At 40.0% G+C, this 130,724-nt stretch overlaps 4 protein-coding genes across 6 annotated transcripts; 1 reads left to right on the forward strand and 3 right to left on the reverse strand.

The window, feature by feature from the left end:
• Positions 1–23,568: 23,568 nt before the first annotated feature.
• Positions 23,569–32,508, reverse strand: LOC124264275. The gene is made up of 3 exons (XM_046699015.1): positions 32,460–32,508; positions 31,302–31,706; positions 23,569–24,032 (listed from the first exon to the last, which is right to left on the reverse strand). Exons 1-3 carry the CDS (start codon positions 32,506–32,508, stop codon positions 23,767–23,769), a joined length of 720 nt encoding a protein of 239 aa, XP_046554971.1. The 3' UTR covers positions 23,569–23,766.
• A 219-nt stretch (positions 32,509–32,727) lies between these two features.
• On the forward strand, positions 32,728–40,177 carry LOC124264267. 2 transcript variants are annotated; one of them, XM_046699005.1, is made up of 4 exons: positions 32,728–34,647; positions 35,167–35,304; positions 35,625–35,865; positions 37,392–40,177. In XM_046699005.1, the coding sequence occupies exons 2-4, from the start codon at positions 35,256–35,258 to the stop codon at positions 38,854–38,856; spliced, it is 1,755 nt and encodes a 584-aa protein (XP_046554961.1). In that variant the 5' UTR covers positions 32,728–34,647; positions 35,167–35,255; the 3' UTR covers positions 38,857–40,177. The 2 variants fall into 2 exon arrangements, with proteins under 2 accessions (XP_046554961.1, XP_046554962.1); XM_046699006.1 differs by having other exon boundaries at positions 35,167–35,299; positions 35,620–35,865.
• Positions 40,178–64,168: 23,991 nt separating this feature from the next.
• LOC124264269 lies at positions 64,169–109,106 on the reverse strand. 2 transcript variants are annotated; one of them, XM_046699008.1, is made up of 4 exons: positions 108,972–109,106; positions 72,938–73,003; positions 71,754–72,158; positions 64,169–64,912 (listed from the first exon to the last, which is right to left on the reverse strand). In XM_046699008.1, exons 2-4 carry the CDS (start codon positions 72,984–72,986, stop codon positions 64,647–64,649), a joined length of 720 nt encoding a protein of 239 aa, XP_046554964.1. In that variant the 5' UTR covers positions 72,987–73,003; positions 108,972–109,106; the 3' UTR covers positions 64,169–64,646. The 2 variants fall into 2 exon arrangements, with proteins under 2 accessions (XP_046554964.1, XP_046554963.1); XM_046699007.1 differs by lacking the exon at positions 108,972–109,106 and adding an exon at positions 75,846–75,964.
• On the reverse strand, positions 96,054–105,804 carry LOC124264270. Its single transcript, XM_046699009.1, has 3 exons — positions 105,729–105,804; positions 104,658–105,062; positions 96,054–96,420 (listed from the first exon to the last, which is right to left on the reverse strand). Exons 1-3 carry the CDS (start codon positions 105,775–105,777, stop codon positions 96,155–96,157), a joined length of 720 nt encoding a protein of 239 aa, XP_046554965.1. The 5' UTR covers positions 105,778–105,804; the 3' UTR covers positions 96,054–96,154.
• Positions 109,107–130,724: the final 21,618 nt, after the last annotated feature.

Here is a 130,724-nt window from a genome sequence, read left to right on the forward strand (position 1 = left end):
GAGCGCTTGTCATTACCATACAAAGAACACACTGAGTGAATGACATGAGCCGTCTATTTCTGTTCATGTGATTGGTTTGTTTGTTCATTGTTTAACGCCACAAGCAGCAATATTCAAGCTACATGGTGACGGTCTTAATCGAGTCAGGATCAGACAATCCAGTGCTCAACAGTATGAACATCGATCTACGTCACTGGGATACGATGACATTTGTCAACCAAGTAAGTGACAACCCGATTCTGTTTATGGACGGCACCTGGGCCCCGTTTCACAAAGCTATCGTAGCGCTACGACTGTCGTAGGTCTATATTACAGTATAGGAGGTGCGAAAAGGTAACAAGATCTTTGGCTTACGAGAGCTTTTTGAAACGGGACACTGGTCAAGACTACCAGTTGTTGGGCTGAACAAGCCGCCCATCTTGGAATCATTGTACGTGATTGTGCCGCAATTGCAAAAGGTTCGGTTCTGATCGATGTTCCAGGGTGAACTAATGGACAGGCTGTCCCACGACAAAAACAGAAAAGAAAAGCCTGAAGACGCGTGAATTATTCATTATCGATGCAATTCAGCCGATACATTGCAGTTTTCCCATCCATGACAGAGAAATAAATTACCCTTTATTCCAGCGTTGACATTCTTGAGGGTCTCCCATTACATTTAATAGAAAAATAGGCTGAACATTATTTATATTTCACAGCCAGGGTAATGAGACTTAAATTCAGATTCACTGCAATTTCGCTCTTAATGTATCTATATTATAGTGCCATTTCAGCATTTCTTTCACGTTTAGAACTGACGAAACGATAGGAAATGTTTTCAAAATTGATATGTGAGTGGGATATGGTAACTGGAGTATTCAATAGTATCATAGGCTCACGTGTATAGACGAAATTATTTTCAAAATTTAAGAGCATTGTAACTGTGTCTCGTGTTTGATTGGTTGATACAGTACTAATCAGCATGTTGGTGGTCGCTAAATGATGCAGACATTAACTGAAACAATGTACATCGATTACTTCGAGTTTAATGATAATTTAAACCGTCAATCGACCCACGTGGCTCAATCCACGACATCGTCTACACTACAAAAATATGTGTTATTTGTTGTTATCATGCCTGTCACTTTGCTTCTAATTAACTCGCTGGATGACACATGGGCATTTATGTCTTTCCTCATGAACTCTCTGGCAAACACAAGGTCATTTCCTCACGTGTTTGTTAACATATACTCACTCACATATTTCATACTTATTGTGAGGTGCAGGTCTGGTTTATAAACGCACCTGCCCCAGGTTCCTTTACAATTCTTAATCGTGATGAGAAGAAATTCGACATTAACGAGGAATACATTTATACTTTAAAAAACTGTTGTAAAACTTCGTTGTGCACCTTCTTCCGCTGCTCCCGAAATTCTGTCCAAAAGGGTGTATATTATACAGCAACGGGTACGGAAAGTTTGATTTTAGCAGACAATAGCAGACCTTGATCTAACCCTGATCAAATTGAGTGATTATTATAAGTTTAATGGGTGTTCGGGGAACTTGGCCCATTTACACCTTACCCATCGTAAGGGTTTTCTAAGTTTCTAAACATTTATAAAGTAGTAAAGCTTCCACAGGCTTTAATATAATCAGGAGTGACATTCTGAACTTCACGGCGAACGATATTCATTGAGCATAATGGTCCAGCCATTGAGATGTCAATATTGAGAGCTGTAAGAGATTCCACCAGCGTCTTACGTTGTTTACATAATTTTTGCAATGCAATGAATAATGAGCCACATTACACACTGTGCAATCTGCAGAAATATCTTTATTAATAATATTAAGATATGCACCAAGACCATCACTGTGGAAATCTTCTCTTGAACTGCCGATCGCCGCCACATAGCTGGAATACTGCTGAGTGCGGCGTAACACTAAAGTCGCTCACTCACTCATTGTTCACCACTAGACCTATCCATGTGCCAAGCTTTGGGAAGGTATATTTTGAAGATCTGTTCCGGAAACGAGCACTATCGTCTTGTTACCATAGAAACTCGATAAATGTATTTTAGCAAATGCAAAAGCACCAGATCAGCACCAGACCTATCTGTGCATATTGTCAATAATGATTGATTAGTATTGATTTTTGCTGTTTAATATTTGTTTGCCTTAATGTTTCCTACTTTTAGTGTTAACTATAGTCCAACGTGAACTAGGCAACGTTACATACGTACCCAAGGTGAAGTTTTCCAGTGTAAAGGGATCAGTGTGTCTACATGTACCCCAAACCACTTCATGATCGTGACCTGTTTATCATGTGGTGTTGATCTTTTTGGTTTGTTTGTTGTTGTTTTTTGTTTGGTGTTGGTGTTGCTGTTGTTGTTTTTGTTTACTGGGTGGGTGGAATGGGGAGTTTATTGTTATTGCCAGTGTTTCCATGAAAATCCGGGTTAGAATTGATCTTCAGCAACTCATACTTGGTCTAATTTTCGGACTCGAATAACGAGATCCGGTTTGTTGTTGATGCATGTTATCGTATCCCGATTTTGTAGATTCATGCATATGGTGCCAATCAGTTGTTTGTGTGGTCCAGGGTGAATCATGTACAGACCACGGCCATAGGGCTCAGTGCAGCGTTAATCAACAAGCCCAACAACATCACGATGGGGGATACCAGAAATAGTACCTACACAGGTGCGATGGTGATGGATATCAGTACTTACACAGGTGTGATAGTGCTGTACCTCAGTACTTACACAGGTGTGATAGTGCTGGATCTCAGTACTTACACAGGTGTGATAGTGCTTGGCCTGAGTACTTGCAGAAGTGTTATAGTGCTGGGCCTCAGTACTAATTGTGTCACGGTGTATATATCTACGGCGTTATATGGCGTAGACAGATATTATTGTGCTAGACCTCAGTGCTTTCACATATGCCTTTCTTATTTACAGCGGTTAACTTCGTCTTCGCGATGTAGAAATGTGTTCTTGTGCCAGGACTTTTACAGGTGCGATAGTGCTTGAGCTCCGTAATGTCACAGATGTGATAATGTTGGACCTCAGCACGTACACAGGTGGCAGTGTGCTCGACCTCTACGTAAAATGGCGCATGCTAATTTTGAAGTCAAATGACACTCAATTTGTTAAACTCAAACTTTCGGGAAACCGTCATCAAATGGCATTTACTATTATATCTTGGTGTTATGATATTTTCCAAAATAGCTAGTGAAATGGCACTCAGACACCATTCTTGGAATAAATAAATGCAAAGAGTGTTTCAAGGTCGTAAAAGGAATACGAAGCCTTTTATTCATAATTTGTAGGAACGCTTGTCATTCCTACGCAAAGGACACATTGAGTGAATGCGATTAGCCGTCTATTTCTGTTCATGTGATAGGATTGTTTGCTTATTGCTCATGCCGCACAATATTCCAGCTATATGGCGGCGGTTTGTAAATAATCGAGTTTGGACCAGACAATCCAGTGCTCAACAGCATTAGCATCTATCTCGCAATCGGGATGCGATCGCATTTGTCAACTACGTCAGCGAGCCTGACCACCCGATCCTGTTAGTGGATTCTTACGACAGTTATTGGTTTGCTGAAGACCAATTCTAACCCGGACCTTCGCAGGTATCGTGCACGAATTATGAGACGGGGTATTAAGCTCTGTTATGTGGCCCTACTCTGTATGCTTCTTACAGATGTCGCATCGTCTGTGCTCCGGTTAACGCTTTTTTTTGTTTAACGCCGCTTTCAGACGGACAGACAGACATTTATTTCAGTAATGTAGGCCCTTGGCCCATAATACAACATAGTGCAATTATAAAGAATACATACATGCTGGATATAGGATGACAATTGGAGTACAGGGTCAATTGATAGTAGTAGTGGATTTATGTCTTAGTTTTAATACGGTGGAGAGGAATGTAGTTAATGAATTTAGATAATTTATGTCGTTGCGAGTAATTAAACGCACAAAAGTTTCAATTGTTGGAGGGTGGGTCTGGTGGGTTGTGAAACCTTTATTTCTTATTTCAGAATATTTACCACAGATGAGTAGAACATGGAGCTCATCTTCAACATAGTTTAAACCAACAGAGTGGCAGTAAAGGCAGAGACGTTGATCATAGGGTGTATTTGTTTGGCGGCCGGTTTCCACTGCTAATCTAAAGTTGTTACAGCGGAACATAGCCATAACTTATCTTAGATATGGGAGGAGGTCACATGACAAGAAGTGTTCGACATTAAGTAAAGATTTAAATTGTGAATAATATTTACATTTAGATGAAGAGTCAAGTGAGGAACGCCAATTTGAAGGAAGCAGTCATAAAATCGCTGCTTGAAGATGAATATAAATGTTTTAATGCAGCGAATTTCTTGTGAGATCCATACAAACCCAAAACCATACTGAAAAAGGATTTGTCTTATATGTGAAGCCCAAGTAGATTTATCATTATCATCGAGAGATTTGAGCATTTGGTAGGCCTGATAAGGATGTCTATGGTGTTGTAGCTGCAACAGGCTGCACCAGTACATTATTGATCTAGAGGTATAGTGGTATTGCAGTGAGAGTCTGCCACACTCTCCAAGCACCATGCTATTGTTGGTATACTTGCTGACTTGGAGAAAAGTCTTACATAACTAAAAATGTACAGTTTCAATATGTCTGCAATTAGTGGTTCCCCAAATCTCTGATCCATAACACAGAATAGGTGTAATCATGGAGTCAAATATCTTAAAAATGTCCTTGTGATTAATACATCCAAAATATTTATGGTAATTATAGAAGGAGAATATAGCTTTGCTTGCTTGAGCTGCTAAACAGGATTTGGCTTTAGTCCATGACAATTTAGGGGTGAACACAATTCCAAGATAGCTGTACATATTCACAACGTCTATTTGTTCACCATTTAAAAACCATTTCTCATAAGAACGAAGGGGACCACCATTTCTAAAAACAATAATTTTTGTTTTGTTCAGATTAACTTTCATTCCTGCATCTGCACAGAATTTTTCAACAATATTAATTTTCTTTTGGAGCTGTAAAGCAGTGTCGGATACAGTTTATACATCATCGGCAAATAATAGCGAAAATACGTCAGGAATATGAGTTGATGAGAATACACCTCTTCCACCATCTTCCTCCAGCATTTGAGCAAGTTTGTTTATGAATATAATAAAAATCTGCGGACTCAGAGTGCATCCTTGGTGGGTACCAATATTACATTTGAAATAGGGTGATAACCCCGAATCAGTTCTTGCACAAGCGCACAATGTAGAATACATGTTGATAATAAATTTAAGGAATTTTCCCTTTAACTCCTTTTCTATCAAACTCATAAAAAGTAATCTATGTTAATAGAGTCAAATGCCTTGGAAAAGTCAATAAAAAGGCAATAGAACCTTCCATTTCGCTTTGACAGATATATAGTGACCATAGTTTGAAGGGTGAAGATATGGTCTGTTGTTGAATAATCATGTCTGAATCCAGCTTGTGCCTCTGAAATTGTATCATTATTGTCACACCATTGTTTCAGTCTATTATCAGCAATTGAGGCTAGAACCTTGCATAAGCAGTTGATCAATGAAATTCCCGCATTCAGGCTCACTGAACTGGCTGTTGCTTGTCATCGTATACCATTTGCGAGGATCGATGCTCATGACGTCAATCATTGGGTTGACTCGATTATTTACAGACTGCTGTAAGATAGCTGTAAGATAGCTGTAAGATTGGCTGTGTGCAGTTTTAGACGACAAAACAAACACAAGTTCTATGCCAGATTTTGACGGATCAGGTGAACAACTGCCATGCCTTTGCTTGTGTTTATGTCATGTTGCACCGGCGGATCAGGATGCAATATGTTTATATTACAAAGTATTATACAGAGATACCTCAACATCAAAGGTGGTAAACTCTATACACCTTTCGTCGATTTCGAGTATGGAATACAGTTACACCCTGACCTAGTACATATTTTCTTCTGGTTTTTGCAGACGATATTGTGCTATTCTCAAGCACTGTTGCAGGTTTACAAAGACTTATACAAGAACTTGAGAATTATTGTGACCAGAACAAATTAACTGTACATAAAAATAAAACTAAGTAGTAGTTTTTAAAAAAGGGGGACGTTTATCAAAAAACGAGAAGTGGTTGTATAAAGGTAAAGAATTAGAAGGCACCAGTTCGTACAAATATTTGGGAATGTTATTTAGTAATTGTTTATCTTGGACAGCACATGTTAGTTACGCTTGTTTGCAAAAAGGTCATGATAGGTATCTTTAAACAATTAAATGTACTCGGTGACATAAATATAAGTTCATACTTTAAGTATTTGATGCCAAAATTAAGCCAATTTTATCGTATTGAGCCGAACTATGGGGTTTGAATTATTACAGTGATATCGAAAGAGTTCAATTTAAAGCATGTAAAAGATTTCTTGGTGTTAAATCCAATACGATGAATACAATGGTGAGTGGAGAATGTGGTAAATACCCGATGCACTTATTTACAAATATCAGAGTTATAAAATACTGGTTAAAATTACTGAAGATGCCTTCCTATAGGCTACCAAAGAAATGTTACAATATGATGATGCTATTGGATAAAAATGGACACACAAATTGGGTTTCTGCTGTTAGATATTTTCTATTCTCGAAAGGGTTTGGTTTTGTATGGAACGATCAGTATGTTGATTCTGAGGGTAAGTTTATTTTAGAACTAACACAAGGATTAAAAGATATCTATTTGCAAGAATGGTTTGAAAAGATATCACTTTCCGGTAAATGTCTGTATTATAAGTTGTTTAAATGTACTTTTGACTCTTATCTTTCATGTCTAAACGTAAAAAAGTATATGATAGCGTTAAGCAGATTGAGATGTTCTTCACATGATTTATCTATCGAAAAAGGAAGATTTAAAAATGTCAAAAAAGAAAATAGAAGTTGCAAACTATGTGATCTTATCGAAATAGAAGATGAATATCATTTTCTTTTAATTTGCCCTGCGTATAATTCCATCAGAAACTTGTATATTAAGAAATATTATTGTGCCCATCCAAACCTTTATAAATTCTCAGCATTGTCGAATAACAAAACCCATACTATACTTCAAAACTTGTCCATGTTTGATTACTATGCCATGTTGTTTAGGACAGAATATATCTCAGAACACAATGTAACCTAAAGTTAATTATTTTCCCTTCATGTATATTATCCGTGCGTGTAAATATTGATTTATAAATGCATTGTACTACAGGCCTGTGGCCTTTCAGTACCGGAAATAAATATAACGAGATACGCTCATCTTTTTGCAAACACCAGGTATCATCACTATCTGATGATGACGTATGAACACAAACTTATTATATTGTTGGAATCGTACAATGACCTCTGCTTTTAGTGGTGATGTGTCGTAACTTCTTTGGCCGTTTTTTTAGAAAATTGTGAAGTACAAGAATGGCAAGTACAAGAGTTTATTGATAACAACGTCATGTTGTTACTTGAGTGAGACGTTTCGACAGAAATTCTTGAACAGTTGTGAAACATGTTATGAGGACGTGTTTTTCTTAATTATTATGTCACATTAATGAACTTTTACTTGTGATGGATCACAATAGTTTAAAACCCTGATTGTGATTTGAACTCGCATCTGGAACTGTAAGCTATGTAATTTCGCCTGTTAAGAGTAAGCATAGGCGTTGCCTCCCTTTGTTTTGCTAATTTGTAATTTCTAGATGTGGTACATACTTGATAATCTCCAGGGTATACGTTACGATAACTCTCCACTATACCCTGGACGCATATACGTCTTGACCCGATGATTATATTACCTCCCTCGGCTTGCTCCGCATTCTCACAGTCGCCAATCAGCTAAGCCGCCGTTACAACCGAACTTGTCAGTGTCAACAAAGATAGAGGTCGCAGCCGCGAAGGTTTGTTCGCAGTGCGACTCAGATTTTTGGGGAAATCATACAGACAAATTTACAGATATGAAATTTAAAAAAAATATATGCAAGAACTCCTTCAACCTCTTTCAGAGTACCTCTGCATCAATTGTGTTGCCAAGTTTAATCGGTTAGATAACTTAAGAAGCAAAAGTTAGTTGTGATTAGTCCGCTCAACCTCCCAGCGTAGACACCTGAATGGATAAGAAGCCAGCTAAGGGAGGTAATAAAATTATCCGGCGAAACTGTAGATGCGTCCAGGGTATTGTGGAGAGTTATCGTAACGTATAGCCTGGAGACTATCGAGGATGGATGTGGTAGTGTGGCATGGCTTTTGTTGGAGTGAGTGAGTGAGTTGAGTTTTACGCTGCACTCAGTAATATTCCAGCTATATAGCGGCGGTCTGTAAATAATCAGACAATCCAGTGATCAACAACATGAGCATCGATCTGCTCAATTTGGAACCGATGACATGTGTCAACCAAGTCAGCGAGCCTGACCACCCGATCCCGATAGTCGCCTCTTACGGCAAGCATGGGTTACTGAAGATCAATATTCTAACCCGGACCTTCACGGGTACATAACAGGAAGCCAATTAGATCCTAACAGTGTTATCTTTAACACACCCCATCCCCACTCTTGGCTTTTGGGGTAATGATGATGAATTCATTGATTATGTAAAAATATCAACTGAAGTTAATGAAATAAAAATAACAATGCAAGCTTAACTTTATTTGATGTTTTTTCTAAAGCTCGTTTTCCAATATTAATTACATGAAAAATGTAATAACTGTTACCACTATTAAAAGAGAATAAAAAAGTAAAGTCTATATCATTTTCACATCTATATTTTTGCGCAAAGATTAGAAAGCCCCATGTTTTATCAGTAATTGAAAAAAAATAAATGACCGATTAAAACTATTTTTAATTTAAATTCTTTAGAATTTGCTTTGGCGGAAAAAAACTGGAAAGCTGCCAGCAAAGTTACCTATTATGTTGTATAATATATTTTCCATGCTTCATCATCTTAGAGCGTCACAAGTCATATTTAGGTAAATAAATGAAAGTAATTTAAAAACATATTCCACATGCGTTTTTAACATATGGTCAAGGATATCGACGGTAACAGTAAGGACGACAATGGTAACAGTATGGACGACAATGGTAACAGTACGGACATTAAAGAAATCTTTTCATATTACATAAGGCAAATGGATCAGAAGGACAAAACAACATTTCGTGTTGCTCAATTGAAATAGATAAATGAATTCATATAGATACAATGCACAACCCCAGCCCGCTCCATACACACATACTTACACACACTATGAAGTTATGGTGCTATCTGATGGCATTAACTTTTTTCTATAGAAATATCATTGATTGCTTTGTATACACTAAACGCCAAAAGAAACCTTACCCTCCTTCCTTAATGACGGAGGTACCTATCTTCAGCGTGCATTGTGATGCGTGGACGTCCACTTCTTGGTCTGTCTACGGTGACCCCAGTCTGTCTGAAGCCCTGAATAAGTCTATAACCGTGATACGATGGCATCCGAGGGCGTTGGCAACGGCATTTTATGTCGACCCCATCAACACCATTACAATGGCTCTTTCTCTCTCTTCAGCTGTTAATCGTGGCATATTTCTCGTACTGGTGTATCATATCATGCATACTAGGCTCTCTTTATACCCTACAGAAGATTTTACATGTGAAATGGATGTAAATACTGCTTGAATATTACTTCGTTTTGGCGATTGATATTGCTATGTGTAAACAGAAAATGTTACTTTGCAAGCAAAAATGTTAACAAAGATAATTTTATATGTTCCTAAACATATTTTCACAATATCAAAGACACGTTTTACTTGTATCTCTAATGCCAATCTGCAAAAGATGTTTTAAAAGACTGAAATCATAGCAATGATTATTTTACAATTTTACACACTCTACAACAGTTGTTTCTTGTTTTAATAGTTGAAAAATGGTGACTTTAAATGGTTTATCTTTGTCCCAAACCAGAATTGTATTTCAACCTTTCTTTTGGACATCTAAATCACTGTTTTTGGTTTATTTCAGCATGGACGAAAATAGGACAATTTAACTCTTCTGAAAAAGATGCCTTTCACGTAAATATGAATGCATTTGAGAATGTTGTTTTGTGATTGGATAAAGCTGTGTTGTTAAGCTTTCTTGTAAACTAAAACCGTCTAACATATCTTTTTTAAGTAATTCATAAAGGTAGGAGGGTAACGTTTCTTTTGGCGTATAGTGTACTTGTATTTTAGCACAATTGTACTTATTAAAGTCACACATTGACTACATGTATTTTACCTTTAAATAAGCGAAAAAATATGGTAAATAAAACCCCCAAAAAGCAAAAGACATTTAGAAATATTTCACAGAAGAATTGAACAAAATATATGTTTGTTGGGTATACTTTTCCAACGTTACAGTAATGACAGTAAGTGATACTCGTATTGACGTCTATGACATTTAATACGATATGTATAGTTTGGCATGAAATGCATGTGGACCCGGATTTTTGTAAATATCTCTTCATCCAATGACCAAATCGAACTCAAACTGTGCAAGTGGATGTTTTGTCAGACAACCTAATCACATTGTAAATCACCGATTTTATGCATTTGCATTAAAGAATCTGTCTATGTAACTGTCAACAAAATAAACAGCAGAACGCAGAATGCTTGCAGAGGGAGGGAGCCAATGACCGAAAGTTTCAACGAAAATTTGGATTAAAGTTGAAATTTTTAAGCAATGACTAAAGTTTCCAATATTTTTACAATGCAAAAAAATAACAACAAGAAACACACACAAAAACAAAACACGAATAAAGAATGACAAATATTATCAGTATTTCAAATATAAATATTTATTGATTTTGAATAATTTTGTCCATACTGTTACTTTTTTGTATCCACACCAAACACTTAAGTTTCAATGAAAGTTTGGATTAAAGTTGATATTTTCCAGTTTCCAATATTTTAACCATAAATATATGAATGAAGAATAAAAAATATTATCAGTGTTCCAATTATTGTCAGTTTCAATTTTGTTTGCAGAAATTTGTCACTTCTGTTACCGAATTTGTCTGTACTGTTACCTGGCGTGAAATAAAAGACAATAAACCTTAATAAATCCATATTGTTGCTGAAGTTGTCCCTAAGTGTTACTTTTGTGAGGTAACAGTAAGGATAATTCTTGAGAAACAGTAAATGAATGCTCCCTTCAGCTCCCATAAAACACATCTTAATAAGGATTAATAAACAAAACAACTTAAATGCAAATTGATTTTTTTAAATTGAACTTATTCTATATTCGTAAAACATGGCAATAGTATGGACATACATATTTAGTAAATCAACATTTCACTAACCTGAGATCAAAATATGACTACATGTTCAGGAGACCCAAAAAATGCTGCATGTCAATTCAAAGACAGAAAGGGGAATGTTGAACAGAGGAAGTGGCTTTACTGTCTGACTAGGGAGGTATCATTTTACTATTGTTTCCTTCTGGTAAAAGGACATTCTTTCGTAGGACAAGCATAAAAGGGGAATAATCTTAAGAATATATATACATCAATGGTTGGGATTTCAGTACACTCTTCAAGTTTAGTTTTTGCAATTCCAATATGTACTTTCAATTAGTAGATAATCATCATGTGTTGGCCAATTTCCGGGTGTTATTGAGTATTTGAAGCAAGGGAATTCATTTGGAACCGACGGCGTCAGTTCCCGTAACAATATAATGGTGTGAGCTATGTTTGTATGTATTAATACGCAGCAAATTCCCGGGAATCGAATACCATTTGATCATGTTTATCAACCAATCAGATTAAAGAACACAGTGGCTTTTGGTTTACAATGGTGTTTTATTATCAAAACTGAAAACAGATGGAAAAATAACAATATATATATATATACTTTTTTTATGATGGACAGAAAATCATACGAGAAAAAGGGGCGATGGGGTAGCCTTGTGGTTAAAGCGTTCGCTCGTCACCCCAAAGACCCGGGTTCGATTCCCCACATGGTTACAAAGTGTGAAGCCCATATCTGGTGTCTACCGCCATGATATTGCTGCAATATTGCACAAAGCGGCGACAAGACTATATCCACTCGATTCTGATGAAATATTAAAATTTGAAACTTCATCCAAAGTAGGCAACCTCTAAATTAAAATTACAGTAGATTTATCTCCGTCTTGCCAGATAAAGAATAATATAAGTATAATTTAGCAAACCGTAATAATCCATTATACTTAACTATGAACAATACTTGGGTGAGATAAAAATTAAAAACGTGTACTCTGACGTCGTCAATGTAATTAACAGGCCAATACGTCAAACAAAAAGAGTAAAAAGGCCTTGATTACATTTGAAGATAACACACGTTCTCATTTATAATGAACAGACCATCTTAAGAGAAAGTATACGAGCCCATTCAGAGGAAAGCGGGAACTGCTGAGGGCTATCTATTTGCAATTATTTTGTTTTTATGGAATAAGATAATCACTATTTCTTGGAAATTGTGACATAGAGGTATATTTTACACTAAATATTTGTGAACTTTCAAAGCTACTCATAACGTTAAAAAATCAAAGTCGTGAGAAAAACCCCACAGTTCTGTGCATGCAAAAGTTGTGTCTATACTTGTCTAGCTACTTGTGAAGACCTAGGTTAGAATTGGTCGTGAGTAACCCATGCTTGTCGTAAGAGGCGAATAACGTCCACATCTGGATGCGTGATCAGGCTGACACGATGATACTGTCATAGTTATAAAAAGTTCATGGCAATATTTATTTTTGTATTTTGAATTCTTTTCTCAGATGCTGTTGAAAAGGCAGGGGAAGTTCGATTTTGGGGTGATATCAGTTGTATGATTGTATATGGATTTAGAAAGTGATTATTCTTTCTTTATTCCAGTACAGGGGTGGTCACATGCCTATAGTACAATGTCTGATAACAATAGTGGCACACAGTCACAATGTTTGCAAACGTTGTTTTTAATGTGCATATGTGGATATATACTGAACCACAAACGAAATGTCGCACCCATAGTGGTGTCTTGAAGGACACACTTTAATTCAATCTAATTAACAATCAAAATCGAGGATTGAGTTCAAATTATGGTTAACACATTTTCGAGAATCACATTTAGAGTTCACACAAACAAAATCACGAAAAATGGTACCACTGGGATACCCCAAAGTCAGTATTGTGTGTGGCCTCCATGGGCATCGATGAAAGCGTTGAATCACCTGTACATGGAATGTGTTCGCCGGTTGATGAAGGCCATATTATTATGCACTTGGGTCCATACTCTGTGAAATGCCTGATAGAGTCCAGCCGCAGTTGTCGGCCTTGGTTAGAGGTCATTCAGTCTTCTTTGAATCTCGTCGCAAAGGTGTTCTGTTGGACTCAAATCCTGACTGAGTGAACGCTATTGTAGGGTTTGGATGCCATGTTGTCACAGGAAGTCCAGTGTTGCCCCGAATGGCCTGGCAGTGGTTGGGCACAAGCGTTGTCTTGCTGGAAGATGTGATTTCTGTAACGTCCAAAATGTGGTACAACGTGGGGTCTTATGACTTGGTCAATATAGCGAGCAGCTCTCACGTCATTTCCTCATCCTGGACCGAGATTCTCGAACACTACGGTGTCAACTGTCTGGATCAGACCGATTGCACCCCACACAATGATGTTTGGACGTCCCCACGAGTCTCATTCAACAATACACTCATTGGAAAACAGTTCCCCGCGCTTTCATAAATTCTCTCACTCTGCCATCGACTGTCGAAGCACAACATCGGCTTTCTTGAGAACAAAAGCACTGCCCATTGCAGTCGGTTTTGGCGGTGATGAGCGGCGAGGACAGGGCAACGAGATGGTCTGTGACAGGAGAGGTTTTTTCCGCACAAACTGTATCGGCACTGATGGGTCTGTTGTGAGTCCCAATGGTCTGGCGTGCAGTTTCCGTCGCTCTGGGAAACGATCCTGCAGATAGTTGCGCACAATCTGTCGGTCTTGACGTTATGATGTTACTGAAGGTCACCCACTATGTGGACGGTCTTGGATGCTGTTAGTGACCTGATAACACTCCTGCAGTTGGTAGATTGTCCTAACATGAACATTAGAATGATTGGCTACCCTCCGTGCAGTCTGGCCAACATGCAGTCGTCTAAAGACTTGGTTTCTCTGAACTCTCGTAAGTTGTGCCATGGCGACTGTGTCAAAACAAAAATGGTTTCAGGCGAGTTTGGAACTCGCTTTCATTGGTAGGGTTGTCACGATATGCACATGCATTTTCATTTTCACGAATGTCATACTGAACCTTTTACCACTTTTGCCTTTTAGGTGCGTTTGGTCGATGAACTTTTTCATCAGAAAACGTCAGAATGTACATATCTTTTAATCTTTGCGATAAAGCATTATAAAATTCCATTGATAAGATGCTTTGTTATGTAAGCGTTTACATGATATGCACGTGAAGATGTTTGGGGTAAAAAATTCGAACTTTACAGTTAAACGTTTTCAGTGTGTTGCTGTAAGTTTCAGTGATAACAAGGCAAGTATGTGAGCAAGGTTCACTGACCCAGCTTCAACTGGACCACAATTAATAATGAATAGACTGTGCCATTTGCAGAGTGCTCACATGTAACATATGCTATATTTCACTTTCTCAGTGAAGTACAGACTCTAGTACTTTTGTTAGTCTGAAGATGTCCAGGATTCGAAACCACACGATTCGAGTTTGGCACCTAATAGAAATCACTGAACGTCAGCGACCGAACCCACTCGGCCATCAGCCGCAGTTTATTATCGTATCGCGATACCTCTGAAGTATTGGTTGAAAGGATCCAATTGGTTTATTCAATGGTTACAACAAAAGAAACAAAACATTTACCTTTGAATATCGCGGATAGCAAAAGCTGAAGTTACCTCAATGCAAGATGAAGTAATTTTTTGTTTTACACTGCAATATTCCCACTGCATGACGGCCGTCTATAAACCAGACAATTCAGTGATTGACATCATGAGCATCGATCTACGCAGTTGGGATTCGAACACATTCCTCAGCAAAATTTCCTGCTGTATGACGACGATCTGTAAATAATCGAGTCTGGACCAGACAATCCAGTGATCAACATCATGAGCATTGACCTACGCAATTGGGATACGATGGCAGGTGTCAGTGAGCCTGACCGCCCGATCCCGTTAGTCTTAATCACCTCTGCCGGCAAAAATGGCTTGGTTGCTGAAGACCACCTCTACTCCGGACCTTCATGGGTTTCATTGATACGTAGAGAGCTCAAACGAGAATTGAAACACATCAGTCAGGCATTTAAGTATTGCACGAGTTAGGGTACAAAATTAATTCCGTTGACTGCTGTACACAAACCTTATCAAAAGGTTTTGAAAAAATGTAGCAAACGTGGGACTATTTTTACCGGATGAAAATAATTTCTTCCCACAGGAAAATGAGATATAATAGTGACGCTTGTAGACATATTTCAGCAAAGTCACTGCGGGGAGCACCAGAAATTGGCTTCATACATTGTACCCATGTGGACAATCGACCTGGGTCTTCGGCGTGACCAGCGGTGTTTAATCACAAGGCTACTCTGCCGTCCCCTATCCCAAATGAAGAGGGGATTCGAACCCACACTCTCAGAGTCAGACACCTAATCGACAGCACACAAAGTCAGCAGCCTAACCCGCTCAGACACCGCACCTTCAGAAATGGAAATCGGACAACTGGTAGTCTTTACTGCGTACTTTGTGTACCCCTCTGATAAGCTTTCATTGACACGGCTCCCACGGAACTGAAAACTATCGATTTGGTGCATGACTCTGAGGGTGTTGGTTCGAAATCCCGGATGGGACTTAACCCAACAAAAGTAAAATAATCTGTACTTTATTGTAAAAGTGTAATCCCAAATTACACTTTTGGTTACATTTGACCACTTTCTAAGTGACATTGAGTAATCAAGAGGAATGTAAGCATAATATAAAGGTGATTAGCTGTTCATAAAATTATATTGTTTTGAAAGTCTATTTCTATTTCCTAGCTATTTCAGTTACTTCAAAATATGATCGTACTTATCAACGTGGATATAAAATTACCTAAATTTGGAAAGCCAAACATAACGCTAAAGAACACACTCAATGGAAGCATAGGAACCGTTTTCCCAGCTGACACATGACATTGTCATTGTTTTATAAGATTTCAAAATAGTTTTATTTAAAATATCTTCGTCGGAACGTTTTCATACCTATTTAAAAATGTATCACGTCTGTTCAAAATGTTATTGAAATGTTGTTAAAACGTTAAAGAAGACCTTGCTTCACCCTGGGTGAAACTTTCATAACACCTTATTGCAATGTTTGTAAAACGCTGCAGACATGTTATTCAAGAACAAAGTTAATGTAAAACTCTTTTTTAAAACACATTGTGAGGTGGGGTGAAATTGGGTTTAACATCGTACTTGAGAATATTTCGCTAATATGATGACGTGCATGCGTGTGTATGTGTATGTAAGGCTGCTTGTACTAGCCAAGACTGAAGCTGGTTTTATAGTGCTAGCTCACTGAGATACCATGCCGCAGTGAAGCCTGAATACCCCACTCAGACACATTATACTGACTCCGAGCCGACCAGTCCTTGTTGTACCCATTAATGCCGAGCGCCAGGCAGGGACCAACAAGTACCATATTTTAACGTCTTTTGGTATGACGCAATCGGGGATCGAACCCGCGACCTTCCGCTCTCCGTGCGGACGCTCTCACCACTTTGGTGCGACTCCATACAGTTTTTGTTGTAGCTTTGGTGCGACTCCATACAGTTTTTGTTGTAGCTTTGGTGCGACTCCATACAGTTTTTGTTGTAGCTTTGGTACGACTCCATACATTTTTTGTTGTAGCTGTGGCGCGAGTCCATACAGTTTTGTTCACATTAGGCGACACCACACAACGTTTTTGTTGTAGCTTTGGCGCGACTCCATACACTTTTCCTCACTGTCGTCGACACCATGCAACGTTTTTGTTGTAGCTTTGGTGCCACTCCATACAGTTTTCCTCACATTAGACGACACTACTGTCACAAGCAGCATTGCTATAGCATTGCAAAGTGAATGGCGGTAGAAGCGCTCATAAAATGCCTATGAGAAATCGCGAGATACACGTGGTATTTATGAAACTGTTACCACATCAATCGGTCAAACATTAATTTTCCACGAACTTGTGTGTTCATGTCCATCAAACACTTGCCTATACATAAGAAGACCCCAACAACTGATTAGTGTCTCCTAATTTGAGTAAATGTATGTACTATACATTTCAAGTACCTGCTTCAAATTTACTGGGGTTTTCTTTATTTCAGTAGAAATATGATATTTATCAAGACAAAACCAAAGAAGAATCTGAAATAATCTCGAAGAGAGTACACATTTTTGAAGCATTTGTTTTGAACATTTGCTGACCATTTTGCCTCCCCTCCCCACACACAAAACCCCCAAAAAACAACACAACACAACAACCCATCTTTAAGACATGACAGCCAAAAGGTTACAAAATTGTGTCTAAAATCATCATCATCATCAAGTAAGAACTTATATAGCGCAAGAATCTAGTCAGTATAACTGCTCTAAAGCGCTTTTAGAGGATGCATGTCACATGTATCAACAATGTCCTATCGGTCTAGGCGTAAGTCTTTGAGAAAAGGTGGGTTTTGAAATAGGTTTTAAAAGTGGCCAAGTTATTTACAAGTCTCAGTTTTAATGGCAGATCATTCCTGAGCCGTGGAGCTGCTCTGGGGAAGGGTCGATCTCCATAGATGGTGGTCCTTGCGTGTGGAACACACAGCATGCCTTGTCCCATGGATCTAAGAGACCTCTCGGGCTTGTACTCCTGGAGGAGTTCCTAGAGATACACAGGGTCTAGGCCTGTCCTTGCTTTGAAGGTTAACAGGGGAACTTTATAAGTGATATTAACCACTTACTACATTGCCTGGTTTATCATAAAGGATGGATTGTACCTGACATATGATGAAGTACCGTTACCTGATACGCGCCAAAGACGGCAGGTAGACGGTTCTGAGTAGTGCGTTAGCTAGCATTCACATATGTGTAATGTCTCCGTTGCATCCGGGTTAGAAATGATCGTCAGTAACCCAGCAACGACTAACGGGATTGGGTGGTCAGACTCATGTTATCGTATCCCTATTGCGTAGATCGATGCTCATATTGTTGATCACTGGAATGTCTGATCCAAACTTGATTATTTACAGACAGCCGCCATATAGCTGGAATATTGCTGAGTGCGGCGTTAAACTAAACTCACTCACTCACCATGTTGCAATCGGAGTGCAATAACCGAGATGAATCACTGATGTATAGCTACCTCAGCGACCTCCCGACGGAATTCACAAAGGGTGAGTGAGTGAGTGAGTTTAGTTTGACGCCGCTTTTAGCAATATTCCAGCAATATCACGGCGGGGGACACCAGAAATGGACTTAACACATTATGCCCATTTGGGGAATCGAACCCGGGTTTTCGGCGTGACGAGCGAACGCCTAAACCACTAGGCTACCCCACCGCCCCCACCATGGGTAAATTATTTAGTAAGAAACCGTGTGAAAATACAAAACGTGATCTGATTTTGTAAAAAACAATACTATTAAAAAATTACACGTGAAGAGTGAAAAACAGGTATATTTATTTCATAACTGCAAATGCCACAATATGGACATATATGACTGTAGTATTTTTCTTGAATATGCATTCATAATCAGAAATTTACATTTCAATTTGTGTGATTTTCGTAAAGTATCAGGATGACCAATGTCCACGAATCAAATCAAGTTTAATGTTTTGCAGAGAAAAGGGATATACATGTATTTCTATTTTTAAGTAAAGGAATCCAACTTGGCAAACCAATTTCTTACCGACGAATGAAGCAGTGAACAATGAAACAACTGGAAATGCACCAAAATATGTTCACATATAGTTAACTCTTTTAAGGCATACTTTTCATTTTTATGACATTTTGATAAATGTCTTCGCTAGATGCCTGTAAAGCGGCCTTCAGAATGCAAACTAAAGTTTGACAACACATGTTGTTGAAATTTTCACAAGTTGTCAAACTCGCGTTTTCACACCTCAAACACATGTTGTCAAACTTTCGTGCCACTTGAGCGCCACGTCACATCACGTGACAATTTCTTTGACTGCGATTGGTTGTTTCTGAACAACAAGAGTTTGACAACACTTCACACGTCAGACTCGAGTTTGACAACACCGAATGTTTGATGGAAAAGTCGGTGAGAATAGAGACTGATCTTATTTCTCGACAACAGTTTGACAACTCTGAAATTGGTGTTGGTGGCGAGTTGTTGGAATGTTCACACTCTCAAACTCGTCTTTGACAACATGTGTTTAGTTTGCCGCGTGAATGCCGCCTAAGAATCACATAAATCTCAGATGGACCGATGAACTGAAGTTGATGAAATGTTGTGGTAAGCATCAGAAGCTACCGAATATAAACCTCCTGTCGGCTACAAACAGTGAAACAAGCAGCAGGGTCAGTTGGACCGTTCTTAGTTGCATGCTGTCAGTGACGAGTGTTAAAGAGAATGATTGATTCAGGACGAAAATCGATTTCTGAGACAGACATTTAAGGAGATTTTCCCGGTCTACTAAAGCTGTGAATTGTATTTCTTCTTACGACTCGCCATTTTAATTCTCAAATACTGACTTAAGTTGCCTGACTGGCAGACTCAACAATTCTTGAGATTTCAAATGTTTCTTTCTAAAAAGATGATTTTGTTCGGAAATTTAAGTAAGACCTCTGACTTGATCAAAACTCAGATATCAGTTTGTTTCGGGAAAATAGGGCCAGCTCCTCTAATGAAATAACGAACCATTTAATCGAATTGTGTCAAGTCTGTAAAATGTTTACTGATTTACATGGGAGTCACTACTGGATTGAGTCCATTGAGTACAGATCGATATCTTGCACCTGGAATATTGCTAAGTGTTATAGATAAATAAATAAATAAACAAACAAACAAACAAACAAACAAACAAACAAACAAACAAACAAACAAACAAACAAACAAACAAACAAACAAACAAACAAACAAACAAACAAACAAAAAAAAATAAAAAAAATTAAAAAATAAATAAATAAATAAATAAATAAATAAATAGCTTTTCAGTTTTCTCAGACCGTCGGACATCTGAAATGGCGACCTAATGTACATGTACATTTCCCCAGGCAGATTGTGCTGGGACGTCAGGGGACCGCCTTCCACGACTCAACCCCTCCAGGCGAACAAGCGGGTAAACATGGTTCACAAATCCAGGTCGTTGCCTAGTGCACTTCTACAACATTACGGCAGTCACGATGCAGGGACTGCCCTCATTCGCTCACCGGATTTAATGAGCCTTAATAATGTATGAGGGATAAAAACACATCACACAGGACTAGCTTTCCGTGAAGATACGGTTAACACTGGTCTTCAGCAACTCATGCTTGTCGACTAACGGGATCGGGTGGTCAGGCTCACTGACTTGGTTGACATAAGACATAGTATCCAAGTTGCGTACATCGGTGCGACGTTAAACAACAACAAAAACAACAACGAACCCCCAACCCCAACAACAACAGCAACAACAACAGCAACACCAAATAAACAACAACAAACAAACAAATAATAAAGATCAACACCACATGAGAAGCAGGTCACGATCATGAAGTGGTTTGGGGTACAAGTCGACACACTAATTCATCTACACTGCAGACTTCACCTTCGGTATGTATGTAACGTTACCTAGTTAACGTGGGAATACACTTTACGCTAAAGTAGGAAACGTTAAGGCAAGCAAATATTAAACAGCAAAAATCAATACTAATCAATCAGTATTATACACAGACAATATACACAAATAGGTCTGGTGAATTTCCATATGCCAAAATACATCTATCGAGTTTCTATGGTTTCTATGACAGACAAAGACGGTAGTGCTCGTTTCCGGAACTGATCTTCATAACCGTATATATACCTTCACAAAGCTTGGCACATGGATAGGTCTAGTGGTGAACAAGCCTTTTGCTAGTGTGGAATTGTTCTTTTTAATAATAGAGTTTCCATGGCAACATCAGTGACTAAGATTGAAAAAGGCAGTTAATCTTGTTTCCGGAGCAGATTCCTATTGTACAGATCGATGCTCATGATGTCACTGATTAGAATGTCAGTCAACGTGTCCATTACTCTTGTCAGTATGGTTTTACGCATCTTTCAGCTGCTGAACCATAATACCGTCACAGTGAGTGAGTGATTGAGTTGGCTTTTACGTCGCTTTTAGCAATATTCCAACAATATCACGGCGGGGATACCAGAAATGGGCTTCACACATTGTACCTATGTAGGAAATCGAACCCAGGTCTTTGGCATGACGAGCGGACGCTTTAACCACTAGGCTACCGCGCCGCATTTATTGACAGAACGCCGTAATACAGCTGGAATGTCATCCTGACTGGGGTGGTGGGGAAGCCTAGTGGTTAAAGTGTTTGCTCGTCACGCCGAAGACCTGAGTTCGATTCTTTACATAGGTACAATGTATGAAGCCCATTTCTGGCGTCACCTCACCGTGATAATTCTGGAATATTGCTAAAAGTGGCACAAAATCCTACTCACTCACTCATCCTGATTGCTACGTTAAACTGTATACAGATATACAGATTGGATAAAATCACACTGTGCACTATTTCCTCACCAAACTTCCTCATACATATGTCTCGCTTCAACCAGTGTATTTTGACTGTTTGTAATATATAAAAAAAACATTCTTCTAGTTACCATAGCAACACTTTGACTGACTGAAAATGAAGGTGCGGTGTTCAGATCTTCCAAACCATTCAATATTCCTTCACACGATTTTGCAAATATATTTGACCAATGGTGCCTTTTCATAGTTGTGGATTCCAGTAATAGCACGGCGTTGGCCACAATAAATGGGTTCACACTTTACACCCGGGTTTTATGGGTGACGACGGAACGCCCCTTCCGCCCCTCAAAAGATACAGATGTTACTTGTTGTTACCCAGGCTTGTGTACGGCATTAAGAGGTAAAGTCAAGGGCTGTACAAATCGGAGTCAGTACACGGAATCTGAGAGAGGTTTCCAGATGACGATGATGATGTTGATTTGGAGATTTTACGCGCGCTTTCATATCCACACACATCTCTGCGTTATGCCATGTCCGAAGGCTTTCCTTAATAAATCAACAAGCAACCGCCACATTACGATTCCGCACATCGGAATTGCTATTGCTATTGATCTGTTCCAGGTTTGACGCGTATGTACAAGTAGAGAAGCATATGGTGCAGTATAGTCATCCTTCATTTTAGAAACTATCCTGAAACGTGAAATGTGCTTAGTTATCCTTTGTTTGGAATGATTGTCCGGCTGCAAATGCAGTAATCGATGTCCAACGGAGCAAATGCGATGCATAAATATGGTGAGGTGAGGTGAGGTGAGGTGAGGTGAAGTGAGGTGGGATTTGGTTTAACGTCGTGCTTGAGAATATTTCGCTCATATGACGACGTGCATGCGTGTGTATGTGTGTGTGCGCCTGCTTGTACTAGCCCAGACTGAAACTGGTTTTATAGTGCTAGCCCACTGAGATACCATGCCACAGTGAAGCATGAATACCCCATTCAGACACATTATACTGACTCCGAGCCGACCAGTCCTTGTTGTACCCATTAATGCCGAGCGCCAGGCAGGGACCAACAAGTACCATATTTTAACGTCTTTTTGGTATGACGCGGTCGGGGATCGAACCCGCGACCTTCCGCTCTCCGGGCGGACGCTCTAACCACTACACCACGGAGGCGGTGCATAAATATGGACTGTAATGTCCCTCACGGTCAGTTTGTTTGTTTGTTGGTTAACTCAGCAATGTTCCAGCTAAATGCGGCGGTCTGTAAATAATGGAGTCTCAACAGTGATCAACAGCATGAGCATCGATCTGCGCAAGTGGGAACCGATGACATGTGTCAACCAAGCCAGCGAGCCTGACCACCCGATCCCGTTAGTCCCGTCTTACGACAAGCATGGTTTGTTGAAGACCAATTCTAATCCGGATCTTCGCGTGTCGGCAGCAAACTGACAAAGCTATGATGTCATCTGTTGGTTAGCCCGACAGATACTGTTACGGAGGCAGATGACCTAGAGATTCTAGGCGACGTCTGTTGCGTCAGATGTTCCTTCCATCTTTTCCAGATTGTCAGCCTTACTTAGTTGTAACAAACGATTTTTCTGCGAATTTTCTCAGCATTTTTTCAATCCAGTTGATATGACTTCGAAACGCACCACGTCATCCCTTGGCACCATCCCTTGGCACCATCCCTTGTAGCAATGACGTCAGTAAAGTCCCATGCATCTTGGAGTAGTTTAGAAAATTACTTGTGATGTCTTTTATTCACAGTGGGTGGACTTGTGGATGATATTTAGTGTTAATAGTAATCTACTTCTATAGTGCCGAGTTCCAGCTTGGATGCTCACAGGCGCTTGTGGAGTCCCAGTCTAGTTCATTTCAAATAGATGTGTCTTTAGATGTTTTTTAAAAGTTTGTTGACTTGGAGCGGAGGTCAGCGACATTGGGAGGTTGTTCCATAGAATGGGAGTTGCCATGTTCGATGGGAGGACATTCTTTTAAATTCGTGCAACATCTAGTTTGCAACATTATTCTAAATGAATTTTCCGAACATTAAGCACTCCACAAATCTTGAAAAACTAAATGTGTTAATTCAGGTATATAACTTAATATCAGGGAACACGTATGACTCCCAGCCTGGTGCTGATGATAAGTCTGTTGCGTTGAAGGGGGTTGTAAATAGTTCACATTCACTGTCGACTCTGTTGAAGCTGAGGCTGAAACACCTGTTGCTGAGGACGCACTCCGTGATGCAGAAGGCCCCGGAGACGTTGGAGTAGGTCCGCAGTACAAACCCCCCAGTATATCTCACCCCTTCAAGTCTCTCGATGTCAGGAGGGCTCGTACAGTTGTCATACTCTGAATGTAGAACGGCACAGAAATGATTAGAAATATTGAAACGTAAGATTGGTTTGAAGGTGGCCACAGAGTGGCTAGCGAATGAATGAATGAACGAACGAACGAATGAACGAATGAGAGAGTCAGTGAGTTAAGTTTTACCCCGCCTTTAGCAATATTCCAGCAATATCACGGCGGGAGACACGAAAAATGGGCTTCACACATTGTACCCCGTAGGGATTTGAACCCGGGCCTTCGACGTGACGAGCGGACGTTTTAACCACTAGGCTACCCCAACGCCCAACGAACGAATGAATGAATAAATGAATGAATGAATGGTATAAGTGACAATTCATTAATGTGTAATAAATCTGAATAAGTAAAAGGTTGATTCATGATGTTTTTGGTTTGTTGTTTAACACCACACTCATCGATATTCCATCTATGGCGGTCTGTAAATAAGTCAGGATATACAATCCAGTGATCAACATCATGAGCACCGACACACGCAACTGGGATACAATGACTTGCGTAAACCAAGTTCACGAGCCTGACCGCGCCTGTTCTTGTCGCCTGTTCAGACAAACCTGGGTTGCTGGAGACAATTCTATGCCGGATCTTCACGGATTTAATACACATACATTTGCACTATGGTTATCTCCCATTTGACAGACACCCATTTGATAGACACCAAATTGGCAGACACTGAACTAGAAGGTTAATTAGGGTAACATCTATGGGTATAATGGAACAATCCGCTGTCTTGTGAGTAGAGCATGGTGAGCCTGAAACAGGTTCGTTACTGACAAGTTTGATTGTGGGTAAATAGAACTTTGTTGTGATTAAATGATAAATGATATCTCTTCTCAAAATTTATTTTACTATCAATTACTATCGAATATAAAAACAGGTTTGTCACTGAGAGGTTATATTGTGTTTATTGATAGAAAAGCCCCCCCTCCCAATAATAGCGTATGTATACAGCTGAAGTTAATTGAGAAAATGTTTTGTTGGAGAGATATAGATATGTACATATTTGAAAACATTCAGATTTGTAGTAAATGAGACACCTGCATTGCCATGTAAGATACGATTAATACCAATCAGTGTTCTAATTTTAGCAATACTTTCTTAAGATTGTAACAGGAAGTAATGAAAAACATTCTCACATTCATGGCCACATTGACATGATGCGTCATTTTTTAAAAAGACTATTCTAAATAAATCGTAATTAAGTGCACTCGTCATATATCTTAATATTGTGTGCAAAACATATAACTTCTTTATTCCATATGAATAATATTTAGGTTCACATTTGTCTTTATTTGATTTATATGATACAACAGTGTCGCAATTTCTAATAGAGAAGCTAATGTTTTCAATATGATGATGCCGACTCCCGTTAGACTAGAAATGTTTATGAAAATAGATTGTTCAAATTACTTTTCATCCATCTTTCAAAATAAATAATATAGCTTCAGTTTGTTCCTGTGTTTTTATTTGGACTATTCCAATATAATGTGCAGGTAACAGGTAGTAGATAATCTGTTCACTGAACCGTAAATGTTGTTGTTTTAAGGTGTCTGCGAACTGGCTGTCTGCGTAATGGGAGGACACCTGCACTATTTATCCAATGTCAACCTCGGTCGTGCTGTTGTTTAGGTGTAAGGATTAATTGATCTACAGGTTCATTACATCAAGCCGTGATACATCTGTAGTCTTTTCAAGACAAAGAATATTTTTACTGAACTAAAAAGCCAGGATATCAAACCCGCATCTCACGTCACATTATTGGCTTTGGCATAAACACCATCAGTGAATTGGATTTTTACAGGGAACCGATTGATATAAGCCGATATCCACCTTACAGTGCCACTGGTGAATTAACGATTTCTTCCTGTAGACGCAGTTGTCTGTTTTTATATCACTTCACATGCAGAATCAAGGTAACATCCTGAGCTCTTGGGCGCCTTATCAAGATATGGTTCGTGGTTGCATTTTTGTCAAGTTCACTTTAACTGTTATCGCTTTTTCAGTAAATATGAGTATTGATACAACAGTGAGTATTGGACGATGCTTCATGTTCATGATACGCTGCTTGTATCCTGCTGAATACAATGTATGAAGAAGATCATCTATTTATCTATTTATTTCACATTATAAAGACATTCGGTACAGCTCCTTATAACGTTGTCAAGGAAGACATGATACGCCAACCCAGCAACTGACTCAATTTCCTTTTGTTTGATAGGCATTTCGTGCTTGAATATCTTGTAAGGGTCTATATTTGAAAGTAGTCGTGAGATAGTAGTAAAGTACATGTCATCCATACGTGTATCTTCTCTGTCATGTCCATTAAATACCTCTTTATGCTGATCGCGTGCTGGATGTTAAGATGGGCACATAAATTGCGTTCGTAAGGATAAGAGAAAGTGAGTACGAAAACAATGAAAAGTGAAAGTTGCATGAAAGTTGAACAACATACAAGCTGATGATCACACGATTGTCTGGTCCAGACTCGATTATTTACAGACCGCCGCCACATAGCTGGAATATTGCTGAGTGTAGGCTGAGTGAATGAGTAAGTTTAGTTATACGATGATTTTAGCAATATTCCAGGAATGTCACTGCGGGGGACACAAGAAATGGGCTTCACACATTGTACCAATGTGGGGCAAACAAACATATATAGCGGATTTACAATTTATACACCCTCATAAATTACAGAAACCGTAAATTTCCATTTTCATAAAAAATTCGAAAGCGTCAATAGTACGACTCAGACTGTATGTTCATGAATCCTGATGTAAATTCGCTAAAAGTTAAGGGAGCGGTGGTTAAAAGCGTTCGCTCGTCACGCTGAAGACCCGGGTTCGATTCCCCACTTGAACACAATGTGTGAAGCTCATTTCTGGTGTCCCGCGCCATGATATTGCTGGAATATTGCTAAAAGCGGCGTAAAACCATACTCACTCACTCACTCTAAAGTTGAGTGTGTCTTACCGATGACACACGTAACAAACACACGCAAAGGCAAGTCAATTGTCTCCAAAATACAGCATATGTTTGATCTTTTGGAATGGAATTCAAGCTATCCCCTGGAACTGACATGGGTTGTTTCAGTAGGCCAATAAACCAGCATTTAGTTTTCATATTAGTATTAACCATATTATGGTGAATGTTTATGGCAGTTTTAACTGTCCAGATGAAATGAGAGACGGTTTGATAGCTCAGTGGTTAACTCGTTCGATCGTCACGCCGGGCTCGATTCCCCACTGGGGTACACATTTGTGGCGTAGCCTGGACACTGCTGGAGTGAGAGAGTGAGTGAGTGAGTGAGTGAGTGAGTAGCCGAAAACCATATTCACACCACATCGGAAATGGACATACAAATAAAGGGTTTAGAAACATAAATCATTTCAATGATTTATAAAAATTATTTACACCGACATGTAGGATATTTTGCTCATCAGTAAATGAAAAATATATAACATGCTCAGCTTTGGTTGGCTTGTGAATGATAAACGTGCAGTGTACTTTCGCCACTAATGATGATCAACTGAATACCTATATTAACTTTACCAGGGGTCTATGAAGCCCGTAGAATGTGACAAGCAGGGGATTCTAAGGTTTGCTTGGTGATACGCAGGGATGCCGGGGACATAGTAAGCCAACAGAGAGTAACAAGTAACAAGCAGGGGAGGCTGGGGATCTAGGCAGCCCACTGAGAGTGATACGCAGGGATGCCAGGGTCCTAGTGAGCCCACAGAGTGTGATACGCCTGGATGCCAGGGACCTAGTAAGCCCACAGAGTGCGATACGCAGGGATGCCAGGGAACTAGTAAGCCCACAGAGCGTAACAAGTAAAAAGTAGGGGAGGCTGGGGATCTAGGCAGCCCACAGAGAGTGATACGCAAGGATGCCAGGGTCCTAGTGAGCCCACAGAGTGTGATACGCCTGAATGCCAGTTATCTAATAAGCCCACAGAGTGCAAAAAGCAGGGATGCCAGGGACCTAGTAAGCCCACAGAGTGGGATACGCAGGGATGCAAGGGTCCTAGTAAGCCAGCAGAGGGTGATACGAAAGGGTGCCAGGGACCTAGTAAGTCCACAGAAGCGTGATACGCAGGGATGCCAGGACCCTAGTAAGCCCACAGAGCGTGATACGAAGGGATGCCAGGTTCCTAGTAAGCCCACAGAGCGTGACAGTCAGGGGAGGCTGGGGATCTGTAAGCCCACAGAGCGTGATACGCTGGGAAGCCAGGTTCCTAGTAAGTCCACAGTGTGTAATACGCAGGAATGCCAGTGATCTAATAATCCCACAGAGAGTGGAAAGCAGGGTAGGGTGGGGACCTAGTAAGCCAACAGAGTGTGATACGCAGGGATGCTAGGGACCTAGTAAACCAAAAAGGGTGATACGCAGGGATGCCAGGGTCCTAGTAAGCCCAAAGAGTTTGATACGCTGGGGATGCTGGGGATATAATAAGCCCACATAGCGTGATACGAAAGGATGCAAGGGTCCTAGTAAGCCAAACAGAGGGTGATACGAAAGGATGTCAGGGTCTTAATAAGCCCACAGAGTGTGATACGAAGGGATGCCAGGGCCCTAGTAAGCCCACAGAGTGTGATATGCAGAGATGCCAGGGACGTAGTGAGCCCACAGTAGTTGATACTATGGGATGCTAGGGTCCTAGTAAGCCCACAGAGTGCGATACGCAGGGATGCCAGGGTCCTAGTAAGCCCACAGAGCGTGATACAGAGGGAAGCCAGGCTCCTAGTAAGCCTACAGAGCGTGATACGCAGGGATGCCAGGGTCTTAGTCAGCCCACAGAGTGTGATACGAAAGGATGCCAGGGTCTTAGTCAGCCCACAGAGTGTGATATGCAGAGATGCCAGGGACGTAGTGAGCCCACAGAAGTTGATACTATGGGATGCTAGGGTCCTAGTAAGCCCACAGAGAGCGATACGCAGGGATGCCAGGATCCTAATAAGCCCACAGAGCGTGATACGAAGGGAAGCCAGGCTCCTAGTAAGCCTACAGAGCGTGATACGCAGGGATGCCAGGGTCCTAATATGCCCAAAGAGCGTGATACGAAGGGATGCCACGGTTCTAGTAAGCCCACAGAGTGTGATACGCAGGGCTGTCAGGTTCCAAGTAAGCCCACAGAGCGTGATGCGCAGGGATGCCAGGTTCCTAGTAAGCCGACAGAGCGTGACATTCAGGGGAGGCTGGGGATCTAGTAACCCCACAGAGTGTAATACGCAGGGATGCCAGGATCCTTGTAAGCCCACAGAGCGTGATACGCGGGGATGCCAGTGATCTAATAAGCCCACAGAGTGTGGAAAGCAGGGTAGGGTGGGGACCTAGTAAGCCAACTGAGTGTGATACGCAGGGATGCCAGGGACCTAGTAAGCCCACAAAGGGTGATATGCAGGGATGCCAGGGTCCTAGTAAGCCTTCAGAGTTTGATACGCTGGGGATGCTGGGGATATAGTAAGCCGACAGAGTGTGATACTCAGGGATGCCAGGGACCTAGTAAACCAACAAAGCGAGATACGCAGGGATGCCAGGGTCCTAGTAAGCCCTAAGAGCGTGACAAGCAGGGGAGGTTGGGGATCTAGTAAGCCCACAAAGTGTGACAAGCAGGGTAGGCTGGGTACTTATTAAGCCAGCAGTATGTGATACGCAGGGTTGCCGGGGTCCTAGTAAGCCCACAGAGTGTGATACGCAGGGATGCCAGAGTCCTAGTAATCCCACAGAGCGAGATACGCGGGGGAGGCTGGGGATCTAGTAAGCCCACAGAGTGTGATACGCAGTGATGCCAGGGACCTAGTAAGCCCACAGAGTGTGATACGCAGGGATGCCAGGGTCCTCGTGAGCCCACAGAGCGTGATGCGCAGGGATGCCGGGGATCAAGTAAGCCCAGAGAGTGAGATACGCAGGGATGCCAGGGACCTAGTAAGCCCACAGAGCGTGATACGCAGGGATGCCAAGGATCTAGTAAGCCCACAGAGTGTGATATGCAGGGATGCCAGGGACCTAGTAAGCCCACAGAGCGTGACAAGCAGGGGTCTGGGGATCTAGTAAGCCCACAGAGTGGGATACGCAGGGATGCCAGGATCCTAGTAAGCCCACAGAGCGTGACATGCATGGGGGGCTTGGGATCTAGTAAGCCAACAGAGTGGGATACGCAGGGATGCCAGGGACCTAGTAAGCCCACAGAGCGTGATACGCAGGGATTCCAGGGTCCTATTGAGCCAACAGAGCGTGATACGCTGGGGTGGCTTGGGATGTAGTGAGCTGACAGAGTGTGATACGCAGGGATGCCAGGGACCCAGTAATCCCATAGAGCGAGATACGCGGGGATGCCAGGGTCCTAGAAAGCCCTAAGAGCGTTACAACCAGAGGAGGCTGGGCATCTAGTAAGCCCACAGAGCGTGATATGCACGGATGCTAGGGATCTAGTAAGCCCACAGAGCGTTATAAGCAGTGATGCCAGGGTCCTAGTAAGCGCACAGAGCGTGATACGGAGGGATGCCAGGGATCAAGTAAGCGAACAGAGTGTGATGCGCAGGGATGCCAGGGATCTAGTAAGCCCACAGAGCGTGATACGTAGGGATGCCAGGGATCTAGTAAGCTGACAGAGTGTGATATGCAGGGATGCCGGGTACGTAGTAGCCCGCAGAGTGTGATACGGAGGGGTGCCAGCGTCCTAGTAAGCCCACAGAGTGTGAGACGCAGGGATGCCAGGGTCCTAGTATGCCCGCAGAGTGTGATACGCCTTGATGCCAGGGATCTAGTAAGCCCACAGATTGTGACAAGCAGGGGAGGCTGGGGATCTAGTAAACCAACAGAGTGTGACAACCAGGGGAGGCTTGGTTTTTGTAAGCTTACGAAGTGTGAAGAAGTAGGGTTTTCTAGGTTTCTATCAAGTCGACATAAATATTATATCTTGCACTTCTTTAGCCCACAGCATGTGCCATGAACTGAAGATTTATTAAGACAAGATCAGTGGCAAGCATGCGGTGCCAGGGACCTGTTAAGCCTAGAGCATGAAAGACATAGCAGGGACCTATTAAGACTGTTAAGAGGTGATAGGAACCAAGTCCACATTGGTCACAGAATAGCAGGGACATGTTGGGAAATCAGGATTTATCAAACATGGAGAATCTGCGACTTAGGAGACTCACGAATATGTTTTCCCTTAGCACTCAGGTATGGAGTGCCATGGACTTTTCAACCCCTTAAATCCAGAGGATACGAGAAGCTGCATGATGTGGCTCAACTTACCAAAAATGAATGAACCGCTCGGGGCATTCACAGTAAAGCTGTCGACGCCAGGAACTGTATACCCAGCATCACTGAAGAGAATGTCAACATCCTTTTGGTTGCCACGACCAACTTTAAAATGTCCATCTTCCCAAGAGGTCCAAAACTCATCATAGCCAGTGCAGGTGAAGACCTTCCCAGAGACGTCTTCATACGTCCCAAATGCGAAGAATCGGCTTTTACCGTTGTGCCATCCTCCAAGTAGCATTCGGTACATCTCTTGGTCTCGGAAGTACAGTTTGATATTGAAGTCCTTGCACGCCATGACCCTGAACGTGATCCAGTCCTTTCCCCGAATATCAAAGCCAAAGATCATGGGGTTGACAAATTCCCATAACCCTTGTGTGGTGAACGTTATTGAGCCGACTGTAAGGAACATGACAGCATATGTGAGTCATCGTGAGATCTATGTAATTATGGTGTGTAGATTCAATACCCCAGACAATGGCGGGGTGCAACTGGGATTCGATGCGGATGTCAATATACTCTACTGGTTGGCTGGTTTGTTGCTTAACGCCGTACTCAAAAATGCTCTAGCTGTATGGCGGAAATCTGTAAATAATCGAGTCTGGACCGGACAATAGAGGAATCAACAGCATGAGCATTGATCTACGCAATTGGGATGCGATGACATATGTCAAACAAGTCAGTCGCCTCTTACGACAAGCATGGGTTACTGAAGATCAATTCTAACCCGGATGTGAGTGAGTTTAGTTTAACGCCGCTTTTAGCAATATTCCAGTAATATCACGGTTAAGTAACCAGAAATGGGCTTCATTCATCGTACCCATGGGTCGAATTGGCCCGAGTCTGGACCAGAGAATTCACCACTTGACACCATGGGCATGATCTAAGCAGTTGAAATACGATGACTTGAGTCAACCAAGTCAACGAACCTGACCACCCCGATCCCGTTAGTCACCTACCTCGAACAGGATGGGTCACTGAAGACCCCGGATTTTCACGATTTCGTTTAACATATATTATGATCTCATCGAAGTAAAACACGTAGAAACAAATCTACAGATTTAAAATGGTTTCATGAACAATAACCAAATACTGTATTTGGCTGTATTGTATTTTGCGTCATCTGCGCTGTATATACAGCATGATACATACCTGCCACGGAGAAATACATGAATACCATCAGCAACACCAGACACCGCATGTTGAACTGTTTGGTATCTGTAACAGATAGTGAGTGAGTGAGTGAGTATTGTTTTACGCCGCTTTTAGAAGTGTTCCAGCATTAATACGACGGGGACACCAGAAATGGGCTTCACACATGGTATCCATGTGGGGAATCGAACCCGGGCCATCGGCGTGACGAGTGAACGCTTTAACCACTGGGCTACCCCCACCGCCCGTGTAACAGATAGAGTATAAGAGTCATTCTCAAAAGATGCAGCTTTTTCCCGTATCAGGATTAAAACCTCAATAAAACCGTCAAATTTTATCAATGTGATAAAAATCTGTTTTTTCCTTCATTGCCAATATCTAATCTTACTTGGGAATTTTTTACTACAAAAAATAGGACCAAATAATTATTATTTTGTAATTTTTGTAACAAGAGACATGCATTTTTTCATGTATCTAGGTGAAAAAAACTAACATCATGTGTCTATTGTTCCCTAAATTTCATTTAATAACATATTTTTTCTGGAGTGGTTAAAAAGTATAGCCCTTTTGCCCATTCCTGGTAGATGTTCATGATTTTCAAGCTGAATTTTTAATATAAAAATCAAACCTTTTCTCTTGTATACAAGAAAAATGTCTTTACTGTAACAGTTTCATAAAATTATGAAATAATTAATTATCCCTCATCCTGTGAAAGTGGAACTTCCTGTCATGCTCTTTAACAACTTCTGGTTGAGAATCATCAACATGTGGTGTTGACTCCAAGAGAAAACTTTCAAGGAAAATCAAGTTGAAAAGGTAAGCATTTGCGAGTATTTTTCATAGGTGTCTTTCAGATAACATCAAGAAACAAAAACCTACCCAGTTTTCAAAAAATATGTTTTTCTCTTTGCATTTGAAACCATAATTATAACACAAGTATTTTGTCTGAAATGGCAAAGGGACTAGTCATTATTTTTTTTCTTAATTTACTTTTACAATTTGTCTTTCACGTAACAGTCTTTTCTGTAACAGCTTTTTTGTTATTGGAAAGACCATCAGTGTTACTTCAAAGAAACATCAGTATTGATTAGTCACATTTTCTTTTTATCTTAATGTCAATGTCATTAACAGTTGAATTTTGGGAATGAGCTAAGGTTTATATTTGCTGAGGCTGAAACAGGATTTACACTTCTTTGCCTGAATGCAGTCATTCTAAATTTTGTCAACAGTCGTTATTGGAAAGACAAATTCTGTAACTGCAAAGACAATTCAATACAAATTTGAAAATAAGTTATCTCTGGTAGGTCTTTGTTCATCTAGATTTGCTATGTGTCAATATTAGGACCTTTAAGATGATATTTTGGGTAACAATGCGTATTTCCCCTAACAATTTGTATGTTTCATGTCTTTCAAAATTAGCTGTTACTTAAAAGACTTAAGTTGTTACTGCAAAGACAGTTTAATACTAATGATCTTTCATTTATGTCTTTCTTTCCTGATTCATTCAGATGTGCATTAAATATATGAGATAAGATTACCTTACGCTCCACAAAGAAGTCTGTTCCTGAAACTTTGAATGCATTTATGCGTTTTCAAAGACTGTTATTTGAAAGACAGTGTGTGACTGTGACTATAATAAATATGACAGCTCGACGATCAGTCCGCAAAAACATCAAAGTGTTATCATCTAGTTACCTATATAAAGGTTAATGTGTCATAATCTGAAACAAACATTCAATGAAACATTCATTTCTGTATTTTTTTTTAGAACTGGCAATATGGGTATGAGTAATGCAGAAAGGCAGAGAAAATTTCGAGCTAACAGGGACAGAGATCTTGCACGAAGACAGGTTTATTTGGAAGAAGAGAGGAAACGTTATCAAAAGGACAAGGAAAAAGGATTGCGAAAATCAACAAAAGAACTCCCAGAGCGAGAGAGAAGACAGCTTAGGCGAAAATGGAAGAAGCAGAAGAGACTACTGCGAGCTAAACAAAAAACAATTAAGGAGATAATCACCCCACCAATGTCACCGATGTTACCAATGAATGTACAGGAATCAAGACAGAGAAGGCAAAGCCAGAAGAAGAACAATCGTGACAAGGCCCAGTGTTACAGAGACAACAAGGTTCTCAGGCTGGAACTGGAAAAAGCAACAAAGAGAGCTCTAATGTACAAACAACGATGGCAGAGAACAAAACTGGACATAGCAAATAAGGAAACTCCCAGAAGTAAAACAAAAAAACTCATAAGAAACATTTCAAGTAAAACGGCCAAACGGACATTGCTTTTTCAAACAACTCTTATTGAACAAATGAGCCAATGGTACAGGAAGAAATCAAGGAAAAACAAAAAAGACATTGCTTCCATGATTTCAAGTGGTGCAGTATTGAGAAAATACAGATTTCTAAGCCATGCTTGCTTCACATTTGGTGTCAAAGCTAGAAGATCATCAAAAGCTAGTCATCACACATATCTGTCTTTGAGGGAATGCCACAAGATCCAGTCTTTCTTTGAAAGAGATGACAACTCTAGGATCATGACAGGAACCAAACAGACAGTAACATGCAAGAGAGAAAAGAAGCAAAGAAGGATTCTAAAGGACAGCTTGAGAAACATATATCTCAAATACATCTCTCAGACAGATGTCAGGATTGGATTCTCAACTTTCTGTCGACTGCGACCTTTTTGGGTAGTGTTTCCAAAACCAAGTGACAGGAATACATGCCTTTGCAAACTTTGTGAAAATACACAATTCATTGCCACCTCACTGAAGAAGTCGGAAGCAATTCAATACGATGATCTTCATCTCATTATCAGAGACATGGTCTGTGATGAGACATCACACGACTGCATGTATGGCCAGTGTCAGAAATGTAAAGAACAAAGAGTACAGTATAATAAGAAGAACAAAGATGACACCGTCCAGTGGTTTGAGTGGACGACAAAGAAGGTGAAAAGGATGATTAAACAAAATCAGAAAATCGTAGAAAAAGAAATCCTTCTCACGGTTAAAGATGTCCATAATGGTTTGATATGTGACCTTGTTCAACAGTTTGAGAAGGACCTAGACCGGTATAAGAAACACTGTTTTAACATCAGGCATCAGTTCATGTACTTCAAGGAACGAAAGGAGAATCTGCATGAAAACGAATGTGTTATTCACATAGATTTTTCAGAAAACTATGTTTGTAAACTTGGAAGTGAAATTCAAAGCATGCACTTTGGCGCTTCTAAAAAGCAGCTTTCATTGCACACAGGAGTGTACTTTTGCAAAAATGAAAATGGTCCACAGACCTTTTGCACAGTTTCAGAAAACCTTGACCACAGTCCTGGATCTATTTGGGCACATCTCAAGCCTATTTTGCGACAGGTTGAACAAAATCATCCAAATGTTGACACTCTTCATAAACTCTGTCAAAAAAGAAACGCAACCCCTGTCCTCAGATATGAAAAATTCGTTTGAATGAAGTTATTGCTTCCAAACTAAATGTTATTCGAATGTATTGAAATTATACACGTAATTAATGAAGATTACCATCCAAATAACTGCATTTGTACGCATAAGTGTATTTTATTGCTTATTCCGTCACAACGCATGAAATGACCCTCATGGTGACTTCGCACAAAAAAAACACATGCAAATCATGAAAATGGCAGTTAATGTAGGGGTGTATAAAAGCCCATGTGCTTTCGTATTATATTCATTCATTTGTCGCATGAAAGCTGTGTGAAAAATGCCGCGATTGAGTGCTGCCGACCGAAATATCGCCATTGGTCGTGTTCAAGCCGGAGAAAGTTTGGAACTGTTGCACGGCACCTAAATGTTCACAAAACAACGATATCCCGACTTTGGAGCCGCTACAACAACTTCAATTTGACCAACGATCGCCCGAGAAGTGGAAGGCCAAGAATCACGACCCCCTTCAAGATCGGTACATCCGGGTCCATCACCTGCGTAATCGGCATGCCCTACCAACCGTGACTGCCACACAAATACCAGGTTTGAGGAGAGTGTCAGCTCAAACGATTAGGAACCGTCTGAAAGAAGCGGGTTTACGTGCCTGTAGACCAGTTGTTGGACCTGTACTACGCCCCTACATCTCCGCCGACGACTCAGGTGGTGCATCAACGTAAGGATATGGACTTTACAAAACTGGAGGCGCATCTGGTTTTCTGATGAATCCCGTTTTCTTTTTGCAACATCACGACGGAAGAAAACGTGTGTATAGGAGACGTCATGAACGTTTTGCGCCCATCTGCGTCCGACAGGGGACAGATTTGGCGGAGAAAGCGTTATGGTTTGAGGGATCCATCTCATACAACCAGAAATCAGACTTGGTGATCGTTGAAGGGAACCTGACAGGTAACGTTACATCAACCACGTATTACAGCCTCACCTTCTCCCGATTATTGACCAACAGACACAGATTTTCAACCAGACAACGCCCGGCCTCATACTGCACGTGCAACAATGAACTTTCTGCAGAATTCCAACGTCAATGTCTTGCCATAGCCCTCTAAATCACCAGACCTCAACCCTATTGAACACCTGTAGGATACTCTGGGTCGACGCGTACGTCAACGTCAGCCGCCGCCACAGACGCTGCAACAGCTCGGCGTTGCACTGCAGGGAGTGGAGAGCCATTCCCCAGGAAAGAATCCGGCGTCTTATCCGTTCTTGTCCAAGGAGATGCCGTGCAGTGATTGCAGCTCGTGGTGCTCATACGAGATACTGAGAAAGACGCCCCCCTGGTGACAAACTGGTGTCTGTGAGATGACTTTTGAAATGACAATTTTAAACATGCCCATCTTGGTTATTATTCTGCCAAATTTCAGACTTCTGTCTTAAATAATAAAAATGCTGTGTCGTCTTAAAACTTCAGATCAAAATCTCTAAAATACAGGGGTTGCGTTTCTTTTTTGACAGAGTTTATTTTCAGTGATGGACCAACAACCCAGTATAGACAAAAAGGAAATTTCTTGCTTCTTTCCCAGAAACCAGCTCAATTTGGATTCACATCTGCTGTTTGGAACTTTTTCGAATCAGGCCACGGCAAAGGCACACCAGATGCAGTTGGAGGTGCAATCAAGAGAAAAGCAGACGCAAAGGTGAAATATGGAATGGACATACAATCGGCAAAAGATTTTGTTGATGCAACCAAGGAAAGTGACATACGTGTCGTGATCATACCTGAGGAGGAGATTGTCCAGGGATTGCAGGAAATGACTCAAATGAATCCAAAACCAATTAAAGGCACCCTAAAGCTCCACCAGGTATGCTGGCTTGGCTCCCATGAAGTTCTGTTCCATAGGAACCACAGCTGCATCTGCCAAGCACCCAATGAGTGTTCTAATCATAAGCTCTCAAAACATTTCACTCAGTCCATTTCAGAAAATACTCTTGATCTCAAGCAGAGCATCTTCGATGAATATCTGGGGAATCTTAAAAACTGTAAAAGTTTCACAGAACTTAAAGAAGAATGCAAAGCAATTGCAGGAACAATGAATGACATTGAAATACAGAGAAATATTACTCTGCCATACAAAGATCTCAAGGTTGACATACCCTCTGTGAAGATATTGCCAGATGACTTGGATGATGTGAGGGAGCTGTATCCTTGCAGTGTAAAAGCAGATGGAAATTGCTTGCCCTCAGTTGGGAGCGTCTATGCCTATGGAACAATTGACCGGACATCTGAGATGCGAGTACGTATTGTAACAGAACTTGCCCTGAACGAAGATCTTTATCTTGACAGAAACTTCCTGCAAAACGGCAGATGTCCAGCAAATGCAAAGAATTGGCCTAAAATCTATGCCCAATACTCGGATTTGTTCATTCATGGAACTCGGCTCACAGATGACATTGTCAGGGATATATTAAGGCTTGAAATTCTGAAGATAAGCGTCAACTATGCCTTTATGGGTATATGGCAGATTCATGCCTTAGCAAGTGTGCTCAAATGTCCACTTTACTCAGTATATCCAAAACTTGGAGCTCCATGTGTTCGCAAAGATCTTCAGCGTGTAATCATGCCAAGGCAATTAGCAACAACAAATACACTGCCTCTTTATGTACTTTGGACAAGCACCAGAAATGACATGCCAAATACTCATTGGATACCAAACCACTTTGTGGCAGTGCTGGCTAAGAACGATGCTTATTTTAGCATGACCAGCAAAGTTCCATTGGAGTCTACTTGCCCTGAATCGTCAGAGCCCAGCACCAAAGCAGTGGAGCCCAGCACTGAAGAAGTAGAGCTTAGCACTGAGACAATGAAGCCCAGGCCTGACACAGATGAGCATGGGAATGCAACTGGATTTGACTACTTAGACCAGCATGTCATTGTGTCTTATGATGATAAGCCATATCCTGGTTTTTGTGGAAGATGCAAATGAAGATGAGGTTTTTGTGTCATGTATGCAAAAGATTGGTAGGGAAGGCAATAGATTTTCCTGGCCTAAAAAGCTGATGGATAAATGCTGGTATGAGCTGGAGAAAGTTCTTACTAAAATTCCACCGCCTACTCCCATTGAGAACTCATCACACTTCAAGGTTAACCCTGCCATTTGGACGAAAATCACAGCCTGAATGAAGTACCCTGTACCCTGTACTTTTGTTAGTTGCAAACCTGTTTGACAGTTTGTTAAATACATGTTAAATTTTAAAAAATGTTGTTAACTTCATGTTAAATGAGTTTCTGAGTTCTTAAAGAGCTAATTTCAAAATGGTAATTGCTACTTTTATATTGTTGTGTATTCAAAGCACAATGTCAATAGTATAAACTGAATCAGAATGTAAATCTTTGTGTTCCATTTCAACTTGTTCTGAAATGTCTTTCCAGTAACACTGACATGTCTTTGAGGTAACAAGTAGGCTGAGTTCTTAAATACAGAATATATTTTGCACTTCAAGTATGGTAAAATAATACTTGTATAAATTAATTAATGTAAACCTATCTTATCATCAGTCACATACATCTGTGCTTGTCCTCACTCAAATATACTAATGAATTGTCTTCTCTGTAACACATTTGGGTCTTTCCTGTAACAAACATGTCATTGTTACTCACCTTATCTGGAGACATAAATATAACATGTAACACTTACTATACTTCTAAGGGTAACAGGCAAAAAACTCATCCTCTCATTACAGATAGATCAAAGATATTTGTTACAATTAATTATTTTTTCAAATTTAATTGATACATTGTCTTTCCAATAACATAGAGTGTCTTTGGGATAACGATACTGTCTTTCATATAACGGGACTAAAAAGTAAATGTTTTATGATCTAAAGAGTAAGACATTGTCAGAAATCACTTGGAAATATTATAATGTTCTCTTCAAATCATCTTCAGTATAATAATATTTGAGGGGAGACCGTTGAAAGGAATCAAGAGTATTGGAAAGTACTAACAAATTTCACTTTTTCAACTGACACAGTGTAGAACAGGTTTATTTCATAAAAATACAATTTTAGAACTGATTTCATAAGTGTGAGTAACAAAATAACACGTGAGGAAGACTTTACAATACAATATCTTTACATATCAATGTATATTTAAGAAAAATATGGCTATTACTGTTGTTACAGGAAAGACATTGTGTCTTCGTCCTAATTAGTTTAATTACTCTTCATTAAAATAGTGGACATAATTAAGCCTCAAATACTATCGATAAGTGAACCTGAACATTGTAGCTTACAATTTGTGAAAATAAAGATTGGTGATTTTGCATTTCAATTATGTTGTATTTTGTGCACCAAATAGCTGCAACTTTTGAGAATGACTCATAAATGATTTAAGGTTTCCAGTTGTATTTGTTGACGTTTATCTCGAAATGAACGACGGTATTAGTGTTCACTTTGTCTCCGTACTCAGCAAAATTTCAACTTTATGAAGGCGTCCAGTGATTGACGATCCCGTTAGTCGCTTCTTACCACAAGCATGGGTTGCTGAAGATCAATTCTAACCCGGATCTTCACGGGTCCCATACTGTGTGCCGTAACGACCTAAACCAAAGATCGTAACTGCGTCCAATGTTATTCAAAACCATGGGTGAAACTATTTCATAACATATTTGAGTTTGAGTTTAGTTTTACGCAGTTTTCTCGCCTTTCTTAGGCACTAGCGTTCTGATTTAATTCTTGCACAACGTTTTTCTCTTCCGTTATTTGATTCCTAAATGTAAAATACAATACAGAGACACCTACAGTGTCTGCTCGTGCGATGTAACCCAAGTTGATTAAGTTCAATGTCTGACGTCAACTAAGCATTGATATTTCTCGCGAATTCAATACTTGAATCTGATCTAAAACGAATCTATTGATTATCTATTAGATACAACACATGATATCTTGATTACCGCTGTTAAGTGACATTTAGGTGAATAAATAGAATATTGCCGTCGTGCCGTTTAATGGCAAATACATCAACACGCATCACTGAAACAAGAAAATATATTTGCAGCGACTAATATTAATTTTGTATAGCGTCAGTATCCAGCTTAGCTGCTCAAAAGCTCTCTGCTTTTCCCTCCATCATTGGAGCTTACAACTCTTGCAGCCATTAGGCGCACCGAGTTAATGTGGCTTTCCCGTCCTTACGAGGTACCCATTCCCAGCTGGGTGGACTGGGGCACATAGTCATACCTTATCCCAAGTTTACTGTACGTTACTTGACCCGCAACTAGGTGTTTGCACGTATTCATGTGGCCACCATCTGGTCTTTTCCCAACGGATTCGTGGGCTCTTTTTAGTGCACAGGGTGGTGTACTGTACACTTGGGGTTGTGACAACACTGAAAGAGTCTGCACACAAAGTTGACTCCAAGGTTTTTACACCCGGTCACAGGCGGGCACGATCCCGACACCTCAAGCTCGCTGGATCAGTAGCGTGGCGCCTTAGACAGCTCGCCCACCACGCCCCACTTGAATCGGGTAGGGGTAGGTACTGTCAGTTCGCTGACATTACTTCCTCATCTAGGAAAGAAAACGATCTGGGTTTTTTTACATTTTGTAACATGCTGATTTTGTTTCAATCATTCTGTTCAGATTGAAATGATTTGGAAACAAGTTATAAAATTTGTGTATGCAAGCAGCCGAGCATATCAATCTTCAATAAATTTTCTGCTAAACCAACAAAGTATATAAAAAAAACCCATTTGATCCCTTTGGTCGTTTGTGGTCAATAGCCTAGTTTTAATTCCTTTTAAATAATTTTCTGAGAAAGTAATATTTCTGATATTAAATTAGTAAGTTTTATTGCCTATGCGATCCACTAAGGCTGCTCTATATGCTTGTATTGTCAGCAGTGTTGGTAGTAATATGAGCAGAGAATAGAATTTTATCATTCACTATTTCAATCACTATTACAGAGCCCTCATAATAATTGTAATCTACATAAATTACCGGACAAAGAAAGCTATCACCGACTTGATTTACCAAAAATAGAAACAAAGACGTCTGTGAGATTTAGGATAATTATTTCACAAACTGAAATCATTTCCAATAAATTGACAGAAACTTCACTGTGATGCTGGTCTTGCATTAAGAAACCGTCAAAGGGTCACAATCAGAGTTCAATAAAAAAGTGCATAAAGATACACATAATGAGACAGGAGTCTGGTGACACGACGTCAATAGCGAGTTTGACCACACTGGGCATCCACACACGCCAACACACGTCTCCTCATTCACGTCGTCAGCGATGGTAATGAGTTAACATATTGTTTTGCTTTTGAGGAAACAATACTTGACTCTTTCTTACAGGACAAATTACTGTTTATTATTTTTTCCGCCAGATTTGACAGAGTTAGAGTTGACAATTTTGGTATCACCAACTATTCATTTAAGTATTTCTCGTCTAAGGTCGCAAGTACGCTGCAGTTCAAAGGTGGCTTGTAGACCAGAAAATCAAATGATGGTTGGAGCAGAAAATCCACAGCTATGGCTTGTTTGTTTGTACCAAATAAAATGTGCTAGAATATCACACAAAATCAATTAGACACTTGACCAAAGTCCAAACACTCTGTATCTCACGGCACCGATAAATGAACGAATAAAGTGTAATACCAGTGTCTAATTTTTACCGAGAAGTGTCAGCTTCGTGTAAGGATATTAACATCTCAGTTATCTCTCATTCTCGATTACCTATTGGATGATCGAGTGAGTGAGTATGGTTTTACGCCTCCTTTAGCAATATTCCAGCAATGTCATGGCGGGGGGACACCAGAAATGGACTTCACTCATTGTACCCATGTGGGGAATCGAACCCGTGTCATCGGCGTGAAGAGCGAACGCTTTAACCGCTCTCGCTGTAATAAAGAAATTGTTCATCCGTATATTGTTATCCTTGCTAAAACTTCTAAATACCCCTCAAAGAAGTAAAACGGACTTACCTGATTGTGAGGCCACCCCGTAGAACTGTCGCGATCAACGGTAGGTTGTGTAACAGCTTCAAGGTAGCTGGTTCCTCTGAAAGGCGTCTTCAACACAGTCAGTTGTAATGTGCGCTCACATCCTCGCTGAGGTCTGATCGAACGGCCGCTATATTTGTTCGATCACAGACAATGAAGTAGAAAGGCATACAAGCGGTGCTGTGGTGTATAGCTCTCAGTGTAGCTGAACATGTAAAACACAAAAAACAACCAACTAAAAAACATATATAAATATATAGCAATGTAAATGTTGTCGTGAGATGAATGAATTGAATTTTACAAACACATTGTAATATATAGCGCTTATGCAATGTAATATAGAGAAAGAATTCAGTGTACTAAACAGGAAGAATTCATTGTAATACATAGCACTGATGCAATATAATATAAAGTAATATTTTAGAGTAATACATAGCTCTAATGAAATGTAATATATATGAATTATTCAATGAAATACATATCACTTATTCAATGCAATGCAATGCATAGCACTGAAGTAATATAATACAAAGCAAGATTTTAGTGTAATAACACTTATTCAAAGTAATTGCACTTATTCAATATGATACATAGATCTAATTCAGTGTGTAATACATAACACTAATTCAATGTAATATATAGCACGAATTCAATGTATTACATAGCATTAATGTAATGTATTAACATAGCAATTATTCAAAGTATCACATAGCACTAATTCAATGTATACACAGCAATTATTCAATGTAATTCATAGCACTAATTCAGTGTAATACATATGAATTATTCAATGAAATACCTAGCACTGATTCAGTGTAATAATTAGCACGAATTCAGTGTAATACATAGCATTAGTTTAATGTAATACATGGTACTGATTCAGTGTAAAATATTGCACGAATTCAACGTAATACATAGCACGGATTTAAGGTGATATATATAGCGCTAACTGAATGTAATGTATAGCACGAATTCAATGTAATACATAGCACTAGTTCAATGAAATACATAGTACTGATTCAGTGTAAAAATATTGCACGAATTCAACGTAATACATAGCACGGATTTTAAGGTGATATATATAGCGCTAATTCAATGTAATACATAGCTCGAATCCACTGTAGTATATGACACAATGTAATATATTGTGTTATATTTTGATATACCTATGGACAAAGCGTAGGCCAACGGAGCCCCATAATGTGTTTTCCTATTAAGATTTGCAGCTACATCTCAACGCAAGTCATTATTTGATATACACTCTAAAACCACTCCTTTTTCACAAAGCATTTATAAAATATTTTCACTGATTTATGCTTAACACTAAAAATATTCCGGGTATACTGGCTAAGCAAAGTCAAACATTCTTCACGAGGAAATCTATGATCCATGTGTTCATTACTATGTATTTTTAACTCTTGCAGATGACATCGTTCGATAGTTATTGACCAGTATTGGCTGCTTTTACAGTATGCATCGGTGGATTTGATTGGAAACCGACTGGAATCGGATATAGGAATGCCATTGCAACAGGGATACATGCGTTGATGGAGACGTACGATCGTGGACGGGGACTAGAGTAGTGATTATGTCATGTACACCTATGCCATTGATCACCATTGGTTATCCATTAACTTTATGTTTGCCCCGAGCAGGTTGCCAGTGTATTAAATCTCGCTTTACTATGTTTTTGTGAAATATACGGAGGTTTAACCAGATAATGGGTAAGTGAGTGTGTATAATTTAAGTCACGTCGGCAATATTTCTGCCATATTGTGACTTGATCAACTTAAATACTTGTACGGTTGTACGATCATTTTTAAAACTGTCATCGATGGTCAGAAAAACAACAAGCCATATATCAAATATTTGTCTGGTATTGCTCTCAATTGTAGTAAATGTTTTAATGCTTACATTCCACTGTTAAATTTCTATCTGCGCTAACTTGGATTTATTTTATTGTGCTTCATTGACAGATTTTATGAATCTTAATTATTAAAAGTATGTATTGTTTTAGCTGAATGTTGCCGATTTGACTCTAAATCTTAACTCACTCTCACCTTTCTTAAGGAGGCAGTATACCTATGGGCGGGGAGGTATAGAACAGTAAAACTGGTGGTATGGCACCAATACATAAAAATGGGGCTAGCTGAGAGGACACCAGAACACAGGTAAGGACACAATAAGAGGGACCATGGGGACATATGGAGCCTCTGCTACTTGCACCTTTCACTAGTTACTGGTTATTGTCGAAGGTTTAAGCGGAGAATTAGAGTAAACCGTTACTCAGCACTTTAAAATTCAGGTAGATATAAAAACACTTGGTCCTCTCCGGGGTACAATAATTTTACAATGCTCCAACCCCCATCAAGGGCACACCCAAAGCACAATCTCAGTTCATAAACATGTTCTATCAATATATCAAAGAAAACATTTACATAAAAATCATCAAATAATCAATTTCTTTTCAGAAGGATAACAATAAATGATGCCCAATATTACTAAAATTATCTTTTACTGTTTTCGCTTTGAAATAATTATCCTTAATGATGGTAAATTGGAAACAGTCAAAAGGAGTATCCTCACCTTTTAGTACGTACTCGTGTGTGTATCTCGAGTGGCCAATACAGCGTTGTCGAATGATGACCTCTTTAAATCTAGACTGACAATCAAGTTGCTGTAACGGATAGTTGTATTTATTTCATGTAACTTATTTACACCTACCTTGGTATCCCACTGCTTTTGCATCAGATCACGGGATAATGAGTTGTGTCACGGATTTGTTGAGGCAGGAGAGGGAATCAGAAAATGTAAGGAACTGTTTATGTTCAGACTTGGAATTTATATATTTAAGACCTGCTAATATAATAGCTTTAGATTCCGCTGTGAATATCGAACTGTTGTTTGGTAACCTGTATTGCATGGTTCTGTTTCCAATGACAGTAGCGCTAGCGACTGCGTTACCATCTCTGAATCCATCTGTGAATATAGATTTGTATGTTCTGTAATTGCCAGTAGCTGATGATATTCTTGCTATAACGTAAGTTCACTTGTGTCAGATGTCCTTAGTTTGCTAAATGAGATATGTACCCGAGCCATAACCATTTGCCATGGAGATCACAATATTTGGGTAGGAGAAATGTTCGATAGGTTATATTCTCATTCCTAGAGGCTGAATAAATGATTGTTTCGCATAATAGAGATTTCCATAGGGAAGGTGAAAGACAGTCAAAATCTGGATTAGATAGATTCGAAAACAGGTTGAGTTAGGAGATAAACGTACTGTGTTTGGAAATTAGATGAATGTTAGACCGAATGGGGAACATTCCTCAGTTATCTCCCTTTACCGCTTCGCTAATAGATGGCGACAATCACTACGGTCCTAAGTGTACTTCCGGTATGATCATGGCGTTCGAAGTTTGTAGCACGGTCGATTTCAAATGATCAGCAATTACTATGCCTGAGACGTTCTGCTGTGCCCTGGGATGCTGCAATAGAGGTGGTTCGAGGTGTCCGAGAGGTCAAAACTTGCTGATATGGTGGTTGACTGTCATTCGTAGTAGCGACAAATGAAACTAAAGCATGACGAGGTAGCCGTCAGCTCTCACTGGCCCCACTCTCAGTGTTGTGCGTCATTTCCATTTCTGACAGAGCGATTTCATTACTGTAACTAATTATGGTAATTACCACGTATGTTGTAACTTTTAAAGTTTGAAGAAAACTTTTGTTATTGTTATTCGTCTTGCCAAATGTAGTTAGCGTGCATGCCAACCGAAATTACGAGCAGGGGTTTTGAAACGATTCAGGGACAAAGAATATGTTGCTTCAAGAGGGACACACGCTGTACAAAACTTTTCAAGCGAAACATAAGGGGGCTGTCACTGTAGTAATCATGAAAACTTACAGTACACAATCTTTTCGCTTTACAAAGGGTGCCGCCAAAGGCGTCACCATCTGTAGAATGCCACTGATGTTATCTTGTGAATTCGGCAACCCAGTGAAGATAAGCTATGAAACAGTTCCTGTAGTAGTTAGCCTTTATTCATTGTTAATATTGATTCAAAAAAATTCACCGTACTTAAAAACAGCTATTGGATTCTAATTTCAGGTTAATCTTTTCAATCTATTTACAACTATATTTCAATTATAGTTTAGCAAAGCATTTATCAATTGATATGGCCTGTTGATTTTGCCTGCTTGTCTACTCATACAGCACATCAATATGACAGCACCTGGTCATGCATCTTAAATACAGTTGTCAGTTTGATACTGAGTTACATTGAGTAATGTACTTAAAATTCTAATGTATGTGATATTTTAACATATGCTTATATCTCCTGATGACAGGTAGGTAGAGTAGGCGAGTAAATTGAAAGAGACCTCAATATATTATTTTCAATGTTTTAAGGTAATTGGCATTTCACAAGTAAATTTTCATGTGAACCTGTGGGTAAACTTTCGTTTGCTTCTTGCTTTTAAAACGCAAGTTAGCATCATTATATACATGTTTACAAAGTTGTTTATGTTTGACTATAACACCTTTGCTCCCTTCATTGTTGAATTAAAGTTTACCAAGAATGCTAATACACAATTGACTTTTTCCCTTTAATGCATCTCACTACAGGTGCCTGTTGTCCAGAAAGATGAGGCCCAGGTGATTTCAGAATACACATGATACAGGTTAATGTTTGTTTCCTTTTGGTATGAATTTGTCTGAATAATGTCTGGTGTACTTGTTGAACACACCTCTTTGTATCAGACATTTCTCCCTACAGAAAAACAATAGTGAGGAGAGTTACTTGCTTGATAACGGTGTTAGTAGCTACACGGAAATGTCGCTAATTATTATTTTAAAGAAGTTGTATATCCATTGAACTCTCCTCGTTGTTCATCACACCAACTTCTAAATCCCACTCAAAGAAAGTATATTTAAATTATGCTTCTCCATAGTTGAAACATTTGTTAAGAATAATGTTTTCTACCTTTGACTTACCCCAATGAATATGTTCATCATGTGACATGTCTTTCTCCCCAACAGTAACTTAAATCTGATAATGATACATTTTCTCATAACTGGCAGTCATAAGATAATATTACCCTGTATCAGTTGGGATAGTAATACTTCACTGATGTTTTCCAGGATGAACACGTCTGAGGCAAGAGAGAAACACAGATGCTGTATGACGAATTCTTTCCCTGGACTGTATCAACTGACCGACTTAATGCTGGTGGATACTTGTGATGTTGAATGTAACATCAGTGAGGTCGCTGGGGAGGAAACAATCACCCATGATGATTTTGATGGCAAGAATATTGAGCCAAACATTTTCTCTCCAGACTGGGCAGAGACCAAATGTGAAAGTACGTGTATATCAACACAGAGAGACAAACATGCAGTGCTTCCAGTACTAACTATTATGTTTAGAGCTGCAGCAATTTTCATTTACACAGGACTGTCAAACATTTCAGAATTCACTGTTGTACTTCCATTTTGGGTCCATATGCATGTCACCTAAATTATCTGTACAGCAATATTGATAGTAAGATTGTCAGTGTGGAAAACATCAACATGCATCGGGTGTAAGTATTAATCAAGGTTTTTCAAAGGAGACCGTCATTTTTTACTGTATTTATGTCTATATTTATGAATGTCCATACATGCAGAATATAATATGTTCAACAATAAAATCTGAAATGACAACCCAGACTTTGTTGCTTTTTGGCTGATGATAATTGACACATGAGAATAATTTTAAGTATTGTAGAATCTCAATTGTACCATTTAGACTACCATTCAAAAGCTAAATTATTCCTTTTTTCAATATTTCAAATGCACACTGTGTTCACTGACACTGTGAGCCCATTATAATTGTGATGATCCTTGATGTAATTTTGTAAACCCTTCACACATGCTGGAAAAACAAATGTGAAATATTTTATTTTCAAATCTAAAAGGCTCCCACCTGAAAAGACAATGAACCCGATACCCCTTGCTTCTGGCATCAGATAGTTGAGACCTCCAGTAATGGTTCAATGTGTTTATATGTATTTCAGTATTTCACTCATGCTAAGTTACATTATTTGACAACACCTGAAACACAATTTCAAAAAATATTTTTGTGTTTTCCAAATGTGATCTGACATTTAGGTACTGGTTATTTGTGTATAGAAGGTACAGCCTTTTAAAATGGTAAAGATTGGGGTGGGGTCCCAAACGATACTTAGAAATATATTATGCAAGCAATATGCCAATTTACTGTACATTTTTGGGTTTGAATAATAGCCTAAGGGACCGTTCATAATTTTTTGGGGGATGTGAGGTGATGATGATTTTAAGGGGGTCACCTATTTTGTTCTGGAAAGGTAGGGTTCATCAATTTTGTACACATATACTAGGGGGGTCAGCAAATTTGCACATAAAAATGATTATGCTTTTAATTATGGGGTGGGGCGTGGGTTTAATTGATTTTGAATATGACATATGCAAAGGGGGTGTCACTTACTTTGTACATGAATTGTAGGGAGGTCATTCACCTGCTTCTCCGTAACAATCATCACCACTCCCCAGCCCATTAATTATGAACGGTCCCTGAATATGTAGAAACTATACACCGGAAGTTGTGTGCTTATTTATCGTGCGAATGGGTGTAATATATATTGTTGAACACACTGTGAACGAGTCGTTAATACGATAAAAATGATTTATGTTTCAAATCCTCTCGAAACCGATACGTTGCAATAGCATTCCCTCTTTCCATTGCATCCCGAAGCGTTATAAGCTATGAGAATAAGTTGTTTACGTGAACGATAACTGAAGCACTTATGTTGTCCGTGTAATCAGGTCAGTGCTAACGTTATTTGTTTAAGGCTAATTTCAGTGTACACTGAACATATGTTCTAACAACTACTACGACGCCATTAATGCTCTGTGTAATGTGACATTCTGGGGAGTAAATGGTTTGACGAATTTACAAAGCAACTGCTCAGTAAGAAATTCCGAGAAACGGCAATATTATCAATAACTGCAGTACCGTTCTATTAGCATTATTTTTCGTCCAGACATGCTAGTTCTTCGTACTTTGAGCACAGTCTTCAATCGGGGCAACTTCCAGCTTCCGCAATTCGTAATATAAAAACCACAGAGTAATAAGTAGGTTTAATGTCGATTTAAGTTTGGGCTTGGCCGATAGGCAGGCCAGTATCAGAGTGACAGCTACTTTGGACCGTAACTACAGCAGCGCTCCAAGCAGGCAAGGGTGCGCAACTCCAGGAATGTTCCCCATTGATAGTCTCTAAATTTCATTTGAAGCCGAACGCGTAGCATAAGGTTTCAAATGATTAATTTAGAGACCATCAATTCGGCCAAACATTAATCTATTTCCAAACAAACCATGTTTATCTCCATTCTACCATAACCGAATTAAAATCGAACTTCCTCGTCCTGCGGAAGACACTGCGTAATCCGTCATGGGACGAGAGGCAAATTGAACTCGTCTGTGAAGGGAGCGGTATGTGCCGTTCGTATTTTGTTTAACAATGCAATGTAATAAATATTCTGTCCAATGGAAACAAACTATTGTTCATTCACTGCAATGATGTTACACCTAAGAGCTTGGTTTTTATAATCATAACTCCACACGACCGAAATCAACCTATTGCTTTGTGTGCCGTGTTACTGTCCCCCCTGGCCACACTATAATAGAATCGTCTGACCTTCTTATTTTCTTGGAAGTAGACAGTTACGCAACAGTTTGAAATGGCGGACGAGCCAGTGTTGACATTTTGCGAAAGGTTGAAATTTGAAGTGACAGTGTAAAATACTTGACTGACTGTCGAATCTGAACCCTGCAGAATCGGAGAAGAGATCCTTTTCTGATCGACCTACGACCTGTAACTTTTATAACCGGCGAGTGTCGATCATGATTTCACGTACGTGCCTCCACCCCGGTATGCGACGAAAGTGTACATGCAACTTACTTGGGATTCCTTGGAACATTGTTCTCATCATTTGGGACTGGATTGTGGCCAAGCTTTTTTCAAAGTGAACGAACATAGCAGTGACAGCCTTGCGGGGAAGGTGGCAGAGAGCAGAATTCTCGTGTTTCAATTTTTGACATTTTGAACGATGCAACGGGACATGATGAAGTATGAGTAGCATAAATTTTGTGTTTCGCCTGACCATTATCTTGCGAATTTCCCATTCTAAACGGAAACAAACATACCATTTACCAGGTAGGTACATGTTTACGAACGTTTTGCTGCACAAATAGGGAAAGATAGGGATATATTTTTACAAGGCTTTCTGTTTGATATGTTAGATATTGTTTGTTTATGTTTGGGGCTCCGTATTGTAATTGAGTTTGAATGTTTTTATAAAAGAAGTTAATAATTATGATAGTGAGGTTCCCTAATAATTGTGGAGGAGGAATCGTATAATTGTATTTTTCGAGTTTTAATAAATGTTTTATCAGCATTTCCATCTCATCTGTTGTGTTGATATTAGTCATGCTGGTGGCCAAGCTGAATTGCGGCAGTGATGTATACGTGCGCAGTGAAGCGCCGTGAAATCAGACGCATTGTCATTCAAAAATTGATACCGTCTGATTTTATTGATTGACCAATCAAATTCGAGCATTTCACGTAGCCAAGGTAAAATGTTGTACTGTAAGGATAGTTTTTTGCGCCGCTGTTTTGCTCATCAGCTTCCACATACTGACTATCGATTGGAGAGGTCCTGAAGGTTCCAAGACAAAGCCCCAGGCTTTGCTTGTGGATTGTATCAAGTAATTATAAATTACTTTTACAAGCGCCACCATAGACGATGGCGCCTTAATTTTGGAGCGGATCAGTGATCTGTATAGTTTTAGCATGGTTTTCTCACCCCCTCACCGCTTTGAATTTGAGAGTTTTTACAAATCAGGGGCCTTCAAACATTTGTTCCCTCAATATTTAATGAGAAGTAGAAATGTAAAATTCTGATAAAAAAATATTTTTAAAGAAAGAAGAAAATGCTGATAAAAAATATTTATAAAGAAAGAAAGAATGAGAGACACCAATTCTAACCCAGATCTACATTGGTAGGTGTGAAACAAATCCCTCGAAACACATTTCCATTGAAAGTGTGACCTTTAAGAATGCAACATGGGGTAATATACTGGCATAGAAGGTTAATCGATCTTCGTCATTGATCACACACACAGAGTTCTTTATATGTGCTGCGAACGTGATGAACTATTGATGGTGCAGTTCGCTGCTATTGTATTAAATACACCTCAATATCGTAAATAAACATCAGAATCGAGGAAGACATACAACTCTAAAATCTATAACAGGGCTTGTTGAAGATATGAATCACAGTCGACTGTTTGAAGCCAGACACAGAATGTGTGACTCAGGAATTTTATAAAAAAAACAACACAGCAATAAACAAGTAAACAGTGAGTGAGTGAGTGAGTGAGTGAGTGAGTGAGTGAGTGAGTGAGTGAGTGAGTGAGTGAGTGAGTGAGTGAGTGAGTGAGTGAGTGAGTGGGTTTGAGAGAGTGAGTGAGTGAGTGAGTGTGGATTTACGCCGCTTTTAGCAGTATTCTAGCAATATCACGGCGGGGAACACCAGAAATGGGCTTCACAAATTGTACCCATGTGGGGTATCGAACCTGGGTCTTCGGAGTGACGAGTGAACTCTTTAACCACTAGGCTACCCCACCGCCCAGCAAGTAAACAGACGAAGATGAAGAAGGAATTGTTTATCAAATAATAATCTTGAATCAATCAGGTTATGTTTAATGAAATTCATTTTACAGAATAATGTCCCTGAACCTAGTAGTTGGTACTTACGTCTGTATCTCCTATTTGGCAAAAATGTATGAAAGTGTATTTGTGCCAAAGTTCCTAATGTTCCAAAACGGTAAGTACAAGATACTATCATCAACATGGTTGATACATACACCTACGTAAATGATCATGCATATAATGCTTTCATCAACATAGTTGATACTTACACCTACGTAAATGATCATGTATATGATGCTTTCATCAACGTGGAATATACTTACACCTACGTAAATAATCATGTATATAATGATTTCATCAACATGGTAGATACTTACACCTACGTAAATGATCATGTATATGATGCTTTCATCAATGTGGTTGATACTTCCACGTACGTAAATGATCATGTATATAATGCTTTCATCAACATGGTTGATACTTACACCTACGTAAATTATCATGTATATGATGCTTTCATCAACATGGTTGATGCTTACACCTACGTAAATGATCATGTATATGATGCTTTCATCAACATGGTAGATACTTACACCTACGTAAATGATCATGTATATGATGCTTTTTATCAACGTGGTTGATACTTACACCTACGTAAATGATCATGTATATAATGCTTACATCAACGTGGTTGATACTTACACCTACGTAAATGATCATGTATATGTTGCTTTCATCAACGTGGAATATACTTTCAAATATGCATATGATATTTACATCTACGAAAACAAATACTTTTATTTATGTACTATTGTCGTTTACCCCAGAATATATAGTTATCAAAATCGATAATTCGATAGCAGATACGTTTCTTGCACGTTGACTTAAGTATCCATATTGTAGATGATAATATTTTATAGACTTTGGCACCAATACGCTTCGTACAAATGCCATCTGAAGTTTGAAGTAAAACAACAATTGAAATGGGGGACTTCTTCATTAAAAACAACCCGTGAAGATCCGGTTAGAATTGGTCTTCAGTAACACATGCTTTGTCGTATCCCAACTGCGTATAGATCGCTGCAATATTGCTGAGTGCGGCGTTAAACAAACAAACAAACAAATACGCAAACAAAACGACAACGCTTAACAGCTCCATGTTACAATAATGCATGTTGTTTCTCACACGATTTCAAAGAGCGTGATGTGACATGACATTTCATGAGTTTGCATGACAGTGACCAAAATTATGTCTGAGGCAATTCTCTCTTTTGATTTGTTCAATACCTTTTTCAGACGAATTGACATGACTTTGCATATGTTTGTGACACTATCACCTCCTGTCATCACTATTTGATAGACCCGTAAAGATCCTGGTTAGAATTGATCTTCAGTAACCCATGCTTGTCGTAAAAGGGGTCGATGCTCAGGCTGTTCACCAGATTGTCTTGTCCAGATTCGATTATTTACAGACCGCCGCCATATACCTGCACATATGCTGAGTGTGGCGTAAAACTAAACTCACTCACTCACTATTTGATTGTCATTAATTAGCACATGCTTATGATAGTTAGAATCGTAAAATATTGATTTCTTGTGATTATGGAAAGGGTTCTATTTTTATAGGTTTTGATAATTGATGAAATATTTGTTTCTGACAACCATAAATCATCCACACATTTGGAAGTGGATGACAGATATTTCAAAGTAAGTGTGTTTTCATGGTGTTGAACAGTAATCTGCATAATAAATGCATGTTCCTGCGCCCATTTATCATTCTATGGCCTATTCATAGATTTTTATAACAATAAGTCATGGTAGTACACTCAGTTATATTAGACTTAAATGTAAATAATCGATGCTGTTGGGCGAATTGATTGCATGTAATGAAATATAATTGAATATCACTTTCTAAAACATTCTTGACATAAAAATGCCTGGTCATATTATTTTATGATGAGTATTGAATTGTGATCAATTTGTTTTGTGTTTATGCTCGTGTACATACCTGCAGGTAACACGTATTTGTTTGTAGAACGATGTAGTTACATCGATACTACTGTGCTCGTGAAGATAATGGTGACATATATGAGCGAGCCACACATAATGAGAGACATGTTTGTGATCACACACTGGACTATCTAAATTTAATTTAATTTTGATTTATAATTTTTGTTTAACGCTGCAATCAGTGTTATTCCAGGTACATGATGGGGGTTTGTCAATAATCACGTCCAGACCAGACAATACAGTGATCAACAGCATGATCATCGATCTTTTTTCTGTTGGGATACGATGACATGTGTCACCCAAGTCAGCGAGCCAGACCACCCGATCCCGTTAGTCGCCTCTTCCAAGTATGGCGTGTTGCGTATATTAAGGCTCATATACTTTCTCTTAAGATGGTCTGTTCATTATAAATGAGAACGTGTGTTAACTTCAAATGTACTCAAGGCCTTTTGACTCTTTTTGTTTGACGTCCGAAATTTAACGTGTGGGGTGGCATAGTTGTGTTAGGGCAACGCCCCTCTGTGTATTTGAAGGGAATATGAACAGTGAGCGGTACACAAATATTCTCGAGGGACATTTACTTCCATCTGCTCACGTGATCTATGGAAATGTTTGGATTCTCCTGCAGGACCACGAGCCAAAACATCGTTCAAAGCATTCACAGGCCTGGTTTTGGACCCAAAATATGACATTATTAGATTGGTCAAGCTATAGCCCTGACCTAAATCCAACAGAAAATGTTTGGGGACTTATGAAGGAAAGTGTCAGTAAGAAAAATCTGACAAAAATAGCTTAAATGGAAGAAGAAGTGGTCCGATATTGGGACAGCATGGACCACGACTTTCTAACTACTTTGATCAGTAGTATGCCCCGCCGCATTGAAGCATGCATTGCTGGCCATGGTGACTTGACAAAATACTAACTGATCACCTGTCTTTGAATCTGGAGTTATGTTCTGCTAAAATTCACATTTAATACGTGAGTAATGAGTGCAAGAAATATAGAAAATTACAATCTTTAAAGTTTCAATATTTTTGGTTGTACTGTATGCCATTTATCAAGACCAAACCAAAGAAGAATCTGTTTTAAACATTTGCTGACCATTGTGCCAAATAAAACCCCATCTTTAAGACATGACGCCAAAATGGTTACAAAATTGTGTCTAAAATCATTATCATCATCAACTAAGAACTTATATAGCGCAATAATCCAGTCAGTATAACAGTTCTAAAGCGCTTTGAGAGGATGCATGTCACATGTATCAACAATGTCCTCTCGGTCTAGGCGTAAGTCTTTGAGAAAAGGTTGGTTTTGAAACTGGTTTTAAAAGTGGCCAAGTTATTTACAAGTCTCAGTTTTAATGGCAGATCATTCCTGAGCCGTGGAGCTGCTCTGGGGAAGAATCGATCTCCATAGGTGGTGGTCCTTGCGTGTGGAACACACAGCATGCCTTGTCCCATGGATCTAGGAGACCTCGCGGGCTTGTACTCCTTGAAGAGTTCCTAGAGATACACAGGGGCTAGGCCTGTCCTTGCTTTGAAGGTTAACAGGAGCACTTTATAAGTGATATTAACCACCTACTACATTGCCTGGTTTATCAAAAAGGATGGATTGTACCTGACATATGATAAAGTACCGTTACCTGATACGCGTCAAAGACGGCAGGGTGACGGTTCTGGGTAGTGCGTTAGCTAGCATTCACATATGTGTCATGTCTCTGTTGCATCCGGGTTAGAAATGATCGTCAGTAACCCAGCAACGACTAACGGGATTGGGTGGTCAGACTCATGTTATCGTATCCCTATTGCGTAGATCGATGCTCATATTGTTGATCACTGGAATGTCTGATCCAGACTTGATTTTCCGCCGCCATATAGCTCGAATATTGCTGAGTGCGGCGTTAAACTAAACTCACTCACTCACCATGTTGCAATCGGAGTGCAATAACCGAGATGAATCACTGATGTATAGCTACCTCAGCGACCTCCCGACGGAATTCACAAAGGGTGAGTGAGTGAGTTTAGTATTACGCCGCTTTTAGCAATATTCCAGCAATATCACGGCGGGGGACACCAGAAATGGACTTAACACATTATGCCCATTTCGACAAGCGAACGCCTAAACCACTAGGCTACTCAACCGCCCCCACAATGGGTAAATTATTTAGTAAGAAACCGTGTGAAAATACAAAACGTGATCTGATTTTGAAAAAAACAATACTATGAAAAATTACACGTGAAGAGTGTAAAATAGGTATATTTATTTCATAACTGCAATTGCCACAATATGGACATATATGACTGTAGTATTTTTCTTAAATAAACTTACATAATCAGAAATTTACATTTCAATTTGTGTGATTTTCGTAAAGTATCAGGATGACCAATGTCCACGAATCAAGTCAAGTTTTATGTTTTGCAGAGTAAAGGGATATACATGTATTTCGATTTTTAAAGTAAAGGAATCCAACTTGGCAAACCAGTTTCTTACCGACGAATGAAGCAGTGAACAATATATAACTTTATTCAGTAGAAAGGCCACCGGCCCATGTACAATATATACTACAATACAAAAGGTATGATGTGCACAATAACTAAAGTACTGTCGGAAATGCTAGAAAAATGCTTTTTGGCTTATATCTAAAATTCAAAGGTATTACAGTTATATAAATAACAAATATCACTTTAAGAAACATCTACCTATGCAGACCGAGGGACTAAATTTTGAGACATGCCCTAAAATGCGTTTTTACTGATGAAAATACCAAAAACTTAGAAAAATAAGGGGTAGTGCACGTTATTTGATACAAACATTAACTGCCTGTGTTACATCATCAGCATGCGCGGTATCGACAGGTGAAATTGACACCTGAGCACACGCTCGAGCGAGGGGTCATCTCAATAGATGTTTTCTTCAAAATGTTTAATATGTGTACGTATAGTATACGTATTGGTTATGTAAGGGATCATTTGTGTATGTGTGTTTGTTGTGAAATAAATATACGAATTACTGTACATTGGAAAGAATCCAATCACTTGTGTTATCTTATCGATTGATTGTAGAAATGTGCAACGTTTTAATAAATGTTTTGCATGTCAACAGTATATTTCATTGCAAATACATGGATGTAATTCGGTCAGTTTAATCTAGTTGTGAACATTGGCCACATATTTAACGAAGTCACTGGTGTAGCTTCTTTAGAATATATATGTTCTTCTTCTCCTAAAGTTTGTAGACCGCCCGTCTAAGTACTCCCTTGTCAAAGTTGTCAAGGATGGTTTTACGTCCCGGTGTTGCTTTTGAGACGGTCCCTGTCTTGTCTGAATTGTTCACAATATTATAAACTTGTTGGTAAGACATACCAACAGCTCTACAAGTTGTGTATTAAACCATTTCTATACTAATGAAAGGTTTACCTCTGTCTTTTTCAAGCACAAAAAACTTATAAACCTTTGCAAAAATCGTCTGTAAATAGTTGGCCATAGTGGACGCTGTGAAAAAGATGTGCATGCATGACGGGAAACTTATTTATCAAGACTTAACATTTATATCAATATTTCTTCAATAAAGAACAGATAATTAAGTAAAGTAACACAAACATTTAACATTTATTTGTTTAAGAAAAAAGTTAATTTATATTTTTACACCACCTGTATTATAAGCATAAATGTAAAGACTATTTCAGATTTCTGTTGTTGAACTCTGAAAAAATGTTAAGTTGTTGTTTTGGTACCAAATTCTCTCCTGTAAACTGCCCTTTAAATGCATGGGAATGTTAAATCAATTGAAATAGAAATTAGGTACACTATAGGTGAGTTGATATATTGACAACATAATACATTTATCACCGTTCTAAAGATATTGAGGCTAAAAAGCATTTTTGTAGCATTTCCGACAGTACTTTAGAACATATTTTATATATTCACAATAATAATGCGCTGCGTCGCATAAACGCTTCCTTAATATAATTTGCATACATATATAAATAATTGCTATTTTCATTTTGAAGAAGGCGAATGAGTTTCTATCTTTACAGTCAATATTTAACATGTATCCTGTTCTTAAATCATCATATTGTGGGCAAATAAACATAAAATGAACCTAATCTTCTAAAATGTTCTTACAAAATGGACAAAATCTTAATTCTCTTGGGATATTATTTCTTCTGCCTGTATTCTTCATAATATTTAATTCACCGAATCTTAAAAGTGATAAAAATCTTTGTTATATAATGTTGACAAGTATGAATCCAAATTAAACGTACTTTTGACACATGAATAGAACTCTAAATCAGAATGTTCATTTAACATAGAAAATATACACTGGATAATACAATCTTTAACTCGTTGAGAGAACTGTTTAAAAAATAAATCAGTGTTAACAATATTTTGAATCAAATCAAGTTTTATGTTTTGCAGAGAAAAGGGATATACATGTATTTCGATTTTTAAAGTAAAGGAATCCAACTTGGCAAACCAATTTCTTACCGACGAATGAAGCAGTGAACAATGAAACAACTGGAAATGCATCAAAATATGTTGACTTATAGTTAACCCTTTTTAGGCATACTTTTCATTTTTATGACATTTTGATAAATGCCTTCGCTAGATGTCTGTAAAGCGGCCTTCACAATGCAAACTAAAGTTTGACAACACATGCTGTTGAAATTTTATAAGATGTCAAACTCGCGTTTTCACACGTCAAACACATGATGTCAAACTTTCGTGCCACTTGAGCGCCACGTCACATCACGTGACAATTTCTTTGACTGCGATTGGTTGTTTCTGAACAACAAGAGTTTGACAACACTTCACACGTCAGACTCCAGTTTGACAACACCAAAGGTTTGATGGAAAGGCGGTGAGAATAGTGACCGATCCTATATCTCCACAACAGTTTGACAACTCTGAAATTGGTGTTGTTGGCGAGTTGTTGGAATGTTCACACTCTCAAACTCGAGTTTGACAACATGTGTTTTGTTTGCCGTGTGAAGGCCGCTTAAGAATCACATAAATCTCAGATGGACCGATGAACTGAAGTTGATGAAATGTCGTAAGCATCAGAAGCTACCGAATATACACCTCCTGTCGGCTACAAACAGTGAAACAAGCAGCAGGGTCAGTTGGACCGTTCTTAGTTGCATGCTGTCAGTGACGAGTGTTAAAGAGAATAATTGATTCAAGACGAAAATCGATTTCTGAGACAGACATTTAAAGGTCACATACAACCAAAAAATCAAACATAATTGAAACACAATTATCACTTATTCATGACATATAATATACATTGCTGGTTATGAAAAAACATATATACAAAATTATAAGCGTACAATCGCAGATCAAAAGTGCAATATTTGGTACTTGGGTTTACTTCCCAAGAAACGAAGCAGCCGGGATACCGAACCCAGTCAGAGTGGGTGGGTGTGCACTCAAGTGTAACGGCTGGTTCATTTGCAGATGCCCTCACGGATCATTGTGTGTGTATATATAGAGATGTTGGGTTTTGTAAATACATGCTCATTTTTTGTGTATAACATTTTGCAATCAACAGACATCATACCATGTCATGTGTTCAAGAATCACACCTGCCTGTCCGTGTAACTACATAATGTGACAGACACCGAACTCGGGCCATAAATCAATGCGTTTTGTTTATGGTGTATAGCCTGATTGGTGTTAAGTTCAAATTGCATGTGGTCAGTGATCGCAGTTGTGTATTGAATATTGTCATTAGCAGACAGGCAGGCAGACACAGATGTCAATAAAACAAGACATTGAGTTTTGTCTGTGACAACGACATATCTATATCACAGTTAGAAATTCTGTCAACGCTAAATAATGACATTGCTTTTAAGTATCGAACTGAGAAAGTGACTCGGTAAGAAGAACGTGTGGTGAAATAGACAAATGAACTGTCATAACATATAAAAAGCTCGCGCCTGTGAGATATCAACAAAACAGTAGAAAAATAGCTCACACCAAAGCCTTCACAGAGTATTCACCGGACAGCACGCTTCCAAGTTGCGCGAACCTATTTCACTGCGCACGTGCTATGAGCGCAGCCCAGCTGTTGAAACCAGTTTCCCCCCGGAAAGTCGGGGGAAAATTAGTGAATCGTTTGAACTCCGATTTCGCGCGTTTTTTTTCATCGCGTTATTTTTCAACTTTATAAGTTGAATTTGCATTTTTGATGATTTGTTTCGGTAAATCCATACCGAAATGTATCAGAATCTGCAAAGTTGTGTTTTACGTTGCATGTGACCTTTAAGGAGATTTTCCCGGTCTACTAAAGCTGTCAATTGTATTTCTTCTTACGTCTTGCCATTTTAATTCTCAAATACTGACTTAAGTTGCCTGACTGGCACACTCAACAATTCTTGAGATTTCAAATGTTTCTTTCTAAAAAGATAATTTTGTTCGGAAATTTAAGTAAGAACTCTGACTTGATCAAAACTAATTTGTTTCGGGAAAATAGTGTCAGCTCCTCTAATGAAATAACGAGCCATTTAGTCGAATTGTGTCAAGTCTGTAACAAGTTTACTGATTTACATGGCAGTCACTACTGGATTGACTCCATTGAGTACAGATTTCTTACACCTGGAATATTGCTAAGTGCACTGTTAAATATAAATAAATAAATAAATAAAAAAAAAAAAATAAATAAATAAAAAAAATTAAAAATAAAACATCAGTTAAAAGATTCATTCATTCAAACATGCATTCACTCTCGTAGGGCCAGCTTCATAACTTTTTAGTTTTCTCGGACCGTCGGACATCTGAAATGGCGACATAATGTACATGTACATTTCCCCAGGCAGATTGTGCTGGGACGTCAGGGGACCGCCTTCCACGACTCAACCCCTCCAGGGGAACAAGCGGGTAAACATGGTTCACACATCCAGGTCGTTGCCTCGTGCACTTCCACAACATTACGGCAGTCACAATGCAGGGACACCCCTCATTCGCTCACCGGATTTAGTGAGCCTTAATATTACTGTACGGAGCATAAAAATCACCACACAGGACTAGCTTTCCGTGAAGATACTGTTAGAATTGGTCGTCAGCAACTCATGCTTGTCGACTAACGGGATCGGGTGGTCAGGATCACTGACTTGGTTGACACAAGACATAGTATCCAAATTGCGTACATCGATGGTCATGATGTTGATCACTGGATTGTCTGGTCAAGACTCTCGGTTAATTCCAGACCGCCGCCATAAAGCTGGAATATTGCTGTGTGTGACGTTAAACAACAACAAAAACAACAACGAACCCCCCATCCCCAACAACAACAGCAACAACAACAGCAACACCAAATAAACAACAACAACAAACAAACAAATAATAAAGATCAACACCACTTGATAAGCAGGTCACGATCATGAAGTTGTTTGGGGTACAAGTAGACACACTATTTCATCTACACTGAAAACTTCACCCTGGGTATGTATGTAACGTTACCTAGTTAACGTGGGACTATAGTTAACGCTAAAAGTAGGAAACGTTAAGGCAAGCAAATATTAAACAGCAAAAATCAATACTAATCAATCAGTATTATACACAGACAATATACACAGATAGGTCTGGTGAATTTGCATTTGCCAAAATACATGTATCGAGTTTCTATGGTTTCAGTGACAGACAAAGTAGTGCTCGTTTCCGGAACACATCTTCATAACGGTAATGAAGATGTGTTCCGGAAACGAGCACTACCGTTAAACCGTATATATACCTTCACAAAGCTTGGCACATGGATAGGTCTAGTGGTGAACACGCCTTTTGCTAGTGTGGAATTGTTCTTTTTAATAATAGAGTTTCCATGGCAACATCAGTGACTAAGATTGAAAAAGGCACTTAATCTTGTTTCCCGAGCAGATTCCTATTGCACAGATCGATGCTCATGATGTCACTGATTAGAATGTCAGTCAACGTGTCCATTACTCTTGTGAGTATGGTTTTACGCATCTTTCAGCTGCTGAACCATTATACCGTCACAGTGAGTGAGTGAGTTGGCTTTTACGTCGCTTTTAGCAATATTCCAACAATATCACGGCGGGGATACCAGAAATGGGCTTCACACATTGTACCTATGTAGGAAATCGAACCCAGGTCTTTGGCGTGACGAGCGGACGCTTTAACCACTAGGCTACCCCCAACCGCACCGCATTTATTGACAGAACACCGTAATACAGCTGGAATGTCATCCCGACTGGGGCGGTGGGGAAGCCTAGTGGTTAAAATGTTCGCTCGTCACGCCGAAGACCCGAGTTCGATTCTCTACATAGGTACAATGTATGAAGCCCATTTCTGGCGTCACCTCACTGATTGTTCTGGAATATTGCTAAAAGCGGCACAAAATCCTACTCACTCACTTATCCTGATTGCTACGTTAAACTGTATACAGATATACAGATTGGATAAAATCACACTGTGCACCATTTCCTCACCAAACTTCCTCATACATATGTCTCGCTTCAACCATGTCTTTTGACTGTTTGTAATATATAAAAAAAACATTCTTCTAGTTACCATAGCAACACTTTGACTGACTGAAAATGAAGGTGCGGTGTTCAGATCTTCCAAACCATTCAATATTCCTTCACACGATTTTGCACATATATTTGACCAATGGTTCCTTTTCATAGTTGTGGATTCCAGTAATAGCACGGCGTTGGCCACAATAAATGGGTTCACACTTTACACCCGGGTTTTATGGGTGACGACGGATCGCCCCTTCCGCCCTCAAAAGAATCTTACAGATGTAACTTGTTGTTACCCAGGCTTGTGTACGGCATTAAGAGGTAAAGTCAAGGGCTGTACAAATCGGAGTCGGTACACGGAATCTGAGAGAGGTTTCCAGATGACGATGATGATGTTGATTTGGAGATTTTACGCGCGCTTTCATATCCACACACATCTCTGCGTTATGCCATGTCCGAAGGCTTTCCATAATAAATCAAGCAACCACCATATTACGATTCCGCACATCGGAATTGCTATTGCTATTGATCTGTTCCAGGTTTGACGCGTATGTACAAGTAGAGAAGCATATGGTGCAACATAGTCATCCTTCCTTTTAGAAACTATCCTAAAACGTGAAATGTGCTTAGTTATCCTTTGTTTGGAATGATTGTCCGGCTGCACATGCAGTAATCGATGTCCAACGGAGCAAATGCGATGCATAAATATGGTGAGGTGAAGTGAGGTGAGATTTGGTTTAACGTCGTGCTTGAGAATATTGCGCTCATATGACGACGTGCATGCGTGTGTATGTGTGTGTGCGCCTGCTTGTACTAGCCAGGACTTAAGCTGGTTTTATAGTGCTAGCCCACTGAGATACCATGCCGCAGTGAAGCATGACCAATTCTAATCCGGATCTTCGCGTGTCGGCAGCAAGCTGACAAAGCTATGATGTCATCTGTTGGTTAGCCCGATAGATACTGTTACGGAGGCAGATGACCTAGAGATTCTAGGTGACGTCTGTTGCGTCAGATGTTCCTTCCATCTTTTCCAGATTGTCAGCCTTGCTTAGTTGTAACAAACGATTTTTTTTCTCAGCATTTTTTCAATCCAGTTGATATGGCTTCGAAACGTATCACGTCATCCCTTGGCACCATCCCTTGGCACCATCCCTTGTAGCAATGACGTCAGTAAAGTCCCATGCATCTTGGAGTAGTTTAGAAAATTACTTGTGATGTCTTTTATTCACAGTGGGTGGACTTGTGGATGATATTTAGTGTTAATAGTAATCTACTTCTATAGAGCCGAGTTCCAGCTAGGCTGCTCACAGGCGCTTTTGCAGTCCCAGTCTAGTTCATTTCAAATAGATGTGTCTTTAGATGTTTTTGAAAAGTTTGTTGACTTAGAGCGGAGGTCAGCGACATTGGGAGGTTGTTCCATAGAATGGGAGTTGCCATGTTCGATGGGCGGACATTAATTTAAATTCGTGCAACATCTAGTTTGCAACATTATTCTAAATGAATTTTCCGAACATCAAGCACTCCACAAATCTTGGAAAACTAAATGTGTTAATTCAGGTATATAACTTAATATCAGGGAACACGTATGTCTCCCAGCCTGGTGCTGATGATAAGTCTGTTGTGTTGAAGGGGGTTGTAAATAGTTCACATTCACTGTCGACTCTGTTGAAGCTGAGGCTGAAACACCTGTTGCTGAGGACGCACTCCGTGATGCAGAAGGCCCTGGAGACGTCGGAGTAGGTCCGCAGTACAAACCCCCCAGTATATCTCACCCCGTCAAGTCTCTCGATGTCAGGAGGGCTCGTACAGTTGTCATACTCTGAAAGAAGACCGGCACAGAAATGATTAGAAATGTGGAAACGTAAGATTGGTTTGAAGGTGGCCACAGAGTGGTTTGGGCTGCATAACGAAGGAACGTATGAATGAGTTAAGTTTTACGTCGCTTTCAGCATTATTCCAACAATATCACGGCGGGAGACATCAGGAGTGGGCTTCAAACCCGGGCCTTCAGCGTGACGAGCGGACGTTTTAACCACTAGGCTTCCCCACCGCCCAACGAACGAACGAATGAATGAATGAATGAACGAATAAATGAATGAATGAATGAATGAATGAACGAATAAATGAATAAATGAACGAACGAACGAATGAATGAATGAATGAACGAATAAATGAATAAATGAATGGTATAAGTGACAATTGATTAATATGTAATAAATCTGAATAAGTAAAAGGTTGATTCATGATTGTTTTTGGTTTGTTGTTTAACACCACACTCATCAATATTCCATCTATAGAGGTCTGTAAATAATCAAGTCAGGACATACAATCCAGTGATCAACATCAAGAGCACCGACACAAGCAACTGGGATACAATGACATGCGTTCACCAAGTTCACGAGCCTGACCGCGCCTGTTCTTGTCGCCTGTTCAGACAAGCCTGGGTTGCTGGAGACAATTCTATGCCGGATCTTCACGGATGTAATGCACATCCAGTTATTCCTGCACTATTTATCCAATGTCAACCTCGACCGTGCTGTTGTTTAGATGTAAGGATTAATTGATCTGCAGAATCATTACATCAAGCCGTGATACATCTGTAGTCTTTTCAAGACAAAGAATACTTTTACTGAACTTAAAAGCCGAGATATCAAACCCGCATCTCACGTCACATTATTGGCTTTGGCATAAACACCATCAGTGAATTGGATTTTTACAGGGAAACGATTGATATAAGCCGATATCCACCTTACAGTGCCACTGGCGAATTAATGATTTCTTCCTGTAGACGCAGTTGTCTGTTTTTATATCACTTCACATGCAGAATCAAGGTAACATCCTGAGCTCTTAGGCTCCTTATCAAGATATGGTTCGTGGTTGTATTTTTGTCAAGTTCACTTTAACTGTTATCGCTTTTTCAGTAAATATGAGTATTGATACAACAGTGAGTATTGGACGATGCTTCATGTTTATGATACGCTGCTTGTATCCTGCTGAATACAATGTATGAATAAGATCATCTATTTATCTATTTATTTTACATTATAAACACATTCGGTAAAGCTCCTTATAACGTTGTCAAGGAAGACATGATACGCCAACCCAGCAACTGACTCAATTTCCTTTTGTTTGATAGGCATTTCGTGCTTGAAAACCTTGTAAGGGTCTATACTCGAATGTCGTCATTAGATAGTAGTAAAGTACTACTCTCTGTCATGTCCATTAAATACCTCTTTATGCTGATCGCGTACTGGATGTTAGGATGGGCACATGAATTGCGTTCGTAAGGATAAGAGAAAGTGAGTACGAAAAAAATATTAGCCTTTTTGCATTAAAATTGCTTGAACAACATACAAGCTGATGATCACAAGATTGTCTGTAGTCTCTCGTACAGACCCTGAAGCAAATATATCCAAGAAAGCCACACAAGTCTAGAAAATGTGGCAAGTCTAGATTTCCTCAGCTTCTGAAAATGAAGAAAGTCTCAGGGCTCCTTTTCATTACATATATTTTATTACTATGAACTTTTTTCAGTAAAATATGTTCATTTCAGAGACTAGTTGTTAGTCTAGATTGTCTGGTCCAGACTCGATTATTTACAGACCGCCACCACATAGCTGGAATATTACTGAGTGTAGGGTGAGTGAGTGAGTGAGTTTAGTTCTACGCCGCTTTTAGCAATATTCCAGGGGTATCACGGTGGGGGACACAAGAAATGGGCTTTACACATTGTACCCACGTTGGGAATCGAACCCCGATCTTTGGCGTGACCAGCGAACGCAATAACCACTAAGCTACCCCACTTGAATACAATGTGTGAAGCTCATTTCTGGTGTCCCCCGCCATGATCTTGCTGGAATATTGCTAAAAGCGGCGTAAAACCACACTCACTCACTCACTCTAAAAGTTAAATCTGTCCTACCGATCACACACGTAACAAACACACGCAAAGGCAAGTCAATTGTCTCCAAAATGCAGCATATGTTTGAACTTGTTAATGGAATTCAAGCTATCCCCTGGAACTGACATGGGTTGTTTCAGTAGGTCAATAAACCAGCATTCAATTTCATATTAGTATTAACAATATGATATGGTGATTATCGTTCGATCGTCACGTCGGGCTCGATTCCCCACTAGGGTACACATTTGTGGCGTAGCCTGGACACTGCTGGAGTGAGTGAGTGAGTGAGTAGCCGAAAACCATATTCACACCACATCGGAAATGGGTAATAAAATAAAGGAAATAAAGGGTTTAGAAACATAAATCATTTCAATGATTTTTAAAAAATATTTACAGACACATATGTTGTATATTTTGCTCATCAGTAAATGAAAAATATAATCTCCTCAGCTTTGGTTGGCTTGTGAATGGTAAACGTGCAGTGTACTTTCGCTACTAACGATGATCAACCGAATACCTATATTAACTTTATCAGGGGTCTATGAAGCCCGTAGAATGTGACAAGCAGGGGATTCTAAGGTTCGATTGGTGATACGCAGGGATGCCAGGGACCAAGTAAGCCCAAAGAGTGTGATACGCAGGGATGCCAGGGACCTAGTAAGCCAACAGAGTTTGATACGCAGGGATGCCAGGGTCCAAGTGAGTCCACAGAGTGTATTACGCAGGGATGCCAGGGACCTAGTAAGCCCATAGAACGTAACAATCAGGGGAGGCTGGGGATCTAGTAAGCCCACAGAGTGTGATACGCAGGGATGCCAGGGACCTAGTAAGCCCACAGAGAGACTGTGATACGCAGGGATGCCAGGGATCTACTAAGAACATAGAGAGTGATACGCAGGGATGCCAGGGACCCAGTAAGCCCACAGAGTGTGATACGCGGGGATGCCAGGGACCTAGTAAGCCGAAAGAGAGTGATACGCGGGGATGCCAGGTACCTAGTTAGCCCACAGAGCGTAATACGCAGGGATGCCGGGGACCAAGTAAGCCCATAGAGTGTAACAAGCAGGGGAGACTGGGGATCCAGTAAGCAGACAAAGCATGATACGCAGGGAAGCCAGGGACCTAGTAAGCCCACAGAGTGTGACAAGCAGGGTTGCCAAGGTCATAATAAGGCCACAGAGTCTGATACGCTGGGGATGCCAGGGAACTAGTAAGCCCACAGAGCGTGTTACGCAGGGATGCCAGGCTCCTTGTAAGCTCACAAAGCGTGGTACGCAGGGGTGCCACGGATTCAGCAAGCCCACAAAACGCGATACGCAGTCATGCCAGGGACCTAGTAAGCCCACAGAGTGTAATACGCAGGGATGATAGGGTCCTAGTAAGCCCACAGAGCGTGATACGAAGGGATGCCAGGGTCCAAGTAAGCCCACAGAACGTGATACGCAGGGATGCCAGGGACATAGTAATCCAACAGAGCGTGAGAAGCAGGGATGCCAGGAACCTAGCAAGCCCACAGAGCATGATATGAAGGGATGCCAGGGTCTTAGTAAGCCCACAGAGTGAGATGCGAAGGGATGCCAGGGTCCTAGTAAGCCCACAGAGCGTGATACGAAGGGATGCCAGGGACGTAGTAAGCCCACTGAGTGTGATACGCAGGGATGCTAGGGTCCAAGTAAGCCAACAGAGCGTGACAAGCAGGGATGTCAGGGTCTTAGTAAGCCCACAGAGTTTGATACGCAGGGATGCCAGGGTCTTAGTAAGCCCACAGAGCCTGATACGCAGTGATGCCAGGGACTTAGTAAGCCGACAGAGCGTGATACGAAGGGATGTCAGGGTCTTAGTAAGCCCACAGATCGTGTTACGAAGGGAAGCCAGGATCCTAGTAAGCCCACAGAGCGTGATGCAAAGGGATGCCATGGTCTTAGTAAGCCCACAGAGCGTGATACGAAGGGAAGCCAGGGTCTTAGTAAGACCACAGAGCGTGATACGAAGGAATGTCAGGGTCTTAGTAAGCCCACAGAGCCTTATACGCAGTGATGCCAGTGTCCTAGTATGTCCACAGAGGGTGATAAGCAGGGATGTAAGGGTCCTAGTTAGTCCACAGAGGGTGTTGCGCACGGATGCCAGGGTCCTAGTAAGTCAACAGAGGGTGATACGCATGGATGCCAGGGGTCTTAGTAAGCCCACAGAGTGAGATACGAAGGGATGCCAGTGTCCTAGTAAGCCCACAGAGCGTTATAAAGAGGGGATGCCAGGGTCCTAGCAAGCCCACAGACCGTGATTCGTAGTGAAGCCAGGGACCTAGTAAGCCCAAAGAGCGTGATACGCAGGGATGCCAGGGTCCTAGTAAGCCCACAGAGCGTGACAAGTAGGGGAGGCTGGGGATCTAGTAAGCCAACAGAGTGTGATACGCAGGGATGCCAGGTGCCTAGTTAGCCAACAGAGTGTGATACGCAGGGATGCCAGGGACCTAGTAAGCCAAAAGAGGGTGATACGCAGGGATGCCAGGGTCCAAGTATGCCCACAGAGTGTGATAAGAAGGGATGCCAGGGTCCTAGTAAGCCCACAGAGCCTGATACGCCTGGATGCCAGTGATCTAAAAAGCCACCAGAGTGTGTAAAGCAGGGGAGGGTGGGGACCTAGTTAGCCCACAGAGTGTGGTACGCAGGGATTTCAGGGTCTTAGTAAGACCACAGAGCGTGATACGCAGGGATGCCAGGGTCCTAGTAAGCCCACAGAGCGTGATAAGCAGGGGAGGTTGGGGATCTAGTAAGCCAACAGAGTGTAATATGCCGGGATGCCAGGTACCTAGTAAGCCTACAGAGTGTGATACACAGGGATGCCAGGGACGTAGTAAGCCCACAGAGCGTGATACGCAGGGATGCCAGGGATCTAGTAAGCGCACAGAGCGAGACACGCAGGGATGCCAGGGACCTAGTAAACCCACAAAGTTTGATACACAGGGATGCCAGGGATCTAGTAAGCCCACAGAGTGTGAAATGCAGGCATACAAGGGTCCTAGAAAGCCCACAGAATATGATACTCAGGGATGCCAGGGACATAGTAAGCCCACAGAGTGTGCCGCGCAGGGATGCCAGGGACCTAGTAAGCCAACAGAGCGTGATACGCAGGGATGCCAGGGTCCTAGTAAGCCCACAGACCGTGACAAGCAGGGGAGGCTGTGGATGTAGTAAGCCCACAGAGCGTGATAAGCAGGGATGCCATTTTCCTAGTAAGCCCACAGAGCGTGACAAGCAAGGGAGGCTGGGAATCTAGTATGCCCACAGAGAGTGATATGCAGGGATGCCAGGGACCTAGTAAGCCCACAGAGTGTGATACGCAGGGATGCTAAGGATGTAGTAAGCCCACAGAGTGTGATACGCAGGGATGCCATGTACCTAGTATGCCCACAGAGTGTGATACGCAGGGATGCAGAGGGTCCTAGTAAGGCCACAGAGTGTGATACGCAGGGATGCCAGGGTCCTAGTAAGCCCACAGAGTGTGATACTCAGGGATGCCAGTGATCTAGTAAGCCCACAGAGTGTGATACGCAGGGATGCTAGGGATGTAGTAAGCCCACAGAGTGTGATACGCAGAGATGCCATGTACCTAGTAAGCCCACAGAGTGTGATACGCAGGGATGCAGAGGGTCCTAGTAAGGCCACAGAGTGCGATACGCAGGGATGCCAGGGTCCTAGTAAGCCCACAGAGTGTGATACTCAGGGATGCCAGTGATCTAGTAAGCCCACAGAGTGTGATACGCAGGGATGCCAGGGTCCTAGTAAGCCCACAGAGCGTGATACGCAGGGATGCCGGGGATCTAGTAAGCCGACAGAGTGTGATACGCATGGATGCCAGGGACCTAGTAGGCCCACAGAGCGTGATACTCAGGGATGCAGAGGGTCCTAGTAAGGCCACAGAGTGAGATACGCAGGGATGCCAGGGTCCTAGTAAGCCCAGAGAGTGTGATACACCTGGATGCCAGGGATCTAATAAGCCTACAGAGTGTGACAAGCAGGGGAGGCTGGGGACCTATTATTCCAACAGAGTGTGATACGCAGGGATGCCAGGGATCAAGTAAGCCCACAGAGTGTGATACGCAGGGATGCCTGGGTCCTAGTAAGCCCACAGAGCGTGATACGCAGGGATGCCGGGGATCTAGTATGCCGACAGAGTATGATACGCATGGATGCCAGGGACCTAGTAGGCCCACAGAGCGTGATACTCAGGGATGCCAGGGATCTAGTAAGCCCACAGAGGGTGACAAGTAGGGGAGGCTGGGGATGTAGTAAGCGAACAGAGTGTGACAACCAGGGGAAGGTTGTTTTTTGTATGTTTTCGAAGTATGAAGAAGTAGGGGATTCTAGGGTTCTAGCAAGTCGACATAAATATTATACCTTGCTCTTCTTTAGCCCACAGCATGTGACATGTACTGGGGATCTATTAAGATAGGATCAGTGTCAAGCTTACGGTGCCAGGGATCTGTCAGGCCTACAGCATGAAAGGGATAGCAGGGACCTATTAAGGCTGTTAAGGGGTGGTGGGAACCAAGTGCACATTGGTCACGGAATAGCAGCGACATGTCAGGAAATCAGGAGTTATCAAACATGGACAATCTGCGATTTAGGAGACCCACGGGATGTGAAAAGAACACCTGGGATATATGTTTCCCCCTAGCACTCAGGTATGGAGTGCCATAGACTTTTCAACCCCTTAAATCCAGAGGATACGAGAAGCTGCATGATGTGGCTCTACTTACCAAAAATGAATGAACCGCTCGGGGCATTCACAGTAAAGCTGTCGACGCCAGGAACTGTATACCCAGCATCACTGAAGAGAATGTCAACATCCTTTTGCTTGCCACGACCAACTTTAAAATGACCATCTTCCCAAGAGGTCCAAAACTCATCATAGCCAGTGCAGGTGAAGACCTTCCCAGAGACGTCTTCAGACGTCCCAAATGCGATGAATCGGCTCATACTGTTGTGAAAACCCCCAAGTAGCATTCGGTACATCTCTTGGTCACGGAAGTACAGTTTGATGTTGAAGTCCTTGCACGCCATGATCCTGAACGTGATCCAGTCCTTTCCCCGAATATCAAAGCCAAAGATCATGGGGTTGACAAATTCCATTAACCCTTGTGTGGTGAACGTTATTGAGCCGACTGTAAGGAACATGACAGCATATTTGAGTCATCGTGAGATCTATAGAATTATGGGGCGTAGATTTAATACCCCAGACAATGGCGGGGTGCAACAGGGATTCGATGCGGATGTCAATATACTCTACTGGTTGGCTGGTTTGTTGCTTAACGCCGCACTCAAAAATTTTCTAGCTGTAAGGCGGAAATCTGTAAATAATCGACTCTGGACCGGACAATCCAGTGATCAACAGCATGAACATTTATCTACGCAATTGGGATGCGATGACATATGTCAAACAAGTCAGCGAGCCTGACCACTCAGTCGCCTCTTACGACAAGCATGGGTTACTGAAGATCAATTCTAACCCGGATCTTTACGAGTACATGTGAGTGAGTTTAGTTTTACGCCGCTTTTAGCAATATTCCTGTAATATCACAGCTAGGACAGTAAAGCTTCACTCATCGTACCCATGTGGGGAATTGGTCCGAGTCTGGACCAGAGAATTCACCGATTGACATCATGAGCATGGTCTAAGCAGTTGAAATACTATGACTTGAGTCAACCAAGTCAACGAACCTGAACACCCGATCCCGTTAGTCACCTGCCTCGAACAGGATGGGTCACTGAAGACCCCCGGATTTTCACGATTTCGTGTAACATATATTATGATCTCATCGAAGTAAAACACGTAGAAACAGATCTAAAGATTTAAAATGGTTTCATGAACAATAACCAAATACTGCATTTGGCTGTATGGTATTTTTCGTCAGCTGCGCTGTATATACAGCATGATACATACCTGCTATGGGGACATACATGGATACCATCAGAAACACCCCACACCACATGTTGAACTGTTTGGTAACTGTAACAGATAGTGAGTGAGTGAGTGAGCGAGTGAGTGAGTATGGTTTTACGCCGCGTTTAGAAGTGTTCCAGCAATATAATACGACGGGGGACACCAGAAATGGGCTCCACACATGGTATCCATGTGGGAAATCGAACCCGGGCCATAGGCGTGACGTGTGAACGCTTTAACCACTGGGCTACCCCACCGCCCGTGTAACAGATGGAGTATAAATGATTTAATGTTTCCAGTTGTATTTGTTGACGTTTATCTCGAAATGAACGACAGTAGTAGTGTTCACTTTGTCTCCGTACTCAAATTTTTTTTTCAGCTTTATGAAGGCGTCCAGTGATTGACGACCCGTTAGTCGCTTCTTACGACAAGCATGGGTTGCTGAAGATCAATTCTAACCCGGATCTTCACGGGTCCCATACTGTGTGCCGTAATGACCTAAACCAAAGATCGTAACTGCGTCTAATGCTATTCAAAACCATGGGTGAAACTATTTCATAACATATTTGAGTTTGAGTTTAGTTTTACGCAGTATTCTCGCCTTTCTTAGGCACTAGCGTTCTGATTTAATTCTTGCACAACGTTTTTCTCTTCCGTTATTTGATTCCTAAATGTAAAATACAATACGAGACACCTACAGTGTCTGCTCGTGCGTGTAACCCAAGTTGATTGAGCTCAATGTCTGACGTCAACTAAGCATTGATATTTCTCGCGAATTCAATATTTGAATCTGATCTAAAACGAATCTATTGATTATCTATTAGATACAACACATGATATCTTGATTACCGCTGTTAAGTGACATTTAGGTGAATAAATAGAATATTGCCGTCGTGCCGTTTAATGGCAAATACATCAACACGCATCACTGAAACAAGAAAATATATTTGCAGCGATTAATATTAATTTTGTATAGCGTCAGTATCCAGCTTAGCTGCTCAAAAGCTCTGTGCTTTTCCCTCCATCATTGGAGCTTACAACTCTTGCAGGCATTAGGCGCACCGAGTTAATGTGGCTTTCCCGTCCTTACGAGGTACCCATTCCCAGCTGGGTGGACTGGGACACATAGTCATACCTTATCCAAGTTTACTGTACGTTACTTGACCCGCAACTAGGTGTTTGCACGTATTCATGTGGCCACCCTCTGGTCTTTTACCAACGGATTCGTGGGCTCTTTTTAGTGCACAGGGTGGTGTACTGTACACTTGGGGTTGTGACAACACTGAAAGAGTCTGCACACAAAGTTGACTCCAAGGTTTTTACACCCGGTCACAGGCGGGCACGATCCCGACACCTCAAGCTCGCTGGATCAGTAGCCTGGCGCCTTAGACAGCTCGCCCACCACGCCCCACTTGAATCGGGTAGGGGTAGGTACTGTCAGTTCGCTGACATTACTTCCTCATCTAGGAAAGAAAACGATCTGGGTTTTTTTACATTTTGTAACATGCTGATTTTGTTTCAATCATTCTGTTCAGATTGAAATGATTTGGAAACAAGTTATAAAATTTGTGTATGCAAGCAGCCGAGCATATCAATCTTCAATAAATTTTCTGCTAAATAGCTGGAAGATTGCTGAGTGCGTCGTAAACCAACAAAGTATATAAAAAACCATTTGATCCCTTTGGTCGTTTGTGGTCAATAGCCTAGTTTAAATTTCTTTTAAATAATTTTCTGAGAAAGTCATATTTCTGATATTAAATTAGTAAGTTTTATTGCCTATGCGATCCACCGAGGCTGCTCTATATGCTTGTATTGTCAGCAGTGTTGGTAGTAATATGAGCAGAGAATAGAATTTTGTCATTCACTATTTCAATCACTATTACAGAGCCCTCATAATAATTGTAATCTACAATTATTACCGGACAAAAGAAAGCTATCACCTACTTGACTTTACCAAAAATAGAAACAAAGACGTCTATGAGATTTAGGATAATTATTTTACAAACTGAAATCATTTCCAATAAATTGACAGAAACTTCACTGTGATGCTGGTCTTGCATTAAGAAACCGTCAAAGGGTCACAATCAGAGTTCAATCAAAAAGTGCATAAAGATACACATAATGAGACAGGAGTCTGGTGAGACGACGTCAATAGCAAGTTTGACCACACTGGGCATCCATACACGCCAACACACGTCTCCTCATTCACGTCGTCAGCGATGGTAATGAGTTAACATATTGTTTTGCTTTTGAGGAAACAATACTTGACTCTTTCTTACAAGACAAATTACTGTTTATTATTTTTCCGCCAGATTTGACAGAGTTAGAGTTGCCAATTTTGGTATCACCAACTATTCATTTAAGTATTTCTCGTCTAAGGTCGCAAGTACGCTGCAGTTCAAAGGTGGCTTGTAGACCAGAAAATCAAATGATGGTTGGAGCAGAAAATCCACAGCTATGGTTTGTTTGTTTCTACCAAATACAATGTGCTAGAATATCACACAAAATAAATTAGACACTTGACCAAAGTCCAAACAATCTGTATCTCACGGCACCGATAAATGAACGAATAAAGTGTAATACCGGTGTTTAATTTATACCGAGAAGTGTCAGCTTCGTGTAAGGATATTAACATCTCAGTTGCTCTCATTCTCGATTACCTATTGGATGATCGAGTGAGTGAGTATGGTTTTACGCCTCCTTTAGCAATATTCCAGCAATATCATGGCGGGGGGACACCAGAAATGGACTTCACTCATTGTACCCATGTGGGGAATCGAACCCGGGTCATTGGCGTGAAGAGCGAACGCTTTAACCGCTCTAGCTGTAATAAAGAAATTGTTCATCCGTATATTGTTATCCTTGCTAAAACTTCTAAATACCCCTCAAAGAAGTAAAACGGACTTACCTGATTGTGAGGCCACCCCGTAGAACTGTCGCGATCAACGAGTAGGTTGTGTAACAGCTTCAAGGTAGCTGGTTCCTCTGAAAAGGCGTCTTCAACACAGTCAGTTGTAATGTGCGCTCACATCCTCGCTGAGGTCTGATCGAACGGCCGCTATATTTGTTCGATCACAGACAATGTGAAGTAGAAAGGCATACAAGCGGTGCTGTGGTGTATAGCTCTCAGTGTAGCTGAACATGTAAAACACAAAAAACAACCAACTAAAAAACATATATAAATATATAGCAATGTAAATGTTGTCGTGAGATGAATGAATTGAATTTTACAAACACATTGTAATATATAGCGCTTATGCAATGTAATATAGAGAAAGAATTCAGTGTACTAAACAGGAAGAATTCATTGTAATACATAGCACTGATGCAATATAATATAAAGTAATATTTTAGAGTAATACATAGCTCTAATGAAATGTAATATATATGAATTATTCAATGAAATACATATCACTTATTCAATGCAATGCAATGCATAGCACTGAAGTAATATAATGCAAAGCAAGATTTTAGTGTAATAGCACTTCTTCAAAGTAATTGCACTTACATAGATCTAATTCAGTGTATAATACATAACACTAATTCAATGTAATATATAGCACGAATTCAATGTATTACATAGCATTAATGTAATGTATTAACATAGCAATTATTCAAAGTATCACATAGCACTAATTCAATGTATACACAGCAATTATTCAATGTAATTCATAGCACTAATTCAGTGTAATACATATGAATTATTCAATGAAATACCTAGCACTGATTCAGTGTAAAATATTGCACGAATTCAACGTAATACATAGCACGGATTTAAGGTGATATATATAGCGCTAACTGAATGTAATATATAGCACGAATTCAATTTAATACACAGCACTAGTTCAATGCAATACATAGTACTGATTCAGTGTATAATATTGCACGAATTCAACGTAATACATAGCACGGATTTAAGGTGATATAAATAGCGCTAATTCAATGTAATATATAGCACGAATCCACTGTAGTATATGACACAATGTAATATACGGTGTTATATTTTGATATACCTATCGACAAAGCGTAGGCCAACGGAGCCCCATAATGTGTTTTCCTATTAAGATTGTACAGCTACATCCCAACGCAAGTCATTATTTGATATACACTCTAAAACCACTCCTTTTTCACAAAGCATTTATAAAATATTTTCACTGATTTATGCTTAACACTAAAAATATTCCGGGTATACTGGCTAAGCAAAGTCAAACATTCTTCACGAGGAAATCTATGATCCATGTGTTCATTACTATGTATTTTTAACTCTTGCAGATGACATCGTTCGATAGTTATTGACCAGTATTGGCTGCTTTTACAGTATGCATCGGTGGATTTGATTGGAAACCGACTGGAATCGGATATAGGAATGCCATTGCAACAGGGATACATGCGTTGATGGAGACGTACGATCGTGGACGGGGACTAGAGTAGTGATTATGTCATGTACACCCTATGCCATTGATCACCATTGGTTATCCATTAACTTTATGTTTGCCCCGAGCAGGTTGCCAGTGTATTAAATCTCTGCTTTACTATGTTTGTGAAATATACGGAGGTTTAACCAGATAATGGGTAAGTGAGTGTGTATAATTTAAGTCACGTCGGCAATATTTCTGCCATATTGTGACTTGATCAACTTAAATACTTGTACGGTTGTACGATCATTTTTAAAACTGTCATCGATGGTCAGAAAAACAACAAGCCATATATCAAATATTTGTCTGGTATTGCTCTCAAATGTAGTAAATGTTTTAATGCTTACATTCCACTGTTAAATTTCTATCTGCGCTAACTTGGTTATTTTATTGTGCTTCATTGACAGATTTTATGAATCTTAATTATTAAAGTATGTATTGTTTTAGCTGAATGTTGCCGATTTGACTCTAAATCTTAACTCACTCACCTTTCTTAAGGAGGCAGTATACCTATGGGCGGGGAGGTATAGAACAGTAAAACTGAGTATTTGGCACCAATACATAAAAATGGGGCTAGCTGAGAGGACGCCAGAACACAGGTAAGGACACAATAAGAGGGACCATGGGGACATATGGAGCCTCTGCTACTTGCACCTTTCACTAGTTACTGGTTATTGTCGAAGGTTTAAGCGGAGAATTAGAGTAAACCGTTACTCAGCACTTTAAAATTCAGGTAGATATAAAAACACTTGGTCCTCTCCGGGGTACAATAATTTTACAATGCTCCAACCCCCCATCAAGGGCACACCCAAGCACAATCTCAGTTCATAAACATGTTCTATCAATATATCAAAGAAAACATTTACATAAAAAATCATCAAATAATCAATTTCTTTTCAGAAGGATAACAATAAATGATGCCCAATATTACTAAAATTATCTTTTACTGTTTTCGCTTTGAAATAATTATCCCTTGTGATGGTAAATTGGAAACAGTCAAAAAAAGGAGTATCCTCACCTTTTAGTACGTACTCGTGTGTGTATCTCGAGTGGCCAATACAGCGTTGTCGAATGATGACCTCTTTAAATCTAGACTGACAATCCAAGTTGCTGTAACGGATAGTTGTATTTATTTCATGTAACTTATTTACACCTACCTTGGTATCCCACTGCTTTTGCATCAGATCACGGGATAATGAGTTGTGTCACGGATTTGTTGAGGCAGGAGAGGGAATCAGAAAATGTAAGGAACTGTTTATGTTCAGACTTGGAATTTATATATTTAAGACCTGCTAATATAATAGCTTTAGATTCCGCTGTGAATATCGAACTGTTGTTTGGTAACCTGTATTGCATGGTTCTGTTTCCAATGACAGTAGCGCTAGCGACTGCGTTACCATCTCTGAATCCATCTGTGAATATAGATTTGTATGTTCTGTAATTGCTTCGTAGCTGATGATATTCTTGCTATAACGTAAGTTCACTTGTGTCAGATGTCCTTAGTTTGCTAAATGAGATATGTACCCGAGCCATAACCATTTGCCATGGAGATGACAATATTTGGGTAGGAGAAATGTTCGATAGGTTATATTCTCATTCCTAGAGGCTGAATAAATGATTGTTTCGCATAATAGAGATTTCCATAGGGAAGGTTAAAGACAGTCAAAATCTGGATTAGATAGATTCGAAAACAGGTTGAGTTAGGAGATAAACGTACTGTGTTTGGAAATTAGATGAATGTTAGACCGAATGGGGAACATTCCTCAGTTATCTCCTTTACCGCTTCGCTAATAGATGGCGACAATCACTACGGTCCTAAGTGTACTTCCGGTATGATCATGGCGTTCGAAGTTTGTAGCACGGTCGATTTCAAATGATCAGCAATTACTATGCCTGAGACGTTCTGCTGTGCCCTGGGATGCTGCAATAGAGGTGGTTCGAGGTGTCCGAGAGGTCAAAACTTGCTGATATGGTGGTTGACTGTCATTCGTAGTAGCGACAAATGAAACTAAAGCATGACGAGGTAGCCGTCAGCTCTCACTGGCCCCACTCTCAGTGTTGTGCGTCATTTCCATTTCTGACAGAGCGATTTCATTACTGTAACTAATTATGGTAATTACCACGTATGTTGTAACTTTTAAAGTTTGAAGAAAACTTTTGTTATTGTTATTCGTCTTGCCAATTCTAGTTAGCGTGCATGCCAACCGAAATTACGAGCAGGGGTTTTGAAACGATTCAGGGAAAAAGAATATGTTGCTTCAAGAGGGACACACGCTGTACAAAACTTTTCAAGCGAAACATAAGGGGGCTGTCACTGTAGTAATCATGAAAACTTACAGTACACAATCTTTTCGCTTTACAAAGGGTGCCGCCAAAGGCGTCACCATCTGTAGAATGCCACTGATGTTATCTTGTGAATTCGGCAACCCAGTGAAGATAAGCTATGAAACAGTTCCTGTAGTAGTTAGCCTTTATTCATTGTTAATATTGATTCAAAAAAATTCACCGTACTTAAAAACAGCTATTGGATTCTAATTTCAGGTTAATCTTTTCAATCTATTTACAACTATATTTCAATTATAGTTTAGCAAAGCATTCATCACTTGATATGGCCTGTTGATTTTACCTGCTTGTCTACTCAAACAGCACATCAATATGACAGCACCTGGTCATGCATCTTAAATACAGTTGTCAGTTTGACACTGAGTTAAATTGAGTAATGTACTTAAAATTCTAATGTATGTGATATTTTCACATATGCTTATATCTCCTGATGACAGGTAGGTAGAGTAGGCGAGTAAATTGAAAGAGACCTCAATATATTATTTTCAATGTTTTAAGGTAATTGGCATTTCACAAGTAAATTTTCATGTGAACCTGTGGGTAAACTTTCGTTTGCTTCTTGCTTTTAAAACGCAAGTTAGCATCATTATATACATGTTTACAAAGTTGTTTATGTTTGACTATAACACCTTTGCTCCCTTCATTGTTGAATTAAAGTTTACCAAGAATGCTAATACACAATTGACTTTTTCCCTTTAATGCATCTCACTACAGGTGCCTGTTGTCCAGAAAGATGAGGCCCAGGTGATTTCAGAATACACATGATACAGGTTAATGTTTGTTTCCTTTTGGTATGAATTTGTCTGAATAATGTCTGGTGTACTTGTTGAACACACCTCTTTGTATCAGACATTTCTCCCTACAGAAAAAAAAATAGTGAGGAGAGTTACTTGCTTGATAACGGTGTTAGTAGCTACACGGAAATGTCGCTAATTATTATTTTAAAGAAGTTGTATATCCATTGAACTCTCCTCGTTGTTCATCACACCAACTTCTAAATGCCACTCAAAGAAAGTATATTTAAATTATGCTTCTCCATAGTTGAAACATTTGTTAAGAATAATGTTTTCTACCTTTGACTTACCCCAATGAATATGTTCATCATGTGACATGTCTTTCTCCACAACAGTAACTTAAATCTGATAATGATACATTTTCTCATAACTGGCAGTCATAAGATAATATTACCCTGTATCAGTTGGGATAGTAATACTCCACTGATGTTTTCCAGGATGAACACGTCTGAGGCAAGAGAGAAACACAGATGCTGTATGACGAATTCTTTCCCTTGACTGTATCAACTGACCGACTTAATGCTGGTGGATACTTGTGATGTTGAATGTAACATCAGTGAGGTCGCTGGGGAGGAAACAATCACCCATGATGATTTTGATGGCAAGAATATTGAGTCAAACGTTTTCTCTCCAGACTGGGCAGAGACCAAATGTGAAAGTACTTGTATATCAACACAGAGAGACAAACATGCAGTGCTTCCAGTACTAACTATTATGTTTAGTGCTGCAGCAATTTTCATTTACACAGGACTGTCAAACTATTCAGAGTTCACTGTTGTACTTCCATTATGGGTCCATATGCATGTCACCTAAATTATCTGTACAGCAATATCGATAGTAATATTGTCAGTGTGGAAAACATCAACATGCATCGGGTGTAAGTGTTAATCAAGGTTTTTCAAAGGAGACCGTCATTTTTTACTGTATTTATGTCTATATTTATGAATGCCCATACATGCAGAATTTAATATGTTCAACAATAAAATCTGAAATGACAACCCAGACTTTGTTGCTTTTTGGCTGATGATAATTGACACATGAGAATAATTTTAAGTATTGTAAAATCTCAATTGTACCATTTAGACTACCATTTCAAAAGCTAAATTATTCCCTTTTTCAAAATTTCAAATGCACACTGTGTTCACTGACACTGTGAGCCCATTATAATTGTGATGATCCTTGATGTAATTTGTAAACCCTTCACACATGCTGGAAAAACAAATGTGAAATATTTTATTTTCAAATCTAAAAGGCTCCCACCTCAAAGGACAATTAACTCGATACCCCCTTGCTTCTGGCATCAGATAGTTGAGACCTCCAGTAATGGTTCAATGTGTTTATATGTATTTCAGTATTTCACTCATGCTAAGTTACATTATTTGACAACACCTGAAACACAATTTCAAATAATATTTTTGTGTTTTCAAAATGTGATCTGACATTTAGGTACTGGTTATTTGTGTATAGAAGGTACAGCCTTTTAAAATGGTCAAGATTGGGGTGGGGCCCAAACGATACTTAGAAATATATTATGCAAGCAATATGCCAATTTACTGTACATTTTTGGGTTTGAATAATAGCCTAAGGGACCGTTCATAATTTTTTGGGGGATGGGAGGTGATGATGATTTTAAGGGGGTCACCTATTTTGTTCTGGAAAGGTAGGGTTCATCAATTTTGTACACATATACTAGGGGGGTCAGCAAATTTGCACATAAAAATGATTATGCTTTTAATTATGGGGTGGGGCGTGGGTTTAATTGATTTTGAATATGACATATGCAAAGGGGGTGTCACTTACTTTGTACATGAATTGTAGGGAGGTCATTCACCTGCTTCTCCGTAACAATCATCACCACTCCCCAGCCCATTAATTATGAACGGTCCCTGAATATGTAGAAACTATACACCGGAAGTTGTGTGCTTATTTATCGTGCGAATGGGTGTAATATATTTTGTTGAACACACTGTGAACGAGTCGTTAATACGATAAAAATGATTTATGTTTCAAATCCTCTCGAAACCGATACGTTGCCATAGCATTCCCTCTTTCCATTGCATCCCGAAGCGTTATAAGCTATGAGAATAAGTTGTTTACGTGAACGATTACTGAAGCACTTATGTTGTCCGTGTAATCAGGTCAGTGCTAACGTTATTTGTTTAAGGCTAATTTCAGTGTACACTGAACATATGTTCTAACAACTACTACTACGCCATTAATGGTCTGTGTAGTGTGACATAATGGGGAGTAAATGGTTTGACGAATTTACAAAGCAACTGCTCAGAAAGAAATTCCGAGAAACGGCAATATTATCAATAACTGCAGTACCGTTCTATTAGCATTATTTTTCGTCCAGACACGCTAGTTCTTCGTACTTTGAGCACAGTCTTCAATCGGGGCAACTTCCAGCTTCCGTAATTCGTAATATAAAAACCACAGAGTAATAAGTAGGTTTAATGTCGATTTAAGTTTAGGCTTGGCCGATAGGCAGGCCAGTATCAGAGTGACAGCTACTTTGGACCGTAACTACCGCAGCGCTCCAAGCAGGCAAGGGGGGCGCAACTCCAGGAATGTTCCCCATTGATAGTCTCTAAATTTCATTTGAAGCCGAACGCTTAGCGTAAGGTTTCAAATGATTAATTTAGAGACCAGCAATTCGGTCTAACATTCATCTATTTCCAAACACACTATGTTTATCTCCATTCTACCATAACCGATTTAAAATCGAACTTCCTCGTCCTGCGGAAGACACTGCGTAATCCGGCATGGGACGAGAGGCGAATTGAACTCGTCTGTGAAGGGAGCGGTAGGTGCCGTTCGTATTTTGTTTAACATTGCAATGTAATAAATATTCTGTCGAATGAAAACAAACTATTGTTTATTCAATGCAATAATGTAACACCTAAGAGCTTGGTTTTTATAATCATAACTCCAGACGACCGAAATCAACCTATTGTTTTGTGTGCCATGTTACTGTACCCCCCCTGGCGACACTATAATAGAATCGTCTGACCTACTTATTTTCTTGGAAGTAGACAGTTACGCAACAGTTTGAAATGGCGGACGAGCCAGTGTTGACATTTTGCGAAAGGTTGAAATTTGAAGTGACAGTGTAAAATACTTGACTGACTGTCGAATCTGAACCCTGCAGAATCGAAGAATAGATCCTTTTCTGATCGACCTACGACCTGTAACTCATCAAAGACTGTTGATTTTTATGACCGGCGAGTGTCGATCATGATTTCACGTACGTGCCTCCACCCCGGTATGCGACGAAAGAGTGACAGTGCACATGCAACTAACTTGGGATTCCTTGGAACATTGTTCTCATCATTTGGGACTGGATTGTCGCCAAGCTTTTTTCAAAGTGTAGGAACATAGCAGTGGCAGCCTTGCGGGGAAGGTGGCAGAGTGCGAAATTCTCGTGGTTCAGTTTTTGACATTTTGAACGATGCAACGGGACATGATGGAGTAGGAGTGGCATAAATTTTGTGTTTCGCCTGACCATTATCTTGCGAATTTCCATTCTAAACGGAAACAAATATACCATTTACCAGGTAGGTAAATGTTTACGAACGTTTTGCTGCACAAATAGGGAAAGATAGGGATGTATTTTTACAAGGCTTTCTGATTGATATGTTAGAAATTGTTTGTTTATGTTTGGGGCAGTGTATTGTAATTGAGTTTGAATATTTTTATAATAGAAGGTAATAATTATAGTAGTGAGGTTCCCTAATAATTGTGGAGGAGGAATCGTATAATTGTATTTTTCGAGTTTTAATAAATGTTTTATCAGCATTTCCATCTCGTCTGTTGTGTTGATAATAGTCATGTTGGTGGCCAAGCTGAAGTGCGGCAGTGATGTATACGTGCGCAGTGAAGCGCCGTGAAAACAGACGCATTGTCAATCAAAAATTTATACCGTCTGATTTTATTGATTGACCAATCCAATTCGAGCATTTCACGTAGCCATGGTAGAATGTTGTATTGTAAGTATAGTTTTTTGCGCCGCTGTTTTGCTCATCAGCTTCCACATACTGACTATCGATTGGAGAGGTCCTGAAGGTTCCAAGACAAAGCCTCAGGCCTTGCTTATGGAGCGCCACCATAGACGATGGCGCCTTAATTTTGGAGCGAATCAGTGATCTGTATAGTTTTAGCATGGTTTCTCACCCCTCACCGCTTTGAATTTGAGAGTTTTACAAATCAAGGGGCTTTCAAACATTTGTTCCCTCAATATTTAATGAGAAGTAGTAATGTAAAATTCTGATAAAAAAATATTTTTAAAGAAAGAAGAAAATGCTGATAAAAAAATATTTTTAAAGAAAGAAAGAAAGAATGACAGAGACCAATTCTAACCCAGATCTACATTGGTAGGTGTGAAACAAATCCCTATAAACAAATTTCTACTGAAAGTTTGACCTTTAAGAATGCAACATGGGGTAATATACTGGCATAGAAGGTTAATCGCTCTTCGTCATTGATCACACACACAGAGTTCTTTATATGTGCTGCGAACGTGATGAACTATTGATGGTGCAGTGCGCTGCTATTGTATTAAATAAACCTCAATATCGTAAATAAACATCAGAATCGAGGAAGTCATACAACTCTAAAACCTATAACAGGGCTTTCTGAAGATATGAATCACAGTCGACTGTTTGAATCCAGACACAGAATGTGTGACTCAGGATTTTTCCAAAAAAACCCCACATCAATAAACAAGTAAACAGTGAGTGAGTGAGTGAGCGAGTGAGTATGGATTTACGCCGCTTTTAGCGGTATTCTAGCAATATCAAGGCGGGGAACACCAGAAATGGGCTTCACAAATTGTACCCATGTGGGGTATCGAACCTGGGTCTTCGGCGTGACGAGTGAACGCTTTAACCACTAGGCTACCCCCCGCCCAGCAAGTAAACAGACGAAGATGAAGAAAGAATTGTTTATCAAATAATAATCTTGAATCAATCAGGTTATGTTTAATGAAATTCATTTTAGAGAAAAATGTCCCTGAACCTAGTAGTTGGTACTTACGTCTGTATCTCCTATTTGGCTAAAATGTATGAAAGCGTATTTGTGCCAAAGTTCCTAAAGTTCCAAAACGGGAAGTACAAGATACTTTCATCAACATGGTTGATACTTACACCTACGTAAATGATCATGTATATAATGCTTTCATCAATGTGGTTGATACTTACACCTACGTAAATGATCATGTATATGATGCTTTCATCAACGTGGAATATACTTACACCTACGTAAATGATCATGTATATAATGCTTTCATCAACATGGTTGATACTTACACCTACGTAAATGATCATGTATATGATGCTTTCATCAACATGGTTGATACTTACACCTACGTAAATGATCATGTATATGATGCTTTCGTCAACATGTTTGATACTTACACCTACGTAAATGAACATGTATATAATGCTTTCATCAATGTGGAATATACTTACACATACGCAAATGATCATGTATATGATGCTTTCATCAACATGGTTGATACTTACACCTTCGTAAATGATCATGTATATGATGCTTTCATCAACGTGGAATATACTTACACCTACGTAAATGATCATGTATATAATGCTTTCATCAACATGGTTGATACTTACACCTACGTAAATGATCATGTATATGATGCTTTCATCAACATGGTTGATACTTACAAATACGTAAATGATCATGTATATGATGCTTTCGTCAACATGTTTGATACTTACACCTACGTAAATGATCATGTTTATAATGCTTTCATCAATGTGGAATATACTTACACATACGTAAATGATCATGTATATGATGCTTTCATCAACATGGTAGGTACTTACACCTACGTAAATGATCATGTATATGATGCTTTCATCAACATGGTTGATACTTACACCTACGTAAATGATCATGTATATGATGCTTTCATCAACATGGTTGATACTTACACCTACGTAAATGATCATGTATATAATGCTTTCATCAATGTGGAATATACTTACACCTACGTAAATGATCATGTATGTGATGCTTTCATCAACATGGTAGATACTTACACCTACGTAAATGATCATGTATATGATGCTTTCATCAACATGGTTGATACTTACACCTAAGTAAATGATCATGTATATGATGCTTTCATCAACATGGATGATGCTTACACCTACGTAAATGATCATGTATATAATGCTTTCATCAACGGTGTTGATACTTACACCTACGTAAATGATCATGTATATGTTGCTTTCATCAACGTGGAATATACTTTCAAATATGCATATGATATTTACATCTACGAAAACAAATACTTTTATTTAGGTACTATTGTCGTTTATCCCAGAAAATATAGTTATCAAAATCGATAATTTTATAGCAGATACGTTTCTTTCACGTTGATACTTAAGTATCCATATTGTAGATGATAATATTTTATAGACTTTGGCACCAATACGCTTTCGTACAAATACCATCTGAAGTTTGAAGTAAAACAACAATTGAAATGGGGGACTTCTTCATTAAAAACAACCCGTGAAGATCCGGTTAGAATTGATCTTCAGTAACACATGCTTTGTCGTATCCCAACTGCGTATAGATTGCTGCAATATTGCTGAGTGCGGCGTTAAACAAACAAACAAACAAATAAACAAACAAAACGACAACGGTTAACAGCTCCATGTTACAGTAATGCATGTTGTTTCTCAGACGATTTCAAAGAGCGTGATATGAGATGACATTTCATGAGGTGGCATGACAGTGACCAAAATTATGTCTGAGGCAATTCTCTCTTTTGATTTGTTCAATACCTTTTTCAGACGAATTGACATGCCTTTGCATGTGTTTGTGACACTATCACCTCCTGTCATCACTATTTGATAGACCCGTAAAGATCCTGGTTAGAATTGATCTTCAGTAACCCATGCTTGTCGTAAAAGGGGTCGATGCTCAGGCTGTTCACCAAATTGTCTGATCCAGATTCGATTATTTACAGACCGCCGCCATATACCTGCACATATGCTGAGTGTGGCGTAAAACTAAACTCACTATTTGATTGTCATTAATTAGCACATGCTCATGATAGTCAGAATGGTAAAATATTGATTTCTTGTGATTATGGAAAGGGTTCTATTTTTATGGTTTTTGATAATTGATGAAATATATGTTTCTGACAACCATAAATAATTCACACATTTGGAAGTGGATGACAGATATTTCAAAGTAAGTGTGTTTTCATGGTGTTGAACAGTAAACTGCATAATAAATGCATGTTCCTGCGCCCATTTATCATTCTATGGCCTATTCATGGATTTTTATAACAATAAGTCATGGTAGTACACTCAATTATATCAGACTTAAATGTAAATAATCGATGCTGTTGGGCGAATTGATTGCATGTAATGAAATATAATTGAATATCACTTTCTAAAACATTCTTGACATAAAGATGCCTGGTCATATTAATTTATCATGAGTATTGAATTGTGATCAATTTGTTTTGTGTTTATGCTCGTGTACATACCTGCAGGTAACACGTACTTGTTTGTAGAACGGTGTAGTTACATCGATACTACTGTGCTCGTGAAGATAATGATGACATATATGAGCGAGCCACACATAATGAGAGACATGTTTGTTATCACACACTGGACTATCTAAATTTAATTTAATTTTGATTTATAATTTTTGTTTAACGCTGCAATCAGTGTTATTCCAGGTACATGATGGGGGTTTGTCAATAATCACGTCCTGACCAGACAATACAGTGATCAACAGCATGATCATCGATCTTCGCAGTTGGGATACGATGACATGTGTCACCCAAGTCAGCGAGCCTGACCACCCGATCCCGTTAGTCGCCTCTTCCAAGCATGGGTTGTTGCGTATATTAAGGCTCATATACTTTCTCTTAAGATGATCTGTTCATTATAAATGAGAACGTGTGTTATCTTCAAATGTACTCAAGGCCTTTTGACTCTTTTTGTTTGACGTCTTGGCCTGTTAAATACATTGATGACGTCAGAGTACACGTTTATAAGTTTTATCTCACCCAAGTATTGTTTATAGTTAAATATAATGGATTATTGCGGTTTTTAAAATTATACTTATATTATTCTTTATCTGGCAAGACTCACAAATTTCATGCATCAACTTGGAGATAAATCTACTGTTATTTTAATTTAGAGGTTGCCTACTTTGGATTGAATGAAGTTTCAAATTTTAATATTTCATCAGGATCGAGTGAATATAGTCTTGTCGCCGCTTTTTGCAATATTGCAGCAATATCATGGCGGTAGACACCAGAAACGGGCTTTACACTTTGTAACCATGTGGGGAATCGAACCCAGGTCTTTGGGGTGACGAGCGAACGCTTTAACCACAAAGCTACCCCATCGCCCCTTTTTCTCGTATGATTTTCTGTCCATCATAAAAAAAGTATATATATATATATTGTTATTTTTCCATCTGTTTTCAGTTTTGATAATAAAACACCATTGAAAGTACCTACAGCATGACGAGAAATTATTGAGAATTTTAGGAATATGTTTAATTGGATTTTCAGTGATCCTCAGTATGGATGATTTAGAGAATAGGAAGTTGATTTTAGAGTATTATAACAAGTAGATTTCAAGTAGAACAGGCATCATTTTGTCCACTGTTTATCGTGTTTTGAAAAATATCGCAAATGGATATGGCATTGAGCACCAGGGAGGCGCAGGTAGGCCCAGAAAATTGACTGTCGGTGACAGGAGGCGGCTGTGTATTTTTGTTTCTAAAAACAAACGAAGGAGTTTAGAAAACTTAAGGCTGGATATGATTGATAGAGGAACTGTGGCTGTCTGTAAGGAGACAATAAGAACTGAGCTGCATGCAATGGGTTGGCAGAAAAGTCGAGGAATTCCATCACCGATCATGAAACCTGAACAAAAGGAGCAATGGTTGAACTGGTACTTACAGCATAGAAATTTTAACTGGGACAAGGTGATTTTCTTAGATGAAAGTTCTGTGTGGCTGTTTCCTAATACACTGAAATTCTGGACCAAACAAACTGAAAAACATTTGTATCAGCGCCCAAAGTACAGTCCGAAATTTAACGTGTGGGGTGGCATAGCTGTGTTACGGGCAACGCCCCTCTGTGTATTTGAAGGGAATGTGAACAGTGAGCGGTACACAAATATTCTCGAGGGACATTTACTTCCATCTGCTCACGTGGTCTATGGAAATGTCTGGATTTTCCTGCAGGACAACGACCCAAAACATCGTTCAAAGCATTCACAGGCCTGGTTTCGGACCCAAAATATGACATTATTAGATTGGTCAAGCTATAGCCCTGACCTAAATCAAACAGAAAATGTTTGGGGAATTATGAAGGAAAGTGTCAATAAGAAAAATCTGACAAATATTGCTAAATGACAGAAGAAGTGGTCCGATATTGGGACAGCATGGACCACGACTTTCTAACTACTTTGAACAGTAGTATGCCCCGCCGCATTGAAGCATGCATTGCTGCCCATGGTGACTTGACAAAATACTAACTGTTCACCTGTCTTTGAATCTGGAGTTATGTTCTGCTAATGTTCACATTAATACGTGAGTAATGAGTGAAAGAAATATAGAAAATTACAATCTTTAAATTCTCAATATTTTTGGTTGTACTGTATGTTACTTATCAAGACAAAACCAAAGAAGAATCTGAAATAATCTCGAAGAGAGTACACATTTTTTTGAAGCATTTGTTTTAAACATTTGCTGACCATTTTGCCAAATAAAACCCCCATCTTTAAGACATGACGGCGAAAAGGTTACAAAATTGTGTCTAAAATCATCATCATCATCAACTAAGAACTTATAAAGCGCAAGAATCCAGTCAGTATAACTGCTCTAAAGCGCTTTGAGAGCATTCATGTCACATGTATCAACAATGTCCTCTCGGTCTAGGCGTAAGTGTTTGAGAAAAGGTGGGTTTTCAAATTGGTTTTAAAAGTGGCCAAGTTATTTACAAGTCTCAGTTTTAATGGCAGATCATTCCAGAGCCGTGGAGCTGCTCTGGGGAAGGATCGATCTCCATAGGTGGTGGTTCATGCGTGTGGAACACACAGCATGCCTTGTCCCATAGATCTAAGAGGCCTCGCGGGCTTGTACTCCTGGAGGAGTTCCTAGAGATAGACGGGGGCTAGGCCTGTCCTTGCTTTGAAGGTTAACAGGAGCACTTTACAAGTGATATTAACCACCTACTACATTGCCTGGTTTATCATAAAGGATGGATTGTACCTGACATATGATAAAGTACCGTTACCTGATACGCGCCGAAGACGGCAGGGTGACGGTTCTGGGTAGAGCGTTAGCTAGCATTCACATATGTGTCATGTCTCCGTTGCATCCGGGTTAGAAATGATCGTCAGTAACCCAGCAACGACTAACGGGATCGGGTGGTCAGACTCGTGTTATCGTATCCCAATTGCGTAGATCGATGCTCATGCTGTTGATCACTGGAATGTCAGATCCAGACTTGGTTATTTACAGACCGCCGCCATATAGCTGGAATATTGCTGAGTGCGGCGTTAAACTAGACTCACTCACTCACCATGTTGCAATCGGAGTGCAATAACCGAGATGAATCACTGATGTATAGCTACATCAGCGACCTCCCGACGGAATGAGTGAGTTTAGTTTCACGCCGCTTTTAGCAATATTCCAGCAATATCACGGCGCGGGACACCAGAAATGGACTTAACACATTGTGCCCATTTGGGGAATCGAACCCTGGTTTTCGGCGTGACGAGCGAACGCCTAAACCACTAGGCTACCCCACCGCCCCCACAAAGGGTAAATTATTTAGTAAGAAACCGTGTGAAAATACAAAACGTGATCTCATTTTGAAAAGAAAATACCATGAAAAATTACATATAAAGAGTGAAAAACAGGTTTATTTATTTTATAACTGTAATTGCCACAATATGGACATATATGACTGTAGTATTTTTCTTAAATATGCATTCATAATCAGAAATTTACACTTCAATTTGTGTGATTTTCGTAAAGTATCAGGATGACCAATGTCCACGAATCAAATCAAGTTTTATGTTTTGCAGAGAAAAGGGATATATTTCGATTTTTAAAGTAAAGGAATCCAACTTGGCAAACCAATTTCTTACCGACGAATGAAGCAGTGAACAATGAAACAACTGGAAATGCATCAAATATGTTCACATATAGTTAATTCTTTTAGCGGACTTTTCATTATTATGGCATTTTGATAAAGGCCTTCGCTAGACGTCTCTAAAGCGGCCTTCAGAATGCAAACTAAAGTTTGACAACACATGTTGAAATTTTAAAAGTTGTCCAACTCGCGTTTTCACATGTCAAACACATGTTGTCAAACTTTCGTGTCACTGGAGCGCCACGTCACATCACGTGACAGTTTCTTTGACTGCGATTGGATGTTTCTGAACAACAAGAGTTTGACAACACTTCATCCCTCAAACTCGAGTTTGACAACACCGAAAGTTTGATGAAAAAGTTGGTGAGAACAGAGACTGATCCTATTTCTCAACAACAGTTTGACAACTCTGAAATTGGTGTTTGTGGCGAGTTGTTGGAATGTTCACACACTCAAACTCGTCTTTGACAACATGTGTTTTGTTTGCCGTGTGAAGGCCGCCTAAGAATCACATAAATCTCAGACGGACCGTTGAACTGAAGTTAATGAAATGTCGTAAGCATCAGAAGCTACCGAATATAAACCTTCTGCCGGCTGCAAACAGTGAAACAAGCATCAGCGTTAGTTGGACAGGAGCGAACTTAGTTCTGTTCATAGATGCATGCTGTTAGTGACGAGTTTTAAAGAGAATAATTGATTCAGGACGAAAATCGAGATTTTCCCGGTCTACTAAAGCTGTGAATTGTATTTCTTCTTACGACTCGCCATTTTAATTCTTCAATATTGACTTAAGTTGCCTGACTGGCAGACTCAACAATTCTTGAGATTTCAAAATTTAATGTTTCTTTCTAAAAAGATGATTTTGTTCGGAAATTTAAGTAAGAACTCTGACTTGATCAAAACTCAGATATCAGTTTGTTTCGGGAAATTAGGGCTAGCTCCTATAATGTAATAACGAGCCATTTAATCGAATTGTGTCAAGTCTGTAAAATGTTTAATATTTACATGGCAGTAACTACTGGATTGAGTCCATTGAGAACAGCTCGATTTCAGACAGACAGACAGACAGACAGACAGACAGACAGACAGACACTTTTATTTCAGTATATATATATATATATATATATAAGGCCATGGCCCACATTACAGAATAATTTTACATTTTGTTTGATGCTGGTAAACCAGTAATAATCATACATTATTGCCTTTGAAAGCTATGGAACCATATTTGCACAATGTACAGGCATAATATACCCTTCTAAAGAAAAAGTAGCAATACTTATCAAAACATCATCCATAGATGACACAAGTCTAACAAAACTATCCTTACACGCGTTACCAATATATAGGTATGGTGGAAAACATTCTATCTTATGCATCTTTTAAACATTGACAATTAAATGGTATTCCTCTTCAACTACTGGTATAGCAATATAAACAGAGTCTATTACAGTACAGTGTATTATGCCTCCCTGTTACAGTTGGAGGTTGGAAGCTATTATATCTGGACTAGCTTAAAACATGTTTATAATACTGTAGAATATATCTAAGGAAATATATCTTTCAATTTGCACAAGTGTCATAAAGTGACAGTATGTTGTAACAATCATACAATTTTGCTTTGTAAAGTGTCTGACATTTTTGCACAGTGTATAGGCATAACATATCTAAGAAATAACATATGGATCTTAATGTGTAGAATATTGACTGAAATTTATGCATTTCTAATTTTACGAGCCTTCACCAGAAACTTAGCAATACTTCACACCTGGAATATTGCTAAGTGCAGTGTTAAAGATAAATAAATAAATAAATAAATAAATAAATAAATAAATAAATAAATAAATAAATAAATAAATAAATAAATAAATAAATAAATAAATAAATAAATAAATAAATAAATAAATAAATAAATAAATAAATAAATAAATAAATAAATAATCAGTTATAAGATTCATTCATTCAAACATGCATTCACTCTCGTAGGGCCAACTTCATAACTTTTTAGTTTTCTCAGACCGTCGGACATCTGAAATGGCGACCTAATGTACATGTACCTTTCCCCAGGCAGATTGTGCTGGGACGTCAGGGGACCGCCTTCCACGACTCAACCCCTCCAGGCAAACAAGCGGGTAAACATGGTTCACACATCCAGGTCGTTGCCTAGTGCACTTCCACAACATTACGGCAGTCACGATGCAGGGACTCACCTCATTTGCTCACCGGATTTAATGAGCCTTAATATTACTGTATGGAGCATAAAAAACATCACACGTGACTAGCTTTCCGTGAAGATACGGTTAGAATTGGTCTTCAGCAACCCATGCTTGTCGAAAGAGGCGACTATGGGATCGGGTGGTCAGGCTAGCTGACTTGGTTGACACATGGCATCGTATCCAAATTGCGTACATCGAAGGATCATTGGATTGTGTGGTCTAGACTCAGTTAATTCCAGACCGCCGCCAAATAACTGGAATATTGCTGAATGCGGCGTTAAACAACAACAAAAACAACAACAACGAACTCCCCCCCCTCCCAACAACAAGAACAGTAACAGCAATACCAAACCAAAAAACAACAAGAAACAAACATACAAATAAACAAAGAAAAGGTAAAAAACACCTGATAAGCAGGTCACGATCATGAAGTGGTTTGGGGTACAAGTAGACACACTAATTCATCTACACTGAAAACTTCACCTTGGGTATGTATGTAACGTTACCTAGTTAACGTGGGAATATACTTAACGCTAAAACTAGGAAACATAAAGGCAAACAAATACTACATAGCAGAAATCAATACTAATCAATCATTATTGACAATATGTACAGATAGGTCTGGTGCTGATCTGGTGTTTTGTGGGGGTGGTGGTGGTTTTAGCCTAGTGGTTAAAGCGTTGACTCGTCACGCCGAAGACCCGGGTTCGAATCCCCAGATGGGTACAATGTGTAAAGCCCATTTCTGGTGTCCCCCCGCCGTGATGTTGCTGGAATATTGCTAAAAGCGGCGTAAAACCAAACTCAGTCAGTCAGTCATGGTTGGGATTCCAGCAATACCACGGCTGGGGACACACTAAGTACGTTCACACATTGTACCAGGGTTTTATGGGTGACGACGGATCGCCCCTACCGCGTTTCAAAATAATTTTACAGACGGTGCTTGTTGTTTTCCAGCCTTGTGTACGACATAAACAGGTAAGATCAAGGGCTGTACAAATGGGAGTCAGTACACGCGTACGGAATCTGAGGGAGGTTTCCAGATGATGGTGATGATTTGGAGATTTTACGCGCGCTTTCATATCCATATCTCTGCGTTATGCCATATCCGAATGCTTTCCATTAAAAATCCACAAGCAACCGCCATATTACGATATCGAACTTCGGAATTGCTATTGCTAATGCTATTGATCTGTTCCAGTTTTGACGCGTATGTGAGGTGAGGTGATGTGAAATTGGGTTTAACGTCGTGCTTGAGAATATTTCGCTCATATGACGACGTGCATGCGTGTGTTGTGTGTATGTGCGGCTGCTTGTACTAGCCCAGACTGAAGCTGGTTTTATAGTGCTAGCCCACTGAGATATCATGCCGCAGTGAAGCATGAATACCCCACTCAGACACATTATACTGACTCCGAGCCGACCAGTCCTTGTTGTACCCATTAATGCCGAACGCCAGGCAGGGACCAACAAGTACCATATTTTAACGTCTTTTGGTATGACGCGGTTGGGGATCGAATTGACGCGTATGTACAAGTAGCTAGAGAAGCACATAGGGCAGCATAGTCATCTTTCATGTAGAAGCTGTCCTAAAGCGTGGAATGAGCTTAGTTAGCCTTTGTTTAGAATAGTCCGGCTGTACGTGCTGTAATCGATTTCCAGCGGAGCAAATGCGATGTATTAATATGGATTGTCATGTCCCTCACGGTCAGTTCGTTTGTTTATTTGTTGTTTAACGCCGCACTCAGCAATATTCCAGCTATGTGGCGGCGGTCTGTAAATAACCGAAACTGGACCAGACAATGCAGTGATCAACAGTATGAACATCGGTCTACGCAATGTGTCAAGCCAGTAAGCGAGCCTGACCACCCGATCCCGTTAGTCGCCTCTTACGACAAGCATGGGTTACTGAAGATCCATTCTAACCGGGATCTTCACGGGTATCCTCACTGTGATAGTTGCAGTAGCATAACTATATAAAGTAAAACAATATGTCAAACACATCAAAAGGCTTGCATTAGGCCACTACGTTTTGATTGTTACATAAGTCCAATCACATGCTACGCATGATACGTTAGAAAATTACTTGTGATGTCTTTTACTCACAGTGGGTTTTAGATTTGTGGATGATATTTAGTGTTAATAATAATCTACTTCTATAGCGCCGAGTTCCATGGACGGACATATTTTTTAATACGTGCAACATCCAGTTTGCAACATTGTTCTAAATTAAATTTCCGAACATCAAGCACTTCAATAATCTTGAATAAACTAAATGTGTTAATTCAGCTATATAACTTAATATCAGGGAACACATATGTCTCCCAGCCTGGTGCTGATGATAAGTCTGTTGTGTTGAAGGGGGTTGTAAATAGTTCACATTCACTGTCGACTCTGTTGAAGCTGAGGCTGAAACACCTGTTGCTGAGGACGCACTCCGTGATGCAGAAGGCCCCGGAGACGTCGGAGTAGGTCCGCAGTACAAACCCCCCAGTATATCTCACCCCGTCAAGTCTTTCGATGTCAGGAGGGCTCGTACAGTTGTCATACTCTGAATGTAGAATGGCACAGACATGATTAGAAATGTAGAAACGTAAGATTGGTTTGAAGGTGGCCACAGAGTGGTTTGGGCTACATAACGAACGAACGAACGTATGAATGAGTTATGTTTTACGTCGCTTTCAGCATTATTCCAACAATATCACGGCGGGAGACATCAGGAATGGGCTTCAAACCCGGGCCTTCAGCGTGACGAGCGGACGTTGTAACCACTAGGCTACCCTACCGCCCAACGAATGAATGAATGAACGAACGAATGAACGAACGAACGAACGAACGAACGAACGAACGAACGAACGAACGAACGAACGAACGAACGAACGAACGAACAAACGAACGAATAAATGAATGAATAAATGAATGGTATAATTGACAATTCATTAATATGTAATAAATCTGAATAAGTAAAAGGTTGATTCATGATTGTTTTTGGTTTGTTGTTTAACACCACACTCATCAATATTCCATCTATGGCGGTCTGTAAATAATCAAGTCAGGACCTACAATCCAGTGATCAACATCAAGAGCACCGACACAAGCAACTGGGATACAATGACATGCGTTAACCAAGTTCACGAGCCTGACCGCGCCTGTTTTTGTCGCCTGTTCACACAAGCCTGGGTTGCTGGAGACAATTCTATGCCGGATCTTGACGGATGTAATGCACATACATTTATTACTGCTCTATTTATCCAATGTCAACCTCGACGGTGCTGTTGTTTAGATGTAAGGATTAATTGATCTGCAGAATCATTACACCAAGCCGTGATACATCTGTAGTCTTTTCAAGACAAAGAATATTTTTACTGAACTTAAAAGACGGGATATCAAACCCGCATCTCACTTCACATTATTGGCTTTGCTTTAACCACCATCAGTGAATTGGATTTTTACAGGGAACCGATTGATATAAGCCGATATCCATCTTACAGTGCCACTGGTGAATTAACGATTTCTTCCTGTAGACGCAGTTGTCTGTTTTTATATCACTTCACATGCAGAATCAAGGTAACATCCTGAGCTCTTAGGCGCCTTATCAAGATATGGTTCGTGGTTGTATTTCTGTCAAGTTCACTTTAACAAACTTAAACTGTTATCGCTTTTTCAGTAAATATGAGTATTGATACAACAGTGAGTATTCGACCATGCTTCATGTTCACGATAAGCTGCTTGCATCCTGCTGAATACAATGTATGAATAAGACCATCTATATATCTATTTATTTTACATTATAAAGACATTCGGTACAGCCTCTATAACGTTGTCAAGGAAGACATGATACGCCAACCCAGCAACTGACTCAATTTCCTTTTGTTTGATAGGCATTTCGTGCTTGAAAACCTTGTAAGGGTCTATACTTGAATGTCGTCATTAGATAGTAGTAAAGTACATGTCATCCATATGTGTATCTTCTCTGTCATGTCCATTAAATACCTCTTTATGCTGATCGCGTGTTGGATGTTAAGATGGGCACATGAATTGCGTTCGTAAGGATAAGAGAAAGTGAGTACGAAAAAAATATTAGCCTTTTTGCATGAAAATTGCTTGAACAACATACAAGCTGATGATCATAAAATTGTCTGGTCCAGACTCGATTATTTACTGACCGCCGCCACATAGCTGGAATATTATGAGTGAGTGAGTGAGTTTAGTTCTACGCCGCTTTTAGCAATATTCCAGGAATATCACGGCGGGGGACACAAGAAATGGGCTTTACACATTGTACCCACGTTGGGAATCGAACCCGGATCTTTGGCGTGACCAGCGAACGCATTAACCACTAAGCTACCCCACTTGAATACAATGTGTGAAGCTCATTTCTGGTGTCCCCCGCCATGATCTTGCTGGAATATTGCTAAAAGCGGCGTAAAACCATACTCGCTCACTCACTCTAAAAGTTAAGTCTGTCCTACCGATGACACACGTAACAAACACACGCAAAGGCAAGTCAATTGTCTCCAAAATACAGCATATGTTTGAACTTGTTAATGGAATTCAAGCTATCCCCTGGAACTGACATGGGTTGTTTCAGTAGGTCAATAAACCAGCATTCAATTTCATATTAGTATTAACAATATGATATGGTGATTATCGTTCGACCGTCACGCCGGGCTCGATTCCCGACTAGGGTACACATTTGTGACGTAGCTGCTGGAGTGAGTTAGTGAGTGAGTAGCCGAAAACCATATTCACACCACATCGGAAATGGACATACTTAAATAAAGGGTTTAGAAACATAAATCATTTCAATGATTTTTAAAAAATATTGACAGACACATATGTTGGATATTTTGCTCATCAGTAAATGAAAAATATAACATCCTCAGCTTTGGTTGGCTTGCAAAGGGTAAACGTGCAGTGTACTTTCGCTACTGACGATGATCAACCGAATACCTATATTATCTTTACCAGGGGTCTATGAAGCCTTATAGAATGTGACAAGCAGGGGAGTTCAAGGTTCGATTGGTGATACGCAGGGATGCCAGGGACCTAGTAAGCCCAAAGAGTGTGATACGCAGGGATGCCAGGGACCTAGTAAGCCCAAAGAAAGTGATACACAGGGATGCCAGGGACCTAGTAAGCCCAGAGAAAGTGATACGCAGGAATGCCAGGGACCTAGTTAGCCACAGGGTGTGAAACGCAGGGATGCCAGGGACCTAGTAAGCCCACAGAGCGTGATAAGCAGGGATGCTTGGGTCCTAGTAAGCCGAAAGAGCGTGATACGCTGGGGAGGCAGGGGATTTAGTTTACCCACAGAGAGTTATATGCAGGGAAGCCAGGGACCTAGTAAGCCCACAGAGAGTGACAAGCAGGGATGACAGGGAACTAGTAAGCCTACAGAGTGTGATACGCACGGATGCAAGGGACCTAGTAAGACTACAGGGTGTGATACGCAGGGATGCCAGGGACCAAGTATGCCCTGCCCACAGGGATGGAAGGGCGTGATACGCAGGGATGGAAGGGACCTAGTAAGCCTACAGGGTATGATACGAAGGGATGCCAGGGATCTAGAAAGCCCACTAAGCGCGATACGCAGGGATGGAAGGGACCTAGTAAGCCTACAGGGTATTATACGCAGGGATGCCAGGGACCAAGTAAGCCCACAGAGCGTGATACACAGGGATGCCAGGGACCTAGTAAGCCCATAGATCGTAACAAGCAGGGGAGGCTTTGGATCTAGTGAGCACAGAGAGTGTCATACGCAGGGATGCCAGGGTCCTAGTAAGCCCACAGAGTGTGATACACAGGGATGCCAGGGACCTAGTAAGCCCATAGATCGTAACAAGCAGGGGAGGCTTTGGATCTAGTGAGCACAGAGAGTGTCATACGCAGGGGTGCCAGGGACCTAGTAAGCCAACAGAGCGTGATACGCAGGGATGCCAGGGACCAAGTAAGCCCACAGAGCGTGATACACAGGGATGCCAGGGACCTAGTAAGCCTATAGGGTGTGATACATACACCAGGGTTGGGTGTGCTACGCAGGGATGCCAGGGATCTAGAAAGCCCACAGAGGGTGATACGCAAGAATTCCTGGGACCTAGTAAGCCTACAGGGTGTGATACGCAGGGATGCCAGGGACCTAGTAAGCCTATAGATCGTAACAAGCAGGGGAGGCTTGTGATCCAGTAAGCACAGAGAGTGTCATACGCAGGGATGCCAGGGTCCTAGTAAGCCCACAGAGTGTGACAAGCAGGGATGCCAGGGACCGAATAAGCCCACAGAGTGTGATACGTAGGGATGCAAGGGACCTATTAAGCATACAGGGTGTGATACGCAGGGATGCCAGGGACCAAGTAAGCCCACAGAGCGTGATACGCAGGGATGGAAGGGACCTAGTAAGCCTACAGGGTATGATACGAAGGGATGCCAGGGATCTAGAAAGCCCACAGAGCGTGATACGCAGGGATGGAAGGGACCTAGTAAGCCTACAGGGTATGATACGCAGGGATGCCAGGGATCTAGAAAGCCCACAGAGCGTGATACGCAGGGATGCCAGGGACCAAGTAAGCCCACAGAGCGTGATACACAGGGATGCCAGGGACCTAGTAAGCCCATAGATCGTAACAAGCAGGGGAGGCTTTGGATCTAGTGAGCACAGAGAGTGTCATACGCAGGGATGCCAGGGACCTAGTAAGCCTACAGAGTGTGATACGCAGGGATGTCAGGGACCTAGTAAGCCTACAGGATGTGATACTCAGGGATGCCAGGGACCAAGTAAGCCCACCGAGCGTGATACACAGGGATGCCAGGGACCTAGTAAGCCCATGGATCGTAACAAGCAGGGGAGGCTTTGGATCTAGTGAGCACAGAGAGTGTCATACGCAGGGATGCCAGGGTCCTAGTAAGCCCACAGAGTGTGACAAGCAGGGATGCCAGGGACCGAATAAGCCCACAGAGCGTGATACACAGGGATGCCAGGGTCATAGTAAGCCCACAGAGCGTGACAAGCAGGGGAGGCAGGGCATAAGATGCCAGGGATACCAATGTAAGCCCACAGAGTGTGATACGGAGGGATGCCAGGGTCCTAGTAAGCCCACAGATTGTGACAAGCAGGGATGCCAGGGTCATAGTAAGCCCACAGAGCGTGATACGCAGGGGTGCATGGGCCCTAGTAGCCGAAAGAGCGTGATACGCTGGGGAGGCTGGGAATTTAGTAAGCCCACAGAGTGTGATATGTAGGGATGCCAGGGACCTAGTAAGCCCACAGAGCGTGATATGCAGGAATGCCAGGGATTTTGTAAGCTCGCAGAGAGCGATACGCAGGGATGCCAGAGTCCTAGTAAGCTCACAGAGAGTGATACGCAGAGATACCATTGATCTTATAAGCCCGCATAGTGTGATACGCAGGGATGCCAGGGACCTAGTAAGCCTACGTGGTGTGATACACAGGGATGCCAGAGTCCTAGTAAGCTCACAGAGAGTGATACGCAGGGATGCCAGGGTCATAGTAAGCCAGCAGAGAGTGATACGCAGGGTTCCCAGGGATCTAGTAAGCCCACAGAGCGTCATACGCTTGGATGTCAGGGTCCTAGTAAGCCAACAGAGTGTGATACGCAGAGATACCATGGATCTTATAAGCCCGCATAGTGTGATACGCAGGGATGCCAGGGACCTAGTAAGCCTACGTGGTGTGATACACAGGGATGCCAGAGTCCTAGTAAGCTCACAGAGAGTGATACGCAGGGATGCCAGGGTCATAGTAAGCCAACAGAGAGTGATACGCAGGGTTCCCAGGGATCTAGTAAGCCCACAGAGCGTCATACGCTTGGATGTCAGGGTCCTAGTAAGCCAACAGAGCGTGATACGCAGAGATACCATGGATCTTATAAGCCCGCATAGTGTGATACGCAGGAATGCCAGGGACCTAGTAAGCCTACGAGGTGTGATACACAGGGATGCCAGGTTCCTACTAAGCCCAAAGAGTGTGATGCGCAGGGTTCCCAGGGATGTAGTAAGCCCACAGAGCGTCATACGCTTGGATGCCAGGGTCCTAGTAAGCCAACAGAGCGTGATACGCAGAGATACCATGGATCTTATAAGCCCACAGAGTGTGACACGCAGGGATGCCAGGGACCTAGTAAGCCCACAGAGAGTGATATGCAGGGATGCCAGGGACCTAGTAAGCCTACGGGATGTGATACTCAGGGATGCCAGGGATCTAGTAAGCCCCACAGAGAGTGATACGAAGGGATGCCAGGTTCCTACTAAGCCCAAAGAGTGTGATACGCAGGGTTGCCAGGGATCTAGTAAGCCCACAGAGAGTGATACGCAGCGATGCCAGGGTCCAAGTAAGCCCACACAGTGTGATACGTAGGGTTGTCAGGGATCTAGTAAACACACAGAGTGTGATACGCAGGGTTGCCAGGTATGTAGTTAGCCAACAGAGCATGATACTCAGGGATGCCAGTGATTTAGTATGCCCACAGAGGGTGATATGCATGGATGACAGGGCCCTAGTAAGCCCACAGAGCGTGATACGCAGGGATGCCAGGGACCTAGTAAGCCTACGGGGTGTGATACTCAGGGATGCCAGGTTCCTACTAAGCCCACAGAGTGTGATACGTAGGGTTACCAGGGACCTAGTAAACACACAGAGTGTGATACGCAGGGTTGCCAGGTATGTAGTTAGCCAACAGAGCATGATACTCAGGGATGCCAGTGATTTAGTAAGCCCACAGAGGGTGATATGCATGGATGACAGGGTCCTAGTAAGCCCACAGAGCGTGATACGCAGGGATGCGAGGGTCCTAGTAAGCCGACAGAGTGTGATACTCAGGGATACCAGGGACCTAATAAGCCCAAAGAGCGTGATACGCAGGGATGCCTGGGTCATAGTAAGCCCACAGAGGCTGACGAGCAGGGGTGTCTTGTCATAAAGTAAGCTGACAGAGTGTGATACGCAGGGATGCCAGGGTCAAAGTAAGCCCACAGAGCGTGATACGGAGAGAGTCCTAGGAAGCCGAAAGAGCTTGATACGCTGGGGAGGCTGGGGATTTAGTAAGCCCCCAGAGTGTGATATGCAGGGATGCCAGGGACCTAGTAAGCCCGCAGAGCGTGATATGCAGGCATGCCAGGGATCTTGTAAGCTCACAGAGCGTGATACGCAGGGATGCCACAGTCCTACTCATCCCACAGAGCGTGATACTCAGGGATGCCAGTGATCTGATCTGGGAGGCTGGGGATTTAGTAAGCCCACATAGTGTGATACGCAGGGATACCAGGGACCTAGTAAGCCCACAGAGTGTGGGTCCTAGTAATCGAAGAGAGCGTGATACTCAGGGATGCCTGTGATCTAGTAAGCCGACTTTGAGTGATGCGCAGGGATGCCAGGGACCTAGTGAGCCCACAGAGTGTGAGACGCAAGGATGCAGGGATGTAAGAATACATGGTGTGATACGCAGGGATGCCAGGGATATAGTAAGCCCACATAGAGTGATACGCAGGGATGCAAGGGATCTAGTAAGCCTACTGAGTGTTATACGCAGAGATGCCAGGGATCTAGTAAGCCCACAGGGTGTGATACGCTGGAATGCCAGGGACCTAGTAAGCCCAAAGATTGTGATGCGCAGGGATGCCAGGGATCTTGTAAGCCCACAGAGAGTGATACACAGGGATGCAAGTGATCTAGTAAGCCCACCTAGAGTGATATGCAGGGATGCCAGTGTCATAGTAAGCCAGCAGAGAGTGATACGCAGGGTTGCCAGGGATCTTGTAAGCCAGCAGAGCGTGATACGCAGGGATGCCAGGGTCATAGTAAGCCCAGAGAGAGTGATACGCTTGGATGTGAGGGTCCTAGTAAGCCTACTGAGCGTGATACGCAGTGATACCATGGATGTTATAAACCCACAGAGCGTGATACGCAGGGATGCCATGGACCTAGTAAGCCCACAGAGAGTGATACGCAGGGATGCCAGGGATCTAGTAATCCCACAGAGCGTGATACGCAGGGATGCCAGGGATCTTGTAAGCCAGCAGAGCGTGATACGCAGGGATGCCAGGGTCATAGTAAGCCCAGAGAGAGTGATACGCAGTGATACCATGGATGTTATAAACCCACAGAGCGTGATACGCAGGGATGCCATGGACCTAGTAAGCCCACAGAGAGTGATACGCAGGGATGCCAGGGACCTAGTAAGCCTACAGGGTGTGATACGCAGGGTTGCCTGGGATCTAGTAAGCCCACAGAGTGTGATACGCAGCGATGCCAGGGATCTAGTAATCCCACAGAGCGTGATACGCAGGGATGCCAGGGATCTAGTAAGCCCACAGAGTGTTACAACCAGGGGAGGCTTGGTTTTTGTAAGCTTGCGAAGTATGAAAAAGTAGTGGATTCTAGGGTTCTAACAAGTCGACATATATATTATACCTTGCACTTCTTTAGCCCTCAGCATGTAACATGTACTGGAGATTTATTAAGACAAGATCAGTGGCAAGCATGCGGTGCCAGGGACCTGTTAAGCTCACAGCATGAAAGGGATAGCAGGGACCTATTAAGACTGTTAAGAGGTGATAGGGACCAAGTCCACATTGGTCACAGAATAGCAGGGACATGTTAGGACATCAGGATTTATCAAACATCGAGAATCTGCGAGTTAGGAGACTCACGGGATGTGAAAAGAACACCTGGGATATATGTTTTCCCTTTGCACTCAGGTATGGAGTGCCATGGACTTTTCAACCCCTTAAATCCAGAGGATACGAGAAGCTGCATGATGTGGCTCAACTTACCAAAAATGAATGACCCGCTCGGGGCATTCACAGTAAAGCTGTCGACGCCAGGAACTGTATACCCAGCATCACTGAAGAGAATGTCAACATCCTTTTGCTTGCCACGACCAACTTTAAAATGTCCATCTTCCCAAGAGGTCCAAAACTCATCATAGCCAGTGCAGGTGAAGACCTTCCCAGAGACGTCTGCATACGTCCCAAATGCGAAGAATCGGCTTTTACCGTTGTGCCATCCTCCAAGTAGCATTCGGTACATCTCTTGGTCACGGAAGTACAGAATGATGTTGAAGTCCCAGCACGCCATGATCCTAAACGTGATCCAGTCCTTTCCCCGAATATCAAAGCCAAAGATCATGGGGTTGACAAATTCATTGTACCCTTGTGTGGTGAACGTTATTGAGCCGACTGTAAGGAACATGACAGCATATGTGAGTCATCGTGAGATCTATAGAATTATGGTGTATACATTCAATACCCCAGACAATGGACAATCCAGTGATCAACAGCATGAGCATTGATCTACGCAATTGGGATGGGATGACATATGTCAAACAAGTCAGCGAGCCTGACCACTCAGTCGCCTCTTAAGACAATATTAATATTCTTAAGACAAGCATGGGTTACTGAAGATCAATTCTAACCCGGATCTTTACGAGTACATGTGAGTGAGTTTAGTTTTACGCCGCTTTTAGCAATATTCCATTAATATCACGGTTAGGACACCAGAAATGGGCTTCACTCATCGTACCCATGTGTCGAATTGGCCCGAGTCTGGACCAGAGAATTCACCGATTGACATCATGAGCATGGTCTAAGCAGTTGAGTCAACCAAGTCAACGAACCTGAACACCCGATCCCGTTAGTCACCTACCACGAACAGGATGGGTCACTGAAGACCCCGGATTGTCACGATTTCGTGTAACATACATTATGAGCTCATGAAGTAAAACACGTAAAAACACATCTAAAGATTTAAAATGGTTTCATGAACAATAACCAAATACAAATGTACTGTATTTGGCAGTATGGTATTTTGCGTCAGCTGCGCTGTATATTCAGTATGACACATACCTGCCACGGAGAAATACATGGATACCATCAGAAACACCCGACACCGCATGTTGAACTGCTTGGTATCTGTAACAGATAGTGAGCGAGTGAGTGAGTGAGTATGGTTTTAAGCCGCTTTTAGAAATTTATGTTCACTTTGTCTCCGTACGGAACAAAATTTCAGCTTTATGAAGGCGTCCAGTGATTGACGATCCCGTTAGTCGCTTCTTATGACAAGCATGGGTTGCTGAAGATCAATTCTAACCCGGATCTTCACGGGTCCCATACTGTGTGCCGTAACGACCTAAACCAAAGATCGTAACTGCGTCCAATGTTATTCAAAAACATGGGTGAAACTATTTCACAACATATTTGAGTTTGAGTTCAGTTTTATGCAGTATTCTCGCCTTTCTTAGACACTGGCGTTCTGATTTAATTCTTGCACAACGTTTTTCTCTTCCGTTATTTGATTCCTAAATGTAAAATACAATACGAGACACCTACAGTGTCTGCTCGTGCGTGTACCGAAGTTGATTGAGCTCAATGTCTGACGTCAACTAAGCATTGATATTTCTCGCGAATTCAATATTTGAATCTGATCTAAAACGAATCTATTGATTATCTATTAGATACAACACCTGATATCTTGATTACCGCTGTTAAGTGACATTTAGGTGAATAAATAGAATATTGCCGTCGTGCCGTTTAATGGCAAATACATCAACACGCATCATTGAAACAAGAAAATATATTTGCAGCGACTAATATTAATTTTGTAAAGCGCCAATATCCAGCTTAGCTGCTACAAGGCTCTCTGCTTTTCCCTCCATCATTGGAGCTTACAACTGTTGCAGCCATTAGGCACACCGAGTTAATGTGACTTTCCCGTCCTTACGAGGTACCCATTCCCAGCTGGGTGGACTGGGACACATAGTCATACCTTATCCAAGTTTACTGTACGTTGCTGTACCCGCAACTAGGTGTTTGCACGTATTCATGTGGCCACCCTCTGGTCTTTTACCAACAGATTCGTGGGTTCTTTTTAGTGCACAGGGTGGTGTACTGTACACTAGGGGTTGTGAGAACACTGAAAGAGTCTGCACACAAAGTTGACTCCAAGGTTTTTACACCCGGTCACAGGCGGGCACGATCCCGACACCTCAAGCTCGCTGGATCAGTAGCCTGGCGCCTTAGACAGCTCGCCGACCGCGCTCCACGACTTGAATCGAGTAGTGGTTGCTTCCGGTGTCACAAGGCAGTTCGCTGACATTACATCCTCATCCAGGAACGAAAACGATCTGGGTTTTTATACATTTTGTAACATGCTGATTTTGTTTCAAACATTCTGTTCAGATTGAAATGATTTGGAAACAAGTTATCAAATTTGTGTATGCAAGCCGCTGAACATATCCATCTTCAATAAATTTACAGCTAAATAGGACTGACTGAGTTTGGTTTTACGCCACTTTTAGCAATATTCCAGCAACATCACGGCGGAGGTCATCAAAAATGGACTTCACACATTGTACCCATTCGAACCCGGGTCTTCGGCATGACGAACCAACGCTTTAACCACTAGGCTACCCCACCGCTCCCCGCTAAATAGGAATATTGGTGTGTGCGTCGTAAAACAACAAGCAAACAAACAAACAAGTTATATGAACCCGTTTAGTCCCTTTGGTCCTTTGTGGTCAATAGCCTAGTTTTAATTTATTTTAAATAATCTTCTGAGAAAGTAATATTTTTGATATTAAATTAGTTTTATTGCCTATGCGACCCACCAAGGTTGCTATATATGCTTGTATTGTCAGCAGTGTTGGTAGTAATATGAGCAGAGAATAGAATTTGGTTATTCACTATTTCAATCACTATTACAGAGTAGGGCTGTGACGGGTTCAAATTTTCTACCCGGGTACCCCACGCCCTATTACCCTACCCTACCCGGATACCCGATATGTTCATTCCTGACGCCAAATTTGTAAGAAATGGCAATATCTTCTTCAGCTCGGAGGCTATTTTTTCTTTCAATATCTTAATCATGTATTATATTCAAAACAGGTGATTGTAAATAATGTATAAAACTTCAAAGACACTACAACCTTATAATCATGAAAAATAACATATTAAATTGTTTAATCTATAAGTCACATGATCATAACGGGTCCGGGTACTGAGACGGGTACCCGGGTCCAACACATTACCCACCTGACACGGGTATCCGGGTTACCCGTCCCAGCCCTATTTCAGAGCCCTCCTAAGTAATCTACATAAATTACCGGACCAAAGAAAGTTATCACCAACTTGACTTTACCAACAAATAGAAACAAAGACGTATGTGAAATCCTTTCCAACAAATTGATTGAAACTTCACTGTGATGCTAGTCTTGCATTATGAAAGCGTCAAAGGGTCAAAATTTAAAATTACACAATCAGAGTTCATTCAAAAAAGTGCATAAAGGGTCACATAATGAGACAGGAGTCTGGTGACACGACGTCAATAGCGAGTTTGACCACACTGGGCATCCATACACGCCAACACACGTCTCCTCATTCACGTCGTCAGTCGGCCAAGCGATGGCAGTGAGTTAACATATTGTTTTGCTTTTGAGGAAACAATTTTTGACTCTTTCTTTACAGGACAATTTACTGTTTATTATTTTTCCGCCAGATTAGACAGAGTTAGAGTTGCCAATTTTGGCATCACCAACTATTCACATAAATATTTCTCGTTTAAGGTAGCAAGTACGCTGCAAATCAAAGGCGGCTTGTAAACCAGAAAATCAAATGATGGTTGGAGCAGAAAATCCACAGCTAAGGATTGTTTGTTTCTACCAAATACAATGTACTAAAATATCACACAAAATCAATTAGACACTTGTCCAAAGTCCAAACAATCTGTATTTCACGGCACCGATAAATGAACGAATAAAGTGTAATACCGGTGTTTAATTTTTACCGAGAAGTGTCAGCTTCGTGTAAGGATATTAACATCTCAGTTGCTCTCATTCTCGATTATCTATTGGATGATCGTGTGAGTGAGTATGAGTTTACCTCTATGTTAGCAATATTCCAGCAATATCATGGCAGGGGGACACCAGAAATGGACTTCACTCATTGTACCCATGTGGAGAATCGAACCCGTGTCTTCGGCGTGAAGAGCGATCGCGTTAACCGCTCTCGCTGTAATAAAGAAATTGTTCATCCATATATTGTTATCCTTGCTTAAACTTCTAAATACCCCTCAAAGAAGTAAAACAGACTTACCTGATTGTGAGGCCACCCCGTAGTACTGTCGCGATCAACAAAGTAGGTTGTGTAACAGCTTCAAGGGAGCTGGTTCCTCTGAAAAGGCGTCTTCAACACAGTCAGTTGTAATGTGCGCTCACATCCTCGCTGAGGTCTGATCGAACTGGCGCTATATTTGTTCGATCACAGACAATGTGAAGTAGAAAGGCATACAAGCGGTGCTGTGGTGTATAGCTCTCAGTGTAGCTGAACATGTAAAACACAAAAACAAACCAACTAAAAAACATATATAAATATATAGCATGGTAAATGTTGTCGTGAGATGAATGAATTAAATTTTACAAACACATTTAATATATAGCGCTCATGCAATGTAATATAGAGAACTAATTCAGTGTACTAAACAGGAAGAATTCATTGTAATACATAGCACTGATGTCATATAACATAAAGTAATATTTTAGAGTAATACATAGCTCTAATGAAATGTAATATATATGAATTATTCAATGTAATTCATAGCACAAATTCAATGTAATATATGGGAAGTATTCAATGAAATACATACCACTGATTCAGTGTAATAAATAGCACTAATTCAATGTAATACATAGCAATAGTTCAATGTGATACATAGTACTGATTCAGTGTAAAATATTGCACGAATTCAACGTAATACATATCACGGATTTATGGTGATATATATAGCGCTAATTCAATGTAATATATGGCACGAATTCAATGTAATGCATAGCACTAGGTCAATGTAATACATAGTACTGATTCAGTGTAAAATATTGCACGAATTCAACGTAATACATAGCACAGAATTAAGGAGATATATATAGCGCTAATTCAGTGTAATATATGGCACGAGTTCAATGTAATAAATAGCACTAGTTTAATGTAATACATAGTGCTGATTCAATGTAAAATATTGCACGAATTTAACGTAATACATAGCACAGATTGAAGGTAATATATATAGCGGTAATTCAATGTACTACATAGCACAAATTCAATGTAATACATAGCATTAATTCAATGTAATACATAGTACTGATTCAGTGTAAAATATTGCACGAATTCAACGTAATACATAGCACAGATTGAAGGTGATATATATAGCGCTAATTCAATGTAATATATGGCACGAATTCAATGTAATGCATAGTACTGATTCAGTGTAAAATATTGCACGAATTCAACGTAATACATAGCACAGATTGAAGGTGATATATATAGCGGTAATTCAATGTACTACATAGCACAAATTCAATGTAATACATGGCATTAGTTCAATTTAATACATAGTACTGATTCAGTGTAAAATATTGCACGAATTCAACGTAATACATAGCACAGATTTAAGGTGATATATATAGCGCTAATTCAATGTAATAAATAGCACTAGTTCAATGTAATGCATAGTACTGATTCAGTGTAAAATATTGCACGAATTCAACGTAATACATAGCACAGATTGAAGGTGATATATATAGCGGTAATTCAATGTACTACATAGCACAAATTCAATGTAATACATAGCATTAGTTCAATATAATACATAGTACTGATTCAGTGTAAAATATTGCACGAATTCAACGTAATACATAGCACAGATTTAAGGTGATATATATAGCGCTAATTCAATGTAATACATAGCGCTAATTCAATGTAATACAAAGCACGAATTCAATATAATACATAGTACTGATTCAGTGCAAAATATTGCACGAATTCAACGTAATACATAGCACAGATTTAAGGTGATATATATAGCGCTAATTCAATGTAATACATAGCGCTAATTTAATGTAATACAAAGCACGAATTCAACGTAATACATAGCACAGATTTAAGGTGATATATATAGCGCTAATTTGATGTAATACATAGTACTGATTCAATGTAATACATAGCACGAATCCACTGTAGTATATGACACAATGTAATATACAGTGTTATATTTTGATATACCTATGGACAAAGCGTAGGCCAACGGAGCCTCATAATGTGTTTTCCTATTAAGATTGTACAGCTACATCACAACGCAAGTCATTATTTGATATATACTCTAAAACCACTCCTTTTTCACAAAGCATTTATAAAATATTTTCACTGATTTATGCTAAACACTAAAAAATTTCCGGGTATACTGGCTGAGCAAAGTCAAACATTCTTCACGAGGAAATCTAGGATCCATGTGTTCATTGCTATGTATTTTTAACTCTTGCAGATGACATTGTTCGATAGTTATTGACCAGTATTGCCATAATCGTGTATGATAACATATGATTTCACTTGGTCGTATTTGCGCAGCCAACTAAAGGCTGCTTTTACAGTATGCATCGGTGAATTTGATTGGAAACCGACTGGAATCGGATATAGGAATGGCATTGCAACAGTGATACATGCTTGGTCGTTGATGGAGACGCACGATCGTGGACGTGGACTAGAGTAGTGGTTATGTCATATACACCCCATGCCATTGATCACCATTGGTTATCCATTAACTTTATGTTTGTCCCCAGCATGTTGCCAGTGTATTAAATCTCTGCTTTACTATGTTTGTGACATATACGGAGGTTTAACCAGATAATGGGTGAGTGAGTGTGTATAATGTAAGTCACGTCGGCAATATTTCTGCCATATTGTGACTTGATCAACTTAAACAATTTAATTTATTATTATTAATTTAATTTATTTCATCGATGGTCAGAAAAACAACAAGCCATATATCAAATATTTGTCTGGTATTGCCCTCAATTGTAGTAAATGTTTTAATGCTTACATTCCAGTGTTAAATTTCTATCTGCGCTAACTTGGTTATTTTACTGTGCTTCGTTGACAGATTTGATTAATCTTAATTATTTATTAATGTAAGTATTGTTTTAGCTGAATGTTGCCGATTTGACTCTAAATCGTAACTTACTCACCTTTCTTAAGGAGGCAGTATACCTATGGGGATGGAAGGGGAGGTGCATAACCTTTAACGTGAGGACAAGTTATAGAACAGTAAAACGGAGTATTTGGTACCAATACATACAAAAGTGGCGAGCTGAGAGGACGCCAGAACACAGGTAAGGACACAATTAGAGGGACCATGGGGACTTATGGAACCTCTGCTACTTGCACCTTTCACTAGTTACTGGTTATTGTCGTAGGTTTAAGCGGAGAATTAGAATAAACCATTACTCAGCACTTTAAAATTCAGGTAGATATAAAAACACTTGGTCCTCTCCGGGGTACAATAATTTTACAATGCTCCAGCCCCCATCAAGGGCACACCCAAGCACAATCTCAGTTCATAAACATGTTCTATCAATATATCAAAGAAAACATTTACATAACAAAATCATCAAATAATCAATTTCTTTTCAGAAGGATAACATTAAATGATGCCCAAAATTACTAAAATTATCTTTTACTGTTTTCACTTTGAAATAATTATCCCTTGTGATGGTAAATTGGAAACAGTCAAAAAAGGAGTATCCTCACCTTTTAGTACTAGTGTGTGTATCTCGAGTGGCCAATACAGCGTCGTCGAATGATGACCTCTTTAAATCTAGACTGACAATCCAAGTTGGTGTAACGGATAGTTGTATTTATTTCATGTAACTTATTTACACCTACCTTGGTATCCCACTGCTTTTGCATCAGATCACGGATGTAACATCTGTCTACAGGCATATAATCAGTGTATGCGATAATGAGTTGTGTCACGGATTTGTTGAGGCAGGAGAGGGAATAAGAAAATGTAAGGAACTGTTTATGTTCAGACTTGGAATTTATATATTTAAGACCTGTTAATATAGCTTTAGATTCCGCTGTGAATATCGAACTGTTGTTTGGTAACCTGTATTGCATGGTTCTGATTCCAATGACAGCAGCGCTAGCGACTGCGTTACCATCTCTGAATCCATCTGTGAATATAGATTTGTATGTTCTGTAATTGCTTCGTAGCTGATGATATTCTTGCTATAACATAAGTTCACTTGTGTCTGATGTCCTTAGTTTGCTAAATGAGATATGTACCAAAGCCATAACCATTTGCCATGGAGATGACAATATTTTGGTAGTAAAAATGTTCGATAGGTTATATTCTCATTCCTAGAGGCTGAATAAATGATTGTTTCGCATAATAGAGATTTCCATAGGGAAGGTTAAAGACAGTCAAAATCTGGATAAGATTGATTTGAAAACAGGTTGAGTTAGGAGATAAACGTACTGTGTTTGTAAATTAGATGAATGTTAGACCGAATGGGGAACATTCCTCAGTTATCTCCCTTTACCGCTTCGCTAATAGATGGCGCCAATCACTACGGTCCTAAGTGTACTTCCGGTATAATCATGGCGTTCAAAGTTTGTAGCACGGTCGATTTCAAATGAGCAGAAATTACTATGCCTGAGACGTTCTGCTGTGCCCTGGGATGCTGCAATAGAGGTCGTTCGAGGTGTCCGAGAGGTCAAAACTTGTTGATATGGTGGTTGACTGTCATTCGAAGTAGCGACAAATTAAACCAAAGCATGACGAGGTAGCCGTCAGCTCTCGCTGGTCTCACTCTCAGTGTTGTGTGCCATTTCCATTTCTGACAGAGCGATTTCATTACTGTAACTAATTATGGTAATTACCACGTATGTTGTAACTTTTAAAGTTTGAAGAAAACGTTTGTTATTGTTATTCTCCTTGCCAATTTTACCGAATTACGAGCAGGGGTTTTGAAACGATTCAGGGAAAAAGAATATGTTGCTTCAAGAGGGACACACGCTGTATAAAACTTTTCACGCGAAACATTAGGGGGCTGTCACTGTAGTAATCATGAAAACTTACAGTACACAATCTTTTCGCTTTACAAAGGGTGCCGCCAAAGGCGTCACCATCTGTAGAATGCCACTGATGTTATCTTGTTAATTCGGCACCCCAGTGAAGATAAGCTATAAAACAGTTCCTGTAGTAGTTAGCCTTTATTCATTGTTAATATTGATTCAAAAAATTTCACCGTACTTAAAAACAGCTATTGGATTCTAATTTCAGGTTAATCTTTTGAATCTATTAACAACTATATTTCAATTATAGTTTAGCAAAGCATTTATCACTTGATATGGCCTGTTGATTTTACCTGCTTGTCTACTCATACATCACATCAATATGACAGCACCTGGTCATGCATCTTAAATACACGTGTCAGTTTGATACTGAGTTAAATTGAGTAATGTACTTAAAATTCTAATGTATTTGATATTTTCACATATGCTTATATCTCCTGATGACAGGTAGGTAGAGTAGGCGAGTAAATTGGAAGAGACCCCAATATATTATTTTCAATGTTTTAAGGTAATTGGCATTTCACAAGTAAATTTTCTTGTGAACCTGTGGGGAAACTTTCGTTTGCTTCTTGCTTTTAAAACGCAAGTTAGCATCATTATATACATGTTTACAAAGTTGTTTATGTTTGACTATAACACCTTTGCTCCCTTCATTGTTGAAATAAAGTTTACCAAGAATGCTAATACACAATTGACTTTTTCCCTTTAATGCATCTCTCTACAGGTGCCTGTTGTCCAGAAAGATGAGGCCCAGGTGATTTCAGAATACACATGATACAGGTTAATGTTTGTTTCCTTTTGGTATGAATTTGTCTGAATAATGTCTGGTGTACTTGTTGAACACACCTCTTTGTATCAGACATTTCTCCCTACAGAAAAAAAATAGTGAGGAGAGTTACATGCTTGATAACGGTGTTAGTAGCTACACGGAAATGTCGCTAATTATTATTTTAAAGAAGTTGTATATCCATTGAACTCTCTTCGTTGTTCATCACACCAACTTCTAAATGCCACTCAAAGAAAGTATATTTAAATTATGCTTCTCCATAGTTGAAACATTTGTTAAGAATAATGTTTTCTACCTTTGACTTACCCCAATGAATATGTTCATTATGTGACATGTCTTTCTCCACAACAGTAACTTAAATCTGATAATGATACATTTTCTCATAACTGGCAGTCATAAGATAATATTACCCTGTATCAGTTGGGATAGTAATACTCCACTGATGTTTTCCAGGATGAACACGTCTGAGGCAACAGAGAGAAACAGATGTTGTATGACCAATTCTTTCCCTGGACTGTATCAACTGACCGACTTAATGCTGGTGGATACTTGTGATGTTGAATGTAACATCAGTGATGTCGCTGGGGAGGAAACAATCACCCATGATGATTTTGATGGCAAGAATATTGAGCCAAACATTTTCTCTCCAGACTTGGCAGAGACCAAATGTGGAAGTACTTGTATATCAACACAGAGAGACAAACATGCAGTGCTTCCAGTACTAACTATTATGTTTAGTGCTGCAGCAATTTTCATTTACACAGGACTGTCAAACTATTCAGAGTTCACTGTTGTACTTCCATTATGGGTCCATATGCATGTCACCTAAATTATCTGTACAGCAATATCGATAGTAATATTGTCAGTGTGGAAAACATCAACATGCATCGGGTGTAAGTGTTAATCAAGGTTTTTCAAAGGAGACCGTCATTTTTTACTGTATTTATGTCTATATTTATGAATGCCCATACATGCAGAATTTAATATGTTCAACAATAAAATCTGAAATGACAACCCAGACTTTGTTGCTTTTGGCTGATGATAATTGACACATGAGAATAATTTTAAGTATTGTAAAATCTCAATTGTACCATTTAGACTACCATTTCAAAGCTAAATTATTCCCTTTTCAAAATTTCAAATGCACACTGTGTTCACTGACACTGTGAGCCCATTATAATGTAATGATGATCCTTGATGTAATTTGTAAACCCTTCACACATGCTGGAAAAACAAATGTGAAATATTTTATTTTCAAATCTAAAAAGGCTCCCACCTCAAAGGACAATTAACTCGATACCCCTTGCTTCTGGCATCAGATAGTTGAGACCTCCAGTAATGGTTCAATGTGTTTATATGTATTTCAGTATTTCACTCATGCTAAGTTACATTATTTGACAACACCTGAAACACAATTTCAAATAAAATTTTTGTGTGTTTTCAAAATGTGATCTGACATTTAGGTACTGGTTATTTGTGTATAGAAGGTACAGCCTTTTAAAATGGTCAAGATTGGGGTGGGGCCCAAACGATACTTAGAAATATATTATGCAAGCAATATGCCAATTTACTGTACATTTTGGGTTTGAATAATAGCCTAAGGGACCGTTCATAATTTTTGGGGGATGGGAGGTGATGATGATTTTAAGGGGTCACCCTATTTTGTTCTGGAAAGGTAGGGTTCATCAATTTTGTACAGATATACTAGGGGGGTCAGCAAATTTGCACAAAAAAATGATTATGCTTTTAATTATGGGGTGGGGCGTGGGTTTAATTGATTTTGAATATGACGTATGCAAAGGGGGTGTCACTTACTTTGTACATGAATTGTAGGGAGGCCATTCACCTGCTTCTCCGTAACAATCATCACCACTCCCCAGCCCATTAATTATGAACGGTCCCTGAATATGTAGAAACTATACACCGGAAGTTGTGTGCTTAATTATCGTGCGAATGGGTGTAATATATTTTGTTGAACACACTGTGAACGAGTCGTTAATACGATAAAATGATTTATGTTTCAAATCCTCTCGAAACCGATACGTTGCCATAGCATTCCCTCTTTCCATTGCATCCCGAAGCGTTATAAGCTATGAGAATAAGTTGTTTACGTGAACGATTACTGAAGCACTTATGTTGTCCGTGTAATCAGGTCAGTGCTAACGTTATTTGTTTAAGGCTAATTTCAGTGTACACTGAACATATGTTCTAACAACTACTACGACGCCATTAATGCTCTGTGTAATGTGACATTATGGGGAGTAAATGGTTTGACGAATTTACAAAGCAACTGCTCAGAAAGAAATTCGAGAAACGGCAATATTATCAATAACTGCAGTACCGTTCTATTAGCATTATTTTCGTCCAGACACGCTAGTTCTTCGTACTTTGAGCACAGTCTTCAATCGGGGCAACTTCCAGCTTCCGTAATTCGTAATATAAAACCACAGAGTAATAAGTAGGTTTAATGTCGATTTAAGTTTGGGCTTGGCCGATAGGCGAGGCCAGTATCAGAGTGACAGCTACTTTGGACCGTAACTACCGCAGCGCTCAAGCAGGCAAGGGGCGCAACTCGAGGAATGTTCCCCATTGATAGTCTCTAAATTTCATTTGAAGCCGAACGCTTAGCGTAAGGTTTCAAATGATTAATTAGAGACCAGCAATCAGTCTAACATTCATCTATTTCCAAACACACTATGTTTATCTCCATTCTACCATAACCGATTTAAAATCGAACTTCCTCGTCCTGCGGAAGACACTGCGTAATCCGGCATGGGACGAGAGGCGAATTGAACTCGTCTGTGAAGGAGCGGTAGGTGCCGTTCGTATTTTGTTTAACATTGCAATGTAATAAATATTCTGTCCAATGAAAACAAACTATTGTTTATTCAATGCAATAATGTAACACCTAAGAGCTTGGTTTTATAATCATAACTCCACACGACCGAAATCAACCTATTGTTTTGTTTGCCATGTTACTGTACCCCTGGCGACACTATAATAGAATCGTCTGACCTACTTATTTTCTTGGGAAGTAGACAGTTACGCAACAGTTTGAAATGGCGGACGAGCCAGTGTTGACATTTTGCGAAAGGTTGAAATTTGAAGTGACAGTGTAAAATACTTGACTGACTGTCGAATCTGAACCCTGCAGAATCGAAGAATAGATCCTTTTCTGATCGACCTACGACCTGTAACTCATCAAAGACTGTTGATTTTTATGACCGGCGAGTGTCGATCATGATTTCACGTACGTGCCTCCACCCCGGTATGCGACGAAAGAGTGACAGTGCACATGCAACTAACTTGGGATTCCTTGGAACATTGTTCTCATCATTTGGGACTGGATTGTCGCCAAGCTTTTTTTCAAAGTGTAGGAACATAGCAGTGGCAGCCTTGCGGGGGAAGGTGGCAGAGTGCGAAATTCTCGTGGTTCAGTTTTTGACATTTTGAACGATGCAACGGGACATGATGGAGTAGGAGTGGCATAAATTTTGTGTTTCGCCTGACCATTATCTTGCGAATTTCCCATTCTAAACGGAAACAAATATACCATTTACCAGGTAGGTAAATGTTTACGAACGTTTTGCTGCACAAATAGGGAAAGATAGGGATGTATTTTTACAAGGCTTTCTGATTGATATGTTAGAAATTGTTTGTTTATGTTTGGGGCAGTGTATTGTAATTGAGTTTGAATATTTTTATAATAGAAGGTAATAATTATAGTAGTGAGGTTCCCTAATAATTGTGGAGGAGGAATCGTATAATTGTATTTTTCGAGTTTTAATAAATGTTTTATCAGCATTTCCATCTCGTCTGTTGTGTTGATAATAGTCATGTTGGTGGCCAAGCTGAAGTGCGGCAGTGATGTATACGTGCGCAGTGAAGCGCCGTGAAAACAGACGCATTGTCAATCAAAAATTTATACCGTCTGATTTTATTGATTGACCAATCCAATTCGAGCATTTCACGTAGCCATGGTAGAATGTTGTATTGTAGAAGTATAGTTTTTGCGCCGCTGTTTTGCTCATCAGCTTCCACATACTGACTATCGATTGGAGAGGTCCTGAAGGTTCCAAGACAAAGCCTCAGGCCTTGCTTATGGAGCGCCACCATAGACGATGGCGCCTTAATTTTGGAGCGAATCAGTGATCTGTATAGTTTTAGCATGGTTTTCTCACCCCCTCACCGCTTTGAATTTGAGAGTTTTTACAAATCAGGGGCTTTCAAACATTTGTTCCCTCAATATTTAATGAGAAGTAGTAATGTACAATTCTGATAAAAAAATATTTTTAAAGAAAGAAGAAAATGCTGATAAAAAAATATTTTTAAAGAAAGAAAGAAAGAATGACGAGAGACCAATTCTAACCCAGATCTACATTGGTAGGTGTGAAACAAATCCTATAAACAAATTTCTACTGAAAGTTTGACCTTTAAGAATGCAACATGGGGGTAATATACTGGCATAGAAGGTTAATCGCTCTTCGTCATTGATCACACACACAGAGTTCTTTATATGTGCTGCGAACGTGATGAACTATTGATGGTGCAGTGCGCTGCTATTGTATTAAATAAACCTCAATATCGTAAATAAACATCAGAATCGAGGAAGTCATACAACTCTAAAACCTATAACAGGGCTTGTTGAAGATATGAATCACAGTCGACTGTTTGAATCCAGACACAGAATGTGTGACTCAGGATTTTTCCAAAAAAAACCCACATCAATAAACAAGTAAACAGTGAGTGGTGTGAGTGAGCGAGTGAGTATGGATTTACGCCGCTTTAAGCGGTATTCTAGCAATATCAAGGCGGGGAACACCAGAAATGGGCTTCACAAATTGTACCCATGTGGGGTATCGAACCTGGGTCTTCGGCGTGACGAGTGAACGCTTTAACCACTAGGCTACCCCACCGCCCAGCAAGTAAACAGACGAAGATGAAGAAAGAATTGTTTATCTAATAATAATCTTGAATCAATCAGGTTATGTTTACTGAAATTCATTTTACAGAATAATGTCCCTGAACCTAGTAGTTGGTAGTTACGTCTGTATCTCCTATTTGGCAAAAATGTATTAAAGCGTATTTGTGCCAAAGTTCCTAAAGTTCCAAAACGGGAAGTACAAGATACTTTCATCAACATGGTTGATACTTACACCTACGTAAATGATCATGTATATAATGCTTTCATCAATGTGGTTGATACTTACACCTACGTAAATGATCATGTATATGATGCTTTCATCAACGTGGAATATACTTACACCTACGTAAATGATCATGTATATAATGCTTTCATCAACATGGTTGATACTTACACCTACGTAAATGATCATGTATATGATGCTTTCATCAACATGGTTGATACTTACACCTACGTAAATGATCATGTATATGATGCTTTCGTCAACATGTTTGATACTTACACCTACGTAAATGATCATGTATATAATGCTTTCATCAATGTGGAATATACTTACACATACGTAAATGATCATGTATATGATGCTTTCATCAACATGGTAGATACTTACACCTACGTAAATGATCATGTATATAATGCTTTCATCAACATGGTTGATACTTACACCTTCGTAAATGATCATGTATATGATGCTTTCATCAACGTGGAATATACTTACACCTACGTAAATGATCATGTATATAATGCTTTCATCAACATGGTTGATACTTACACCTACGTAAATGATCATGTATATGATGCTTTCATCAACATGGTTGATACTTACAAATACGTAAATGATCATGTATATGATGCTTTCGTCAACATGTTTGATACTTACACCTACGTAAATGATCATGTTTATAATGCTTTCATCAATGTGGAATATACTTACACATACGTAAATGATCATGTATATGATGCTTTCATCAACATGGTAGATACTTACACCTACGTAAATGATCATGTATATGATGCTTTCATCAACATGGTTGATTTACACCTACGTAAATGATCATGTATATGATGCTTTCATTAACATGGTAGATACTTACACCTACGTAAATGATCATGTTTATGATGCTTTCATCAACATGGTTGATACTTACACCTACGTAAATGATCATGTATATGATGCTTTCATCAACATGGTTGATACTTACACCTACGTAAATACGTATATAATATCAATGATCACTTACGTAAAATATCATGTATGCTTTCATCAACGTAAATGACTTACACCTACGTAAATGATCATATATATGATGCTTTCATCAACATGGTTGATACTTACACCTACGTAAATGATCATGTATATGATGCTTTCATCAACATGGATGATGCTTACACCTACGTAAATGATCATGTATATAATGCTTTCATCAACGTTGTTGATACTTACACCTACGTAAATGATCATGTATATGTTGCTTTCATCAACGTGGAATATACTTTCAAATATGCATATGATATTTACATCTACGAAAACAAATACTTTTATTTAGGTACTATTGTCGTTTATCCCAGAAAATATAGTTATCAAAATCGATAATTTTATAGCAGATACGTTTCTTGCACGTTGATACTTAAGTATCCATATTGTAGATGATAATATTTTATAGACTTTGGCACCAATACGCTTTCGTACAAATACCATCTGAAGTTTGAAGTAAAACAACAATTGAAATGGGGGACTTCTTCATTAAAACAACCCGTGAAGATCCGGTTAGAATTGATCTTCAGTAACACATGCTTTGTCGTATCCCAACTGCGTATAGATCGCTGCAATATTGCTGAGTGCGGCGTTAAACAAACAAACAAACAAACAAATACGCAAACAAAACGACAACGCTTAACAGCTCCATGTTACAGTAATGCATGTTGTTTCTCAGACGATTTCAAAGAGCGTGATATGAGATGACATTTCATGAGGTGGCATGACAGTGACCAAAATTATGTCTGAGGCAATTCTCTCTTTTGATTTGTTCAATACCTTTTTCAGACGAATTGACATGCCTTTGCATGTGTTTGTGACACTATCACCTCCTGTCATCACTATTTGATAGACCCGTAAAGATCCTGGTTAGAATTGATCTTCAGTAACCCATGCTTGTCGTAAAAGGGGTCGATGCTCAGGCTGTTCACCAAATTGTCTGATCCAGATTCGATTATTTACAGACCGCCGCCATATACCTGCACATATGCTGAGTGTGGCGTAAAACTAAACTCACTATTTGATTGTCATTAATTAGCACATGCTCATGATAGTCAGAATGGTAAAATATTGATTTCTTGTGATTATGGAAAGGGTTCTATTTTTTATGGTTTTGATAATTGATGAAATATATGTTTCTGACAACCATAAATAATTCACACATTTGGAAGTGGATGACAGATATTTCAAAGTAAGTGTGTTTTCATGGGGTTGAACAGTAAACTGCATAATAAATGCATGTTCCTGCGCCCATTTATCATTCTATGGCCTATTCATGGATTTTTATAACAATAAGTCATGGTAGTACACTCAATTATATCAGACTTAAATGTAAATAATCGATGCTGTTGGGCGAATTGATTGCATGTAATGAAATATAATTGAATATCACTTTCTAAAACATTCTTGACATAAAGATGCCTGGTCATATTAATTTATCATGAGTATTGAATTGTGATCAATTTGTTTTGTGTTTATGCTCGTGTACATACCTGCAGGTAACACGTACTTGTTTGTAGAACGGTGTAGTTACATCGATACTACTGTGCTCGTGAAGATAATGATGACATATATGAGCGAGCCACACATAATGAGAGACATGTTTGTTATCACACACTGGACTATCTAAATTTAATTTAATTTTGATTTATAATTTTTGTTTAACGCTGCAATCAGTGTTATTCCAGGTACATGATGGGGGTTTGTCAATAATCACGTCCTGACCAGACAATACAGTGATCAACAGCATGATCATCGATCTTCGCAGTTGGGATACGATGACATGTGTCACCCAAGTCAGCGAGCCTGACCACCCGATCCCGTTAGTCGCCTCTTCCAAGCATGGGTTGTTGCGTATATTAAGGCTCATATACTTTCTCTTAAGATGATCTGTTCATTATAAATGAGAACGTGTGTTATCTTCAAATGTACTCAAGGCCTTTTGACTCTTTTTGTTTGACGTCTTGGCCTGTTAAATACATTGATGACGTCAGAGTACACGTTTATAAGTTTTATCTCACCCACGTATTGTTCATAGTTAAATATGATGGATTATTGCGGTTTTTAAAATTATACTTATATTATTCTTTATCTGGCAAGACTCACAAATTTCATGCATCAACTTGGAGATAAATCTACTGTTATTTTAATTTAGAGGTTGCCTACTTTGGATTGAATGAAGTTTCAAATTTTAATATTTCATCAGGATCGAGTGAATATAGTCTTGTCGGCGCTTTTTGCAATATTGCAGCAATATCATGGCGGTAGACACCAGAAACGGGCTTTACACTTTGTAACCATGTGGGGAATCGAACCCAGGTCTTTGGGGTGACGAGCGAACGCTTTAACCACAAGGCTACCCCATCGCCCCTTTTTCTCGTATGATTTTCTGTCCATCATAAAAAAGTATATATATATGTATTGTTATTTTTCCATCTGTTTTCAGTTTTGATAATAAAACACCATTGAAAGTACATATAGTTTGACCAGAAATTATTGAGAATTTTAGGAATATGTTTAATTGGATTTCTAGTATGAACAACCTTGACCAGCTATAAAGTGCTTGGTTTCATTCAAGAGAGACAACTCCGTTAATCCTTTTTCATTAGTTTGTGAAGAGTTATCCCCCTTTGTTTACTTGCTAGCAGACGACATTTTCAGTGATCCTCAGTATGGATGATTTAGAGAATAGGAAGTTGATTTTAGAGTATTATAACAAGTAGATTTCAAGTAGAACAGGCATCCTTTTGTCCACTGTTTATCGTGTTTTGAAAAATATCGCAAATGGATATGGCATTGAGCACCAGGGAGGCGCAGGTAGGCCCAGAAAATTGACTGTCGGTGACAGGAGGCGGCTTGGTATTTTTGTTTCTAAAAACAAACGAAGGAGTTTAGAAAACTTAAGGCTGGATATGATTAATAGAGGAACTGTGGCTGTCTGTAAGGAGACAAATAGAACTGAGCTGCATGCAATGGGTTGGCAGAAAAGTCGAGGAATTCCATCACCGATCATGAAACCTGAACAAAAGGAGAAATGTTTGAACTGGTACTTACAGCATAGAAATTTTAACTGGGACAAGGTGATTTTCTCCGATGAAAGTTCTGTGTGGCTGTTTCCTAATACACTGAAATTCTGGACCAAACAAACTGAAAAACATTTGTATCAGCGCCCAAAGTACAGTCCGAAATTTACCGTGTGGGGTGGCATAGCTGTGTTAGGACAACGCCCCTGTGTGTATTTGAAGGGAATATGAACAGTGAGCGGTACACAAATATTCTCGAGGGACATTTACTTCCATCTGCTCACGTGTTCTATGGAAATGTTTGGATTTTCCTGCAGGACAACGACCCAAAACATCGTTCAAAGCATTCACAGGCCTGGTTTCGGACCCAAAATATGACATTATTAGATTGGTCAAGTTGTTGCCCTGACCTAAATCCAACAGAAAATGTTTGGGGACTTATGAAGGAAAGTGTCAATAAGAAAAATCTGACAAATATTGCTAAAATGAAAGAAGAAGTGGTTCGATATTGGGACAGCAAGGACCACAACTTTCTAACTACTTTGATCAGTAGTATGCCCCGCCGCATTGAAGCATGCATTGCTGCCCATGGTGACTTGACAAAATACATGTACTAACTGTTCAACTGTGTTTGAATCTGGAGTTATGTTCTGCTAATGTTCACATTAATACGTGAGTAATGAGTGAAAAAAATATAGAAAATTACAATCTATAAATTCTCAATATTTTTGGTTGTACTGTATGTTATTTATCAAGACAAAACCAAAGAAGAATCTGAAATAATCTCGAAGAGAGTACACATTTTTTGAAGCATTTGTTTTAAACATTTGCTGACCATTTGCCAAATAAAACCCCCATCTTTAAGACATGACGGCCAAAAGGTTACAAAATTGTGTCTAAAATCATCATCATCATCAACTAAGAACTTATATAGCGCAAGAATCCAATCAGTATAACTGCTCTAAAGCGATTTGAGAGGATGCATGTCACATGTATCAACAATGTCCTCTCGGTCTAGGCGTAAGTCTTTGAGAAAAGGTGGGTTTTGAAATTGGTTTTAATAGTGGCCAAGTTATTTACAAGTCTCAGTTTTAATGGCAGATCATTCCAGAGCCGTGGAGCTGCTCTGAGGAAGGATCGATCTCCATAGGTGGTGGTCCTTGCGTGTGGAACACACAGCATGCCTTGTCCCATGGATCTAAGAGACCTCGCGGGCTTGTACTCCTGGAGGAGTTCCTAGAGATACACAGGGGCTAGGCCTGTCCTTGCTTTGAAGGTTAACAGGAGCACTTTACAAGTGATATTAACCACTTACTACATTGCCTGGTTAATCATAAAGGATGGATTGTACCTGACATATGATAAAGTACCGTTACCTGATACGCGCCAAAGACGGCAGGGTGACGGTTCTGGGCAGAGCGTTAGCTAGCATTCACATATGTGTCATGTCTTCGTTGCATCCGGGTTAGAAATGATCGTCAGTAACCCAGCAACGACTAACGGGATTGGGTGGTCAGACTCGTGTCATCGTATCCCAGTTGCGTAGATCGATGCTCATGCTGTTGATCACTGGAATGTCTGATCCAGACTTGATTATTTACAGACCGCCGCCATATAGCTGGAATATTGCTGAGTGCGGCGTTAAACTAAACTCACTCACTCCCCATGTTGCAATCGGAGTGCAATAACCGAGATGAATCACTGATGTATAGCTACCTCAGCGACCTCCTGACGGAATTCACAAAGGGTGAGTGAGTGAGTGAGTTTAGTTTTACGCCACTTTTAGCAATATTCCAGCAATATCACGGCGGGGGACACCAGAAATGGACTTAACACATTGTGCCCATTAGGGGAATCGAACCCGGGTTTTGGCGTGACGAGCGAACGCCTAAACCACTAGGCTACTCCACCGCCCCCACAATGGGTAAATTATTTAGTAAGAAACCGTGTGAAAATACAAAACGTGATCTGATTTTGAAAAAACAATACCATGAAAAATAACATATGAAGAGTGAAAAACAGGTATATTTATTTCATAACTGTAATTGCCACAATATGGACATATATGACTGTAGTATTTTTCTTAAATATGCATTCATAATCAGAAATTTACACTTCAATTTGTGTGATTTTCGTAAAGTATCAGGATGACCAATGTCCACGAATCAAATCAAGTTTTATGTTTTGCAGAGAAAAGGCATATACAGTAGAACATGGATATAATGAACTCCAAGGGACCAAGAAATTTAGTTCGCTATATCCGTTGTTCGTTATTCACATTTGACCGCCATCTTGGATTTGGCGGGGCCAAAATCAGTGGACACAGATTTTGCAAGAATAGATTCGCGATTCTTAATAATGGAACTGAGAGTGGATTTTGGAATGCCAAAGTCGAAAGCGATGTTTGTCTTAGATTTTACACCTGAATCTACAGCCTGAATTATCTGAAGCTTGGTATCAAAGGTGATAGCTTTACGTTTGCCTGCCATAGTGACAAATTAGTTTCTTACCGACGAATGAAGCAGTGAACAATATATAACTTTATTCAGTAGAAAGGCCACAGGCCCATGTACAATATATATTACAATACAAAAGGTATGATGTGCACAATAACTAGAACATATTTTATATATTCACAATAATAATGCGCTACGTCGCATAAACGCTTCCTTAATATAATTTGCATACATATATAAATAATTGCTATTTTCATTTTGAAGAAGGCGAATAATAGAGTTTCTATCTTTACAGTCAATATTTAACATGTATCCTGTTCTTAATTCATCATATTGTGGGCAAATAAACATAAAATGAACCTCATCTTCTAAAATGTTCTTACAAAATGGACAAAATCTTAATTCTCTTGGGATATTATTTCTTCTGCCTGTATTCTTCATAATATTTAATTCACCGAATCTTAAAAGTGATAAAAATCTTCTTAAATCATTGTTATATAATGTTGACAAGTATGATTCCATAATAAACGTACTTTTGACACATGAATAGAACTCTAAATTAAAATGTTCATTTAACATAGAAAATATACACTGGATAATACAATCTTTAACTCGTTGAGAGAACTGTTTAAAAAATAAATCAGTGTTAACAATATTTTGAATCAAATCAAGTTTTATGTTTTGCAGAGAAAAGGGATATATTTCGATTTTTAAAGTAAAGGAATCCAACTTGGCAAACCAGTTTCTTACCGACGAATGAAGCAGTGAAGAATGAAACAACTGGAAATGCACCAAAATATGTTCACATATAGTTAACTCTTTTTAGGCATACTTTTCATTTTCATGACATTTTGATAAATGTCTTCGCTAGATGCCTGTAAAGCGGCCTTCAGAATGCAAACTTAAGTTTGACAACACATGTTGTTGAAAATTTAAAAGTTGTCAAACTCGCGTTTTCACACGTCAAACACATGTTGTCAAACTTTCGTGCCACTTGAGCGCCACGTCACATCACATGACAATTTCTTTGACTGCGATTGGTTGTTTCTGAACAACAAGAGTTTGACAACACTTCACACGTCAGGCACGAGTTTGACAACACCAAAAGTTTGATGGAAAAGTCGGTGAGAATAGTGACCGATCCTATTTCTCGACAACAGTTTGACAACTCTTAAATTGGTGTTGGTGGCGAGTTGTTGGAATGTTCACACTCTAAAACTCGAGTTTGACAACATGTGTTTTGTTTGCCGCGTGAAGGCCGCCTAAGAATCACATAAATCTCAGACGGACCGATGAACTGAAGTTGATGAAATGTCGTAAGCATCAGAAGCTACCGAATATAAACCTTCTGTCGGCTACAAACAGTGAAACAAGCAGCAGGGTCAGTTGGACCGTTCTTAGTTGCATGCTGTCAGTGACGAGTGTTAAAGAGAATGATTGATTCAGGACGAAAACCGATTTCTGAGACAGACATTTAAGGAGATTTTCCCGGTCTACCAAAGCTGTGAATTGTATTTCTTCTTACGACTCGCCATTTTAATTCTCAAATACTGACTTAAGTTGCCTGACTGGCAGACTCAACAATTCATGTTTCTTTCTAAAAAGATGATTTTGTTCGGAAATTGAAGTAAGAACTCTGACTTGATCAAAACTCAGATATCAGTTTGTTTCGGGAAAATAGGGTCAGCTCCTCTAATGAAATAACGAGCCATTTAGTCGAATTGTGTCAAATCTGTAAAATGTTTACTGATTTACATGGCAGTCACTACTGGATTGAGTCCATTGAGTACAGATCGATATCTAACAGCTGGAATATTGCTAAGTGCAGTGATAAATAAATAAATAAATAAATAAATAAATAAATAAATAAATAAATAAATAAATAAATAAATAAATAAATAAATAAATAAATAAATAAATAAATAAATAAATAAATAAATAAATAAATAAATAAATAAATAAATAAATAAATAAATAAATAAATAAATAAAATATCAAGTTAAAGATTAATTAATTAATTCATTCATTCAAACATGCATTCTCTCTCGTAGGGCCAACTTCATAACTTTTTAGTTTTCTCAGACCGTCGGACATCTGAAATGGCGACCTAATGTACATGTACATTTCCCCAGGCAGATTGTGCCGGGACGTCAGGGGACCGCCTTCCACGACTCAACCCCTCCAGGCGAACAAGCGGGTAAACATGGTTCACACATCCAGGTCGTTGCCTAGTGCACTTCCACAACATTACAGCAGTCACGATGCAGGGACTCACCTCATTCGCTCACCGGATTTAATGAGCCTTAATAATGTATGAGGACTAGCTTTCCGTGAAACTAAAAAAGAAACGAAAACAAAAAAACTTACCCCAACAACAGCAATGCCAACAACAAAGCAACAAAACAAAACAAACAAACAAACAGATCCCAACACTTGATAAGCGGGTCACGATCATGAAGTGGTTTGGGGGTACAAGTGGACACACTAATTCATCTACACTGAAAACTTCACCTTGGGTATGTATGTGTACGTTACCTAGGTAACGTGGGAATATACTTAACGCTAAAACTAGGAAACATAAAGGCAAACAAATATTAAACAGCAAAATCAATACTAATCAATCAGTATTATACACAGACAATATACACAGATAGGGGCTGGTGAATTTGCATTTGCCAAAATACATCTATCGAGTTTTTATTATTTCAATGACAGACAAAGACGGTAGTGCTCGTTTCCGGAACAGATCTTCATAACCGTATATATACCTTCACAAAGCTTGGCACATGGATAGGTCTAGTGGTGAACAAGGCTTTTGCTAGTAAGGAATAGAGTTTCGATGGCAACATCAGTGACTAAGATGGAAAAAGGCAGTTAATCTTGTTTCCGGAGCAGATTCCTATTGCACAGATCGATGCTCATGATGTCACTGATTAGAATGTCAGTCAACGTGTCCATTACTCTTGTGAGTATGGTTTTACGCATCTTTCAGCTGCTGAACCATTATACCGTCACAGTGAGTGAGTGAGTTGGATTTTTTGTGCCGCTTTTAGCAATATTCCAACAATATCACGGCGGGGATACCAGAAATGGGCTTCACACATTGTACCTATGTAGGAAATCGAACCCAGGTCTTTGGCGTGACGAGGCGGACGCTTTAACCACTAGGCTACCCCCACCGCACCGCATTTATTGACAGAACGCCGTAATACAGCTGGAATGTCATCCTGACTGGGGTGGTGGGAAGCCTAGTGGTTAAAGTGTTTGCTCGTCACGCCGAAGACCTGAGTTCGATTCTTTATAGGTACAATGTATGAAGCCCATTTCTGGCGTCACCTCACCGTGATAATTCTGGAATATTGCTAAAGTGGCACAAAATCCTACTCACTCACTCCTCCTGATTGCTACGTTAAACTGTATACAGATATACAGATTGGATAAAATCACACTGTGCACTATTTCCTCACCAAACTTCCTCATACATATGTCTCGCTTCAACCAGTGTCTTTTGACTGTTTGTAATATATAAAAAAAACATTCTTCTAGTTACCATAGCAACACTTTGACTGACTGAAAATGAAGGTGCGGTGTTCAGATCTTCCAAACCATTCAATATTCCTTCACACGATTTTGCACATATATTTGACCAATGGTGCCTTTTCATAGTTGTGGATTCCAGTAATAGCACGGCGTTGGCCACAATAAATGGGTTCACACTTTACACCCGGGTTTTATGGGTGACGACGGAACGCCCCTTCCGCCCCTCAAAAGATACAGATGTTACTTGTTGTTACCCAGGCTTGTGTACGGCATTAAGAGGTAAAGTCAAGGGCTGTACAAATCGGAGTCAGTACACGGAATCTGAGAGAGAGGTTTCAGATGACGATGATGATGTTGATTTGGAGATTTTACGCGCGCTTTCATATCCACACACATCTCTGCGTTATGCCATGTCCGAAGGCTTTCCATAATAAATCAACAAGCAACCGCCACATTACGATTCCGCACATCAGAATTGCTATTGCTATTGATCTGTTCCAGGTTTGACGCGTATGTACAAGTAGAGAAGCATATGGTGCAACATAGTCATCGCTTCATTTTAGAAACTATCCTAAAACGTGAAATGTGCTTAGTTATCCTTTTTGTTTTGAATGATTGTCGGCTGCACATGCAGTAATCGATGTCCAACGGAGCAAATGCGATGCATAAATATGGTGAGGTGAAGTGAGGTGGAGATTTAGTTTAACGTCGTGATTGAGAATATTGCGCTCATATGACGGCGTGTATGTGTGTGTATGTGTGTGTGCGCCTGCTTGTACTAGCCCGGACTTAAGCTGGTTTTATAGTGCTAGCCCACCTGGGATACCATGCCACAGTGAAGCATGAATACCCCATTCAGACACATTATACTGACTCTGAGCCGACCAGTCCTTGTTGTACCCATTAATGCCGAGAGCGCCAGGCAGGGACCCAGCAAAAGAGCAATGCATAACGCA

The sequence above is a fragment of the Haliotis rubra genome, unplaced genomic scaffold, assembly GCF_003918875.1.
Source record: "Haliotis rubra isolate DU_JTF1 unplaced genomic scaffold, ASM391887v1 Scf918, whole genome shotgun sequence".
Classification (NCBI taxonomy): Eukaryota; Metazoa; Mollusca; class Gastropoda; order Lepetellida; family Haliotidae; genus Haliotis; species Haliotis rubra.

Coding starts and splice junctions, on each gene's coding strand:
- LOC124264275 (XM_046699015.1), bottom strand. CDS start 32,508: ATGCGGTGTCTGGTGTTGCTGATGGTATTCATGTATTTCTCCGTGGCA. Junction 31,707..32,459: donor CATGTATTTCTCCGTGGCAG/GTATGTATCATG, acceptor TGTTCCTTACAG/TCGGCTCAATAACGTTCACC. Junction 24,033..31,301: donor GAGCGGTTCATTCATTTTTG/GTAAGTTGAGCC, acceptor TTCTACATTCAG/AGTATGACAACTGTACGAGC.
- LOC124264267 (XM_046699005.1), top strand. CDS start 35,256: ATGATCTTCATCTCATTATCAGAGACATGGTCTGTGATGAGACATCAC. Junction 35,305..35,624: donor GTCTGTGATGAGACATCACA/CGACTGCATGTA, acceptor GTGTTATTCACA/TAGATTTTTCAGAAAACTAT. Junction 35,866..37,391: donor CCAAATGTTGACACTCTTCA/TAAACTCTGTCA, acceptor TTTGACAGAGTT/TATTTTCAGTGATGGACCAA.
- LOC124264269 (XM_046699008.1), bottom strand. CDS start 72,986: ATGTGGTGTGGGGTGTTTCTGATGGTATCCATGTATGTCCCCATAGCA. Junction 72,159..72,937: donor CATGTATGTCCCCATAGCAG/GTATGTATCATG, acceptor TGTTCCTTACAG/TCGGCTCAATAACGTTCACC. Junction 64,913..71,753: donor GAGCGGTTCATTCATTTTTG/GTAAGTAGAGCC, acceptor GTCTTCTTTCAG/AGTATGACAACTGTACGAGC.
- LOC124264270 (XM_046699009.1), bottom strand. CDS start 105,777: ATGCGGTGTCGGGTGTTTCTGATGGTATCCATGTATTTCTCCGTGGCA. Junction 105,063..105,728: donor CATGTATTTCTCCGTGGCAG/GTATGTGTCATA, acceptor TGTTCCTTACAG/TCGGCTCAATAACGTTCACC. Junction 96,421..104,657: donor GAGCGGGTCATTCATTTTTG/GTAAGTTGAGCC, acceptor TTCTACATTCAG/AGTATGACAACTGTACGAGC.